At 42.2% G+C, this 144,179-nt stretch overlaps 1 protein-coding gene across 2 annotated transcripts; it reads right to left on the bottom strand.

Annotated features, from left to right (window-relative positions):
* Positions 1–26,650: 26,650 nt before the first annotated feature.
* Positions 26,651–83,718, bottom strand: ANKRD10 (ankyrin repeat domain 10). 2 transcript variants are annotated; one of them, XM_075852513.1, is made up of 6 exons: positions 83,440–83,718; positions 79,109–79,261; positions 65,848–65,939; positions 45,661–45,899; positions 39,086–39,172; positions 26,651–28,595 (listed from the first exon to the last, which is right to left on the bottom strand). In XM_075852513.1, the coding sequence occupies exons 1-6, from the start codon at positions 83,644–83,646 to the stop codon at positions 28,162–28,164; spliced, it is 1,212 nt and encodes a 403-aa protein (XP_075708628.1). In that variant the 5' UTR covers positions 83,647–83,718; the 3' UTR covers positions 26,651–28,161. The 2 variants fall into 2 exon arrangements, with proteins under 2 accessions (XP_075708628.1, XP_075708629.1); XM_075852514.1 differs by lacking the exon at positions 83,440–83,718 and adding an exon at positions 83,142–83,192.
* Between the last annotated feature and the right edge of the window lie 60,461 nt (positions 83,719–144,179).

Below are 144,179 nucleotides of genomic sequence, written 5' to 3' on the forward strand. Positions count from 1 at the left end.
GGGGAGATAAAATCCCGCTCTACGTTGATGACATATTACTGTGTCTGAATAATTTAGAAAACACTGTGCCTAGGACTATCTATGAAATAGAAGAGTTCAGAGGACTATCTGGATTAAATATCAACTGGAGTAAATCTACGTTACTCCCCTTGGATAATTTTGAACTGTCTCATAGCAAATTGAAGGTCTTGCAGCCTACAGATAATTTAAAATATTTAGGTATAAAAATCAATGCAGACATTGGGAAATTCATTCCGCTTAATGTCATGCCTCTCCTGGCCAGAATTAGGTCTAATATCTCCATCTGGATTAAGCTACCTTTATCTAGAGCAAACGGGGTAGCATTAGTTAAAATGATTGTACAACCACAATTACTGTATGTTCTGACTGCTAGCCCAGTCTGGATTAATACAAATTTATTTAAACTAATAGAAACCATAACAAACAATCTAATTTGGGGCAGGAAGAAGGTAAGACTTCTAAGGCAAAAATTCCTATGTAGACCACTGAGCGAGGGTGGTATGGCAATTCCCTTCTTCTTTGGGTACTACATAGCATTTCAGCTTAAACCTCTAACTAGATGGTATGAGGTTAGCAATCTAAGGAGGTTGGTGAGTGAAAATGAAGTAAAAAATGTAATATATATGAGCTATTGGAATAAGGACAACTAAGAGCAGGTATTAATAAGGGTCGGCCGATAAACAAACTTTTGACGGAAAGCTGGGCAGCATGGAAACATTTCTTGGAAATTAAGGGAGCGACACATTTTACACCAATATGGCACAATAAAAACTTGAAGGAATTCGAAAGTATTCATGATGCAAGGGGATGGATAAAATATGGTATTAAACACATTAAGGATTTGTTTATTAATGGAACACTGATCACTTTTGAGAATCTTAAAACCATTTATTCAGTAAAAGAAACTTACAGATATCGCTATGCACAAATACAACACGCAGTAAGTAAACTAGAAACAAAGAAATATTTTTTATACAAAATCACAAGGGAATGGAAAGGCTAATATTTAACACTTTAGGCAAACAGACTGCCTCATCACTATATAAAATTATCAAAGGTGCACTATTTAGAAGTATACCACCTCCGAGTCGGGAAAAATGGGTGAGGGACTTGGGACCAATCGACGACGATCAGTGGCTAAACTGTTACAGCAATATCAAGAATGTATCGGTCTCTATGAATCATAAATTTATACAAATTTATATTCTGCATAGACTGTATTATTCCCCTGCCCTAATATCCAAATTTGATAACAAAAACAGCTCCAATTGCCATAGATGCCAATACCTGATGGCTGATTTTCTCCACGTAATATATGGACATGCTCTGCTATAAAAAAAATGTGGGATAATATCTTCGAGGAAATTGGACACCATGTAGGTAGAAATATCCCTAAATCCCCGATTCTCGCTATTGTCAACTGCACATCAGAGTTGAAGGAAAGCAACTATAGTGGGAGACAAATTATTCATACCTCTAGATTGCTACACTTAGCTAGATTACTTATAGCTAGGAAGTGGGGAGCCACCCTACCCCCCACAGCTCAGGAGCGGAGAAATCTCATGAGTAAAATAAAGAAATTTGAGAAGATTATGTTTAGTAAAAATGAGCACATTGGAAGATGGGAGCAGATCTGGGGACCAGAGTGAGACTTATGGGGTTTCTGTATTTTTTGTTGTTTTTTCTTTTTGAGTGGTATTAATTGTGTGTGGGGGGGGGGGGGGAGGTAAGGGGATATAAATGTTTGATATACATTTGTAACTATGTTTTTTTGTCTCTCTGTTAAATTGAAAATAAAAACTTATTTAAAAAAAACAAAACAAAACATTTTTTAAATTGGGCTTATATAATATTCTAATTTACTGAGAGACTAAATTTTGGGTTTTCATTAACTGTTAGCCATAAACTTCAACATTAAAAGAAAAAATGCTGGAAATAGTTCACACTGTGTGCAATGAATCTATATAATATGAGTTTCACTTTTTGAATTGAATTACTGAAATAAATTAACTTTTTTATAATATTCTAATTCATTGAGAAGGACCTGTATGGGGTAATGCCATACTTGGGAGAAACTGCATAACAAATGTTGGGGTGCTTGTGAAATGCAAAATTTTAGCTAATACTACATATTATTGAAAACAATATTACATTACATTTTCATTTTTTTACGGCGCAATTCTAATAAATTCACTGAAACACCTGTGGGTTAAAATGCTCACTACACCCCTAGATTATTTTTTTGTAGGAGTGCAGGGTCCTAAATGGGGTCACTTTTTGTGGGTTTCAACTGCACTGGTACCTCCTGGGCTGTGTGGAAAACTAATCCAGCAAAATCTGTGCTCCAAAAGCCAAATGGCGCTCCTTATAATATGAGATCTGCCGTGTGCCCAATCAACAGTTTATGACCATTTATGGGGTAATGCCATGCTCAGGTGAAATTGCCTTAAAATTCTTGCAGTGCTTTTACCCCTGAGTTCTTTGTGAAATGGAAAAAATTTGAACTAAAACATATTGTCAAAAAAATTATTTTCACATCCCAATTCTTATAAATTCTACAAAACACCAGTGGGGCAAACTAGAAAAATTCCTTGTAAATTTCACCTCCATTTTCCTTTAATTCCTGTGAAACACCTAAAGGGTTAGCAATCTTTCTAAATGCTGTTTTGAATAAGTTTAGGGGTGCAGTTTAAAATATGGGGTGATTCAAGTAAATGGGACAACACTGCGATATCATGCACAGCCGCTACGTAGGTAACGGCGTGTGCAAGTATGAACAGCCTGAAAACCCGATGTAAACAATGAAGGCGCCAGCCCCTTCAAACAGCTGATTGGTGAGGATGTGGACAACTATGGATCTAATATTAATGGGATATCCTGAGGATAGACCATCAATTTTTAATCCTGATAACCCCTTAAAATAGTACTCTAGTTAAAGAATATAAAAATACCACATTTGTAACGACCCATAGAATAACGTTAACATGTTAACTACACTGCATGGCGAATAGTGTAAAACAGGTGGATTAGGTTTGTAAAAAAAATTACCCTACATACTCAAAAATGATGCCAATAAAATCTACAACTCATATAGCAATAAAGAAAGATTAAGAAATTAATTAATTAGCACACAATGTTTGATCTACATGCATAAAAAAATGAAAATGGTGAAATGGTGTTTAAGCGGGACATTCGCTTTAAAGAGCATCTGTCACCAATTTTTAAGTTATAATCAATTTTAGATTACAATATATCTTATGTGCAGTATTCAGTTAAATAGGTTCTTCATCGGGTCAGTTTTCAGAAAATAAAGGTTTTGTCTGTCTCTGAATAAGTCTACAGGCTAAAGATTGCAGACTTGTTCAGTGAGGGCTTTGACCAATCATATTAACTGTTACTCAGTAGTGTGTGCATGCCGCCCATGTGTCCCAGATCCACTGGAACAGTCCCAAATTTTTGGAGCTTGTCCCACTATCCCAGGTTTTCCTCCCCATGTCCTGATGTGTCCCATACCTGCTATACACTAAAACTAGTAATATCAGTGAGCCATTGCTAGATTTACTAGCTGGTGCCACATTGGGCAACATAACTCCCCTGCTCAGGTCAGGAGATTTCATTCTCATGCAAGAGGTAAGTATGTACTGCTATATAGCTCTGTCGGCAAAGTATGACACACTCTAGGCAATGGTTGGTCCCATGTGGGCAAAATGTGGCACTACATGGGTAGTGAGTGGCAGTATATTTATATTTAAATATATGTGTTATTAAGGGATTATGCATGCCACACATTGCTGTCCTTTCCTTTCTCAGAAACTTTTGATGCATGTAAGCTGCAGAGCACTAACTCTGTAAATAGGGAGGCGTGATTTTGACAACCACTTGTGCAAGCCCAGTATTAGGCAGTATCAGTTGTTATCACTTGGGCCATGTAAAGAGCTCCTGGAAACAAGCCCTCATGCAGCAAGGTTATGGCTTTCTTCATGAGATGAGGCAAATATGTTAAAATTAGCTGCATACTTAACGGTTAATTTTTTGTAAGAATCTAAGCACTTTAGAGTGCCACCACTCACTTAAAAAAAGAAAAAAAGGGGGCTATGAAGCCTTTCCGAATACCTTTCCTCCTGGTTCCTCTCCTTCCTCAGCTTGAATCAGGAGGCTGTTGACTGTAACAGCAAACAAGGCAAACAGGAACGATTGGTGAGGGTCTTTGCACCCAAACCCATTCTGATACTATATGCTGACATATCCGTATTACATATAACATACAAGGTGCCCACAGCACAGAATGGAAAGTTCCTATAAAACAAACTGGATGCAAAATTGAAATGTCCAAAAATCCTGCTTTAGACCTTCACATACTGTAAAAACTTGATGAAAGCATCCATTGGCAAAAAAGTTTTCAGAGTTTATTAACACATCCCAAAATACAGCTACATTTGAACCCACGCAGGAGTCTTTATAATGCTTGATAAAGACTCCCGTGTGGGTCGAAACGTAGTTGTATTTTGGGATGTGTTAATAAACACTGAAAACTTTTTTGCAAATGGATGCTCTCATCAAGTTTTTTAATTTCCGTATTACATGTCAGAAGTAAGAATATAACAAAATTATGGAAAATTGGGGATAACGCACTCTCATTACACTGTGTTCCAAATTATTATGCACATTAGATTTAAGTGTCATAAACATTTAATTATTCGTTTTTCAATTAAACTCATGGATGGTATTGTGTCTTAGGCTGGGTTCACACGACCTAGTTTCAGACGTAAACGAAGCGTATTATGCCTCGTTTTACGTCTGAAAATACGGCTCCAATACGTCGGCAAACATCTGCCCATTCATTTGAATGGGTTTGCCGACGTACTGTGCCGACGACCTGTCATTTACGCGTCGTCGTTTGACAGGACACTTCTTTGCAACGTAATTTGAGCCATTTTTCATTGAATTCAATGAAGAACAGCTCTAGATTACGGGCGTCAATGACGCCTCGCAAAATGCGAGGAGGAGCATTTATGTCTGAAACGACGGAGCTGTTTTCTCCTGAAAACAGTCTGTAATTTCAGACGTAAAAGCCAGTTATCGTGTGCACATACCCTTAGGGCTCTTTGGATCATTGTAATCAATCTCAGACACCTGTGATAATTAGTTTGCCAAGGTGTGCCCAATCAAAGGAAAACTACTTAAGAAGGACATTCCACATTATAAAGCAGGCCACAGGTTTCAAGCAATAAGGGAAAGAAAAAGGATCTCTCTGCTGCCGAAAAGCGTGAAATAGTGCAATACCTTGGACAAGGTATGAAAACATTGGATATTTCAAGAAAACTTAAGCGTGATCATCATACTGTGAAAAGATTTGTGGCTGATTCAGAGCACAGACGGGTTTATTCAGATAAAGGCATAATTAGGAAGGTTTCTGCCAGACAAATTAATAGGATTAGGAGAGCAGCTGCTAAAATGCCATTGCATGTATGAAGCAAGGTCAAATAGCTAGGAGCTGCAGCAAGGCCAGGAAACCACACGAGAAGAATCACAAGCAAAGGAGGAACAGGAAAGGCAGGTATAAATAGACAGAGGGCGGAACTAGCTCCGCCTGGCCAGTCTGCGATAGGCTCTCCCACTCCTAAGCCTGCCATCCTGAGTGGTGGAAGATGGAGTCAGTCTCAGAGACATAGAACCAGGTGCAGACTGATTACCCATGGGCGTATACACAGAAGTGCCTGGCAGATCCTTTACATTGCAAAGCAGCAAACAGGTATTTGAAGCCGCTGGTGCATAACGCTATTATTCGGCCAATGCTCACAAGCAGAAACGGTTGCAGTGGGCTCAGAAATACATGAAGACTATTTTTCAAACCATGTTGTTTACTGATGAGTGCCGTGCAACCCTGGATGGTCCAGATGGATAGAGTAGTGGATGGTTGGTGAATGGCCACCATGTCCCAACAAGGCTGCGACGTCAGCAAGGAGGTGGCAGAGTCATATTTTGGGCTGGAATCATGGGGAGAGAGCTGGTAGGCCCCTTTAGGGTCCCTGACGGTGTGAAAATGACCTCTGCAAAGTACGTAGAGTTTATGACTGACCACTTTCTTCCGTGGTACAAAAAGAAGAACCGTGCCTTCCATAGCAAAATTATCTTCATGCATGACAATGCACCATCTCATGCTGCAAAGAATACCTCTGTGTCATTGGCTGCTATGGGCATAAAAGGAGAGTAACTCATGGTGTGACCCCCATGTTCCCCTGTAACATGTAACTTGGCCTGTTAAGTTTTTTTTTATTGAAAGAGCTTTTGATTTCTGTAAATATGACCTCCTGATGCTGCAAATTCAACAAATTACCATTTTAGTTCTCTTTACAACCTTCAAAATGTTTTGATCTCTGTTGTGCATAATAATTTTAAACCGTGCATTTTGAGTTTTTTACTTCTAAAAAAAAATCTGTTATTATTAGGAGATTTGTTCAATAAAATTTGCATTATACTCCAACGGTTGATGGCTTGAAGATTATACTGACTGTCATTTGCATCGACTATTTAGGAAAATCAGCGAAAAATAACATTTGCATAATAATTTGGATCGCGGTGTACACAGTCAAGTCACATTATTATGATCACCTTCTACTCTACTTTCGACGTCGGCTGTGAGTAGCCAATAATGAAAGTGATGTGTCGTGGGCTGGCTTGGTGGGTATATAAGGTGTGCAATAGGCTGTCTGAACACATATCACTCGTCGTTGCCATGGGTAATAGGGGCGATTTATCAGAGTGCAAAAAGGGATGACTATTGGCTTTCGGGCCAAGGGTGGCAGCATTTCTCAAGCAGCGTAGTTTGTGAACTGTTTGCGTGCTGCAGTGGTGACAGTGTAATAACCGACGTGGAAACCACGTGTTATTCATGTAAGAGGTGAACGTCAGCTACGAAGGTGCGCGAGGGCCAAACGATACACCACAGTGCAGCAGCTCACCGTGAAAATCAACCAGGGGACTACCAAACATGTGTCTAAAACAACAGTTTAGTGAACCCTATTGCGTATGGGGCTCCGAAGCAGACGGCTGGTCACTGCTCCTATGCTAACAAAGGTGAATCGGAAAAAAAGGCTTCAATTTCCACGTCAGTATCGGAATTCGACCACCGATGATTGGCAACAGGTTTGCCGATGAGTCACGTTGTCTGCTTCATCGAACGGATGGATGTTGGTGAGTCAGGTGAAAAATATCCGAGAACAAACACCCTGCAACCATTGCTGGAAGAACACAAGCTGGTAGCGGCAGCTTTATGGTCTGGGGAATTTTTTCATGCAATTCTCTGGGCCCACTCATCTATGTGGAAGGCACTCTGAACCAATTTGTTACAGATCACGTCCACTCATACATGCTGCTTGTCTTCCCTGGGGCAGATGGAATCTTCCAGCAAGACAATGCGATACGTCACACGGCTAGAAATGTTCGACAGCGGTTGGAAGAGCATGACCAAGACTTCCAAGTACTTCCCTGGCCCCCTAATTCGCCAGACTTGAACCCATTGAGCATCTGTGGAACCACCTCGATCGTCTTGATCGCTCTATGGATCCTCCCCCGCGCCCCCTCCAGCAAGTGTGTGATGCACTGCAGTCAGCATGGCTCCAGATACCGGAGACAACCTACCAGCATCTTATTGAGTCCCTCCCAGCCCGTCTAGCTGCTGTCCACGGCGGTTACTCTGGATATTAGCTGGTGGTCATAATAATGTTACTCAGCATTGTATATATAAATTGTTAATTACCATTTAAAGAGAAGCTGTCAGTTCTACTGATATGTCTATATTATAAAACACTTGTAACTCCCAACAATTCTGGAGTACATTTTCTTAGAACTCTGCATTATGCAGTTTCTCTGTGATTTCTCTGGAAAATGTATGAATAAATTGACAGCTGAGCGCTACCATACCCTTCATCAAAGTGGTGTGTCCTTACACACTCTGACACTGTCCAAACTGTGTTGACAATATAAGATTGTGTAGAGACACTCCATTGACAAGGGGAATGGTAACGCTCAGTTGTCAATTGCTTCATATATTTCCAGGAGGAATAACAGAGGAACGGCACAATGCAGAGTTCTAAGAAAAGATAAAATAGAATTGTAAATTAGTGAATTTCATAAATGCAAGTATTTACTAAAAAAAAGGCATTTTAGGAGAGCTGACAGATCCCTTTTTTTTATTTTATATAAAGCAACTAATCTAAATCCTGATACCAGAGATCTCTCTGATCTCGACTGTTTAACCCCTTAGATACAATGATCCCATTTGCAACCAGATCGTCAACCTCCTGTGAAGCAAGGAGCCAACGGCAGGAGCCAACGGTTAGGAATGTAAGTTGGTGGCTTATCAAAGGCATGGGTGCCTGCCAGTTTTTTAATGGCAGGTAATAAATACATTGGAATTCAGAGTTAGCGTAAGTTCGCACGAAGTACAAAAACGGCAAAATTTCCGCAACGGATTTAGTTGCGGAAATTCCGCAGCGTAATACAGTAGCAGCAAACTGGATGAGTTTTGCAGCATGTCAATTGATTTGTGTAATCTGTGCTTTTTTGTTGTGGGTTTTTCCCATTGAATTCAATGGGGAGGGAGAACCAGCAAAAATCACAACTCTGTGAAGCAATTGCAGGAGTCAACGGTTATAAATGAAAGTTGGTGTCTTATCAAAGGCATGGGTGCCTGCCAGTTTTTTAATAGTAATACATTGGAATTCAGAATTAGGGTATGTGCACACGGTAGCAGGCTTTTACGTCTGAAATGACAGACTGTTTTCAGGAGAAAACAGCTGCCTTGTTTCAGCCGTAATTGCTCCTCCTCGCATTTTGCGAGGCTTCTCTGACAGCCGTAAATTTTGAGCTGTGCTTCATTGAGTTTAATGAAGAACGGCTCAATTTACGTCTGAAAGGAGTGTCCTGCACTTCTTTTGACGAGGCTGTATTTTTACGCGTCGACGTTTGACAGCTGTCAAACGACGACGCGTAAATGACAGGTTGTCTGCACAGTACGTCGGCAAACCCATTCAAATGAATGGGCAGATGTTTGCCGACGTATTGTAGCCTTATTTTCAGACGTAAAACGAGGCATAATACGCCTCGTTTACGTCTGAAAATAGGTCGTGTGAACCAAGCCTAAGGGTAAGTTCACACGTGTGTTCATTTAATCCGCAGTATGTCAATAGTATTTGCGTAATCCAAGGGTCTCAAGAACGCGGCCCGCGGGCTGCATGCGGCCCCTGGGGCTGTCATCTGCGGCCCGCGGGACACAGAGCCGCTAGTATCGGCTCTGCTCCGAGACTCTGGAATTCCCTGACATCGCTGTTCACATATGAACAGCGATGTCTGGGGCTTCCCCAGAGCCGGAGTCCCGAGCAGAGCGCTGGGGTCGGCTCTGCTCCGGGACTCTGTGGAATTCCCTGACATCGCTGCCCATATATGGACAGTGTGTCAGGGTCTTGCCCAGAGCGGAGCAGAGCGCTGGTGTCGGCTCTGCTCCTGGACTCTGTGGAATTCCCTGACATCGCTATCCACATATGGACAGCGATGTCTGGGGCTTCCCCAGAGCCGGAGTCCCGAGCAGAGCGCTGGTGTCGGCTCTGCTCCGGGACTCTGTGGAATTCCCTGACATCGCTGTCCACATATGAACAGCGATGTCTGGGGCTTCCCCAGAGCCGGAGTCCCGAGCAGAGCGCTAGTATCGGCTCTGCTCCGGGAGTCTGTGGAATTCCCTGACATCGCTGCCCATATATGGACAGTGTGTCAGGGTCTTCCCCAGAGCGGAGTCCCGGGCAGAGCGCTATTATCGGCTCTGATCCGGGACTCTGGGGAAGCCTCTGACATCGCTGTCCATACATCGACAATGATGTCAGGGGCTTCCCCAGAGCAGGAGTCCCAGTGATGTCAGGAGCACAGCTGGAGTCCCAGGAAGAGCCTACTAGCGCTCTGCCTGGGACTCCAGCTCTGGGCAAGCCCCTGACATCACTGGGGCAGCCTCTACAGAGGGCACTGGGGCAGCCTCTACAGAGGGCACTGGGGCAGCCTCTACAGAGGGCACTGGGGCAGCCTCTACAGAGGGCACTGGGGCAGCCTCTACAGAGCGCACTGGGGCAGCCTCTACAGAGGGCACTGTGGCAGCCTCTACAGAGGGCACTGTGGCGTTATCTACAAGTGGGTGTGTGACAGTATCTGAAGAGGACACTGGCATTATCTAGGGGTGTGTTGCATTATCTACAGAGGGCACTGTGGCCTTATCTACAGAGGGCACTGTGGCCTTATCTACAGAGGGCACTGTGGCCTTATCTACAGAGGGCACTGTGGCCTTATCTACAGAGGGCACTGTGGCCTTATCTACAGAGGGCACTGCGGCAGCATCCACAGAGGGCACTGCGGCACTATCTAAAAAGGGGCTGCCCAATCTTGACATGTGTGCTAACTGAGCCGCCGGACTGCATTTAGCGACACTTAAACTGGAAAGCTGGATTGTTGAAATAAGCACGTGGAGCAATATCTCAAATTTTAAACCTAGCTGTATTATTATAGTAATGTAGTGTTATTATTCTAGTACTATAGTGTTATAGTAGTTCAAATAACTAATTGATTAACAATAATTTTGTATTGTATCAAATTTGAAAGTAATGCGGCCCGTCAACTTCCCATTTTTTCTATATGCGGCCCACTTACCCGGCCGAGATTGAGACCCCTGGCGTAATCGGTGCTTTTTTGTTGCGTGTTTACTCCATTGAATTCATGGCGAGGTGGAACCTGCAACAAAAAACAAAAAATAAAATCTTATACTTACCCAGAATTCTGTACTGCTTCGTCCAGGCCAGCTGTCTAGGATGATGTTTCACAGGCTGCAGCGGTCACATGGGATAAAACTAAATCCCAGGGATGAACAACGTCAGGAACGTTGGGAGACGCGTCGCCATGGTAAGTATATGCATTTTTTTTTTCATTGCAGGATTTCCGCAGTGGACATTCCGGGCGAAACACTACACAACAATTTAGTGCGTTTTTTCCCCGCAGGCAACTGGGCGGATACGCTGTTTGCCTTTACGCAGCGTATCCGCCCTATGTGAACTTACTCTTTGTGTACAAATAATCTATCACAACTCTGCATGTTATTTTTTTACCACCAGGTGGCAGCATAATACAAGTTAGATTTTTTTTTATACCATGTCACCAAACTATTACAATAGTATGTCATCAATATCGACTTTCAAATTTACTATCGAACAACAGCTTCTGCCTACAAGAGTGAACGGAGTTGCATAAATCCTCTGGACTGCTGCTGTTGTTCAATGTATCAAATTTTGCACTACAAAATGTCTCCATGTAGCCCATCCTTTAAATTAACATTATAATAGCAATACAATTGTCAAAGCTTGGCATGTAAACTACATAAGTGTCTATTGCTGAAAAAAACATTAGAAATGTAAACATCCTTAAGATAATTTATTTAGAAAGCATTAAAAATGTGGAATTGCAGGACTATAAGGCCTCATGCATACGACCGTAAGCCATGTGCACGGCCGTGATTTTCGGGTCGGCCGGCCCCCGTAGTGTCAGCCGCGAGCCGCCCGCAAATCGCGGGCTGTGCACATGGCCGCGGTCATTATTTTCAATGAGCCCGGACCGCAGAACACGGCCGTAATAAGACTTGCCCATTCTTTCTGCGGTCCGGGCTCCGGGGCCATGCACGGACCGTGGAAACCACGGTCGTGTGCATGGCCCCATAGGAATGAATGGGGCCGTAATTCTCCCGTGGATTTTCGGGGGAATTGCGGCCGCAAAAGCACGTTCGTGTGCATGAGGCCTAATTCCATTTATAGTGTTTCCAAAAATATACCTACTCTGTATGTTTGTTTAGAAATGATTGCAATCTTAATCTAACAGTGTCCATCTTTCCATTTTATATAGAAAAGACAGATCATAGAGGGCAGGACAGGTAATTCCACAGGTAAAATCCACACTTAATGATGCATTTTTTTTTTAATGTGTTCTAGGTACGGTTCTTACATTTTGATGGTGAAATAGGTGCGGTTTTATGCTGCAGATTTTAGAAACTTGTCAGACACAATTCACAAACGGAAACGCAAGATAAATTGACAAGCTGCGGATTTAAAATTACACCCTGCATGTCAATTTACATGTGGAAAAATTCTGCAACATGTAGATGAGTTTACTTGAGGTTTCCTTTAGGGTATGTTCACACGATGAGAGGCATTTACGTGTGAAAAGACAGACTGTTTTCAAGAGAAAACAGATGCCTCGTTTCACACGTAAATGCTCCTCCTCGTAATTTACGAGGCGTCTGTGACGCTCGTAAATCTTGAGCTGCTCTTCATTGAGTTCAATGAAGAACGGCTCAAATTACGTTGCAAAGAATTTCCCTGCACTTCTTTGCCGAGGCAGTCAATTTACGCGTCGTCGTTTGACAGCTGTCAAACGACGACGCGTAAATTACAGGTCGTCTGCACAGTACGTCGGCAAACCCATTCAAATGAATGGGCAGATGTTTGCCGACGTATTGTAGCCCTATTTTCAGGTGTAAAACGAGGCATAATACGCCTCGTTTACGCCTGAAAATAGGTCGTGTGAACCCAGCCTTACTTTACTGGTACTGTATTACACTGCGGATTTGCCGCAGAAAAATACACGTGGCAAATATGCACGTATTACGCATCATGTGCAGTTGACCTAACTCCTTGCTGCCAAAGCCATTCTTGGTTTTTTATTTTTGTTTTTTGCTCCCCACCTTCCAAAAGCCATATCTTTTTTTATTTTTCCATTGATACAGCTGTATGGGGGCTTGTTTTTTTAAAGAAAAGTTGACGTTTTTCCACAGCACCATTTCTTGGCTCATATAATTTACTGGGAAAATGGAAAAAAATAATTTATGTGGCGTAATGGCAAAAAAAAGTGATTCCTCCATAATGTTTCGTTTTTACAGCGTTCACCGTTCAGTAAATATTACACATCAAATTTATTCTGTGGGTTAGGCCGGATTTACACGAGCGTGTTCAGTCCGGGATATACGGTCCGCAGGTCGGCCGCATTTCCAGGACCGAACACACTGCAGGGAGCCGGGCTCCTAGAATTATCGTTATCTATCGCTGCAGGGAAACTGTCCCGTACTGAAAACATGGCAGCGACTCCTAGCACCATAGATAACGAAGTTGCTGGGAGCCCGGCTCCCTGCAGTGTGTTCGGTCTGGGAAATGCGGCTGACCTGCAGACCGTATATCACGGACTGAACACGCTCGTGTGAATCCGGCCTCAATATGAGAACCGCAATACCAAATTTATATTTTACTACTTTTACAAAGAAAAAACTATTTTTTTGTTGAATTGAGCAGTGTAAGGCTGGGTCCACACGAGCACATTAACGTCCGTAATGGACGGACGTATTTCGGCCAGAAGTCCCGGACCGAACTCAGTGCAGGGAGCCGGGCTCCTATCATCATAGTTATGCACGATGCTAGGAGTCCCTGCCTCTCTGCAGGACAACTGTCCCGTACTGTAATCATGTTTTCAGTACGGGACAGTAGTTTCACGGAGAGGCAGGGACTCCTAGCATCGTACGTAACTATGATGCTAGGAGCCCGGCTCCCTGCACTGAGTTTGGTCCGGGACTTCCGCCCGAAATACGTTCGTCCATTACGGACGTTAATGTGCTCGTGTGAACCCAGCCTTAGAACTAGTTTTTTTGGAGTATATGCAACTTTTTGATCACTTTTTATTACACTTTTTTGAGACTAGGTGACCAAAAAAACGAATTTTTTCTTTATTATAGCGTTAAGTGTGCAGGTTAAAAGTTCAGACTTTTAGGCCCTGTCCACACTGAGTTTTTTGCCGCGCCGAAAACCGCGGCAAAAAACTCCTGAAACTGTCTGCCATTGATTTCAATGGGAGGCGGAGGCATTTATTTCCTGCGAGCGGAAAGAGACGCTCGCGGGGAAAAGAAACGACATGCCCTTTCTTCGGGCGTTTCTGTCTCTGACCTCCCATTGACATCAATGGAAGGCAGAGGAAGCGTTTTTCGCTGCGTTTTTTTAACAGCAACGCTCAATGGCCGCGGCCGAAAAATGCAGCTAAAAACGTGGCAAACGGTGTGCAGGCAGGTCAAAATCTACTTTTTTTTTTTTTTTAAAACATAATTTTTATTAACAGTTTTCACATTTTCTTATAAACATATCACAGAAAGGTTTGCGGCATAAATGAACAACACGCAACTACAAACAATATAAAATAACATAACATACAATGATGGCATATGTCTCGATTCACATATCAAATGAAATGAAAAAACAGGACTTCCCCTAGCCCTGAACATGACTTAGGTCATCAAAAATTAACAGTGCCTAGACTATAATGATAAGAAACCAGTGCTAACGAGAGCCTGAGATCTCCTCCCACCATCCCCTATCAAGACTAAAGTTTCAAGCCACCTAAATTACCTGCCAGAAGCTGCGTATGATACCAAGCGGTGTGCCTAAAAGGCGGAACAATTTCTGCCACCTCGGCAGCCGTGTAATGCGATTCAATAAATATTCGCCATTTAGCAAATAACTTCTTAGCTCCCGCTTCTTTCCGTCTTTCCACCTCCACCCTTTCAAGAGCTAATAACTGTTTCAAACTTAACACGATCATGTCAAGACCCGGTGTGTCAGCTTCCAGCCATTTACAGAGAAGGCATCTCAGGGCCACCAGTAGGATTGTGTGTATCAAGGGGGGGGGGGGGGATATCTCGTCTCTCGACTACCATCGTCCTCTGGCGGTCGCGCCTGATGGAACAGCAGTGCCTGAGGCGTCATTGGAAGTTTCGTCTTCCAATGATCCGAAATATAGTTGTGTACCATCACCGAGTATCGGTTAGTTTGAGCACAACCCCATACTCCGTGCCACAAATTAGTCAGGGGGGTGCTACATTTGGGGCAACCAGTAATGCGATCGGGGAAGGACTGTGAAGGTAAAATATTAAATATATAGCCGAATGCATTAACTTAAAATAGGTTTCCCTCCAGCTCTCTTTCACGATAACCTTCCGTACCGTCCCCCAACCTTCCAATATGGTCTCCCCTATAGCCGGATCTTGAGTCCATCGTTCCGAAACTTTAAACATAGCTCGTGGACGCGGGCGAACAAAATAGTCCCAGAGTCCCCTATACAACCCCGAGATAGTCGCCCGAAGAGACGGTGGACCTATGACCTCATCTAGAGTATGTGTGGCGGCTTCTTTATTCAAATCCCTTAGCCGAGATGTACAAAATGAACGCACCTGGAGAACTTGTATAAAATTAAAAGTACCATCTGAGGGCCTAAGTTTAGCTTTAATTTCCGACCCGGTCAGCCATCTCCTTTCCTCTTTATGCATAAGGTCACCTGCGCAGTTAAGGCCTGCATCCCCCCAAGAGGTAAATCTGCCCCCACTGTCTACTCCCGGTAAGAATTCCGGATGCCCACACAACGGCACAAAATCTGCTTTCAAATTCCTGGAGGAATTTACTTTTTGGGAAGTTACTTTTGTGCACAAAATTCTAAAAGGGTTTTTTAAAAAATAATTTAATATTTTTTGTACATATATATATTTATAAATATATGTACGGTATATATAAAAAAACAACAACTTTTTTTTGCTCCCCCTAGGGGAGAATACATATTTACTGCAGTACATTGCTTTTTTTACCTGCTCCTATTAAGCCATGCCTCTGGCAGGACTTAAAAGGAGCAGAAAGATGGGAGACCTGGGGGCCTACATTAGGCCCCAAGCTGCCATGACAGCCATCTGCACTCTGCAGTTTTGGGGGTTGATGGGCTGTCCTCCACTTTCTAATGCATCCTCTTGGATACCGTGGTTGCCATTGATCGCAGCATCTAAGTGGTTAAATGGCGGGGATCAGAGTTCCCTCTAATCCTGGCCATTGTAGTAAGGTGAGCCTCCTCCATACTCCCCCTTCCCGGCTATGACGTAACCTTATGTCAAAATTCGTGAAGGGTTTAAAACTTTTTAAGGGTCTACTTCGTGAATAGAGCTGAGCGGCAAAACCAAACCAAGAGTGGTGTTATTTCTTGGAAAAAGTGCAGCCCTATATTCCTGATCCAAAAAATTACCCTTTTAGGCTGGGTTCACACGAGCACATTAACGTCCGTAATGGACGGACGTATTTCGGCCGGAAGTCCCGGACCGAACTCAGTGCTGGGAGCCGAGCTCCTAGCATCGTAGTTATGTACGACGCTAGGAGTCCCTGCCTCTCCGTGGAACTACTGTCCCGTACTGAAAACATGATTACAGTACGGGACAGTAGTCCTTCAGAGAGGCAGGGACTCCTAGCATCGTAAATAACTATGATGCTAGGAGCCCGGCTCCCTGCACTGAGTTCGGTCCGGGACTTGCGGCCGAAATACGTCCGTCCATTACGGACGTTAATGTACTCGTGTGAACCCAGCCTAAGGGCTTGTCCACACGTTGCGGAATTAATGCGTTTTTTCCATCCGGAATTGCGGACAGAAAAAACGTAACTAAATACAGTAGCAGCATAGTGGATGAGATTTAACAAATCTCATCCACAAGCTGCATAAAAATTCAGAGCCGAAATTGACATGTGGTCCGTATTTTTCGGACCGCAGCATGTCAATTCCTGCTGCAGAAAGAGGACTGAATTGCTGCGTTGTTCAGAGATGTCTCCATCTGCTAACAGTGTGAAAAACACAGCAAAATACGCACCATTTTCTGCAGTAAAAACCGCAGGAAATGGTCAGTTTTTTCCGCAGTGGAAAGTCTGCTACTTTCAACGGAATTGCTGCAGAAATATTCTGCAGCAGTTCTGTTAACAAGCTCTCATTCAGCTACCTGCAAAGGAAAATAAAAAAAGTTATGGCTATCAGAATGTGGCTACATGAAAACAAATCATTTTCAATATAAAGTAAAAGTCTTAAAAGTAGTAAAACAAACAAAAATGCTACAAATTTGGTATCACCATAATCGTAGCAACCTATAGAATGAAGTTAAGATGTCATATATACCGCATAGAGAATGACGTTTAAACAAATTACAATAACAGAATTATTATTTTTTTGTCCATTCCTGATTTTATTTTTAAAATAAAAGTTATTCAATACATTACAAGTGCACCAAAATGATGGCTGTAAAAAATACGACTCTCCCTGCAAAAAAACAATTCCTCATACGGCTATGTTAATAAATACATTAAAAAGTTGTTTTTTTTTAAAAAAAAAAAAAAATTGCTGCGTCCTTAAAGGGGTTGTCCGTTCAGATAAGATTGATGGCCTCGTCTCAGGATGGGCAATATCAATATCTGGTTGGGGTGGGGGTGACTCTCCACTGATCAGCTGTTTGAAGGAGCCGCGAAGCTCAGGCAAGCGCAGCGTCCCCAATTTTTTTTACTGCTCCATATTGTACAGCACCTTACACTCATAGTAGTGGAGCACAGTATTACAGGCTCCTCCCAGTCATGATAGTCAGACCCCAACTGATCAGATATTTTTTCTGCCATCAAACAACCCCCTTAAGGGGATTAAGTGACAAGTTGGTGGGTATATACCAGAATGTGTCTAATGCAGGGGTCTCAAGCACGCGGCCCGCGGGCCGCATGCGGCCCCTGGGGCTGTCATCTGCGGCCCGCGGGACACAGAGCCGCTAGTATCGGCTCTGCTCCGAGACTCTGGAATTCCCTGACATCGCTGTCCACATATGAACAGCGATGCCTGGGGCTTCCCCAGAGCCGGAGTCCCGAGCAGAGCGCTGGTGTCGGCTCTGCTCCGGGACTCTTTGGAATTCCCTGACATCGCTGCCCATATATGGACAGTGTGTCAGGGTCTTCCCCAGAGCGGAGCAGAGCGCTGGTGTCGGCTCTGCTCCTGGACTCTGTGGAATTCCCTGACATCGCTGTCCACATATGAACAGCGATGTCTGGGGCTTCCCCAGAGCCGGAGTCCCGAGCAGAGCGCTGGTGTCGACTCTGCTCCGGGACTCTGTGGAATTCCCTGACATCGCTGCCCATATATGGACAGTGTGTCAGGGTCTTCCCCAGAGCGGAGTCCCGGGCAGAGCGCTATTATCGGCTCTGCTCCGGGACTCTGGGGAAGCCTCTAACATCGCTGTCCATACATCGACAATGATGTCAGGGGCTTCCCCATAGCAGGAGTCCCAGTGATGTCAGGAGCACAGCTGGAGTCCCAGGAAGAGCCTACTAGCGCTCTGCCTGGGAATCCAGCTCTGGGCAAGCCCCTGACATCACTGGGGCAGCCTCTACAGAGGGCACTGGGGCAGCCTCTACAGAGGGCACTTTGGCAGCCTCTACAGAGGGCACTGTGGCAGCCTCTACAGAGGCACCGTGGCAGCCTCTACAGAGGGCACTGTGGCAGCCTCTACAGAGGGCACTGTGGCAGCCTCTATAGAGGGGACTGTGGCGTTATCTACAAGTGGGTGTGTGACAGTATCTGAAGAGGACACTGGCATTATCTAGGGGTGTGTTGCATTATTGTTAATCAATTAGTTATTTGAACTACTAGAACACTATATTACTATAATAATAGCGCTAGGTTTAAAATTTGAGATATTTCTCCACGTGCTTATTTCAACAATCCAGCCGTTTGTCTGTTCACACGAGGCGTAATTTACGCGCCGCTGTCAAAAGATGGCGCGCAAATAGACGCCCGCGTCAACGAAGTGACCTGTCACTTCTTTGGCCGTAATTGGAGCCGTTATTCATTGACTCCAATGAATAGCAGCGCTAATTACGCCCGTAATGGACGCGGCGTTCAAGCGCCTGCACATGCCGTTACGGCTGAAATTACGGGGATGTTTTCAGGCTGAAACATCCCCGTAATTTCAGCCGTAACGGACGCACTCGTGTGAACATACCCTTATAATTAGTAGGAGTCTGAGATCTTGGACCCTAACTGATCCTGAGAATGAAGGGACAGCATCACATATTTAGCACTATGACCTCTTTAAGCGTAAGGGGCCAGCTTCATACACAGTCGGGTGCCCAGAAGCGCTGATATGCAGGGAAAACTTAGGGTATGTTCACACAACTTATTTTCAGGTGTAATTCGGGCGTTTTACGCCTCGAATTACGCCTGAAAAGACGGCTCCAATACGTCGGCAAACATCTGCCCATTGCTTGCAATAGGTTTTACGATGTTCTGTTCAGACGAGGTGTAATTTTACGCGTCGCTGTCAAAAGACGGCGCATAAAAAGACGCCCGAGTCAAAGAAGTGCAGGACACTTCTTTGGACGTTTTTCATTGACTCCATTGAAAAACAGCTCCAATTACGTCTGTAATGGACGCCGCAAAAAACACGAGTACTTGCAAAAACGTCTGAAATTCAGGAGCTGTTTTCGCCTGAAAACAGCACCGTAATTTCAGACGTATTTTGCATTTGCGTGTGATCATACCCTGGGGGTATGTTCACACGGCCTATTTTCGGCCGTAAACGCCTGAAAAACGGCCGAAAAGTCGGAAGCAGAATGCCTCAAAAAATCCGCCCATTGATTGCAATGGGATATACGGCGTTCTGTTCCGACGGAGCGCTTTTCACGGCTTTTTTACGCGTAAAAAAACGGTTGCGAAAAAGAAGTGCAGGACACTTCTTGGGAAGTTTTTGGAGCTGTTTTCCATAGACTCTATTGAAAAAAGCTCCAAAAACGGTCGTAAAAAACGCAGTGAAAAACGCAGCGAAATTCGCGAGTGGCACAAAAAACGTCTGAAAATCAGGAACAGTTTTCTCTTGAAAACAGCTCTGTATTTTGAGATGTTTTTGACTCTGTGTGTGAACATACCCTAAGAAGGGAACAGCGTCGTGGCTCCTTCATTCCCAGGATCGATGGAAATCCCAGAGGTCGGATTCCCACCAATCCTAGGGATAAGCTATCATTTTATCAGATGGGAATAAGGCTTCGTTCACATCTGCGTCAGGGTCCCATTCTTATGTCCTGTTGGAGCTTCCCATCAGAACGGGAGTCTGACTCAAACAGTCTCAGTTGTGCAAGGCTTTTGTCGTTTTGAGGGAATGAATAGCTTAGCTGTTTGTTTCAGTCAGGGCTCCATTCTGACGGAAAGCTCAGACGGAACGTCAGAACAGAGCTCTGACGGATATGTGAATAAAGCCTAAGGCTGGATTCACACGAGCATGTTCGGTCCGTAAAGGACGGAACGTATTTCGGCAGCAAGTCCCGGACCGAACACAGTGCAGGGAGCTGGGCTCCTAGCATCATAGTTATGTACGATGCTAGGAATCCCTGCCTCTCCATGGAACTACTGTCCCATACTGAAAACATGATTACAGTATGGGACAGTAGTTCCACGGAGAGGCAGGGACTCCTAGCGTCGTACATAACTATGATACTAGGAGCCCGGCTCCCTGCAGTGTGTTCGGTCCCGGACTTGCTGCCGAAATATGTTCCGTCCTTTACGGACCGAACATGCTCGTGTGAATCCAGCCTAACCCTGCACATAGTGTTGATTCAGTGTAGTTTTTGCATGTATTTGTTTTTTTTTTATCCATACCCAGGATAAACACAGAAAATGTTTAAGCCGTGTGAACATACACTTACACTTTAGGGTATGTGCACACGTAGTGACCAAAAACATCTGAAAATACAGAGCTGCATTTTTCGCGCCGTTTTTTACGTCCGTTTTTGGAGCTGTTTTCATTGGAGTATATGAGAAAACAGCTCCAAAAACGTCCAAAGAAGTGTCCTGCACTTCTTTTTACGCGTCGTAATTGCCGAACGACGCATAAAATTACGCGTCGTGGGAACAATACAGCGTTATACCCATAGAAAGTAATGGGCAGATGTTTGACAACGTATTTGAGACGTATTTTCAGACGTAAAACGAGGCAAAAAACGCCTCGTATACGTCTGAAAATAGGTCGTGTGAACCCAGCCTTATTTTCAGCCGTTTTTCAAAAAAACAGCTCCAATAACGGCCGTAAAAAACGCAGCGAAAAACGCGAGTTGCTAAAAAAAACGTCAGAAAATCAGGAGCTGTTCTCCCTTGAAAACAGCTCCGTATTTTCAGACGTGTTGTAGTAAGCGTGTGAACATACCCTAACTAAACGTTCGTCAAACTTCTGACCTGTCGTAGTGACAGGTCAGAAGTTTTGATTGGTGGGGGTTCGAGCACGGAGACTCCCACCAACCGATAAAACGAAGTGGCAGAAGCGTTCGTGTGAGCGCTCAGCCGCTTTGTTTCTGTTCGGCTTTTTCCAGAAAGCTGATGTATCAGAGTACGGGTTCATAGACTTTCTATTAAGCCCGTACACCGATACATTTATTTCGGGAGAAGGCCTAAAAGACATGAACAGTATAGCGGTTTGTGTTTTATTAGTTTAGTTACATTGTGTTTGTCTATAATTGTGACTTGGATTTCTGCATTGATTATCTAAGTAGGGCCTAATTCACATACGCGTTGGATGCTCCGTTAAGGTCCTCCTTCGTAGATTCCGCCAAAAATACTGGAATCTATAGTACAGTATTCTGCGCTATTGTTTCTGGAAAATCCACAGACTCCCCAAGGGTATGTGCACACGGTAGCAGGCATTTACGTGTGAAAAGACAGACTGTTTTCAAGAGAAAACAGCTGCCTCGTTTCAGACGTAAATGCTCCTCCTCGCATTTTGCGAGGCTTCTCTGACAGCCGTAAATTTTGAGCTGCTCTTCATTGAGTTCAATGAAGAACGGCTCAAATTACGTCTGAAAGAAGTGTCCTGCATATAATGTATATAAGTGTCCTGCACTTCTTTTGACGAGGCTGTATTTTTACGCGTCGACGTTTGACAGCTGTCAAACGACGACGCGTAAATGACAGGTTGTCTGCACAGTACGTCGGCAAACCCATTCAAATGAATGGGCAGATGTTTGCCGACGTATTGGAGCCCTATTTTCAGACGTAAAACGAGGCATAATACGCCTCGTTTACGTCTGAAAATAGGTCGTGTGAACCCAGCCTAACTGAACCAGTTAAAGTCAATGGGTTCTGTCGTGTGCCGGTTGTCTCCTTTGTTCAACAGCACCTGCGCTTCCAGCTCTGACGGAGCAAAACAACGGAATAGCTAACACAGATGTGAACAGGGCCTAATTCCAAAGGGTTCATTTACCTTTTCTTGTAACTGTACATCGAGTTTTATTTCATTTTTTACATTCGAGGTAGACCATAAGTTCTATAAAAAGATTTCTACTTTTACAAAAAATGTGTTGTGTTTTTTCTTGAAAATCTAAGGCTATGTTCACACAAGGTATTTTGCCGAGTTTTTTGACGCGGAAACCGCGTCGCAAAACTCGGCAGAAACGGCCCGAGAACGCCTCCCATTGATTTCAATGGGAGGCGTCGGCGTCTTTTTCCCGCGAGCAGTAAAACTGCCTCGCGGGAAAAAGAAGCGACATGCCCTATCTTCGGGCGCTTCCGCCTCCGACCTCCCATTGACTTCAATGGGAGGCAGGAGAAAGCGTATTTTTCGCTGTTTTATGCCCGCGGCGCTCAATGGCCGCGGGCAAAAAACGGAGCGATAATTGCCGCGAAAATCGGCGTGCAGGGAGAGGAAAATCTGCCTCAAAGTTCCAAACGGAATTTTGAGGCAGATATTCCTCCCCAAAAATATTCCGTGTGAACATAGCCTCAGGCTATATTTGCAGGCGGAAAATCTGCCTCAAAATTCAGTTTGTAATTTTGAGGTGAAATACGCTTTCTCTGCCTCCCATTGATGTCAATGGGAGGTCAGAGACGTAAACGCCCGAAGATAGGGCATGTCGCTTCTTTTTCCCGCGAGACAGGTTTTTCCGCTTGCAGGAAAAAACGCCTCTGCCTCCCATTGAAAGCAATAGGAGGCATTCTCAGCCGTTTTTTTGATGCGTTTTCCGACGCAGTTTCCGTGTAAAAAAACTCAGTGTGAACTGGCCCTAACTGTAGATAGCAGCTGTAGTTCTACCAGACTGGTCACAGCAATTCCTCAATATTTAGATCACGAGACATTTAGGCAAATGATCACTAAATAATGTATAAACTGGTTGATTTATTCAGCTTATCTGACGGTCTATAACCCTATAGACAGGCAGACAGATTTTACAGTGTTGTACAAGCTGTAAAACAAGCATGAAAAGGATATTTTCACTCACACTTTGCTCCCTCTTCACTACAGGGTGCCAAAAGGAAGATTAAGGCCGGTTTTACAGGAGCGTGTGCGTTTTGCGCACGCAAAAAACGCAGCGTTTTGTGAGCGCAAAAGGCACTTAACAGCTCCGTGTGTCATCAGCGTATGATGCGTGGCTGCGTGATTTTCGCGCAGCCGCCATCATTATGACACTCCGTTTGGATGTCATTCATCCTTTCACTGCTGTTGCGCGAATCACGCTTGTCCCACGGAAGTGCTTCCGTGTGACATGCGTGGTTTTCTTGCACCCATTGACTTCAATGGGTGCGTGATGCGCGAACAGCGCACAAATATAGAACAGGTCGTGAGTTTTTCGCAGCAGACTCACGCTGTGTAAAAATTACGGACGTATAACACGCACGTGTAAACGAGCCCCAACTCTGTAATGGATGAAGAAAGAATTGCCTGGGGGAAGCGATACAAGGCCTGCATTTCCTGTAGCAGGCGCGTAACTCATGCTGCATCACGATTGGCTAATACAACAGCGACAAGCAAAAGGCTGTGCAGTGGGGTTTGTGGGGTGGGGGGGGGCTGCAAGTAATGAATGTTATGTATGGTGGTGCAGCATGACCATGTATGGACCAGGAGTAATAGCATGGAGGTTAGGTAGATTTTGTGGGCACTTTTTAATTTGTTTTTCATTGTATACGGTTTTAATGGTGTATTCACACTAGCCCTTTGTCACAGATTTCGCCAGGTTTCTTTTTGTAATCATGGTATAACCATTGCATTTTTGTAAAAACCACACCTGCGGGTGGCTTCACAGGCAGCAGTTTTAGGAAAAACGCCACTTTTGAGGCATTTTTCTGCAGAAAAAACTTTCCAACCACATGTTAGCGGAAAAATATAGAAGGAACAACAAACATTGCGGTTATTTGTCTTGCGTTTTTTGGGTCAGTGGCTTTTATAAAAAAATCACAGCAGGCTGGCTTTGGAGTTTTTTTTTTTTCAATAATTTAGTGGCGTTTTTCTCCCATAGGTTTTCTTTGCCTCTCCAAAAAAGTGTCAATGTGTCTTTATGCGTTTTTTTTTTTTTTTTTAGAAGTGATCATTTGTTGTGAAGTGTAATCTGTGCATCACATGATCTTTGAATCACATGGTTAGCAATATGAAAAACAGAACAAAAAAAAAAAACAACCAAAAAAATGCAGGTAGTAAAAGACATTATCAGCAAAGAAAGCGAACAAAAAAAAAAACCACATGGACCATTTTTCCCCCAAACTTTATTTTTTTGGCCAAAAAAACACTGCACAAGAAAAGTGTATGTGAAAGAAGCCTAAGGAAGATCTTTCACAGCAATAGTAAGTGCATTTGCCACCTCTTTTTGTGTAATAAAGACATAAATAAAATGTTTCACTCTATTTGAGTCGATTGACATTCGCATACATTGGGTGCATCAATTTGTCACGCTGATATTTGCTTTTGGCAAATTTCAGAGAATAGGTAAAACTATTTTCCCATTGACTGGCAAATCAAGCGACACTTATAATGACTTTTGGTTGCCACTTTTTATTTATTTGTAAGCCTTGCAATGGAATTGCTTATTTCCAGTGAAGTAGTACTATGGGGCACCAATCTGAAATTGTCAGAATAACACAAGTTTGTGATATAGCCCTAGTCTAAAAGGAAAGACACCATTAAAGGGGTTTTCCACCTTCTGACAACTGATAACTTATCCACCGGATAGGTCATCAGTACATGATCTGTGGGGCACCGACACACAGATCAGCTGGTCCGATGCCTCCGTACACCGGACGTACATGCCGGAAGCACTTGGCTCCGGCCACGGAATAGCGGCCGAGCCAAAGCTCTGCTCCTATTCAAGTAAAAAGGAGCGGACCTGCAGCACGGCTGCTTTGCTATGTACGGAGCGAACTGCTTCCGGGCTCCGTACATAGCATTATGTGCCATAACATCCGGTGCCCACAGGCCACCGGAGTGGCTTATCTGTGCAGGGTTCGGGTGTCGGACCCACACCTATGATATACTGATGACCTATCCGGAGAATAGGTCATCAGTTGTCAGAAGGTGGACAATCCCTTTAAATTTATTTTATGCTAGTGGTTACAACTCATGAGCCCTTTCATGACCACGGGTAATGGGTGCCCGTGTCCAGGTCAAGTTTTCCATTTTTGATATGCACTTCTTTAAACGATAAGATCTTTGCAACCGCTTTGAATATCACAACTACTTTTACTTTGTTTTTTTTACAAAACTTATGACGCTTTCATTTTGTAGATTAATTTCATATTATTCATTTTTATTATGAACAAATTACTAAAATGTAAAAAAAAAAAAACTTTTTGGTAATTTATATATGTATCTATATTATATTTATATAGATCTATTTTTGCAGCTCTGTAACAATTAGATCTGTAACAACTCTCAGTCAGCCTGGATCGCTATGAGGGAAGAGGACTAGAAGGCTATATTCACACGACTGACGTCTGATTTTCATGGCTGCTTTGTATCAGTGTGTCACAAAATTTGAATCTATTTCATGTCCGTCTTACCGTTTTTTAACCGCCATTTGCAATCAGTTTTTCATGGCCATAAAAAAAAAAATTATACTGAAATTTTATTCATTAGGATTTTTTGTCCCAACCTCATGAAAACACCACAGTGCCCATATAGATGCAATGCCCCTGTAGAAAGTGCCACATTACCCACTGCAGAAAGTGCTAGTGCCATCATAGATAGTTCCCACTGTAGATAATGATCTAATGGCAGTTCTCATTAGATATTGCCACACAGTACCTATGTAGCTAGCACCAGTGTCCCCTGTAGGTAGTGTCCATATAGCGCCACACCCCTCTGTAGATAGCGCCAACCAATCGCCCTCTAGGAGCAGAATCCCCGGTCAGAGCTATCCTAAAAGGGAGCCCCTGACGTCTCTGTCCATACATGGACAGTGACGTCAGGAGCTCCCTCTAGGAGTGCAATTCCCAGCCAGAGAGTCGGCAACACTATAGGAGAGGAGTTACTGGCCAGAGGGAGCCCCTGACGTCACTGTCCATATATGGGACGTAATCCCCGGCCAGAGCGCTCTGACTGGGGATTCCACTCCTTGAGGAAGTTTAGGTGGCGCTATCTACAGAGGGTGTGTATTCTGGGCACCTCAAAGCCCTGGCAGATATGAAAGTGCAGCGCTACTTACACTGAAGCAGCACTGCACACATTAAACCCTGTTCCAGGCTGCCAATGTTTATATACGTGACAACTGCACGGGGCATCAGCAGTTGGAACGTATATAGCCATATGGCTGTGGTGAAGGGGTTAAACTGCCCGAATGGAGTGGCAATCAACAAGATGGGATAAAGCAGGCAGCAACCTTCAGCTATGGCCCATGTGACCGGAGAATTTTGCAAGTTTATTTCAGAATTTCATAGCTGCTGTAAAAACTAACAAAAAATAAATGAAAAACAAAAAGTTAATGCAGTAGTTAAATTTTTTTTTATTAACAAAAAATCTTAGGGCACATGCTTTCCCTTTGCAAAATTGAACAGTTTATAAACAGAAAAACGAACAAAGAAAATGTCTATGCCACTAACATAGGATGAAAAGTGTTTTTAGAACAACCATTGAAAATTAGGTTAAGTAAATTAAACATCAGTCTTTTTTTTCCCCCCCATAGGGACTGATCAGAACATAAATCATATTTATAAAACAAACAAAAAAAAAAGTTGCAAACATGAATATATATAATTCAGTACACTGTAACAATTCAATCCAGACAATGAGTAAGTGGCAAAATTAGGTGAAACAAAGCATTTGCAGCAATTGTTGATACTCTGAAGGTTAATACAAATACAAAATTAAAACAATTTAAAGCATGTTAAAAAAAAAAAAAAAAAAAAAAATCGGCATAGAAGAAATTACAAAGCAGAACTAGATACAATGCATCTTTCTCCATGCCTTCTTTAATGCCTACATAGTAAAACAATGATCAGGACTCAATGAAACCGTACATAGATTAAAATATATATATATATATATATATATATATATATATATACTCATTACTTCCTTCAGCTCTTCTTTAGTTATATTATTGCAAAGTACAAATCATATTCCCTTGTTAAACCCTTTACAGTACAAAGGTCTCTAGAAAAAAAATCTGATACAAACATAAAAAAACAACTTTATACAATAAAAATCTTTGAAATGAAATGTGTCAATCTAAATATTAAAGAAATGGAAAAGCTTCTTCAAATTTTAGAAGCATTCTTCCTAAAAGATATAATTCTCCAAATTCAACTTGAATTGTTTTTGCCTTTTTCTGCTCTCAGAAAAAAATCAAAAAGATGTCTCATTACCATTAATTCTCTTTTTGGTTAAAACAGGTACTAGTAATAATAAATAAAGAATATGGAATGAGCAAACCAGCAGTATACGCCTAGAATGGGGGCAAATAGGGGATTACGAAAAGGTTTCATATGCAAAAACATTTTCACTAGATTAAAAAAAAAATATATATACAATTTTTTTATATTTGCATAGCAGTCAGAAAATAAAATTAATGCCTACAAACTGGAAACAAGTGTCATATTTCATACAGAGTGGACATAGCCAAATGTATTGTTTTCATAGCATAGGGTGACACAGCCCCTTACCTTATTATGGATGCCTAACCTATGCGTCTCCAAAATTCGTCCCTCACAATATTTAACGCAAACAGTTTTTAATCCACACACATATCCTGTTGTGTGCAGTTGTATTTAACATAAGCACCGACTTCAAAAGGGAATAGCAAGATACCAGCAATTGACTAGATATAGGCAACACAGCCTAAATTTACTTTTCCCTACGGAATTGGCAAAAAAATTATATATTGTATATAATTGGGCGATAAAGAAATTTCCATATAACTGTTTGCATTTTAGATGCTAAGTGTTAGCATTTAAAGTTACCATTTTGTAATAGACAAACTTTCTTGCATACAAATTGAGAAATTAGAATCCCTGATACTGGTGAAGTGTGCTTATAAATGTACTTTTATACCCATGTTCAACATTGACCGACTCAGAATGTTCTAGAAGACTACTGTACTCGGGTAAGCATTCAGCAGAGTCTCCAAATCCATGGTAGTATCCATACTGTAAGACATCAGTAGCCCCATCACCCAAAGAAGGTCTAGGATTTACCCAACTACTAGGGCTCCCATTAACATGCAAAGAGCCACATGCTTGAGAATTTACAGCATCAATGTTATTTTCAGCAAAAGTCCTGTGCTCATCGGGGCTCTCTTTCTTGCCATTTGTGACATTGTTGATGCCGTCGGACAATTGAAGGCACTTTGCAGGACTTGTTTCCATGTCTCCAAGTGGTGCAATGAATCCATTACTTCCTCGTCCGTTTGCGAACGTAGAGAATCTACCATTCCCATCTGCATCAAGAAACAAACCGGTCACAAGCTTTGAAAACTCTTATAGGAAGCCATAGCTGTTAAAGTGTCACTGTGTAAAAAAAGACTCCTTTACATATACATGAAGGCTGGTTATGTTAAACACAAACTCGGAAAACCCCTTTTTTATATGGTCACTGTATCTTAGGTTCTCCTTCATATTAACTCTTTACCTTACGATTTCAAAAGTGCACCGTTCCTCTGCTCTCACCACGCATCACTTGAACTTTGACAAAGTTTCCTTCAGGCTCTAGTGAGGTCCCGTATACCGATCACATGGGCAAGGAGCCGATATTCCTAGCCCAATATACGTCACTAGTGAGGGGGCGTCTATTTTCACAGCAGGGAAACGTGTATGCAGAGTCCCCACTCTCTATGGGGCAGGATGTCACGCAGTAATTGGGAGCATGGACCGTAGAGAGCAAAATGTAGGACACTTCCTATCTTTTGCGGAGGCTTTCTAAGGCCCGGAAACCTTCCCGCAAATATAGTGAATTGGTCCATAATTGCAGACAAATTCTACGGTCGTGCGCATGGGGCCTTAAAAAAACGTGCGACGTAAACCAGAGCCACGGCAAACAATTATAATTTTTCTATTTTATTTTTTTTTAGAAATATCGTTAAGTTGCCTACAGTTGGAGAAATTAAATTTTTTATAATTTCTTTTTTTGGGATGGGGGTGATCTCCGGAAAACTCCTTTAATGAGTAAATATTGCAACGTTACATGTGTTATGTCAGAAATATTCCCACAACGAATACCTCAGACTGAAGGTTTTGATATTTGCCACTGTATATGCATACAATACATCCCCCATTGTAAAAAAAAATAAACTGTATACCACGTAGTATAAGTTTTATTTTTTAACTGCATCCCTGTCCAGGAAAGCACAGCACACGCTATACTTTACTGAAAAAAGGCATGCACATTATACACCAATGAATTTACAAATTGTTTAGGTATATAAATGAATATTATGCTAACCACGTTGCGCTACGGAGATCCTATCGCTGCCCTTTCTTCATTTATGCCTCAATCTATTTTTGTATGTTAATGAATCAATAAAGACGCATTGGATTTTTATAATGCTTTGTGGTGGACATTCTCTGACTCCTTTATATATGTAGGTGGTTTAAAGAGGCTGTGTCACCACATTATTTACCAACTGAGTGTTGTACAGAGGAGTGTATGAGGCTGACCAATCAGTGTCCTACACTTCTCATTGTTCCAGCCCAGCATGATCCACAGCACAGTGTGATTGTGCAGTGAAAGAAGTAAACGCGCCCAGTTGCTAAAAACACAATACACGCCCAGTTGGAAATAAGAGAAAACACGCCCAGTTGTCCATTAGAAAGGCTCATTTGCATAAATATAAAATTGCTCATAACTTGGCCAAAAATGATCGTTTTAAAAAAACAACAAAAAAAACGTTACTTTTATCTACATTGCAGCGCCAATCACATGCAATAGGAGATATGGATTTGATAATCTGGTGACAGAGCCTCTTTAACTGTTCCCCCAGTATGCACACTAATGGGAATGGAGCTATAAGGAGTACCTCCAATTATAAACGGCTCTAACTATAAAATCCTCTTCTGCACGGTCAATTCGTCGTTGTGACATGTACTAATGGCACTGTGCACACTGCAGTTACCAGGCTGCCGAGAGTTTCTTCTCATGGATGCGCTCGGCCGATAGACCAATCAGAGAACAGAAGCACCGGTCACGGTAATTGTAAAACATGCTGCCTTTTCAATACTAGTATATACTGTACTACTTTAAAACATATATTCTGGGGATTGGTTTAGGCGCAATGCGGTTGAACAACGATAGGCTAGGTTCTCATGTCAAAGCAAAAATAACTTTTTTTTTTGCCACGCACCGCGTTAAAGCCGCACACTGGCGCTGGTTTGACGCAAGGTTTGTAAAATAGTTGCAAAATTGCCCGATTTTGCTGCGATTCACGGCACATCTCTACCAGGTCGGTAGAAAAAAGCCATATTCAAATAAAAGACAAAGATAATAAACAAACCGTAGAGCTATGTGGATATAACCAGGAAGTATATGTCGTTTGAAAAAGAAAGAAAAGCAGCGTAGGCAAGTAACAATGAGGCAGCGTTGATGGTGAGGGACGTCTCACCTGCCTTACGACTGTTACTGGACTAGGAGTGAGATCCGGAGCGTGCTTCAGGGATGAAGCTCCTCCCCTATCAGTGGAAAGACCGTAGAATCCGTCTCCAGCATCTCAGTGCACTAAATACGGATTCCACTGCACAACTTGCTCTGAGCGATCCTATGTCTTGTCAGGCTACTGTGTCCGATACAGGACTGCAGCCAACAGAGAATAAAAAGGAAACGTTGCAGGTAATCAACAGAATACCCAAAAGTTTATTAGCTAGCCATACTCTAATTAAGGCAAAGTTGTTTATAACTGGAGGTACTCTGCCTAGTTAACACGGTTCAGATTTAAAAAATAAGCTTTTGCGTAAAATTTTTTAAGCCAAAACCAGAATTGGATCGAGTAGACACTCTAAGTCCTTCCTTTATTTAGGTTCCGTCACTGGTTTTAGCTTAAAAAATACATGCAAAATCTGCATCAAACATGCACTGTGTGAACAAGGTCTAAAGGGCATGTTTTGCCAATATGTAATGGTTTGCATTGTTTCACATCTGCTTCCTAGCATAAACTAGTGATGTTTAGTTTGTGAGGATGTAGGGGGTTCAATTTTAAAAAGCTTAAAAATCATAGTGCAAAGGGTATGTCCCATTTTGATCCTTATTTTAGTTTTCATATAGAAGTTTTAAAACAGTATTAGTGATCTTGTATTGATTCAGTTACAACCTGCATTATAGTCTGGAAATTCAATTACAATTATGCTGGTCGCTACTGGAAACTGTCCGCCAGCTTGTCAACACACTAAGCTAATCTACAATAATGTAGTTGGAGAATAATATATGTATATATAATATATATATATATATATATATATATATATATATATATATATATATATATAGTTTTATTTTAACTATATCAGATTCATGTGTGAACAGAGCTTATGTAGTTTAAAAACGGTAAAATTGTCTAAAAGGTGTATATACACTTTAAAAAGGGACGGTCATCTCTCCTGACATATCTATTTTAGTAAATAACTGTATTCCATGTGAAATAATTCTGAAAAACAGTTTCACTGACAGCACAGATTAGACATGGTCAGTCTGTGTAGGAACGCACACCCAGTTGTCATTGTATTTATAAATGTCTAAGAGGAATAACAGAGGAAGGGCACAATGCAAAGTTCTAAGAAAAGATGCTTCATTATAGTCATTTCATGAGTAATATAATTCTTTACTAAAACAGACATGTCAACAAAGACACCAACAATAACACTAAACAAGCTCCAAAGAGGAGATGGAAGTATCTGTCCATAGGACCACTATAAGTTGTACACTCAGCAGTGGGGCAAGATGGAATAGTGGCCAGAAAAAAAGCCAGCATGTGGCAGATTCCCCAAACACACAGGAGAAAGTTTTTTGGTCAGATGAGACTAAGGGGGGATTCACACGAACGTGTATTGGGTCCGTGCGGGCCGCGTGGTTTTCACGCGCCACGCACAGACCAATACAAGTCTATGGGGCAGTACAGACAGTCCGTGCTTTTTGCGCATTTGTCAGCTGCGCAAAAAGCGCGACATGCTCAATATCTCCGCGTATTTCGCGCATCACGCACCCATTGAAGTCAATGGGTGCGTGAAAACCACGCAGGAAGCACTTCCGTGCGAACCGACTGAAACAGCGCACCAGCTGTCAAAAGGATGAATGTAAACAGAAAAGCACCACGTGCTTTTCGGTTTCGAAACATCCAAACGGAGTGTCTTTGAGATGAGCGAACACGGACAACCGAACCGAACTTCACCGGGTTCGGCCGAACTCGTTTTGGCCGAACCCGGCAAAAAATTTTCCGGTACGCAACGTCAGGAGATAGTCACTGTCCAGGGTGCTGAAAGAGTTAAACTGTTTCAGCACCATGGACAGTGACTTCCGATCCCAATATACATGAACCTGTAAAAAAAAAAAACGAAGTTCTGACTTACCGATAACTCCCGGCTTCTTCCTCCAGTCTGACCTCCCGGGATGACAATTCAGTCCAAGTGACAGCTCCAGCCAATCACAGGCTGCAGCGGTCACATGGACTGCCGCGTCATCCAGGGAGGTGGGGCCCGATGTCAAGAGAGGCGCGTCACCAAGGCAACGGCCGGGAGGGAAGTTCTCGGTAAGTACGAACTTTTTCTTTTAACAGATTTCTCGATATTGTGTTCGGCATTCACTGTCGAGGGTGCTGAAAGAGTTACTGCCGATCAGTTAGCTCTTTCAGCACCTTGGACAGTGACGGGCGTCGACTAGCCTCATCTCTATGATGCCGGCTGCGCGAAAATCACGCAGCCGCGCATCATACACGGATGACACACGCAGCTGTCAAGTGGTTTTTGAGCGCGCAAAACGCCGCGTTGTTTGCGCGCGCAAAAACGCAACGGTCGTCTGAATCTGCCCTAAGGCCCCATGCACACGAACGTATTATTTCCCATCCGTAAATACTGGCGTAAATACGGCTCCTTTGTCACCTGTATTCCACTAGTATTTACGGACCCGTTTTCTCTGCTATATTGCACTGCACTAAGCGGCAGCCCCTTCTCTCTATCAGTGCTGGATAGAGAGAAAGGGCAGCCCTTTCAGGCAGAGTTTCCGCAGCGGAACGCCACAATTTAAAGTAAAAGAAGTTCATACGTACCCCGGCCGTTGTCTTGGTGACGCGTCCCTCTTTTGACATCCAGTCCGACCTCCCTGGATGACGCGGCAGTCCATATGACCGCTGCAGCCTGTGATTGGCTGCAGTGGTCACATGGGCTGAAACGTTATCCCAGGAGGCCGGACTGGAGGAAGTAGAAGGGAGTTCTGGGTAAGTATTAACTTTTTTTGTTACGGGTTTTTGAAGTTAACATTAGACATCTATATTGTGAGCGCTGCGGATGGTACCCACTGTCCAGCGGTAGTCACTGCCCAGGGTGCTGAAAGAGTTACTGCCTATCAGTGCAGCCCCTTCTCTCTATCCAGCACTGATCGTTTAACTCTTTTAGCACCCTGGACAGTGACTATCCCCTGACGTCGCCTAGCAATGCTCCCGTAATTACGGGTGCACACACGTAGCCACCCGTAATTACGGGAGCTCCATAGATTTCTATGGGCCTGCCCGTGTCAAAATTACGGCCTGAAATAGGACATGTTCTATATTTTTCAACGGCTCGGGCACATTCCCTTAAGCAAACGTGAAGGTACCCGTGGCCAATAGAAGTCTATGGGCCCGTAATTACGTCCATGTGCATGGGGCCTAAAATTTTATTTTCTGGTCATCATGGGAAAATAAATGTGTGGTGCAAACCCAAACCCTTTCTATCACCCCCCCCAAGGACACCATTCCAACAGTGAGGCATGGTGGTGGTGGTGGCATCATCATGCTGCTGTGGGGATATTTTCATCAACTGTGACTGGAAAACTAGTCCGGATTGAAGGAAACATGGATGACAGTAAATACAGGGCAATTCTTGAGGAACACCTGTTTAAGGCTTGGTTCCCACAGTGCAGATTTTGCATGCGTTTAAGCCAAAACCAGGAACGAACCTAAACCGAAGAAATATATAAAAGGAAGGCATTATAGGTCTGTTCTCCTGGATCCAATTCTGGTTTTGGCTTACAAAATGCATGCAAAATCTGCAGAATGTCTGCCAGAGATTTGAGACTGGGACGGAGGTTCACCTTCGAGCAGGACAATGACCTTATACATACTGTTAATCCACTCTAGTGTATCTTTAAGGGGGAAACATTTTAATGTCTTGGAATGGCCTAGTCAAATCCCAGACCTCAATCCAACTGAGAGTCTTTGGAATGACTTGAAGACTGCTGTACACCAATGCAACCAATCTAGAGATGAAGCAGTTTTGCCTTGAACGACGGGCAAAAATCTGTGTCCAGATGTGCAAAGCTAATAGAGACATATACCCAGAGACTTACATCTGTAATTGCAGCAATAGGTGTCGCCACAAAGTATTGACTTTCAGAGGGTAAATACTTATGTATATTAATGTTTCCTGTTTTAATTGTTTATGTCACAGTAAGGCCTTATTCACACGAACGTGTCCGTTTTGCGCGCGCAACAAACGCCTTGCGTGCACAAAAGTTCAGTGTGGCATCTGTATATGGTGCGTGGCTACGTGATTTTCGCGCAGCCGGCATCATTATGACACTCTGTTTTTAGGTTTACAAACATAAAAGCACGAATCACGCGCGGCACCTGGAAGTGCTTCGGTGTGCTGAGCGCGATTTGCACGCACCCATTGACTTCAATGGGTGCGTTCTGCGCCAAACACGAACAAGTATAGGACATGTCGTGAGTTTTACGCAGCGGACATACGCTGCGTGGAAATCACGACCTGTCAGAACGGCCCCATTGACTTACATAAGTCTGTGCGACGCGCGTGATTTCCACGCGCGTAGCACGGACGTAATACACGTTTGTGTGAATAAGGCCAGAAAAATATTTTGCACCTTCAAAGCGATTGCACAAACCCCCAAAAATCTATTTAAGGTTGCAATGCGACAAAAAAGGAAAAACATAGCGAATCATTAATACTTTCGCAAGGCACTGTAGGTACTAAATAAATCACTTGCAGCCCTCTGTACATTATCCTTGAACTGTAGCGCACACACAGTTTGGGTACAAGAAATATACAGATGTGCCCACCCATACTTTTTCTTAATTTGCGTTAAATTATACAATGTCATGATACCAATTCAATATTGCGATATCCAGTAAGAAAGTATATGTTAAACGTATGCGTTTTTTCAGCATGTGAGTCTAAGGGGGGGGGTGACACATAATATCCCCCCCGTCGTCCATAGACTCCCATGTTAAAACAAACAAACATGTTCTTTTTTTTTTACTGGATGGCTGTGACATATACTTTTTTTTTTTTTAACATGGGAGCCTATTGGCTACGGATGGCATCCGTCCGAGGTTGGTTTCATATCTCGTCATACATCTCCAGATATGTTAGATTTAGAGAGAAAGTAAGGGTAGGACACATCTGTAGTATAGTGTGTACATTTCAGATAAATCTTACAAACTTGATCCTGCTATACATTATCAAAATTGTTGCAAAGGAAAAGTGTAGTAGTTGCTCATGGCAAAAATTTGGTTGCTGCTTTAATTTTTCAAAGGGCCTCTAAAAAATAAAAGGTGTAATCTGATTGGTTGCTATTGGCAACTCCACTTTTCCTTTGCACAAATTTTGATAAATCTCCCCCACTGTATGGTAAAGCATGGGACTGCAGGTAAAGCGAACATAGCACACACACAAAAAAAAAAAGTTCAAAAAGGTAAAACTGAGCTCTGATACAACATAAATTACAGTAATCAAATATATTACACATGCACACATCTCTACACTGCATTACAATATTACGGTGACCGCATAAAAAAAAAAAAAACATCTAAAACAAAAAAAAGGCATTTTAAAATCTGAATAGTGAAGCCAACATAATGATAAATAAATTAAATTATATTTTTGAATTTGTCCTTGGATCCATATTAAAAGTCCAATTTGGATAAACACTTTCTAGGTCAGAGCTTCTCAAAGTGCAATGAGGGACTGGGGCAGTTTTGACATGAGTGATTATATGTATAGTAATCTCTGATTTAGCAACAGAAATGTACTCCTTTTTGTGCTTATTTTAACGTGATACAGAGTTCCAGAGACAAATACAAAATTAGAGACAATTCAAAATTTGCCATGGACTTTGAGCACTGATGAGACCGAGACATCATGTTCCGTCTGGTGAGGTCCTAGTAGAAATCGAGAAGCACTGATCTAAGGGGATAGTTCCAACAACCATATGCTGATCTTGGAGGTGGGGGTGCGTGGTATCAGCTATTGATGCCAGTGAAAATTACCTGCCTGAGAATGGAGAAATGAGCAATCCACATATTTCACTACAAAAGTACAGTATAAAATAAGTGAATGAGTTAAACCCCATTCACTTACACTGTAAAAAATAACTACAGCGGACTCTAGACCTCCTGCAGATTTTAAAATCTGCAGTAAACCCTATCTGTTAAAGGGGCTCGGTCACCAGATTCTCAAATCCCTATCTCCTATTGCATGTGATCGGCGCTGCAATGTAGAGAACAGTAACGTTTTTTTTTTTTAAATGTTCATTTTTGGCCAAGTTATCAGCTATTTTATATATATATATATATATATATATATATATATATATATATATATATATATATACAAATGAGGTTTGAAATGGACAACTGGGCGTTTTTTTTTCGTTATGTCCAACTGGGCGTGTAGTGTGTTTTTAACTGGGCGTGTTTACGTGTATGATGCTGACCAATCAGTGACCTGTCAGCATCATACACTCATCATAACGTTAATCAAGTGTCCCGATAATGAATACACATGAAATCCAGCCTGGACGTCATGTGTATTCAGAATCCTGACACTTCTGAATCTTTTCTGTGAGATTGCAGCAAGCCACTCGTAATCTCGCGAGATTTCGTTTCCCTTGCTAGAAATCTCAAAGAAAAGATTCAGAAGTGTCAGGATTCTGAGTACACATGACGTCCAGGCTGGATTTCATGTGTATTCATTATCAGGACACTTGATTAACGTTAATCTCTGTTTATGTGGCTGCACATCGCTGCTGTGTAAATGAATGGAGAGGAGTGTGTGACCCTGATTGGTCACTGACTGGTCAGCGTCATACACGTAAACACGCCCAGTTAAAAACACAATACACTCCCAGTTGGACATAACGAAAAAAAAACGCCCAGTTGTCCATTTCAAACCTCATTTGTATATATATATATATATATATATATATATATATATATATATATATATATATATATATAAAAAAAAAAAACACAACACGTTACTGTTATCTACATTGCAGCGCCGATCACATGCAATAGGAGATAGGGATTTGAGAATCTGGTGACAGAGCCTCTAAGGTAATGACACTGATTTTCATAGCCCATTTCATTTATTGCAATGTGAGGTGCAATGCCCCATTTATCTGGAGCATAAACCGGTGAAATCTGCAGCTGTAACACGCGGTGTAATATTTACATGTGTATACCAAACCACCAGGTCTGTTTCTGCTGGTAAACTCATATAGAAGCCACAGGAATACTTTATATATGAGGAAATTGAGGTGTTCAAAGTTTTCCAATAAAATAATTTGACTGGTAAATCATTTATTTTATGCCCTATACCCAACAGTGTTCAGTATTTCAATCTGGCTTCTATTTAATTTTACCTCAATAGTCAAATTGATTAACGATATCAGGAGCGGTTAACAGTTTACACAATCTCAGACTGCCTGCCACGGTCAAATCGCTCCCATAGAAATGCACTGGCTGAACATTAAAGTGAAACTTTAGACAAAAACTGTTAAAGTGTCGCTAAACGTTTGGACAAACTTCTGACATGCATAGTGACATGTCAGAAGTTTGGATTGGTGGGGGTCCGAGCACTGAGACCCCCACCAATCTCTACAACGAAGCAGCTGAAGCCCTTGTGTGGGCGTTCAGCTGCTTCATGTCTGTTTGGCTTTTTCCGGAAAGCCGATGTATCGGAGTACGGGCTCATAGACTTTCTATTGAGTCCGTACACAGATACATATATTTCCGGAAAAAGCCGAACAGACACGAAGTGGCTAAGCGCTCACACGAGCACTTCAGCTGCTCCGTTCTAGCGATTGGTGGGGGTTTCTGTGCTCGGACCCCCACCAATACAAACTTCTGACACGTCACTATGACATGTCAGAAGTTTGTCACACGTTTAGCGACACTTTAACTGTTCATTTTATCCATATTCTTTGACAGTATAAACAATAGACCACAACATAAGAGTTTTCAGACGAAAAGCACACTCCAATTTTGTACAGATTTTAATAACACATGCCATTAAAAGCAAATGCCCAATGTATCTCAAATATATAGACTAAAAATCCACTTGCTCAGGAGAAAAAAAATAAAAAATAAAATGGAAAATTCGATCAAGTAGTAGTCAAAGCCCATCAAGCAAACTGATAATTGTAGAACAGATCTATATAATAATACTTTACACAAGTACTATAGAGTAGGTTATATAGATATCTCCCAAAGTCTTTATTATGTTTTAACATATGGAGTTATGATACAAATCCTGGAAGAATGACAGAGATACCATTACTTCATACTGGAAAGTATTTAAAAATAAGCATATTGACTGATGCAACGAAAAGGTGTCTGCATTGGAGACACTGTGCAATTATTATTTGCTGGTCTAACAGATGTGCTCACTCGAGGTTTCAGATCTTCAACCTGATGTGTGTTGCAGCATCTGTCAGAAAATTGCCCAATCCCACCTGTTATCTCGGAGTGATTTTCTACATGCATGCTCTCGTCTTCTACCCCTCCAGCCAAATAATCAGCCTGTAGATGAATGCTGCCTCCTGAAAGACAAACATTAAATGCAAATATACTGATTGCAAGGAAGAATACAGCAAACATGAAAGGGTAAGAAACTATCACAAGTAAAACCAGATAATCTTCTGGTTTTACTACAACATTGCTAACAGGGAACATCAAGGATTGCAGACAAAACTACATCAATTATAAAAAGTTGTGCAGAGTTTTATATTTTGACAGAACCCAGTCAAGTATTTATTTTACATAGTGCAGTTCCAACATTTAAAGAGACTCTGTCACCACATTAGAAGTGCCCTGTCTCCTATATAAGGAGATCGGCGCTGTAATGTAGGTGACAGTAATGCTTTTTATTTAAAAAAACGATCTTTTTTCACAATGTTAGGAGCGATTTTGGTTTATGCTAATGAGCTTTCTTAATGCCCAAGTGGGCATACTTTTACTTTCGACCAAGTGGGCGTTGTACAGAGGAGTGCATGACGCTGACCAATCGGCATCATGCACTCCTCTGTACAACGCCCACTTGGTCGAAAGTAAAAGTACGCCCACTTGGGCATTAAGAAAGCTCATTAGCATAAACCAAAATCGCTCCTAACATTGTGAAAAAAGATCATTTTTTTAAATAAAAAGCACTACTGTCACCTACATTATAGCGCCGATCTCCTTATATAGGAGACAGGGCACTTCTAATGTGGTGACAGAGTCTCTTTAAAGGAAACCTGTTAGGCTGGGTTAAAATATCAGTTGCGTCCAGCCAGTTTTTTGCCTGAGCCGGACGCCACTTATAACAAATTTGTGCACCAGAAACATTGCATTTTTCCCAAGAAAGTTTACTGCAGGAAAAAGGATGCTCAGGATGCCTATCCAGTTGTATCCTGTTGCCATTGCCTATTTTAGGCCCTAATGACCAAAGCTATTTTTTACGTTTTTTCCATCATCGCATTCAAAGAGCTATAACTTTTTTATTTTTGCGTCGACATAGCTGTATAAGGACTTGTTTTTTGTGGGACAAGTATTTTTTATAGCACCATGTTGGTGCACATATATATACAGAACCGCAATTTCGCCATTATTTTTGTGTCTTTAATGTACGCCGTATGAGGGCTTTTTTTGGTGGGGCGACTTCTAGTTTTTATTGGAATACATACGACTTTTTGAGCACTTTATCAAATTTTTTTGGAAGGCAGGATGAACAGGAAACAGCAAATCTGACATGGTTTTTAATTTTATTTTTTAATGGCGTTCACCGTACAGGTTAAATAAATAATGTAATAGTTTTACAGTTGGGGTTGTTATGGATGCGGTGATACCAAACATGTAACTTTTTTTTTCATAAGGCCTTGTTCACACGGCGTGTATTTGACTAATTTTTCATGCCAAATAACTCATAATTTAAGCTACCCATTGATATCAATGGCAAAGCGCATTGTTAGTGCATATGATGCGTTTTTTTGCGCAAGCGTATTTAAAAAATGTGTCATGTAAAAAAAAAAAAAAAAAAAGAGGTCATGGCAACACTTTGGCGCGTGAAACGAGCCTAAGTACCATAGTCAATGGGAGTCCTAATCAAAACGCCTATTTTTTTTAATCGCTTTACAAGAACGCTAGTGTTTTTGACACGTTTACACATAGGGGTTTTTTTTAGCGCCATTTGAACAAGGCCTAAAGATTTGTGTAAGGGGAAATAGTGGGTTCTATTATTTTTTTAACATTTATTATAAAATGTTAAAACGGACAAGCATGTTAGACGTTCACTAAAGGCAGACCTGGAGACATTTGTTCTGCCCCCAGCTGCCATAAAAACCATTGCCACTCTGGAATCGCATCGCAGGTGTGCCGATGGGGTGAGAGAGAGCCCCCTCTAAAACCACTGAGCATCTCAGGGGGTTAAACATGCGGGATCGATGCAGATTTCGATCCTGTTCGCTCTAGTGGGCGCTTTTACTGCTCCTGGTGGCGCAGCTTTATCCTGATGCAGTTCCGTAAAAAGGCTACTGCATCAGAAAAAAAACAACATAGTGACCAACTTAAAAACACCTATGGGCGGTCACTAATGGGTTAAACAAACAATACAGGCTAGGTTTATACCACGTTTCTGCTATATGTTGTGTTTTTAATGTAGACTGCAAAAAAACACGCACTGTGAGTATCTTTGCATAATAAAATGTAAATTATGTGGCGCTCACGTAATTTAGGGCAGCATAAACTTGATAACAGAGACCCGGATTCCAGTGCTGGGTCAGTTACTTGTCAATATTCTGTAGTTAAAGGGGTTTTCCACGTTCTGACAACTGCCCCCGGACAATATTGTCGGAAGCAGATGGCTCCTGTCAAAGAATAGTGGCCGAGCTGCAGTTCTGTCGAATGGCCGCTATGCAGTGTTCGGAGCCATCTGCTTCCGGCTCCAACTACCGCATACCATTCCAAACATCCGATGCACGGAGGCAACGGAGTGGCAGATCGGTGCAGGGTCCGGGTATCGGATCTGCACCGATCATATACGGATGACATATCTGGTGGCTCAGTCATCGGTTTTCAGAAAGTGGAAAACCCCTATAAAAATCATGCTTTTTCTCCTGCAGCCCATGACCACTTTCTTTCCACACTGTGAATAGGGAGAAAGCGGGCAAACACTAGCGGGTTATAGCACTCTCAGTAGTCTAGGATATTCATGAGCTGCGTCTAGCCCAACATGCAGATTCATTATGTGATTCACAGGTCAACAGTGTTTTAATTAGATTTTTAGGACGTTCATATAGGTAAACTGTCAAATTGTCTAAGGGTGGACATAAACTTTAAATATGGTTACTTCTGTACATAATACAGCCTTCTGTACATTATCCTGAATGGCAGCTTTCTTCCTATACACAGTATGGTGAGGAAGCATTCAGGCCCCATGCACATGCCCGTAATCACGGCCTGGGATTGTGGGCAGGGCCAGCCGCAGCCCGCATTTTCGGCCCGTTCTACCATACAAAAGTATAGGAGCACGGCCCGTAAAAAACACAAAAGATAGAACATGTTCTATCTTTTGCGGTACATTTGTACGGCACGGACACCTATCCGTAGCGATACATAAAGATGTCCGCGGCCAATAGAACGGAATGTATTACGGTCCGCAATTATGGAGATTTTTTACAGTCGTGTGCACGGGGCCTCAATCAGCGTCAAGAGGCCATGGTAGTCGCAGCTCATGAATAGGAGAAACCGTGATTTTACACCACTGGAATCAGGATTTCTGTCACTACTTTATGCTGCCCTCAGACAGGGCAGCATAAACCAGGTGACAGCTCCCTTTAAAATGTATGGATTTAAAATACTGATTTGTAAGCCAAAATGAGGAGCAGAACCTACACAGATAAGGGAGAGATTGACACCTCTTCTATGTTTTGGACCCACGCCTGATTTTGGCTTCTAAATACCAATGCAAAACACGGTCTTGTGAAAGTAGTCTTGAGCCATGTTCACATCTATGTTGGAGGCTCCCATCAGACCCAATTATAAGTCAATGGGATCTGTCAAGCACAAGGTGCATCGGTCATAAGACCAAAACCAGGAAGCAGATTCGAGCAGAGCTTAAAAGTTACATTAATAATGGGGTCCATCAGGGTTCTACTTAGGTGTCCGTTGTTTTTTACTTTTCAGAACAAGCTGTCATACGTGTGTGTGTGTGTGTGTGTGTGTATGTACATGAGGAATAACAATTTCTGGCCACTATCTGATTTGTCCTACATTTTTTTTGTGGTTATCCCCTCTGCAGGCTCTTTAATTTACAGATTTCTGAGCTAGTGGGTGGACCCTAACTGCTATCATGTCTTCTATACACCTAGAAGAGGAGAATCCTGCTCACCCATCAAATATATAGAAGCTGAAGCAACATAAAGAACATCATACAGCAGTAATGAGCAGTGTAGCTGTGAAACCAGCACTGGGGTGAAATAACACTTACAAGAAAGCTGCAACAGCGTCTGTCTCTCTCAGGATGTATTCAGATGAGCTTTGTACATCATGTTAGCCTTCCCTGTGTCAGTTTTTAACGTCCTTGTAGAATTTGTGATCAACAGTTTTTCATGTCCTTTAAAAAAACATCCAGCTTTCTTTTCAGAGTTTCCATTATATGGTCCAATTTTTTCAGACCAATAACTGGAATGGGCAAGTCTAGTGCGATAATCGGGCCAGGAGTAGTGCATGCTACAATTTTCTCTACACGGACCAATGGGACATGTGAATTCGCCCATTAACTTTAATTTGTCAGTGTTCAGACCATGTGTTATCCATTTTACTCGGAAAGCACTGACATGAACAGCGCTTGTATGAATAGGCCCTTACTCTGCATCCTCCTTCCCCTCTCCATGAATTTCTATTGCCACCTGATCTCTGTGAGCGTGTCTTGTGGAGATGGAAACAGCAGTAAATTCAGCATGAGTGAATAGTTAGGAGGACGGGGGGGGGGGGGGGAGAGGGGTGATGCCTTATATGTGAAGAGGTATTTTTCTCTAAGATATATTACAAAGTTTCTTATATTAGATTGCACTATAGATTTATGCAGTTTGTTTAAAAGTTAGTGACCATATAAGAGAAATCATCCCTTACAGTGGATTGTGGCAAGTGTATTTGAGGTGATGTGAATTCCTCCGTTCTTCGCTTGCTTCTTGTGAATGGCATCTCTCTCCCTATTCATTGATAGGGGAGAACATATAAATCAAATGGAGACAGGCAGGGGCGGCAGTTTTTTTTTTTTTAGGCAATGTTCACACTGGCTTCGGTCTCAACATTATTGTTGGCTTCAGTCAGGTTTCATTGGTTTTTGGCAGGGAAACACAGCATGGCCTGCTACGCTATTCTACGGGCTGGGAGTGGCTCAAAGGTACTGGTAGGTTGTCTCAGGTAGCTGGAGCCATGCGGACTGCAGTGCATCCCACATTTGCTGGAGGGGGGAGTATCCATAGACCGAACAAGATGATCGAGGTGGTCCCATAGATGATCAATTGGGTTCAAGTCTGGCAAATTAAGGGGCCAGGGAAGTACTTGGTAGTGCTCTTCCAACCACTGTCAGACATTTCTAGCTGTGTGACATGTCACATTCTTACTGGAGGTGATCTGCAATGATAGATTCATACCCAAATTGGTTCAGAGTGCCTTCCACGTGAATGAGTGGGCCCAGAGTGTGCCATGAAAAAACTCCCCAGACCATAACGCTGCCGCCACCAGTTTGTGTTATTCCAGCAATGGTTGCAGGGTGTTTGTTCTCGGCTGTTTCTCGCCTGACACGCCAATGTCCCATCTGTTCGATGAAGCAGAAAACGTGACTCATCGGAGAACCCTTTGCTAATCATCGGTGGTCCAAATCCAATACTGCCGTGCAAATTGAAGCCTTTTTTCCCCCCAATGCACATGTTAGCATAGGAGCAGTGACCATCAGTCTGCTTCAGAGCCGCATACGCAGTAGGGTTTGTTGAACTGTTTTAGACGCACGTCTGGTAGTCCCCTGGTTGATTTTCACAGAGCTGCTCCACTGTAGCAAGTCGTTCAACCGTCGCGCACCTTCGTAGAAGACGTTCACCTCTCACATCAACGGCACGTGGTGCACCGCAGTTTTCACATCGGTTATTCCCAATGGTGCCATATGTCCACTCACGATACACTTTCACCAAAGCAGCAAGCGAACGGTTCACGAACTGCGCTGTTTGAGAAATACTGCCATCCTTGACCCGGAAGCCAATAATCATCCCTTTTGCAACTCTGATAAAGCTACATGCTGCCGACATAGAAAGTAGTCATAATATTGTGACTCGTGTGTAATATTATATATATATATATTGTCGTCACCAGCATTTCACCTATTGAACTCTACTCAACCCTCGCTGGCCGCTGCGGTCAAAAGTCAATTGCCATTATCCACTCTCCTAAACTCCTCCCCCGACCGTAAATAACAGTCTGCAAACATTTTGCGCCTTTAAGGTAATTATCAGTCAGTCTCGTTCGTTCCTCTTATGCCTGCCCACCGCCAAAAACTGGCCCGCCACCCTTCCCTGCTTCGTTCGGGCCTCAAATTCAGTTACTGCGCATGGACCGCTATGGTGTCCCGTTGTCCGCACGCATGCACCAGGACATTGATGCACAAGCGCAGGATTTCCTGTGTGCTGGGGGAGGAGAGGAGCCGACACTCAAAAGTAAAGAGATGGGGTTAACTTGGAAAGGCTTGAAGAATATAATCTTTTCAAAGGAAGATATGACTTATGCTCATTAGCATATGGCACACAAAAAATGGAATACTAAAAGGTACAGAGCCTACTTAGAAGCTAATTATAGGTTACAAACATGATATTTCACCCACTTCCACAAGGTATTGCTGGTTTAATAGGTGATATGCTGGTGACCGGTTCCCTTGAAGTTCTCATTTTAGTCACGATCTTCCGGGTTTCGGCTTAATTTAATTGGAAAGTGTTTACATCAAATGCTGGGGTATTAGACAAAATTTGTCAAACAAAGCAGTGGACAAGTAATTTCTCACCTTCAGTTCTAAGCTTCTTGATGGCATGAGCCTCTAAATCATTGAAAGATCGCTTGCGATTTATTGTGCCTCCATTAAGATGATTAGAGGAGTTGCCTTGGTGGACTCCGTTTAAGGAGCTGCTGTAATAAAAACCGTTCAGCTGGCTGTTCTGGAGGTTAAGGAGAAACTGAGCACACTCTTGAAAGCCCTGGGAGTGTGCAAGGTCAGCCGCTGTCAAGCCATTGGCATTCCTAAAGCTGCATAACAAAGAACTGAATTAGATACTTAATTTTGCATAAGATGAGCCCTCAGTTTCTAACTATCCGAAGGCTAAACAATCAAACCATACTGTAAAACTCTAATTTTATCTAGTCAGGCCTTTCCTTTCCAGGAGGAAAGTATAAATCACCTTTAATTATAAACATTTCTAAATCTAAAGAAAATATGTTAAACTAAAACTTACAATTACCTAAACTCCTTTTAATATAACAAAAAAAAATCTTAGAATCTTAAAGAGCCTAGCATTACAACTAACTAAAGCACAAAAGCAAATTTTGCTGTACCTATGCTGGCAGGAAAAAAAAACTACTCATATTGAACGCTAACAAAGATTGTCTGTGGCATTTCCCATGTCTCAGCTGAGTTTATTTGAAAATGTGTTTATATCAAATGCTGGGTTATTAGTCACAAATGTTACACAAAACCTGTAACTCCTACTGGTTGAAAGCTAGGCAACAGAGACAGAACATCAAGCCTTTGATGCTAAACATTTTTAAGATCATGCACTGCTTGAAGCACGTGTGAAATCACTAGACTTTGTGGTTTGCAATACAAATTTTTACAACAATGCAATACCAGTATAAATATGGCAGATTTAGAGGCCTCCTCAATGAGGTGATTTCTGGCTCATCAAGATACAAAAAAGGGTTTACTTCAGTACCATAGTACGTAAATACCCCATATGTTGGTCATAAACAGATGTTTGGACACACGGCAGAGCTCAGAAAGGCAGAACTATTTGGCATGCAGATTTTGCTAGATTGGTTTTTGGGCACCATGTCGCATTTGCAGAGTCCCTGAGGTATCAGTACAGTGGAAACGCATGCGAAGCGACTCCATTCGGGAAACTACACCCCTTGGGACATTTATTTAGTTGTGTAGTCAGCATTTTAAACCCACAGGCGTTTAATAGATGTTATCAGAATTAGGCAGTGAAAATATTTTTTTTCCCCAATATGTAGTTTTTTGCTCACAAATTTTCATTTTCGCAAGGCATAATACCCCATACATGGCGGCCCCAAACTGCTGTTTGGGCACATGGCAGTGTTCAGAATGGAAGGCGTGCCATTTGGCTTTTGGAGCGCAGATTTTGCTGGATTGGTGTTTGGTGCCATGTTGCATTTGCAAATCTCCCTGAGGTACCAGAGTACAGTGGAAACCATTTGCAGTGGCATTTATCATTTGCCTGGACATATCACAGGGCTCAGAAGTGGAAGAGCACCATGCACATTTGAGACCTGTTTTGGTGATTTTCACAAAATTTCAGAGCTTGTTTTTTAATATAAAAAAATTTGCAAAAGTGTGGCCATTTAGAAAACTACACATCTCAAGGCATTTATAAAGAAGTGTAGTGAGCACTAGAAATTAATGCGTAGCAGATGGTGCAAAGTAAAAATTGAAATTTTTTCAGATGTCATTTCAATAGCCAATATGTGGGTTCCAGATTGCTATTATGAAAAGACAGCTCTCTAATCTGCCGTGTTTCCTTGTTTTAGAAAGACCCTACATGTGGCCCTAACATTTTGCCTGGACATACTGATGTATTGCATTGTATTATACTTATCAGTTTTACATTGACAGTCTATTAGGCCCTACATCCTGCAGGGCCTAATAGTCTTCTGTAGATGGCAGACCTGAAAGCCATTGTTCGGCCTCCTGTTGCCACAGCAACCACCAGCATCCCGCTATCGCATCAATCGAATCGCATCAATCTAACCCGTTAGATGCCGTGGTCGCTATGGACCCATGTAATAGGTCTCAACGTCCTTGTGCATTTTATGGCCTTTAGAATTTAGTTCAAAGCGATTAAAAATCTATGGGACTGCAAACTAACACAATATATACCGGTGATTTCAACACGGTGATCTTTACTGTAAAAAGAATGTCAAGTATGTAAGAGGAAACATTGCAGCTTTTAAGGCTTCCTTCAAACACACACTTTTTTTTGCGTTGGTAAAATACAAGCGCTTATGCCTTTTATGGGGCAGTTTTTTGCAAATAGTATCTTTTACTACCTGCGTCTTATTGTTTGGTGTTTATTCACATTGCAAATCATGTGATCAGAAGTGGAAAAAAACTAAAAACCTAGGGGTCTATAGGAGAAAAATGCTAAGTGCTTAAAAAAATAAAACTCAAAAAGAATCAAAAGCCAGCCTTGCTGCGATTTTTTAAAAAAACGCTACCAACAAAAACGCAAAACAAAATAAAATGGCACCTTAAAAAAAAACCAACATGTTCGTAGCGTGCTTATGTCTTGCAAAACCTGTTCAGAAAACTGCCACAAAAAGTGTTTTTCCTAGGAACGCTGCATGTGAAGCCACCCGTATACGACTATTACTGGCAGGTGCACCACAAATAGAATTATTAACGTTCCTTTCTAAATTTAAAGGCATGGTGTCGCCCCAAAAACATGTTTTTTTTTTTTAATTTAAACATTTAGTGTGTGGGTGATAAAACATTGTTCAAATTTTTTTTATTTTTTTCGCGAGTCAGGAAATATTATAAATTTTTTCAAATTTATAATACTACCCATTTTTGGTCACTAGATGGAGCTGTTTGGAGCTAGTTCCCAAAATTGCAGCATTGCAACATTGGGTTAAAAGCTATCGCTCTAGTGAGCGCTCAGCATCCCCCCCCTCCTTTATCCTGGCTAGTGCCGGGATAAACGAGGGGTTTGAAAGGTTTAACCTCCTACACTGTGTGTCGCCATTTTTTGAGGTAACCCACAGTGTAGTAGGTTTACATGCAGTAGTAAACACACACAAACACTAACATACATTGAAATCGCTTACCTGCTCCTGCCGCCGCGGCCCGTCCGCTCCCTTTGCTGCCGCTGTTCCATGTGCACTTGTCCGGAAGCCGCGACCGGAAGTAGTAATATTACTGTCCGGCCGCGACTTCCGGTCCACAGGAAAATGGCGCCGGACGGCGCCAATTTCGAATAGGACTGTGTGGGAGCGGCGCATGCGCAGTTCCCACACAGACGCCGTACACGGCAGTCAATGGGACGGGAGCCGTTCGCAGTCCCTATGGGACTGTGGCTGCCGTATTCCATGTCTGTGTGTGTCGTTAATCGACACACACAGAAATGGAACAAAAAATGGCAGCCCCCATAGGGAAGAAAAAGTGTGAAAAAAAGAAACAGTAAAACACAAACACACAAATGAAAATAAACGTTTATATTAAGGCACTAACATCTTTAACATATAAATAAAATATTTGTGATGACACTGTTCCTTTAAGGTATAACTAGTAAAGAACAGGGAAAAGGAAAAACTCCCAATGGAGTTGCCTCGCTCCTGTGTCCGTTCTATCGATGAGAAAGCTTCAGATGGTGAATACAACTAGTTTCAGGAAAACAAACCTTTTAAATTTAAAGAGGCTCTGTCACCAGATTTTGCAGCCCCTATCTGCTATTGCAGCAGATAGGCGCTGCAATGTAGATTACAGTAACGTTTTTATTTTTAAAAAACGAGCATTTTTGGCCAAGTTATGACCATTTTCGTATTTATGCAAATGAGGCTTGCAAAAGTACAACTGGGCGTGTTGAAAAGTAAAAGTACAACTGGGTGTGTATTATGTGCGTACATCGGGGCGTGTTTACTACTTTTACGAGCTGGGCGTTGTGTATAGAAGTATCACCCACTTCTCTTCACAACGCCCAGCTTCTGGCAGTGCAGACACAGCCGTGTTCTCCAGAGATCACGCTGTGACGTCACTCACAGGTCCTGCATCGTGTCAGGACACATCGGCACCAGAGGATACAGATGATTCTGCAGCAGCATCGGCGTTTGCAGGTAAGTCGATGTAGCTACTTACCTGCAAATGCTGATGCTGCTGCAGAATCAACTGTAGCCTCTGGTGCCGACACGATGCAGGACCTGTGAGTGACGTCACAGATCTGCACTGCCAGAAGCTGGGCGTTCTGAAGAGAAATGGATGATACTTCTCATCAGAAAGCCCAGCTAGTAAAAGTAGTAAACACGCCCCGATGTACACACATAATACACGCCCAGTTGTACTTTAGAAAGCCTCATTTGCATAAATACGAAAATGGTCATAACTTGGCCAAAAATGCTCGTTTTTTAAAAATAAAAACGTTACTGTAATCTACATTGCAGCGCCGATCTGCTGCAATAGCAGATAGGGGCTGCAAAATCTGGTGACAGAGCCTCTTTAAGGTATAACATTTCAGAAATGACAATTCACAGCCAAACATCACATTCTTTGCAGTTTTTGTTTTTTTTTAAGCTACGTTATCCAAAATCTGCACATATGAAGAAAGGCTAATTAAGATTAAATACAAAATTACCGAAATGCAAGCAAAAACAGGATGATGCCAAAAAGCTGCAGGAAAGCCTTAAATTAGAAGTGTTAGTTATGATTGAAGGCTTGTAAAGTGTATGTACAGCAGTATTTGACTTTAGATTAGAAACAAACATGACAAATAGCTGAAGCCTTGCATAGCAGTCATACGACGGGTCTCATGTATTAATGTGCATAGTATTTCACTGGTCAATGCAGTGGTTTGTGCTATAAAACTGCTCATTCTACTGTAATTATAAACCGGAAATTGTAAACACAGCCAGTGTTTGGGCGATGCTCACGGACTACATACAAATAAAAAATGCTTATCAAGTCTCTGTTTAACCCCTTCTCGCCGCAGCCATTTTTCAGATTTTAATTTTTTCCTCCCTACCTTCAAAAGCCCATAACTTTTTTATGTTTCCGTCGATATAGTCCTATGAGGGCTTGATTTTTGTGGCACGAGTTATAGTTTTTCGTAGCACCATTTATTGTGCCATATAATATACTAGGAAACGTGGAAAAAATTATTTGTGGGGTAGAAAATGAAAAAAAAAAAACTGCGGTTCCTCCATTATTTTTTTGCGCTTCGTTTTTATGGAATTCATTGTGCAATTAAAACAACATGTTAACTTTATTCTGTGGGTCAATACGATTACGGCGATACCAAATATATATTGTTTTTTCTATATTTTTTTCTACTTTTACAAGTAAAAACCTAAGGTGTAAAAAAAAAAAATTACATTTTGCGTCGCCAAATTCTGAGAGCCATAACTTTCTTTTTCCATCGATTAAGGCCTCATGCACACGACCGTAGCCACGTGTACGACTGTGATTTTCGGGTCGGCCGGGGGCAGTGTCACCCACGAGCCGCCCGCAAATTGCGGGCAGTGCACATGGCCGCGGCAATTATTTGCTATGAGCCTGGACCGCAGAACACGGCCGTAATGAGGCTTGCCCGATCTTTCTGCATTCCGGGCTCCTGGGCCATGCAAGGGCCGTGGAAACCACGGTCAGGTGCATGGCCCCGTAGGAATGAATAGGGCCGGAATTCTCCCGTTGATTTTTGGGGGAATTGCGGCCGAAAAGCACGTTTGTGTGCATGGGGCCTAAGTGGTATGAGGGCTTATTTTTTGCGGGATCAGCTGTAGTTTTTAATTATACCATTTTGGGGTACATGCGACGTTTTGATCATTGTTTATTTCATTTTTTGTGGGAGATTAGCTGACCAAATAAAGGAGATTCTGGAGTTTACAATTTATTTATTTTTTACGGCGTACACCGTGCAGGTTAAATAATGATATATTGTAAAAGTTCAGACTTTTACGGATGCCGCGATACCAATTATGTTCATTTTATTTTTTTACATGCTCTAGGGGGAAAATGGGAAAAGGTTTTTTTTTTTTTACTTTTAGGCTATGTTCACACAGAGTTTTTTGAAGATTTCTTTGACGGGGAAACCGCGCCGCAAAACTCGTCAAAAACGACCCGAAAATGCCTCCCATTGATTTCAATGGGAGGCGGAGGCGTCTTTTTCCCTATCTTCGGGCGTTTACACCTCTGACCTCCTATTGACATCAATGGGAGGCAGAGAAAGCGTATTTCGCGGCGTGCAGGGAGAGGAAAATCTGCCTCAAACTTCCAAACGGAATTTTGAGGCAGAATTTCCGCCTGCAAAAAATTCAGTGTGAACATTGCCTTAATATTTTTTTATAAATCAGCGCTTAATAGGAGCACAAAGATGGCGGACCTGGGGGCTTTCATTAGGCCCCCAGGCAGCCATTGCAACCCCGCGATTGCACTGCGGGGGGGGGGGGGGGAACAATGAGCTGTTAGAGGGTGTCGACCCCCTCTAATGATTTAAATGCTGCGGACGCTATTGACTACGTCATTTAACGAGTTACCAACGAGCGGGATCGCGTTCGAGCCTGATTGTTACTCTGAAGTGTCGGCTGTAACATACAGCCAACACCGTATGGAGCGGCTTCACTCCGTGAGCCCGTTCCATACTTCCCCTACCCGACTTTGGCGTATGTATACGTCAAATGTCAGGAAGGGGTTAAAAAGAGGCGGTCAGCTCTCCTGACATGTCTATTGTATTAAGTAGCAATTCTTGAACGTATTTTCTTAGGCCCAGTTCAGTTTTTTACACCGATTTTGACGTTGAAACCGCGTCTGAATCCGCGCCAAAAAACGGGAAGCAGAGGAGTTTTTCGCCCCGCGGTGGCTTTTAGTCGTTCGCAGTAAAAGAAAAAAAAAAAAAGCAGCATGCTCTTTCTTGCCGCGGTTCTGTCTCTGACCTCCAATTGAAATCAATGGGAGAAAGAGAAAGCGTTTTTTGTCCTTGGCGCTCAATGGTTGCGGCCGAAAAACGCTGCTGCAAGAAAGTGCAGGCAGGTCAAAATCTCACTCAAAATTCCTGAAGGAATTTTGAGGCAGATTTTTGTCAACTGGGCCTTAGAATTCTTCATTGTGCTATTGTCGTGTTATTACTCCTAGAAGTTTATGAAGAAATTTGCAACTAGGTGTTACCATTCCCCTTATAAAATGGTTGTGTCCCTACAGTCTCACTGCCAGCACTGATTGGACATTGTCAGTCTGTGTAGGGAAACACCCGCAACTGGTAACTACCAGATGTCAAGTTATTCATACATTTCTAGAAGGAATAACAAATTAACAGCACAACGTAGAGTTCTAAGAAAAGATTTCAGAAATGTTTCTTTTATGGGGGAAAACAATTATTTACTAAAACTGACATGTCAGAAGAGGTGGCAGGTCCTCTTTAAGAGATTCTTGTGTATGTCACTAGCAGATGCCTACTTAGATTATGAAAAGGAACTCCTACACCCAGTTTTGAACCACCTAAACCGCCTGTAAGCATGCTCTGGGAATTAGCAACGCAAACCAGTTACTTAGCACTTCCATTCATTTAAATGAAGGAAACATTCTGGCAGAACAAAGGTAGTAAGACATAACCTTTTCACATAGAATATATTATGACCCTAGATGCAGATCTAAGATAGTTTATTGAAATATTTACACTGTATACAGGATGACCGCAAATGCACTACAATAACAATGAAATACTATGTCACATTGTAAGGATGATGAAATTAAGAGCAACTGTGCAAAGTAGGTATAGACAACCAGTGATAAGCAAAATAAAACACGGGGGGGGGGGGGGTTAAACAAGAAGAGGGTGGGTCTAAAAATAAGGAGCCGCTATAATGCATTCGGGACAGAGTTTTGGGGGTTATGAGGAAATATGGAGATTATTTTCTTATGGAATGTGTTGTGCAAGTAAGACAAGGTTACCAAAGGTCCTTGAATCACTCGTATTCTTTTTGGTGGCTTTGGTCATCGCATAGCATAATTCTGCTTTTTACAGCAGTTTGTTTTTACTTTTGTTGCCATTTTTATGTATTTAAATTTGTAGAGATTTTGAAGGAACGCACTGTAAGGCTGGGTTCACACGACCTATTTTCAGACGTAAACGAGGCGTTTTAAGCCTCGATTTACGTCTGAAAATACGGCTACAATACGTCGGCAAACATCTGCCCATTCATTTGAATGGGTTTGCCGACGTACTCTGCCGACGACCTGTCATTTACGCGTCGCGTAAAAAAGACGGCGCGTCAAAAGAAGTGCAGGAGACTTCTTGAGACATAATTTGAGCAGTTTTTCATTGATTCCAATGAAGAACAGCTCCAAATTACAGCTGTAATTGACGCCTCGCAAAACGCGAGTACATGTAATTACATCTGAAATTACGGAGCGGTTTTCTCCTGAAAACAGCTCCGTAATTTCAGACATAAATGCAGTTATCGTGTGCACATACCCTAAGGAAACACCTTAAAAGAGGTATCCATTAATTTGGGGCTGACTTTTAAAAGGTCATCACGTCATGCTACCCTCTTCCAAAGTCAGTGCTCTATAAATCCTAGGCCCATTGCTGCGTAAAAACAAATGTGGGAGACGACAACTCTTCCTAATGAGGTCTGAGGAAGAATTTTTCAAAACGGGCCTGAAGAAAAGAGAAAATCTTTGTCAAAAAAGACTTCGGTGTGAGAGAATTAAATTTATTTTTAAGTGCCTGCAAAGCAGAAAGGACCCCCCTCCCCTGGTTGAGTGATAGTGAAGGAGCTCAATAGGAATGTTTTCTCCATAAGAATGCCTGGAGTTGTTCCCACAGGAGAAACGCTGGGCCAACAACTATGTGTAATTGTGTGGAAGTTATATTGGAAGTGTAGGCATAGAGCCTGCGACTGTCATCATGAGATTTGTAGTTGCACCACTGATGCGCATAGCTTATTAAGCCGATCTCACAAACTGTGCTATGGCTTTTTTTTGGGGGGGGTTTACATGAAAATGCCAGACGTTAGTTAAAAGTCGTCAGCAGAATATAAAATTGTCTACATAGCGTTTTGGTTTGAGCCCTTTTAGTGGCATTTTTTATCAAAACGCAGCATGTTCTAGGTATGGTGTTACATAGTTAGTACGGTTGAAAAAGAGACACTTATCCATCAAGTTCAACCAGGGGATGGAAAAAGGGAAGGGCACAAAGGGGTTCTTTGTTTTTAAAATAGGCTTCCCAATAGAGCTCAAAAACTCAAGAAGAAACACGACAAGAGGACGCATTACAAAGTGTCACTAAAAAACGCTCCAAACGGCAGGCATTTTTTACATGCGTTTAAAACATATTGAAAAGAGATAAGAAAATTGTGGAAGAGGCCTAATCGGTGTTGCAAGGTTTTAAATTAAAATCACAAGATCTGGGATTTGGAAGTTCGTAGGTCGTTGACTAGAACAGGGATGGAGAGAGTGAAAGGTATAATGAGAAGGCAACTCTTGTTGTAGAATGAACCCACCAAGAAGAGGAAGAGTTTGTCCACCATTAGAGATCTAAGTGATATGGGGTAGTCCATTTATGCAATGAAGTTAACTAATGTTCACCCCTAGGTAAGTGAAGTATTGGTGCTTTATTTAAAGCGCCACATTTTTACGTTGAGAGTTAATATTCTGGGATGTTTCTTCTGACTTGTCTGCGTTAATACAGAGACCAGAGAAATTGGCACAACTTGGACAGCCCAGACATTAGGTTTGGAAGAGATGTGCGGGTGTTGGATAAAGGGAGGGTAATCTGCAGAATTCACTATCCCCAACTCAATCCCTTATTCATGGGTGGATTCAAATAGCCGACAGGGTTTCCGTGGTGAGCACTAATACAGCGGAGGGCTGGGGAGGGGGGATACTTTCTGATCTGGGAGTAGTGAAAAGGAGTTTCAGATACACATTAGTTGCCATAAAAGGCAGAGAGTTTAAAAAGGGATATGGGGGGGGGGGGGAGGATTATGTTTGGGAAATACTGTAATGTATGCAAAGTACAATTCCTGAGGAACGTGTTATAGCAAAGGCTCACTTGAAGACATGCTGAAGTTGAAAATATTTAGGTATTTGGTATAGTATGATACTAAGGTTGACTGGGCCTGAGGCTTAAGCAGGTTTGAATGTTTTTGAACTCTTCGTCTGATATTTCAGAATCCAGCAATGAGTTCTCACAAAGGATGGGGAATAAAAATGGAGGAAGGTGTTAATATCAGAAAATAGCGAAGGAGTGGTTTTTAGCAAGAAAGCCATGTTATCCACAATTTGTAACATAGTATTAAAGCATACTCAAGCTCAGAGTTTTCCGTCTAATCAAATTAGCATAGCGATAGTATGCATGAATCCAAGATGAATAGATAACTAAATATAAATTAAAATAAGGCAGAAGTGCAAAGTCTGTCATATTCATACATTTTCTTTTTTAAACTGACAAAACTTAGTGTTTTTCAAAAAGGGATATAGCTAACAATTACATTTATAAACTACTTGCAAAATCGTATCTTATAATCACGGAGCATGTGCACACTTGGCTAAGAGTTTGTGCTTCAAAGAGTTTGTGCTCCCTAGTATTCTGATAAAAAGTCTCGGACATACCTCAAACCATATCTTGAGTGTGGAAAAATATGTCCCAGAGAAACTTTAAAAAGAATCAAACGACCTTAAACCGGTGTGGTATAATCGGTACTAGGAATCACAGGTCTTTCCCAATATGGCAAGATTAATGATAAACTGGGCAAAAAAGTGGCACCTTAAAGCGTAACTAAACGTTCGATCAACTTTTTATTTTCTAGCAGCATGTGTAATGTAAATATATTTTGTAATATACTTTATTAATGAATTTGGGGTCCTTTTTGTGTTATATGTGTTTTAAATGGCCACTCTGACTTTTCTACCGCATTTTATTTATTTTATTTCTCCTGTTGCTAGCAGAAATTTGTACACCGTTTGAATGTATCAGTGTACGGATTCTGCTGCCTAGGAGTACGGGTGGGTGGTGGCCCCATCCAGACGTCAGATGTGAACGCCCCCATCGTGACGTCAGGAAGGTCTCTCTGCCTCTATACACTACACAGCTCTCTTTAGTGTAACCTGCAGCAGCAGAGCGCATGGAAGAGACTGTGCGCACTGGTCTCTGTGCCTGGATGATTCTCCCCCTTTGCCTCCGGCAAAGGGTCTCAGGACACTGTAATCTGAGCTGCTAATTAGCATCAGATAAGACTAGGACTGCTCCATCCGTCCTCCGTCCCCCCGCAAGCACCCTGCCGCCCTGTCTTATCTGCCCAAAACTTGCCAGGGAAAGTGAAAAGAAAAACTCTGATTGCTTTCTCTCTGGAGTGTGCAGAGATATTTACATCTCTGTATATAATGGGTTGTGTTGTGCACAGCTCAGTGCATGCTCACAGTATTGTTGTTATCACTTCAGAGTTCACTGCCCATGAAAGATACAGACAAATCGTAACATCACATACAGTAAGACACGGCCCTAGCAACTGCCAGAATCAGGAAGTGTGAGAAAATAGATGGATGGTTTCACAAGAAAAAAAGCTGCAAAAAAGGTACATCGAAGTTAAAAAAATTGCTAGGAGTAATGTATTCACATAGAGGGACATAAAAGCAGTTAAATTTTTTATTTTTTTTTGCGCAAGTTTAGCTACGCTTTAAAAGATATAGCTCACAGACCATTTAAATGGGAAATTTTGCCCAATTTTAAATAATAAAGGATAAATACAAAAATATGTTCTGATGACATTGCTATTATAAAATCTATATATCTAAATCTATATATCTAAATCTATACATTGAACTGAAACAAAATATGACAGAAGTGCTGTGGAATACACATAATAAATAAATACTATAACAATAAAGAATTTGCACATTTTCAGCAGACATTAGGATGAATTAAGCCAGTAGGATTACAGCATTGTGTGAACATTAACTATTCTCATAGCAATAACCCCATTACATTTTATTTTCATATTGCCATTTTAGCCTGGATGAGGAATCCAGAAACCCTGGAAAGCAGACAACTTTGCATGTTTATATATTAGAAGCAATTATAAAAAGGAGACATGGAAAAGTTTTGTTGATTTTTTGGATAGCAAAATATATTTTATTCCAATTATTATGTAAATGCCACCAGACAATTTAAGTGAACTGTCACAGCTTACTCCCTTTACAACAGTAAAATAACTAACCTCCACTGAGCTATTGTTAGTTAACAGATAAGGCTTACACTGTATATTAGGGAAATATATGCATGCAAATCTAAAAATTCTATAACTGAATTCCTAAATTAGCATTAAAACCAATCACCGCAACAAATACCTCAACAGTATGCCTTGTGTGCAGAAAGGAAGCGATACTGAACACTCATTGCCACAACTGTAAGGTTTTCGGAGAAGCACCTGTGGCAGTTTCAGAAGTTTCTATTTGGGATGCTCCCCTTTCTAGGATTACTTGAAAAAATCAAGTCAATTCGAATTACGTAGCTGTAAAACATTGACATGTGTAGTTTTTACAGTTTTTTTTCTTTTTTTTTTTTTAAAGTCTAAATTTAAAATAGGGAAATGGCAAATTACAGAAAAATAAACAGGAAACCGATCATGTAGGCGATCACATATCTGTATCCAACATTAAATTACATTGACAAACCCAAAAAACTGCGAAGGAGCCCAAGTTACAATTACGGCTTGTAAACCATGGACAACCTTAAAGATATTTATTTTCATTATAATTTGATATAAGGGCTCCTAGCTGTAGGATAAAATGTTTATTAACTACGTTGATAAATTAATCTGGAAGGGAATATATTTGAATATACTATTATAATTACAATTCAGGAGTAACTTCTACTTAAATAAGAAAAGAAAGTATGAATTTATTGTAAAAAATGACCGATATGATATGTTGGTGCAGTTTGACAAAACGAGTCTGATTTTCATCGAAAATGCTGCAAAAAACGTCAATTGATTTCCAAAAGTCAATTTGTTGTGTTTGCAGAGTGAACAATTCCTGTACAATGTTTAGAGGACATACTATTTAGCCAAGTACAGAAGAGAATAATAGAGGGGGGGGGGAGTGATAAAATAAAAGGAAAAGAATGTGGATTTATCTGGGGGGGGGGGAGGGGGGAGAAAAAAAAGCATCATTTAAAAAACTCCGGAACAAAGATAAAAGGTTAATTTAGCTCACCAGTACAAACAGAAAAAAAATGGAATGAACACTTTTCAATGATGAATCTCTCCAAGTTTAACACATCTGAGCACAATAAAAAAAAAAAAAAAAAAAAGCAGAAGCAAATTTGTAACGATCAAATGAAATCGAAATGTGTAGTAGAGGTCAAAAGATAGACTTTGTAAGAACGAAGGATCAGAATGAAATACCCAATAGGGGCGAGTATATTGTTGTAAAGCTTGCCATAGACATGCAATAGCAACTGAGCCACAACTCCCTCATAAAACACCTATTGCATCATTCATCACCTGGGTAAGCAAAGCTCAGACATGTTAAAAAAGCAATTCAAGAACCCCCCCCCCCCCCCCCCCCCCATTTGTAAACCAGGTTAGGTGAAAAGTATTGATATTTATTCACTTACTGGTGGCTTTATTTCAAAGTCAGTCGCTGCAATTCGGGCCACCGCTTGGTCATGTGACCCACACTCTTGACTCCCTGAACCCTATAGTTTGTGTTTTGTAGACCTGAATTTAGTTTCTCTATGCAAGTCTATGAGAGCCTGTGTGTGGAACTGCACAGCGGCCTGGAATTGAGTGCAAAGTTTAAAATAAAGCCACCAGTAAGAGAATAAACGTCACTACCTTGCACCTAACCTGGTTTACAAAGCGTAGGGAAGAGAAATATTTCCCCACAGTGCTGCCTTAAAGTCTGACTTGGCATTGGACAGTCGGCTTACAAATCTCTTGACTATAGCCAATGTAAAACTGATAAAATATAAACCTACCCAGGCCTTACAGTAGTGTTCAAAAAAATAGCAGTCCAACATCATTAAAATGATAAATCAATGTTTTTGGTAGAAGTGACATTTCTACATGGCAAAATAATTTACTTGTAAGTGTAGTAGAGTAGAAGAAAAAAAAAAAAAGAGCGACAACAATTAGGACATGCACGCCGCTCATTCTGAGTAGTTGAATCATTCATTGAAAGGGGCTTGTTCAAAATAATAGCAGTGAGGAGTTAAATTGGCGAAGTCATTCATTCTGTGGGGTCAATTTTGGCCCTTATTTAAGGTAGGAGGGCGGCAAATGTTGCACATGTTGGTTATAGTGCACTACCTTCTGAAATACTGGGGAGAATGGGTCGTTCCAGACATTGTTCTGATGAAAAACTTACTTTGTTTAAAAAGTTGATTCTAGGGGGAAAAAACGTAGAGAAGTGAAGCAAAATATAGGCTGCTCAGCTAAAATTATCTCAAATGCCTTGAAGTGGCAACCAAAACCTGAAAGATGCAGAAGGAAGCAGGGAACTATTGTTAGAATGGGTCGAAAAATAGCCAAAATGGCAAAGGTTCAGCCAATGTTCACCTCCAGAAAGGTCAAAGATCTGAAGTTACCTGTGAGTACTTCTACAATCAGAAGAAGATGAAGCAAAGTTACCAACAAAAACTCCCCGCAAAACCCAGGTTGTTGGAAAAAAAAAAAAAAGATGTCCTGAATAGGTTAAAATTTGCCAAGAAACAAATTGACTGGCCCAAAGAGATCACTTTTGTGGACAGATGAAAGCAAAATTGTTCTATTTGGGTCTAGTGGCCGGAGACAGTATGTCAGACGAATTCAAGCATGGTGGTGCAAAAATCATGATCTGGGGATGTTTCTCATACCATGGTGTTGAGCCCATTTATCGCATACAAGGGTCATGGATCAGTTTGAATATATCATAATACTTGAGGAGTTCTTGTTTTCTATGCTGAATAAATGCCCTTGAAATGGGTGTTTCAACACGATAATGACCAAAAACACAGGAACATCATCTTGGTTACAGACAAACAGGATTGCGGTAATGGAGTGGCCAGCCCAAACCCCTGATCTCAATCCCATAGAGAACTTGTGGGGTGACATCAAAAAATGCGGGTTATGAGGCAAAACCAAAAAATGCAGAAGAACTGTGGAATGTCGTGCAATCTTCCTGGACTGGAATACCCGTTCGGAGGTTCCAGAACTTGGTCGACTCCATACAACACAGATGTCAAGCAGTTCTCAGAAACAATGGTTATGCCACTAAATATTAGTTAAGTAAAGTGAAGTCTGAAACATTTTTTCAGTTTATACATTCAATTTGCGTTTTTAAAGAAAAATGCTGGTACTGCTACTTTTTTTTGAAGTGCCCAATATTCCGGTTTCTTTACTTTCTGTAAAAGGATTAACAAACTGGGTACATTTTGTTATTTTTTGGATTTGGAATTGAATGAGTTTTATTTCTAGTGAATTTGCATTTAGGCAAATAAAAGTTATGATTTTGCGCTTTATTTGCTTTTTTAAGCTCATTGCTATTTTTTTTAACACTACTTTAAAGCTTTGAAATAAAATAAACCAATATAAAAAAATATTGACTTTGCATAATGCAACAGTCCATGAATAAAAAAAAAAGTGTACATTGAGATTAAGAGAGTTTTTGTGTGACTTCAGGAGCACGTGCATGTACATACCCCCATCCTTTAGTTTACTAGAAGCGTCCATGGATAGGTCTTATCACCCTCATATAGGTAAAAAAAAACATTTACAAAAATAAAGCCTTATAAAAGAATGGCCATTGCTAAAGAACCTCTCTACTCGGTTTACCTTGTTGCAGAATACAGTGGGTTAGAAGTTGAGATTGCTTTAAAATCATGTACATGTTAAAAATGACAAAAAAAGTTGGTTGCACAGGTATTGTCCAGCATGCTAAACAAAATTTTGGGGCAATTCCAGAGTTTCTCTTTAGGCCACTTTCACACTGTATTTTGGTCAGTATTTGTGAGCCATAATCAGTGGAACAAACATAGAAGAGGTGTAAATCTTTCCATTATACTTTTTCTCTGCAGGTTCCGCCTCCTGGTTATAAATTACAAATATTGATGTAAAATACTGCCGTGCGAGAGCGGCCTAAAGAGAAACTTTAATGTCAGGGACAGGTGAGAGTAACAACGAGTCTGGGGAATAGAAAAGAATTCCCAGGATATATGTCAAACAAGACTGAACGGTTTTGTTCACAAAACAAATTCTGATAAAGAGAAAATGTGACTTTTGGAATCCAATTATTCAAGTTTTTCTACACTGGTCTTATATAGTTTGGGCCCATGTAATGCTCATTCATTACATTTTGCCACCAAGGGCGGCTCTAACAAACTGTGGCTCAAGAGGGCGAAGTCATACACCGTGCTCTAAGGATGGAGCTGCGCACACAGAAACGTAAGCAGCTCCATCCTGAGAGTGACAACCGCAGATTGAGTTCTAAGTGAGCAGCTCCATTCTAAGGGACAAGAGATCAGCTGTGTGTGAACAAAATAAATTACATTTATTTGACCCCTGGAGGTGGCTAGGATTAATAAAGATAATTATTTACAGTTTGCCTACTGGCAACATATACCCTTTAATCCTCCCTACGTTAGATATAAAACTTTTATCGTAACATTAAATCAAATAACAGAACTCAAAATAAACAGGAGTAGATATCCTATGCACTTCATGCCCAACAAGTGTTTCCCATCCAGTGTAAATAGACACTAGTATTGTAACCAACAACTCCAAATTTAAATGCCATTGTGTGGAAGAAGTTCTATGTGGTGTGTAATTAATGTTGTGCCTTAGATAGCAGACCCTGCCAGAAAACGAATTCACATGAAGCCCACCCGACATGTATTGCCATTTAACAGCGTACTCAGGGGTAACTGGGTTGAATACACCACCTGCTTCCTGTCAAGCCATAGTTTCTCGGAGGCACTCCTAGCGGCAACATTTATCAGGGTCTGTATTAGCCCTCTTCCACATTTTTCACAGAATCCAAGTGGCACCGATAGTTTTTACGAACCCATTCACTTTAGTGGGTGAATCGGGTCCGTGAAAACGGACCACTCTTCGATTCGTGGAAATGCACACGGTCATGCGCATTAGGGTTTACAAATACTGTAAAAAGTAAGCACTACATGCTCTCATACTATATAGCCCTACATAAGATTGGTCTAGAACCTGCTGCTAATAAGTTGTAGATAGCATTTAATGCTAAATCTGCGCTGTACATCTATTTAGTTTATTCTGGACTCGCCAAGATGTGCTTTAAAATTTTGTCTGCATTTATAAATGAATATGCCAAACTGAATAATTGTAAACATATTCAGGAGTATCTAAATGACACAGATAACACAATTAGTTTACAATGAGGAGAAACGGTCACTATAATAGACCTGATTAAATTCAAGTATCAGGGAGAAGCCCTAATAGATCTAGAGTAGTGACTCAACGCATAGACTAAACAACCCCAAAAGGTGCCAAACAGGGAACCTGGTTCTGGCGAGTCATATGGTTTTCCATAGGATCCTGCTCAGCTGCTCTGAAACCACAGGACATACATTCCACAGAAATAGAAGTGACAGGTTGCATCACATGTTCCTTTTCAGAGCTGCTGACTGGCAGAGAAAGAACATGTTAAACATCACAGAACAAGTATAATTTTTTCATTCCGTCCCCATTTGGCACTCTGGGTGGCTGTTCAGTGGATATAATTATGCCCACTAGCATAGCTATTAGGGAAACACTGATGTCTTTATTCTAATAGGTTTGTCATTGTGACAGGTCCTCCTTAATGTTGCGAGAACCTAGTCCTAATGAGAGAAAAACTAAAAACTCCTCAGGCAGCTTTAATCAGCCTTACAAGAAAAAGGACTTGTACCTCTACAGGTTATCTTTCTGGCATCAAAATCAATGATTCCAGTATACGTACTGAATCGTTCTCTTAATCACAATTGTCCTACAGTTAAAGGACCTCCTAGATATGAATAATAAAAATAAACATGAGATAAACTTGACCATAGAGTTTGTTAAGTCTTTTGGATTTACTGCATGTCCCTAAAACAAACAGTCTTGTAAAAATGTTGCAGAGAACACAGGAGTTAATTTCCTTCTGGTCTCTTTCATTTTTGTCTGTCAGACAGCAAGGTTTAGTCAAGGAGGCAGGGGCTTAATGTTCTTTGTCTCCTATTGCATACAGCAGTGGGCGGAAGGCTCCTTCTGCAGCCAGGTGTCTGTAGGTGAGAAACTGCTTATCAATTCTTTATATACACTAGATGGTCAAAAGTATGTGGATACCTCTTCTAATTATTGAGTTCAGGTGTTTTAGCCACACCCAGTGCAAACAGGTGCATAAAAAAAAAATGAATCTAGCCACGCAAACTCCATAGACAAACGGTGCTAATAGTATGGGTCGTACTGAGTGACCTATGACAAGTCAGTTTGTGACATTTCTGATCTGCCCAGGTCAACTGCAAGTGCTATATGTCTAGGAGTTTCATTAGCTCAGCAACTAAAATTAACAGCGTGGCCCATAAAAATCGTCGACTCTGTTGAATCACTCACTACAGAGCTTCAAACTGCTTCTAGCAGTGACATCAGCACAAGAACTATGTGCCGGGAGTTTTATGAATTGTGTTTCCATGCTCAAGTAGCTGCGTACAAGCCGAAGATCACCATGCGCAATGCCAAGCATCAGCTAAGGTGTTGTAAAGAACACCGCCACTGGACTCTGCAGCAGTGGAAACATGTGCTCTAACGGTCTGATGTACAAATCTGGGTTTGGCAGATACGAGGAGAATGCCATGTACTGGAATGCTTAGTGCCTACAGTAAAATTTGATGGAGGAGTAAAAAAGGTCTGGGGCTGTTTTCAGGGTTTGGGATCAGCCCCTTATTTACAATGAAATGCAATGTTAAAGCGCACAAAGACATTTGTATGCTTCCAACTTTGTGGTAACAATTTAGGGAAGGCCATTTTCTGCTCCAGCATGACTGTGCCCCAGTGCACAAAGCAAGGTCTATAAAGGTACGGTGTGAGAAGTTTGGTGTGAAAAAACTTAAGTGACCATAACCCCATGAAACACTTTTGGGATGAATTGGAACACTTATTACGAGCCAGACATCCTTGGCACCATTAGTGCATGGCCTCACAAATGCTCAATTGTAAGAATAAGCACAAATTCCCACAGACACTCCAAAATCTTGTGGGAAGCCTTCACAGAAGAGTGGAGGATATTATAGCCGCACAAGAGGGCCCAATTCTTATGTTAACACATGGTTTTAGAATGTCCAACAAGCTCATGTAGGTGTGATGGTCAGGTGTCCACATACTTTTGGACACATACTGTATTTCTCAGTACTTATTTCAATGAGGTAAAATAGAATCAAAGAAAAGTAGATTTAGAGAGGAATTTCTGGGGTTATTTTTTGTGTTTTCTTTCTATATTTAACGTTACTTCAAAAATGTGGTTACTATTCAAAAATAGAACCTTTGTTGGTTTAGCATATGCCTACAAATAGGACAGATTGCCTTTCCACTAAATAATTTACAGCTGGAAAACGGTAAAATGTGTTTGTAGAGCCGACAAATTTGTAATAATTGATCAAAGAGTAACTTTAGTTTCAAAAAGCTTTTGAGATGTCAAACATATCCAAAGCTTTGATCAGTGGTGGTCCAAGTGTGGAGTTTTTTTTGCAACGACAGTTACTCTTTAAGAACCATTAGATCATTTAGTAATCATATTCACCTATTTTTAATGAAAAACACTAATAATGTTGATTTTTGAACCGTTTGCAGCATCAGGATGAAAAGTGAAAATACAAAACCTGCTTTAAAGTCACATGCCTGCAAATATATACCGGTCATAGTTGGGATTTGTATGAGCAAATACTTCTACTTGAGTTGGTAGGAAGCACTTTAGAAGGAAATCTATAAACCTTCAAGACAAAAATGGTTAAACAATGTACATAAAACAGCACAATAATGTATCTAGAATGTTACTAATACAGAAGGCATTAACGGAATTTATTTTTATTTTTTTAATTTGATGTGTGATATAAAGCACCATGCACTATGTTTTCAGTAATGTATGGAAAAATTAGATCATATAGCCCAAACTGGGGCTCTACAAATGAGTCTACTCAATTGTTATTAATAGTGAAGGTCTATGTGTGGTACTTGATTTTCCCTAACATATTGAAAAAGCATATGAAATAGAAACAAAAAAGTCACATACTCTATTTGTGCTCCATTGGATACAAGGGCTTTGAGGCAGTCCATACTACCAGCCCTTGCGGCTTTGTGGACAGGGGTCTCACCCACATAGTCCTAAAAAAAGGAGAGAAACAAAGTGAGAAAAGCTAAGAGACTTAACATGAAGAGAAATTGAAAAAACATAAAAGGCACTAGCAACTGTTTGTAGCTCTAGACAAGGAATTCTCCAACTTCTTCTATTGGGGCCAGCCAGACCATGGTGGTGCATTAACCTCACCACCGGTGGTCATAGTCTACGCCAAAAAATAAAAAACTATTGCCAAATTTAGCCTTGGTCTCCTGAACATAGTATTACATTGAAATAAGAACAGAAAGTCAATTATGTTGCGAAACCAAAAGATTGTGAACAGCTTGCGTAGGGTATGATCACTTCTGATCCCCAGCTGCGCATCACCAGCATTTGGGTAACACCTCACTGGTGATGCCCACCTCAGTTTGAGAACAGTACTCCAGGCTTAAAAAAAAAAAAAAAAAACAACATTACCTAGGAGCCAAAATGATAGTTTTTTACCGCTCAGACGGTTGTAGATGTACAGTCTGTAGTGTCCATCAAGGGTTTGACCTTCCCCCAGCTAGCATGCAGAAAAAAAACGATCCAAATTTCCACTGGTGTGTATATCTCGCTGGTACTTGTGGTTCCACACAGAAGTGAAACTGCAGAAATGCAACTGCTTGCTGTGTATATCCTCGTACGTGATGTTCTAAATCTCCAACAAGGGAGAAAAAGGAGATAGTGCACTACCTTTTGGAAACTACAAATTCCACGGGTTTATTCCATACTTACAATAACAGATATAGATAAAAGCATAAGATAAGCTCTTGTAACACGCCAAATAATGCAACCCGACCCTGGGTTTCGCCCTTCTGGCTTCCTCTGGGGCATCAGAAGGAATTTGTTGTGGAATTTGTAGTTTCCAAAAGGTAGTGCACTATCTCCTTTTTCTCCCTTGTTGGAGATTTAGAACATCACGTACGAGGATATACACAGCAAGCAGTTGCATTTCTGCAGTTTCACTTCTGTGTGGAACCACAAGTACCAGCGAGATATACACACCAGTGGAAATTTGGATCGTTTTTTCTGCATGCTAGCTGGGGGAAGGTCAAACCCTTGATGGACACTTCAGACTGTACATCTACAACCGTCTGAGCGGTAAAAAAACTATCATTTTGTCTCTGTTTTTTGTGGTGTTGAGGATTTCACCTCTTTTTTACCTGCTCCGGTTGTTCATCTCCTTGTTGAGATATTTCAGTGAGTAGAGAGCTGAGTTGCATATTTGGTTATTACCTAGGAGCCATCGGCTCCTAAACTGAAAAATGTTGCCAAATAAACTTTTTTGTAGCCAAATTTAAAATACATATGTAATTAACTTTACAATAATAATAAAAAAAGACATACACCGTGTATAGTGCTCTGTATCTCTCTCATTCTTATAGTTGAACTCTGAACTTTATCCCCTTCCCACACCTTGGCGTAAATGCACGTCCAGGTGAGCAGTAACTTCGCGCTCTCCCCGTTGCCGATCAGCAGCCTGTCGCCGCTGAAACTGGCAATTAACCCCTTCGATGCGGTGGTCGATAGCGATCACCACATTGAAGAGGTTTAGAGCAGATCGGCAGCCACACACATGCATTTGCGGGGGCTGACTATTCTTATCACGGCAACCAGAGGCCAGACAATGCCATGTACGGAAGCCTCGGAGGAGCAGCCTCGGCCGGTTCTCTGAGACTTCCTGTCAGTGTGACTGTCACGTCACAATGACAGTTAGAACACATTACACTATGTAGGTAGTGTAATGTGTTCCAGCAGTGATCAGAGCTGCAAGTCTAAGTGTCCCCTAGTGGGAGAAGTAAAAAAAAAAAAAAAGTTAAAAAAAAAAAAAAAAATGTTTTTAAAAAGTGTCAAAATAAAAGTTACATAAACAAAAAATGCTTTTTTTCCTATAAGTCTTTTATTATAGGAAAAAAATTAACACATAAAAAAAAAAGTACACATATTTGGTATCACCGCGTTCGTAACGACCCCAACTATAAAACTGTAATATTATTTTTCCTGCACGTTGAACACTGCAAAAAATATAAACGAAAAATAATGCTAGAATCACAATTTTTTGGTCACCACCCCTCCCAAAATAAACAATAAAAAGTGATCAAAAAGTAGACTGGAAAATAAAAAAAGTTATCGCTCTCAGAATATGGGGACACAAAAATAAATTTTATAAATAAGTGATTTTATTGCACAAACGCTGCAAAACATAAAAAAAATTATATAAATATGGTATCGCCGTAATCGTATCAACCCGCAGAATAAAATATAATGGTCATTTATAGCCCAGGGTGAACGCCATAAAAAAAAAAAGAATAAAAAAAACATTGTTAGAATTGATGGTTTTTGGTCACCTTGCTTGCCAAAAATGTAATAAAAAGTGATCAAAAAACTTTCTGGTACCCTAAAATGGTACCAATGAAAACTACAGATTGTCCCGCAAAGAATAAGCCCTCACACAGCTCCGGTGGAGGAAAAGTAAAAAAAGTTCTGGCTCTCAAAATATGACGATGCAAAATGTGCAGTGTTCCAAAAGCGGATAAGATTGGGCACCATTTATCAGTGCGGCACCGGCCACACATCTGCGGATTATTATTTATTTACCCCATTATTATACCCTCTTATTATGCCCTGATGTTCTCCGCGCAGATTACATATGCCCCCATATTATAAACTGAAATACCAGCAAAACGCCAAACAGAACTAACAAGCTAAATCTGCGCGCCAAATGCTGCTCCCTCCCTTTCTGAGCCCTGCAGCGTGCCCAAAGAGCAGTCTACGTTCACTGATCTGGCATCGCCATACCCGAGAGAACCCGGTTAATATTTTATGAGGTATTTGTCTTCAGTGGCACAAACTGGGCATAACATGTAGTGCACTAAAATGGCATACCCGGCAGGGCTTCATAGTAGACTGTCAGAATCACAACATACTGCAGTACATTATTATTGCAGTATATCGTGCAAGCGATCAAACGATCGCTGGTTAAAGTCCCCTAGGGGGACAAGTAAAAAAAAAGTAAAATATTTTTATTTTTTTTAAATAAATAAAAATTACTACATTTCAAAAAATCCCCCTTTTCCAATTTTTCCTTAAGCACAATGTAAAAAAAACTAACATAACTGGTATCGACGCGTCCATAAAAGTATATATATTAGGGATGTCACGATACCAGAATTTGGACTTCGATACCGATACTTTGTGTAGTATTGCGATTTCTATACCAAAACGATACTTTGCCAACAGTAATAAAGAAAAAAAGCTCTTCCATTTTCTGATGTGAGGCGTGTGGTGTGATGAATTTTGAACGTGCTTACATTAATAGTAATTAACCCCATCATGTTTCTCAATGGAGGTTAAACCTCGTGCCTCAAAATAAGTGATAGAAAGCAGTTTTCATTTTATTTTTTTTACAGCTTACACATCATAAATGACGCAAAAAAATAGTTGTGCAGGTTATTACGGCCGCGCCAATACCGAATATGTGTATGTTTTATCTATGGAGACTTATTTTAATGTTTATTGTAAAAAAGGCATGTGTATTTTTTTAAAAATGTAATATTACTTTATGTTTTTCCTTTATTTTTAAACTTTGATGTACTGTCATATGTCTATATACCAGTACATTAGCCTGTGTACAGATAGTAAACAGGCAGTTGTTATGACATACCATATATGACATACTGTTGTTAGGGCATACTTAGGTAAGACAACCCTAGGGTCCTTCAATAGACCCTGGGCTGTCTTGTCATATATGGTATGTCCCGCAATAGCGTCACAGGGATTTCTGTGATGCGATCCAAAGGGCATCCCCCCCCCCCCCGTCTCATTTTCCACTGAATGCTGCAGTCAGCTTTGATCGCAGCATTCAGGGGAATAGCGGCGGAGAGGAGAGGTTTCTCTGATCTCCGCAGTTAGAGCGGGGCTGTGGCTGTGTAATACAGCCATTGCTCCTGACAATAAGTGCGTTCGCGGTCAGCATGAGGTGACGCGGCCGGCGCTGCACTAATTAGCACAGGCACTGAAGACAGAACATGAGGGTGTTTTGTAGTTCGCCCGCCATGTTCTGTCTTCAGTGCCGCCGCTCATTAGTGCAGCGCTGGTCGCATCGCATCACCCTGACGGCGCACACTTGTCAGGACTGGGGCAATATCTGTATTACATAGCCGCAGTCCCACTCTCATACATTCACGTGTTACAAGGCTAAGCTGTGTGGCCGCACAGCTTAGTATCGAAATACATGAAATAACGGCATCGAACCATTTGGGGGTGCACGGTATCGAAGTTTCGATGCATCCCTAATATATATATATATATATATATATATATATATTTATTTATTATATTACTTTTTCTATCAATTATTGAAGTATATATATATATATATATATATATATATATAGCAGAAGAAAATTTGCAGCACTCCAACATGAAAAAAATGGTGGTTTATTCAATCCAAACTAACAGCAACGTTTCAATCCTACAATAGGATCTTTATCAAGCCTAGTGACACATCTACTCAGCAAGTTTATATATGTTTGAGACTTTTACATAATTAGTCTCATTATAAAACAATCAAATACAAAGTGTATGAAAACAAACATCATATATTGTGTACGGTATCATCATAAACATAGACATGATACAGAAAATACAGAAGTGTGTATGTGACATCGTGAATAACAATACATAATAACAAAAACATTAAAAACAACTGATTACATTATAATCATTTATGCAGCAGTGGTGTAAAATCCATTGGCATATCCTCACTCACCAATCAGAACTTCAGACTCAACTACTCCATTCAAGTGTGTTGCAGCACTCTGCTGCATCCCTCGTGGTAATTGAAATTCGACACATCAGTGTAATCCCCCGAGGCGGAAGTAAATCATCACTCCGCAGCAGAGAGCATAGATCGCATCCATATGATGTAATGCGTGTCAATGCGTTCCACTGAGTAGCCCCATGTATCATGGCATCGTAAGTTGCTAAGCAACTGCTGTAACATTACTATAAACATCCATTGACACGGCTATGTCAGTCAAAAAGTCATGAATGTAAAAAATACAGATATATTAGTAAATGCTCCCTATAGTAAGTGATGGAGATATTAGGAATATCTAAAAGTAGCTTTATATCGGCTTTTAAAGATGATCCACACGTGGGTTCAAAGACCTCTGTATACAACCAAGTACTCAGAACGATCTTGTTCCCAGAGTTATGGGACCACATAGACACGTCTTCACGTGTCCAGGATGTCACATTATCCTCATACGTGTAACGGACCCATATTATCACACTAGTGATATGATATATCATAAGACAAAAGAATGCATGAGAATCCCTCTCGCTTTTAATATCTCTCTATCACTTAGAAACCTAATAGGAGACTAGAAACAATTCAACAAATAATAAACATATTTTATTGATGCAATAAGACTTGATGCATTGAACATAGCCCCGTCAAATATCATAGTACAATAACATTGAAAAATAATTAAAGAAGTTCCGAAGTTCTGTTGGGAGTGGTATTCCAATCTAAAAAAATACATCTCTTTATACCTCGATTGATCACAACAAGGGTCTTGATGCTGTACGACGTAAATTATTGACTTCTGACTATGACAATGCTACTTGTGAGTTTATTATTTCATTAGTGGAACTTATTTTGACATCTAACTATTTCATATTCAAAGAGAGTTATTATATTCAGTTGAAAGGAACGGCCATGGGGTCTAACATGGCTCCCACGTACGCCAACATTTTCATGGACAACATTGAGGAGGGGTCGGTCTATGTATCCCACCACTTCTCACATGTTTTGAAGTGGTGGCGATACATAGATGACATCTTCCTCATTTGGACTGACACTGTCACTACATTAATTGATTTTCATAGGTTTCTTAATTCAATAGATGATGATATTCAATTTACGATGATACATTCTATGGATAATATCCAATTCTTGGATGTTACTGTATCTATTGTGAATAATATAATTAGAACTAAAATGTACACGAAAGAGACCGATAGGAACACTCTGTTACGATTTGATAGTTGCCATCCGAGAAGTATGGTAAGGTCCTTGCCGTACAGCCAAATGATTAGGGCCAAACGCAATACCGACAGACAGGAGGATCTTGATATATCTTTAGACACTATGGTTAGTAACTTTTTACAAAGAGGTTACCCCAAAACATTACTGTGGACACATAGAAAGAAGATTGATAATGTAGCGAGGGACAGTTTATTGCAGTCTAAAAAACCGTCAGCGCATGAAAAACGGAAACGTATTCCATTTATCTCTACTTATAATGATAGAAGTGGAGACATTTCCAAAATTATGAATAGACATTGGCCAATTATTAGCAATAGTTTTGGACACATTGATGTATTGAATAATGATCCACTTATGTCCTATAGACGCCCACAAAATCTTCGAGATAGACTGGTGAAAACCAGAATGCCAGATCATAAGAAAACGACACAACCTATTTTTAAACCACTAAAACCTGGCAATATTCCATGTTACAGATGTGTTAATTGTGCTTTGATGTGCAAAGGGGAATTTTTTAGACATCCGTTGACTGGACAACAGTTTAAAATTAAACACAATTTCACCTGTGACTCAGAGTGGGTCATATATGTGCTATGGTGTCCCTGTGGCCTCCTTTATGTGGGTGAAACCACCTGTTCCTTTAAAACTCGTCTAAACAATCACCGTTTTTCTATACGTAAAAAGAAACTTGATTTACCTGTAGCTAAACATTTTTCGGAACATGGTCACAATGAAAGGGATCTAACATTTATGATTCTGGACCATGTTCCTCCATTACAATTTGGCGGTGATCGCCATCTGGTTTTACACAAAAAAGAATTAAGATGGATTTTTTTACTGAACTCCTTAAAACCTTGTGGACTTAATGTAGAATTTGTTGTAGATAGAATAGCCTTATGAGCTCCGTTCCCTCGTGTTCTCTTGATGTTCTCTTCAGTATGATGATTGTTGACACATTAATATCAATATCTATATCTCATATTTACTGTCAATGTCTTATAAATACTAAAAACAATTATGTTTTGTATTTTTTTAGATTGGAATACCACTCCCAACAGAACTTCGGAACTTCTTTAATTATTTTTCAATGTTATTGTACTATGATATTTGACGGGGCTATGTTCAATGCATCAAGTCTTATTGCATCAATAAAATATGTTTATTATTTGTTGAATTGTTTCTAGTCTCCTATTAGGTTTCTAAGTGATAGAGAGATATTAAAAGCGAGAGGGATTCTCATGCATTCTTTTGTCTTATGATATATCATATCACTAGTGTGATAATATGGGTCCGTTACACGTATGAGGATAATGTGACATCCTGGACACGTGAAGACGTGTCTATGTGGTCCCATAACTCTGGGAACAAGATCGTTCTGAGTACTTGGTTGTATACAGAGGTCTTTGAACCCACGTGTGGATCATCTTTAAAAGCCGATATAAAGCTACTTTTAGATATTCCTAATATCTCCATCACTTACTATAGGGAGCATTTACTAATATATCTGTATTTTTTACATTCATGACTTTTTGACTGACATAGCCGTGTCAATGGATGTTTATAGTAATGTTACAGCAGTTGCTTAGCAACTTACGATGCCATGATACATGGGGCTACTCAGTGGAACGCATTGACACGCATTACATCATATGGATGCGATCTATGCTCTCTGCTGCGGAGTGATGATTTACTTCCGCCTCGGGGGATTACACTGATGTGTCGAATTTCAATTACCACGAGGGATGCAGCAGAGTGCTGCAACACACTTGAATGGAGTAGTTGAGTCTGAAGTTCTGATTGGTGAGTGAGGATATGCCAATGGATTTTACACCACTGCTGCATAAATGATTATAATGTAATCAGTTGTTTTTAATGTTTTTGTTATTATGTATTGTTATTCACGATGTCACATACACACTTCTGTATTTTCTGTATCATGTCTATGTTTATGATGATACCGTACACAATATATGATGTTTGTTTTCATACACTTTGTATTTGATTGTTTTATAATGAGACTAATTATGTAAAAGAGTCTCAAACATATATAAACTTGCTGAGTAGATGTGTCACTAGGCTTGATAAAGATCCTATTGTAGGATTGAAACGTTGCTGTTAGTTTGGATTGAATAAACCACCATTTTTTTCATGTTGGAGTGCTGCAAATTTTCTTCTGCTATATATCATTATACGTCCTAGGATCGGGACGTTTTGCTGGGCACCTGGTCGATTATTCATTAGTGAGTGCTGCTGTCTTCTTGTGTGCTATATATATATATATATATATATATATATATATATATAAATAAACGAAAGAAATCCCACAGCACTCAGATGGTTCCAAAAAGTATGTGATTTATTCAGTCAACAGCTGCAACGTTTCCGTCCTGCTATAGGACCTTTTTCAAGCATGAAGGTCCTATAGCAGGACGGAAACGTTGCAGCTGTTGACTGAATAAATCACATACTTTTTGGAGCCATCGGAGTGCTGTGGGATTTCTTTCGTTTATGTCTTATAATCCACGGATCTGGATTACCTGCTTGCACCCATTACCGTGTTGGAATCTGTCGCAGAGTGCTGCTTATCTCTACCTATATATATATATATATATCAGTTCTATGAGGGAACCCCGACGGACTCCATTGTAAGTCAACGGTGTCTGTCGGGCCCCATTAGAGTTCGTCATGTACCAGAACCGCAACAGAGTTTTATTCACCAAATATTCATCACCACAACGTTTCGGCCTCTCTATGAGGGCATTTTAAAGAAGTAAAATACAGTTTGAAAATGCCCTCATAGAGGGGGTGAAACGTTGTGGTAATTGATATTTGGTGAACAACATTTCTTGACCTTGAGTGGTGCTTCCATACAATTTTTCTTCTATTGCTGTGGGGGTCGTTCCTTCAGAATTCTAATATATATGTGCACGCACGCACGCACGCACATACCTTTGAGTGGGAAGGGGGAAAAAAAACCAAAAAACTTTATTCACATATGAGGCTGGGTGAATCTAATTTTTTTTTTTTATATATACTTTCTCAGATACAGCGAGGCACACTTTATACAGCTGTAAAATGGTAGCCGAGCCGCTGCGCTCACAATGGGGTGACTGGCAGGAATGCATGCTGGGATTTTTAGTTTCACTTTTCGGATGTCCCTCCCACACAGGCCTGCAGGAGAGAGAAGTACTATGGGAACATGGTAAGGTGGAGAGGTTATGTAAATTATCTATACATACTTAATTTTGCCTAAAACCAGTTCTTTTTGGCTGTTTATGTTCCGAGGCACTTTGGATATTTAATACTCATGTTGGCAAACCCCTTTAAAACAGGTTCTGCTTGTCTATTGTGACAGGATACACGTGTATATGGTGGGTTGCATTATTATTGGAGAGTCTTAGGCTGCAGAAGTTTCACACACACAGAGTTCCAGTCTTCCTCATGCTCCATGACCTCCTGCAGCCTCCACATCCATCATCTGCAATCTTTTTCTCTCAACCCTCCATCCCCCAAGTCTAAGCCACCCCCAAAACTCACTCTCCTCAAATTCTTCAGCGCTAAAAATATAAAAATGGACAGGAGACCATATATATGGAAAAAAAACGTATGTAGACTGAAGCTCTCAGGAATAATTTCAGAAAAACACAGAGAAGGTAAAACCTTCATTGCGCCCATTAGGACTTAAAGGGGTTTTCCAGCTTCTGACAACTATCCACCGGATAGGTCATCGGTACATGATATGTGGGGTCTGACAGCCGGGCCCCGCACAGATCAGCTGGTCCGGTGCCTCCGTGCACCGGACGTACATGGCGGAAGCACTTGGCTTCGGCCACGGAATAGCGGCCAATCTGCAGCTCTGCTCCTATTCAAGTAAATAGGAGCGGACCTGTAGCACGGGCGCTATGCGATGTACGGAGCCAACTGCTTCCGGCTCTGTACATAGCGTTACGCGCCATAACATCCAGTGCCAGTAGGCCACCGGAGCGGCTTATCGGTACGGGGTCCTGGAGTCGGACGTGCACCAATGATATACTGATGATCTATCCGGTGGTTAGGTCATCAGTTTTCAGAAAGTGGACAACCCGTTTAAGCTATTGAGGCACTGTATCCTCCTGTAATAGTTGTCTAGCAAGATTACCATGTATTTTAATTTGACGTATACCACAAAATGTTTAGATTTCTGTATAAATATAACATGTCGGGATAAGGGGGTGACATCTTTAGTGTTTATTTAACTCCGATGTTTAGAAATATGCCTCCTCAATTGTTGTACTATTTGCCAATATAGTTTTGAGCATGGCTTATCGGCACAACTATTTTAAAGCATACTGAATCTCAGACGTAATCTCGGACCACAGCTTGCAGGCTCATGGAGTTGATATCGGGCAGTGACGTTAGGGTATATCCCGTTTTCCACTTATTCACGGTAGAGTTAGCTAAAAAATGCTACTTTATAGGCACTGCTGTGTTGAAGCAAAAGGCATGTATAATATCCAGCAGACATGAATATTTAGAGAACTATTAACTGTAACCTTTCCTTGGCTTTAGTGTTTTAGTCGCCCCCCCCCCCTTCATTTCTGCTCTGTTCAATTAAAAATACATACAGCTCTAAGTTACAGATTACACTTGTATTTCTCGTTGTTAATGTTATTCTTTGATTTGCAATTTCATTGTATGCATGATGAAGACCGTAGTAAGAAGTCAAAACAACTTGCAAAATAATTAAAAAAAAAAAATGTATTCTCTAAATACCTATGTCTGCTGGATATTATACCTACTTTGCCTGTAACAAAGCAGTGTATATATAAGAGTTGTTGTTTTTTTTCTTTACTTTACTGTGGATTCCGGGCAGGATTATTAGGCCTTTAACCCCTTAATGACCGGGCCATTTTGCACGTTAATGACCAAGGATTATTTTTTGTTTTTCCACGGTCGCATTCCAAGAGTCGTAACTCTTTTTTTTATTCCGTCGACATAGCCGTATAAGGGCTTGTTTTTTCCGGGACGAGTTGTATTTTGTAATTGTACCATTTTTAGATGCTTATAACATATTGATTAACTTTTATTAACTTTATTTTAGGAGAGAATTGAAAATAAGCAGCTATTCCAGCATTAATTTTCACGTAATAAATTTACGCCGTTTACTGTGCAGCGTAAATAACATGTTAACTTTATTCTATGGGTCGGCACGATTACAGGGATACCAAATGTGTAAAGGTTTTATATGTTTTTTCTACGTTTGCACAATAAAAACCCTTTTAGAAAAAAAATTACTTGTTTTTGCATCGCCGCGTTCCAAGAGGCGTAATTTTTTTATTTTTCCGTCGATGTGGCCGTACGTGGGATTGATTTTTGCGGGACAATGTGTAGTTTTCATTAGTACTATTTTGTGGTACATAGGACTTATAGATGAACTTTTATTTTATTTTTTATGGGGGGAATGGGAGAAAAGAGAGAATTTTGCCGTTGTTTTTTGCATTTTCTTTGGACGCCGTTCATCCGGCGGTTTAATTAATGTGTTCATTTTATTGGTCAAGTTGTTACGATCGCGGGGATACCATATATGTGTATGTGTGATTTGTTTTGACCGTTTTATTAAATAAAACCACTTTTTGGGGCAAAAAAGTCGTTTTATTTGACTTTGACTGTAATTTTTTTTATTTTTTTTTTCACAAACTTTATTTAACGGTTTTACTTTTTTTTTTTTAGTCCCACCAGGGGACTTCACTATGCGATATGCCGATCGCATATATAATGCTTTGGTATACTTCGTATACCAAAGCATTATTGCCTGTCAGTGTAAAACTGACAGGCAACCTGTTAGGTCATGCCTCTGGCATCGCCTAACAGGCAGATGCTGAAGACAGACCTGGGGGTCTTTGTTAGACCCCCGGCTGTCATGGAAACCCGACGGCGACCCGCGATTTGTTTGCGGGGGCGCCGATCGGGAGACAGAGGGAGTTCCCCCCTCTGTCAAACACATTAAATGCCGCTGTCACTGTTGACAGCGGCATTTAATGGGTTAAACTGCCAGAATCGGCGCGTGCTTCGATTCCGGCAGTTGCAGCAGGAGCCAGGCTGTGTATAACAGCCGTGCTCCTGCCGCTGATCGCGTGGGTAAACTGTCAGTACCCGCGCGATCACAGGACGGATATATCCGTCCTCCTGCGCGAACTAGCAGCTGCTGAGGACGGATATATCCGTCCTTCGGCGTTAAGGGGTTAAACTGTCTTGATATCATAACATTTCCTGTTCAGATTTCTCTCTATTGTCAGAGGCATCTGGCCCCCTGCACACAATTGATTCTAACAAATGTCATCCCCCATAGGAACCAATCCGATTCCAGATTTATGAAAGAAGTCATCCAACTGGTTGGCATAGGCAACATTGACACTTATTGTAAGGCCAGTTTCTATACATAATGCAGGTAACAGCAGTGATTTTTAATTAGAAAAACGATCAATTGCTGTCATTAAGTCCCACACAAACGTTACCGAAGTGTCGGAATTGTGAATAGACACCGAATCCTGGCTGGAGGTGATGTCTATTCACTCTCAAGACACTTCAGTAACGTTAATGTGTGAGTAGGTGACAGCACATCATGATCTAGCAAGATCACTATGTGCTGAGTAAATGAATGGAGAGAACTGTATGATGCTGATTGGTCAGCGTCATACACTTCTCTCCACAACGCCCACTTGGTCAAAAAGTAAAAACATGCCCAGTTGGGCATTAAGAAAGTCATTAGCATAAATCTAAAATAGGTCATAACTCCGTCAAAATTTATTGTTTTTCAAAATAAAAAACCCACTCTTATCTACATTACAGCGCCGATCACATTATGTAGAAGATAAGGCACTTATAATGTGGTGACGGAGCCTCTTTAAAGGTGTCATTTGACTGAAATAGCGAACACTCCTTTACACCGATCTGAATACACAAGACAATCATGTGGTGAAACAGACCTGCTTTAGGTTAGCAGAGTTGTGTAGTCTACAGCGTCATGATACACAGGGTATTTAGACACCTTTTGGCATACATCAGGAAAAAAAAAAAAATAGAACACCAAAGGAAAAACTTTTTGGGATACATCTCTAACATAATTTACTGATCAGTTACCTGTTTATTTACATGGGCACCTGCTTGAATTAGCCATACCAGGCAGTGTGGATGTCCCCCAAATGCAGCAATGTGAGTTGGAGTTTGAGCAAACCGAGTTGTACCAGCATTAATAGAACAACCTGCTCCTACCAACTGTACCAGGCACTCCAACTGTGAAAATAAAGCAGATATACTAGCGATTAGAAATAATAGATTAAAATAAGAGTTCACCTCAACAACGAGAAATACAAGCGTAATCTGTAACTTGGCAGAATTAGAGCTGTATGCATTTTTAATTTAACAGAACAAAAATGAAGGGGGGGGGGGGGACTAAAACACAAAAGCCAAGGAAAGGTTACAGTTAATAGGGGGTATGTGCACCCTTAAATGTCTAATAATAATAAATAATAATCTATATTTATATAGCGCCAACATATTCCGCAGCACTTCACAATTCAGACACGTTAGAGGTTGTTATTGGCGATGGCTCTGACTGGCTTGAACAAAGCAACCAGCGGTGGTCTCAATTCAGATACCCACACCAATACCCCTTTGCTTTTACCTACACAGGCAATAATTCTTGTGTAGGTCTGAAAAAAGGGCTTTTCAACTGATCAACGTTTTTCAGCACTTTTCTATATGGAAAACCGGTGGTGAACAATGCCAGGCAAAACTTGGCACTTTCAGTAACGTTTCACAGCATTCCCCCTAATATACGCGATTCAATTCTTCTCCATTATTAAGATATCTGTTTGCTGACAGTGAATGAGAAAATTCTTATTTACATTAAGAGGCTAAAAACATCCAGCACTCAGCTCTGCCTAAAATGGGCATTAAATTGATGCGGACTAGCCATTGCGTATTGAGGGGAAGAGGGCTTCCCTTCTCTCTATCAGTGCAGGATAGAGAGAAGGGACAGCACTTTCCCTAGTAAAAGCAAAAGAAATTCATACATACCCGGCCATTGTCTTGGTGACGCGTCCCTCTTTCGACATCCAGCCCGACCTCCCTGGATGAGGCGGCAGTCCATGTGACCGCTGCAGCCTGTGATTGGCTGCGGCCGTCACTTAGACTGAAACGTCATCCTGGGAGGCCGGACTGGATGAAGAAGCAGGTAAGTATGAACTTCTATTTTTTTTACAGGTTGATGTATATTGTGATCGGAAGTCACTGTCCAGGGTGCTGAAACAGTTACTGCCGATCGCTTAACTCTTTCAGCACCCTGGACAGTGACTATTTACTGACGTCGCCTATCAACGCTCCCGTAATTACGGGTGCACACACGTAGTCACCTGTAATTACGGGAGCCCCATTGACTTCTATGGGCCTGCCAGTGCCGTAATAACGGCCCGTGATTATGGGCGTTTTTACGTTAGTGTGCATGGGTCTTCAGTCTGACTGTAGACCTAGAAATACATAGGTCCAGCCAGAATGAAGAAATGTCATGTTAGTAAAACAAATACGCTACGCAACACACATAACATCTGCGGACTTCATTGCGGAATTTTGACTCTCCATTGAAGTCAATGGAGAAATTCCACAATGAGTCCGCAACAACCAGTGTATGCTGCGGACACCAAATTCCGCACCGCAGCCTATGGTCCGCAGCGGAGTTTTCAGCAATGTGTAAACGAACCTCACTAAAAAGCTGTGGAAAGCAATTGAGAAACGTGTACGCTGCAGACTGTCCGCAGCGGAATTCCAGAGCAATTCCGCCATGTCTGGTCATGCCCTTAAAGAGGCTCTGTCACCAGATTTTGCAACTCCTATCTCCTATTGCAGCAGATCGGCGCTGAAATGGAGATAAGAGTAACATTTTTTTTTTTTTTTAAAACGAGCATTTTTGGCCAAGTTATGACCATTTTTATATTTATGTAAATGAGGCTTTCTAAAGTACAACTGGGCATGTTTACAGTAAAAGTACAACTGGGCGTGTATTATGTTCGTTACTTCGGGCGTTTTTACTTATTTTACTAGCTGGGCGTTGTGTATAGAAGTATCATCCACTTCTCTAAACAACGCCAAGATTCTGGCAGTGCAGATACAGCGTGTTCTCGAGAGATCACGCTGTGACGTCACTCACTTCCTGCCCCAGGTCCTGCATCGTGTCGGACGAGCGAGGACACATCGGCACCAGAGGCTACATTTGATTCTGCAGCAGCATCGGCGTTTGCAGGTAAGTCGATGTAGCTACTTACCTGCAAACGCTGATGCTGCTGCAGAATCAACTGTAGCCTCTGGTGCCGATGTGGCCGACACGATGCAGGACCTGGGGCAGGAAGTGAGTGACGGTCACAGCGTGATCTCTCGAGAACACGCTGTGTCTGCACTGCCAGAATCTGGGCGTTCTGAAGAGAAGTGGATGATACTTCTATACACAACGCCCAGCTAGTAAAAGTAGTAAACACGCCCCGATGTACGCACATAATACACGCCCAGTTGTACTTTAGAAAGCCTCATTTACATAAATATAAAAATGGTAATAACTTGGCCAAAAATGCTCGTTTTTTTAAAAAAAAACAACGTAACTCTTATCTCCATTGCAGCGCTGATCTGCTGCAATAGGAGATAGGGGTTGCAAAATCTGGTGACAGTAAAAATGTATTGTTTTTCTAAATAAAAACACTGCTATCTACATTACAGCACCGATCTCATTATGTAGGAGAGAAGGCAATTATAATGTGGTGACAGAGCCTCTTTAAATGAGGTTTTCCCATTAGAACACGCGCAGTCCCTCTCCAGCACGGTAAGGCCCTATTCACACAGTTTTTTGCAGGCATAGAATTCTGCCTGGAAAAATTAGCTCAGTTTTTTTTTTTTTAAGTGGTTTTGCACCACAGGCGTTTCTTAACCTCTCTTCAACAAGCAAAGGAAAAACCTGCAAGTGTTTTTTTGCCATAGAAGAAAACGCAGTGTCTCCCATTGATTTCAATTGAGTTTTTGAGGCGGAAACTGCCTCAAGATAAGGCACGTCGCTCCTTTTTCCTGCGAGCGATTTTCTCAGCTCGCGGGTTAAAAAAAACACCTCTATCTCCCATTGAGATCTATGGAAGGCAATTTCGGTCGTCAAAATACTCAGTGTGAACAGGGCCTAAATGACAGATAGAAGAGCCGAGTGCACCGACTCGGCTTTAATAAACTCCATTCTCTCAGTATAAGGGTATGTGCACACACACTAATTACGTCCGTAATTGACGGACGTATTTCGGCCGCAAGTACCGGACCGAACACAGTGCAGGGAGCCGGGCTCCTAGCATCATACTTATGTACGGGACAGTTGTCCTGCAGCGAGGCAGGGACTCCTAGCGTCGTACATAACTATGATGCTAGGAGCCCGGCTCCCTGCACTGTGTTCGGTCCACTACTTGCGGCCGAAATACGTCCGTCAACTACGGACGTAATTAGTGTGTGTGCACATACCCTAATGGCGAGAGGGTTCCGGCTTAGCCACCTTTTCACTGGTAACAGGGAGAGTGGAAACCAATTGAGAAGTCAATGTCCTGATGGGAAAATACAGAAACCGAGTATGGAGATTCAGATAAAGGACTCTGAAGGGGTTGTCCACTTTCAGCAAATTAATGTTATTTTTTGTATAAAGTTATAGTTTTCCAATATACTTTCCATATTAATTCCTGAGTTTAAGATCTCTGCTCATTGTTATTCTGTTGGAACAATCATTGTTTATTTCCAGGATACAATTCGGTACATGACCATGTGATGGACACATAGGTGCACAGTTCGTTACAGTTACACTATGTGTATCCTAGGCTTCCTAGTACAGAATATGGTACAAGTACAATGCATGGTGCCGTGAAAAACGAAAACTTGTCCCACAAGTCAAGTTCTCACACAGCTTTATGGTCAAAATACAAAGAAAAAGTTGCGGCTGGAATGGGTTAAAAGGAGGAAGACAAAGTATATTGGAAGATTGTTAAACTTTTTATTATACAAAAAAAACAAAAATATTACTTTCCTAAAACAGGACAAGTCCTTAAAAATAGGTGAAGTCAGTAATTTGCAACCAAGGTAGCGCTGCCAACTGATGACTCACTAGACAGGGAGACTTGAGGTAAGCATTTCCCGGCAGCATTTCCCGCCTAGCTGTACACCTCCCCCTTTGTTCTCCAGAAGACGCCCCTCCCCCCTCCAGCAAGCCACTGCCCTGGAGATGAATATAACTCGCCCACGTCTCCTCCCCATTTTCTTTGTCTCTGGTCCCTTCACTTGTCATTCCGCCTCTCTATGGAACCTGAAGTCAAAGAAAATGGCGCTATCTCCTCCCACTTTCTATCTCCTCAGTGATGAGCCCGCTCTATACCAGAACACACAGGCGCTCCCCTCAACGTCACCTTCCCGAAGTGAGCGGCCCAATGTATGGGAGTCCAGCCGTAGCACGAGTCTTCCTTGCCGAGCTGCTGCGCGGTATTCCCGGGCGGACCCTGAAGCAGAGACTGAAGGCAACCGAGGTCTCCATCCCTGCAGGCTCGGTGTAGAGGAAAGCGGAGGTTAAGCACCTCTTCACTTGAGAAGCCGGGCTCAGAGCACACCGACATCATTATTCTATGAGCAACCACACCAGAGCACACGCACCCAAACACACACACACGGGGGCTAGGGGAGGAGCAATGCACAGCCCCGCCTCCTACTAACTCACTGCCGGGGCGGGCTCACAGTGGCATGGCACTGTATACACGCACTACTCCAACACACGCAGCGAGGTCACGTGACCAGTCCTGAGTATAGGCAGCACTGGCCCGCGACTCACTATACAGTATGCTGCTCTGCTACTGTATGTATGGGATAGTGTGAGCCTGTGCGTCATATGCCGGCTGTCCTTACTATATAGGGATGATACCTCACGTGGGATTCTTACATTACAATGTTCTGCAATATCGGATCTCAGATCTTTCATGCAATTGGGGTAGAATCTTTACAATGTTATAATGAGACAAGTTTAACCCCTTTCCACTGCATCTGTTTTTCAGATGTTTCTTTTTTGCTCCCCACATTCCAAAAGCCACTTTATTGAGTACCAGAATTTGGACTTCGATACCGATACTTTGTGTAGTATTGTGATACTTTGCCAACAATACAGAAAGAAAAAAAGTTCTTCCGTTTTCTGATGTGAGGCGCATGCTATGAAGAATTTTGAACCTCCTTGTGCCTCACATTAATAGTAATTAACCCTATCATGTACCTCATGGTTATAATGGGCAACATTCGGTCAAAGGGGTTTTCCAGCCATAAAAATTAATAGCCTATCCTCAGGATAGGCCATCAATAGCTGATGGGTCGGGGTCCGACTCCCGGGACCCCTGTCGATCAGCTGTTTTGGAGGGGGTGCAGCGCTCGTGCTGCTTCGTTTTCATTTCTTGCTCACTGTAAATTGTTCGATACGCATTTAGCGTCGATTCACAGGTATTGCAGCCTTTTCTGCCATTGAAGTGAATAGGAGAAGGAGGCTGCAATACCTATGAAGCGCCGCTAAATGCGTGTCGAACAATTTACAGTGAGCAAGAAATGAAAAGGAAGCAGCACAAGCGCTGCACCCCCTCCAAAACAGCTGATCGACAGCAGTCCTAGGGGTCGGACCCCGACCCTATTGATAGCCTGTCCTTAAGATAGGCCATCAATTTTTATTGGCTGGAAAACTCGTTTAATGTGTGAGGTACATGATGGGGTTAATTACTATTTATCTGAGGCACATGGAGTTTCAAAATTCATAATACCTCGTGCCTCACATTAATAAGTGAAAGAAAGCCGTTTTTATTTTTTTTATACTGTACACATAAATGACGCTATAAATTTGTTGTGCAGGTTATTACGGTTGTGACAATACCAAATATGTGTATATTTTAAGTATTGAGACTTGTATTTTAACCCCTTCCCGCTATAGCCACTTTTGACCTTCCTGACAGAGCCTTAGGCCTCATTCACACGGCAGGGTTTCCCGGCCGGGTGCTGGCCGTTCATAAATCGGCCGGCACCCGGCTGCATTAGGAATGATAGACCCCTAATGGGGCTATTCTCACGACCGATTTTTTGACGGCCGGGAAATCCGCACGTCAAAAAATAGGACATGCTCTATCTTTGCCCGGGCACCCGGCCGCCCGGCTCCCATAGAAGTCTATGGGGCCGGGTAATACACGGCCATCACCGGAATGTGTTCCGAGTGATGGCCGGGTTTCCCGTGGCTTGCGCTCTATCTCCTCCTCACAGCGCAGAGTGCATGTGAGGAGGAGGAGTTGATGCCATTCTGACGAATGGCATCGCTGTACACTGTTGCAGGGCCGGGGTGTACAGCAGGTGGAGGGAGCGCTGCGCTGGCTCCCTTCCCCTGCTTGTTAAAAGCACCCCGGCTCGGCGACACCTTAGATTGCGCCGCTAGTAGCAGCAGCTGCTGCTGCGGCTGCTACTACTGTAGCGACGCCACTATAGCAGAGCGGGGAGGTATCTCCCCGCTCTGCTATGTGCTAGCTGCACTTTAGCTCCTTGAAGGAGCGGAATCCCCGTGTTTTCGGGGATTCCGCTCCTGGACAGAGCGCTTGATGTCTCTGTCCATATCTGGGCAGTGACATCAGGGGAAACTCCTGAAGCGGAATCCCCGAACACATGGGGATTCCCCTTCAGGAGCTGCCGCTGATGTCACTGTCCGGATCTGCCCGGCACGGATGCATAACTTTATGCAAACCGGCCGGGCAAAATGGCCGATTTTACCGGCCGACACTCTGGCTCGGGAACGACCCGGTCGTGTGAATCCCGCCTTATTTTTCAAATCTGACGTGTCACTTTATGTGATAATAACTTTCGAATGCTTTTAGCTGTCCAAGCGATTCTGAGATTGGGTAAAATTTGGTCGATACATTTAGTATTTAAGTGTGAAAAACACCAAAATTTAGCGATAAATTGCCATTTTTATCAATTTAAATGTATCTGCTTGTAAGACAGATAGTAACACCACACAAAATTGTTGCTAACTAACATCCCCCATATGTCTACTTTAGATTGGCATCGTTTTTTGAACATCCTTTTATTTTTCTAGGACGTTACAAGGCTTAGAACTTTAGCAGCAATTTCTCACATTTCCAGGAAAATTTCAAAAGGCTATTTTTACAGGGACCAGTTCAGTTGTGAAGTGGCTTTGAGGGGCCTATAGAATGCAAACCCACATAAGTCACCTTATTTTAAAAACTGCACCCCTCAAAGTAATAATAACAGCATTTGAAAGTTTTTTTAACACTTTAGGTGTTCCACAAGAATTAAAAAGGCTCTGTCACCAGTTTAATACTTCCATATATCCTACCTCATCTAATAAATGGTTTGATGTAGATAACTACTCTTTGTTTTTGTGTTTTTAAAAAAACAAAAACATTTATTAGTGACAAAGTTCTAATCATTTTACATTTATGCAAATTTTTTGTAAAAGCCCAACTGGCCATTTTTTTTGGTTTCACCAAGTGGGCGTTGTAAAGAAAAGTGTATGACACTGAACAATCAGCGTCATACACTTCTCTTCATTCATGCCCAACTTTATTCACAGCACATCGTGATCTCGCGAGATCACGCTGTGACGTCACTCCCGCAGTTTCTTTTACCGGAGCGATGGGAGAATGACCAGACATCGCCTCCAGGATAATCGTTCTGGCACGGCTGGAGCCGATGTCTGGTCATTCTCCTGTGCCTCCGGTGAAGGAACTGCGGGAGTAAGTGATATCACGCTGTGCTGTGAATTAAGCTTGGCATGAATGAAGAGAAGTGTATGATGCGAATTGGTCAGCATTCTACACTTTTTTTTACAAAGCCAACTTGGTGAAACTAAAAAAAACGCCTAGTTGGGCTTTTACAAAAAATTTGCATAAATGTAAAAATGATCAGAACATTCGAAACCTATAGAGAAAAGATGCAATGAAGACAAAGAATATATGAAAAATAGAAAAATCTTTATTGAATGACAGTAAAAACAAAAATACGTAGGATAAAAAATCCAGAACCTACAGATTAAAAAAGAAAATGCGCTGTATAGCTCCAAAAATAGCCGAATGACAGAATATATCACAAAATAACCTCCAAAATGCGTATATACAGACCAACAATATAATAAATAGACATAAGTACAAACAAATGTAAGACCCGCACAGAAAATATGCAGTGATGAAAGTGAATAGCTAATAACTCATGCCAGGTCAATATAGATATGGAGAAAAATATTATCAAAGATGATGATAGACCTATCGAAAGATATCATATACCCATGATAGATGGAGGTGACCAAACACAGTGGACGTCCGCCCCAACGCACATTTCGGCGCTAATGCCTTCGTCTGGAGGTCAAGAATGATCAGAACTTTGTCAATAATAAAAGTTTTAAAAAAAACAAAAACTAGTTCTCTACAACAAAGCGGTTATTAGATTATGTAGGAGATAGGGAAGTATTAAACTGGTGACAAAGCCTCTTTAAAGAGGCTCTGTCACCAGATTTTGCAACCCCTATCTGCTATTGCAGCAGATAGGCGCTGCAATGTAGATTACAGTAACGTTTTTATTTTTAAAAAACGAGCATTTTTGGCCAAGTTATGACCATTTTCGTATTTATGCAAATGAGGCTTGCAAAAGTACAACTGGGCGTGTTGAGTACAACTGGGCGTGTATTATGTGCGTACATCGGGGCGTGTTTACTACTTTTACTAGCTGGGCGTTGTGTATAGAAGTATCATCCACTTCTCTTCACAACGCCCAGCTTCTGGCAGTGTAGACACAGCGTGTTCTCGAGAGATCACGCTGGGACGTCACTCACTTCCTGCCCCAGGTCCTGCATCGTGTCGGACGAGCGAGGACACATCGGCACCAGAGGCTACAGATGATTCTGCAGCAGCATCGGCGTTTGCAGGTAAGTCGATGTAGCTACTTACCTGCAAATGCTGATGCTGCTGCAGAATCAACTGTAGCCTCTGGTGCCGATGTGTCCTCGCTCGTCTGACACGATGCAGGACCTGTGAGTGACGTCACAGCGTGATCTGCCAGAAGCTGGGCGTTCTGAAGAGAAGTGTATGATACTTCTCGTCAGAAAGCCCAGCTAGTAAAAGTAGTAAACACGCCCCGATGTACGCACATAATACACGCCCAGTTGTACTTTTACTTTTAAACACGCCCAGTTGTACTTTTGCAAGCCTCATTTGCATAAATACGAAAATGGTCATAACTTGGCCAAAAATGCTCGTTTTTTTAAAATGAAAACGTTACTGTAATCTACATTGCAGCGCCGATCTGCTGCAATAGCAGATAGGGGTTGCAAAATCTGGTGACAGAGCCTCTTTAAAACAAAGTAGAGGTGAAATTTACAAAGTTTTTTTGGCCAGAAATTCATATTTAATAAAAAAAATTCTGTTACACAGAAGGTTTCACCAGAGAAACGCAACTCAATATTTATTGCCCAGATTCTGCAGTGTTTAGAAATATCCCACACGTGGCCTTAGTCTGCTAATGGACTGAAACACAGGTCTCAGAAGCAAAGGAGCACCTAGAGGATTTTGGGGCCTTCTTATTATTGGAATATATTTTAGACACCATGTCAGGTTTGAAGAGGTCTTGTGGTGCCAAAACAAAGGAAACACACCAAAAAAGACCCCCATTTTGGAAACTACACCCACAAGGGATTTATACAGGGGTGTAGTGAGTATTTTAACCCCCACAGGTGTTTCATAGATTTTATTAGAATTTGGACGTGAAAATTAAAAATGTACTTTTTATTCCAATAAGATGTAGTTTTAACTAAAAAGGAATAAAGAATAAAAGCCCCCTAAGATTTGTAAAGCAACTTCTCTGGAGTACGGAAATACCCCATATGTGGGCATAAACTGCTTCTTGGGCACACGGCAGGGCTCAGAGGAGAAGGTGCGCCATTAGGCTTTTGGAGTACAGATTTTGATGGATTGGTTTCTTTGTACCAGTACAGTGGAAACTACCCAAAACTGACTCCATTTACAAAACTACACCCGTTGAGGAATTCATCTAGGGGTGTAGTGAGCATTTTGACCCCACAAGTGTTTCATAGATTTTATTTGAATTGGGCAGTGAAAATAAAAAAATCCCTTTTTCTTCAATAAGCTCAAAATTTTTCATTTTCTCAACAAATAAAGGAAAAAAAGAACCCTAACAAATAAATCCTGAGGACGCAGATACAATTGAATGTGGTAGTCGCTAGCACCGGGGCCCCCCACGTGCTAGCGACGCCACTGGGCATGAGGGGGCCCGTGTCGCCCGGCCCATAAATGTAATGTGCCAAGTGGCGCGGGGCCCATAGCTGCATGGGGCCCTAAGAGGATGGGACCGCTGCAGAGCAGCTGTATCAAAACAGCAAATCACAGCTCATGGGCGCCCAGTAGGGTTGTCACGATACCAGAATTTGGACTTCGATACCAATACTTTGTGTAGTATTGCAATTTCGATAACAAAACGATACTTTGCCAACAGTAATAAAAAAAAAATGTTCTTCCATTTTCTGATGTGAGATGTGATGAATTTAACCTCCATGTGCCTCACATTAAAAGTAATTAACCCCATCATGTTTCTCAGTCATAATGGGTTAATGTGTAAGGTATATGATGGGGTTAATTACTATTAATGTGAGGCACATGGTGGTTAAATTCCTCACACCTTGTGCCCCACAATAAGTGAAAGAAAGCAGTTTTCATTTTATTTTTTTACAGTGTACACATCATAAATTACACAAAAATATTTGTTGTGCAGGTTATTACGGCCGCGCCAATACCGAATATGTTTTATGTATTGAGACTTATTTTAATGTTTATTGTAAAAAAAAAAGGTGTATGTGTAATTTTTTTAAAATGTAATATTACTTTATGTTTTTAGTTTATTTTTAAACTTTAATGTACTGGCATATATCTATATGCCAGTACATTAGCCTGTGTACGGATAGTACGCAGGCAGTTGTTAGGACATACCTAAGTATTCCCTAACAACAGGAAATATGCAGAAAAAAGAAGGTTGGGACCAGCGCTGAGAATAATGAATCTGTTTAAAACAGGAAACTATTTCCAAGTTTTAATATTAATTTGAATAAAAACAATGAACAGAAAAATGGTGGTGACGGGCAGGTAATGTCCAAAAGTTCAGGGGGTGATGAGAAATAGGCGGTAGCCTACGCGTTTCAGACCCTATCTGGGTCCTTAGTCATGGCTTGTCACAAGCTGAACTTTTGGACATTACCTGCCCGTCACCACCATTTTTCTGTTCATTGTTTTTATTCAAATTAATATTAAAACTTGGAAATAGTTTCCTGTTTTAAACAGATTCATTATTCTCAGCGCTGGTCCCAACCTTCTTTTTTCTGCAATATCCCCCGCGTGTGCCGACACGAGGATCCGTGTGCTGACCACCCTACCTGTGACTAGGTGAGCTGGAGGAAATTTCTCCCCCTTGTTTTTCTGAACAGGAAATATGGTAAGACTGTCCTGGGGTCCTGCGGCCGCACAGCTTAGTATCGAAATACATGAAATAACGGTATCGATCCGTTTGGGGATACACAGTATCGAAACCGTATCGAAGTTTAGATGCATCGTGCATCCCTACCGCCCAGGGTACAGGGCGCCTATTAGCGGCGATCAGCTGTTTTGATCCGGCTGCTCTGCGGCGGCCGTCCTCCGTACATCGTAGTTGCGCCCGGGGCACATGTCCTGCCTGCCCCCCCTAGAGACGCCCCTGGATAGATATGAGATGGATAGATAGGGCATAGATAGATATAAGATAGAAACCAAGAAATAAATATATTTATTGGGAAAAAGTTTTTGTGTTTTATCACTTACAGTTCTCCCTCCCTGACAACTTGCCAGGAGAGGGAGAAGTTACAGGGCGGGGTGTCGGTGCCGGTGCCACAAGGGGGGGGCAGGGGTGCCGCGAGAATGGAAAAGCCTGAGAGGATGGGACCGCTGCAGAGCAGCCATATCAAAACAGCTGATCGCATCTCATTGGCACCCTGTATGTTGGGAGACTGCAGCAGCCCAGGATACAGGGCGCCTATCAGCTGTTTTGATATGGCTGCTCTGCGGTGCCCCTTTCCTACATCGTAGCTGCGCCCTAGCTACGCCCCTGGCTTAACTACGTTTATTTTTTCAGAGACGAGACGTAGTGATATGAGGACTGTTTTTTTTGAGGGACGAGCTGAAGTTATTATTGGTACTATTTTGGGGTACATGCGACTTTTCGATCACTTTTTATCCTATGTTTTGGGAGGCAAGGTGGCCAAAAAACATCAGTTCTGCATTATAAATTACACATTAACTTTATTCTGCGGGTCAGTACGATTCCGGCGATACCAATTTTATAGCACTTTTCTTTATGCACAATAAAATTACTTTAGTAAAAAGAAAGTATTTTTTCTGTCCCCATAACTTTTTCATTTTCCATCGACGGAGCTGTATGAGGGCTTGTTTTTGGAAGACAAGCTATATATTTTATAGGTACCATTTTTGGATTCCAATTTTTGTAGGGAAAAGTGACCAAAAAATTCTGGCATTGTTTCTCACGTGTTTTTTTTAAAAATTTGTATGGTTTATTTTTTTTTTTCTATAATAAAATAAAACACAATCCCCCTTTTTCCCTTATCAAGTCCTTTGTCACTTGAAACTTTTATTATTTTTGTCAACTTTTAATTTTTTTAAAATTTTTTGACACATTGTTTTAGTCCTAGGGGACTTGAAGGTCCAACTGTCTGATTTATTTTCTAATACATTGCACTACCTATGTACTGCCTAGTACTGGTCTTCCAGTCTACCTAGTACGGAAGCTTCCGTACTAGGCAGACTGGAAGGCCAGTATTAGGCCTCCGGTTGCCATTGCAGCCACCGGCACCCCGCCAATTTCGTTAAAGAGGTGGCGATGAGCTGCAAACACCTTAAATGCATCTTTTGACTGCTGCATTTAAAGAGGCTCTGTCACCAGATTTTGCAACCCCTATCTGCTATTGCAGCAGATAGGCGCTGCAATGTAGATTACAGTAACGTTTTTATTTTTAAAAAACGAGCATTTTTGGCCAAGTTATGACCATTTTTGTAGTTATGCAAATGAGGCTTGCAAAAGTCCAAGTGGGTGTGTTTAAAAGTAAAAGTCCAAGTGGGCGTGTATTATGTGCGTACATCGGGGCGTTTTTAATACTTTTACTAGCTGGGCGCTCTGACGAGAAGTATCATCCACTTCTCTTCAGAACGCCCAGCTTCTGGCAGTGCAGATCTGTGACGTCACTCACAGGTCCTGCATCGTGTCGGACACATCGGCAACAGAGGCTTCAGTTTATTCTGCAGCAGCATTGGCGTTAGCAGGTTAGTCGATGTAGCTACTTACCTGCAAACGCTGATGCTGCTGCAGAATCAACTGTAGCCTCTGGTGCCGGTGTCCTCGCTCGTCTGACACGATGCAGGACCTGGGGCAGTGACGTCACAGCGTGATCTCTCGAGAACACGCTGTGTCTGCACTGCCAGAAGCTGGGCGTTCTGAAGAGAAGTGGATGATACTTCTCTTCAGAGCGCCCAGCTAGTAAAAGTATTAAAAACGCCCCGATGTACGCACATAATACACGCCCACTTGGACTTTTACTTTTAAACACACCCACTTGGACTTTTGCAAGCCTCATTTGCATAACTACAAAAATGGTCATAACTTGGCCAAAAATGCTCGTTTTTTAAAAATAAAAACGTTACTGTAATCTACATTGCAGCGCCGATCTGCTGCAATAGCAGATATGGGCTGCAAAATCTGGTGACAGAGCCTCTTTAAGGGGTTAACTGCGGGGATCGGAGATAATTTCAGTCCCCGCCATTACAGCATGATGTCAGCTCTAACATACAGCTGACACCCTGGGATGGTGGCACCCACTCAGCTTCTGAGCCGGTGTCCACCATTTGTCGTATGGATACGGCAAATTGCGGGAAGCACTGACTTTCCATGACGTATCTATACGAGAAATGTCTGGAAGGGGTTAAAGAGGATCTGTCACTAGTTTATTAATGCCCTATCTCCTAACTTATCTACTACGCGCTTTGATGCTGATAACTTAGTGTAGTTTTTTTATTTGGAAAGTTATGCGCATTTTTCTAAATATGCTAATTTGGCTATACTTGCCAAATAGGAGGTAACTCTTTCTTTTCATTGTGGGCTGTGTAATGTTTTCTGTATTATGCTGTCCAATCATCATACAGCTTCTCCCCCATAGGGTATGTTCACACGCTTAGCAAACACGGTCTGAAAATACAGAGCTGTTTTCAAGGGAAAACATCTCCTCATTTTCAGACGTTTTTTAAGCCACTCGCGATTTTCGCGGCGTTTTTTACAGTAGTTTTTGGAGCTGTTTTCTATAGAGTCAATGAAAAACAGCTCCAAAAACGTCCCAAGAAGTGTCCTGCACTTCTTTTGATGAGCCGTCATTTTAAGCGCCGTATTTTGATAGCGACGCGTAAAAATCTAAAGGCTCGTGGGAACAGAACACCGTAATTCTCATTGAAAGCAATGGGCAGATGTTTGTAGGCGTATTAGGGGCGTATTTTCAGGCGTAATTCGAGGCGTAAATTGCCCGAATTAAATCTGAAAACACTGCGTGTGAACATACCCTTACCTGCCCAGCAACACAGCGTGATCATATAGTATACAGCTTCCATTCCCGACTGTGTTTTCAACTGGTGATCCTGCTTTCAATGTTTCACAGCTAGAACTGCAATCCTGGTGCCATATGAAAGATTAGAATCTCATCTTTCATATGCCACCAGAATCAGCTTGAGATATGGCTGTTTTAAGTGATCTCCTTTCCCTCCAGCCTCATTCCGTCACACTGTGTGAAGCAGCTTCATGCTGATAGGACAGCGTCAGAGGCTGTGAGGTAGCTCCACCTCAGGGGGAATCACTGCTGTTGACACCCACTTGTCTAGTGTAGCATCATTTGCATATTCTGAAAACCTTTTTTTCATAATGTTTAAAATATGAAATGTTTTGGGACACAATTTTCAGTAGCATTATCAGTGTGACAGCGCCTATTATTATTCAGAAGCAGGGCTTAACCCGTTAGTGACCGACCCATCGTGTTTCTACGTCGGTCACTAACGGGCCTTATTCCGATGCCATAGACTTTTTACGTCGCGGCATCGGAATAAGTAAACAGAGCAGGGAGCTGTCAGATCTCCCTGCTCTGAGCTGCTAGAGGCAGCTGAGGGCTGGGAGCGTCCCTGCTCTGCCGTGTGAGATTGATATTAGTATCGATCTCACACGTTTAACCCCTCAGATACGGTGCTCAATAGCGAGCACCTCATCTGAGTGGTTTTGGAGAGAGGGAGGGAGCTCCCTCTCTCTCCCACCGACACCCGGCGTTACGATCGCCGAGTGTCTGTCTCTCTAATGGCAGCCGGGGGTCTAATAAAGGCCCCCAGGCTGCCTGGAGTGAATGCCTGCTAGATCATGCCGCAGGCATGACCTAGCAGATGCCTGTCCGTGTTAAACGGACAGGCAGTAATACACTGCAATACAAAAGTATTGCAGTGTATTATAAATGCGATCGCAGAATCGCATATTATAGTCCCCTAATGAGACTAGTAAAAAAGTGAAAAAAAAGTTTAATAAAGTTAATTTTAAAAAAAATGTGAAAAAAAATTATAAAACCCAGCTTTTCCCCTTACAAAATGCTTTACTATTAAAAGAACAAAATAAAGTTAAAAAGTTACACATATTTGGTATCGCCGCGTCCGTAACGACCCCGACTATAAATCTATTACATTATTTAACCCGCACGGTGAACGCCGTAAAAAAAATAAAAACTACAAGTCGTCCCGCAAAAAAAAAGCCCTCATACAACCGCATCGGCGAAAAAATAAAAACGTTACGGCTCTTCAAATTTGGAGACAGAAAAACAAATAATTTTGAAAAAAAAGCGTTTTTACTGTGTAAAAGTAGTAAAACATACAAAAACTATACAAATTTGGTATCGTTGCAATCGTAATAACCCGCTGAATAAAGTTATTGTGTTATTTATACCACACGGTAAACGGCGTAGATTTAGGACGCAAAAAAGAGTGGCGAAATTTCAGATTTTTTTCTATTCCCCCCCCCCAAAAAAAGTTAATAAAAGTTAATCAATAAATAATATGTACCTAAAAATGGTGCTATTAAAAAGTGCAACTTGTCCCGCAAAAAACAAGACCTTATACAGCTATGTCGACGCAAAAATAAGAAGGTTATAGCTCTTGGAAGGCGACGATTGAAAAACGTAAAAAATAGCTTGGTCATTAAGGTCCAAAATAGGCTGGTCATTAAGGGGTTAATATTATAACAAAGCTGTCGAGTGCGATCCTGCTCGTTACTGTAAAGTGTTGGCTGTAACATACAGCCGACAACCGCGTTGTATGGAGCAGGCTCAGCCCGTGAGCCCGCTCCATGCTTCCCCTACCCGGCTATGATGTAAATGTTTGTCATGTCGGGAAGGGGTTAATATAACTTTACAACCCAATATTGCTGTCTTTTTTTTTATGATATTGCGCCCTTATGTACAAATGTGATTTCATTCAAGCTCATTGGAATACATCACTCTGTATCACCCTGCGATCACATTAGTGATCACAGGTTGTATTAACCCTATAGTGACCAGCTTATTTTGGGCCTCGTCGCAATAGCCATATGAGGTTGCAGGTTTTTCATAGCACCATTTATTGTACCATGTAACGTACTGGGAAACTGAAAAAAATAATTCTTTGTGGGGTCAAATGGGGGAAAAAACAGCGATTGTGCCATTTTTGGGGGGGTTTCATTTTTATAGCATTCATTGTATGGTAAAACGTCATGTTTACTTTATTCTATGGGTTGATACGTTTACGGCGATACCAAATTTGTATGTTATTTTTTTGACGTTTTACCACATTTCAAAATAAAAATTTGTTAAAAAATAAAATTGTCTTGTGTCGCCACATTCTGCGTGTTGTAATTTTTACTGCTACTATTTTGGGGTACATGTGACTTTTTTTATTTTGTTTTACAGTGCTCAATGAGCGGCTTAAATAACATTATATTGTAAAAATTTGAACTTTTACAGACGCGGCGATACCAGTTATGTTAACTTTTATTTTTTAGAACATTACTTTAGGGGAATTTTTTTTTTTTTTTAAGTTTTAATATTTCTTTTTCACTACTGAAAACTTTATTTAACTTGTTTTACACTTTTTATTAGTGATCGCTGTTAGTCCCTCGTGAGCCCGCTCCATACATCACCCCCCGCACCATGACGTACCTGGCATGTCATTTTGTGGGAAAGGGTTAATGACCAAGTGTTATCTTCCCGTTTTTCCTCATCGTATTTCAAAAGCCATAACTTTTTTGTCCGTAGACATACTGGTGTGACGAGTTGTACTTTTTCAATGGAATCACTGTTGCGTTAAACAATGGAGACAACCGGCACCCGACCGAAACCCATTGACTGAAATGGGTTCTGTCGGGTGTCCGTGGATTTACCAGTAACAATAGCACTGCATGCTGCGCTATTGTTTCCAGTATTTTAGCGAATTATGACTTATACAGCTTTTTTTATGCTTTGCTACTTTTGCGCAATAAAAACACTTTTTTGAAATCAATGGGTCAGTGTGCAGTGCGTGATTTTCACGCACAGCACACGGACACGTTTTACGCTCATCTGAATGAGCCCTTACCTAACTGGTCAGCCAGGTCTTCCCTTCTCCCTCCCCTTTGTACCTTCACTTAAAATTCAAAATAAAAATTTTACAAAAAAAACCCCCACTTTTTTTAGATTATTTTTTTTAATGTCGTTCATCGTGTGGGTTAAATAATGTAATCGTTTTATAGTTTGGGTCGTTATGGACGCAGCAATACCAATTATGTGTAGATATATTTATTTTTCATAATGAAGCATTTTGTAAATTGGATGTTAATTTTTTTTTCTTGGAATTTTTCATTATTTTATCACAAACTTTATTGATTTATTTTTGACTTTTGTTTTCGTCCTACCATGAGACTTCACTATTGATCTATTTTCTGATACACCACAATACTTATATATTGCGGTGTATTATGCCTGTCAGTGTAAGGCCCCATGCATACACGGTCGGCCGCAGACAGCCGGCCGCATTTGCGGGCCGTGCTTCCATTATAAAGTATGGGAGCACTGTCCGTAAAATAAAAAAAAATAGGACATGTCCTATGTTTTACGGAAGGTTTCTATGGCTCGGACAACTTCCCGTAAAGATACGGGAGGTGTTCGTCGGCCATAGAAATGAATGGGTCCGTAATTACGGTCCATAATTACGGACGAACTCTATGGTCGTGTGCATGAGGCCTTAGGCCTTGTTCAAACGGCTTATTTTCAAGTGTATTTCGGAGTGTAAAATGCTCATATTATGCTCCAAAATACACGTGAAATACACCTGCAAACAGTTTCCCATTGATTTCAGTGGGAAATACACTTTATAGTTTATATTAGTTGTATTTTTACGCTTCTAAATAAAAAAGTCTCGTAAAAATACACCTGAATACGTCTCATAAAAAAAAAGTTACATGTCACAAGATGATTTTCCGTTGACACTACAAAAAATGATTCTAAAATACGCTTAAAAATATGCTTGAAAGATGCTGAAAAAAAAGAAAAACTATTTGAAAATCGTTCCAAAAACGCCTGGATTCAAAGGCTGTTTTCTCTTGAAATCAGCCTCGTTTCCTTCTGGTTGTCCGAGGAAAAGAAAAACTATTTATTACTTTGATATTGTAAAATAAAAAACTTCCTAATATACTTTATTATTTAAACCTGCACGAATTGTAGGTTTTCATGCCCCCATCCCATGGACCCGAAAGTTCGGAGCTGCCGTTGTTGCCTTGATGTGTCAACACAGGCTCCAGAGGGAAGGCGCTTCCCCCTACGTTGTGTGTCAATAACGCCAATGATAGGGCTGGCTGCCTAGCTCAATTCATCATCTAAGCCAGCCCATCCTCCATTACGGCTGATTCCGAGACCAGTGGCAACAATTGAATTGTCATATAAAAGTGATTTTATTTATATTATACATAGTCATAAAATTGTATGCGACCAAAGGCAGTTTTTCCAGGGAGTTTCCTCACTGTGTATCTTGAGTTGCCATAACATGGGATTGGCTTGGGTGTGGATGTGTATTTTGCATGCTATTTTGAAGAATTCCCTAGCTGACGTCTCTGCAGAGCCTGCTTCGATTGTAATATAATATACTTTATTGCTGTTTACAGTTGTGTATTTTTGGCACTGCACATGATCGTTACTTTTTATCTATTGCATATTATTTTGCCTAAACTATATGTTAATTGTATCTAATTCACTTTGTACAATATTTTTTATTATTTTGCATCTGTGTTTGTATGCCAAAACAAGGAGTGGAACATAAACAGAGAAAAAGTATAATGGAAAGATTTCCACCTCTTCTGTGCAAATACTGTTGAAAATTCTGACCACAATACAAGTTTGAATGAGGCCCAAGGCTCGTTTGGCTCAGTATATTAGGTAATTAATTACCTGATGTTCATCTTTTTCTCACATTTTGGTTTAGTAGTCTGTACTTTTCTAATCATTCTGTTCTTGTAATACAAGTCATCTCAACGTGCACTCACTTCCTGGTGATCATAAGATCGACTTGTATTTATAAATAGCAGCCAATCTGAGGAGGCAGAGCTGCAGCAGGGAGGGGAAGAGCAGCAGCCTCAACCAATGATAAAGCAGGTGTAAAGGATTTGCCAGACACAGCTTCTGTGTCGACGCCCGTGGGCAATCAGTCTGCACCTGCTCCTATGTCTGTGAGACTGACTCCATCTTCCACCACTCAGGATGGTAGGCTTAGGAGTGGGAGAGCTTATCACAGCCTAGCCAGACGGAGCTAGCTCCCGCCCACTGTCTATACCTGCCTTTCCTGTTCCTCCTTTGCCTGTGATTCTTCTATGCTTGTTTCCTGGCTTGCTGCTGCTGCTTGTACTACTCGTCCTCTACTTGTTATTGACCTTGGCTTTCTGACCACTCTCCTGCTCAGCGTTTTGTACTTCGTTCTCTCCTGTTTTGACTCGGCTCGTTCACTACTCTTATTGCTCACGGTGTCTCTGTGGGCAGCTGCCCCGTTTCCCTAGCTTCTGTGTACCGTTGTCTGTTTGTCTGTCTTGCACTTACTGAGCGTAGGGACCGTCGCCCAGTTGTACCCCGTAGCTTAGGACTGGTCGTTGCAAGTAGGCAGGGACTGAGTGGCGGGTAGATTAGGGCTCACCTGTCTGTCTCCCTACCCTGTCATTACAGCAGGAGGTGGATTTTTGACCACATCAGACTTCCTGTAGGCTGTAGTCACAGATCACAGCTCTGCCCTAATGGAGCTCTTCCCTAATGGATCTGAGTTTAAAACCAGCTAATCAAGCAAGCACTGATATATAGCAGGTAAGCAGCATTTATAGGTACTGACTTACATATGAAATTTAAAGGCTATGAACACCTTTCATAGATTAGTCCGTGTGTTTAGTATAACTTTGTAATTAGTCTTTATTAAAAAAATTGTTTTACTTTTGGAGATACCATCTACTGCGCTATTGATTCCATCAAAACAACGGAACCCTTCCACAATGGTGACAAACGGAAACCATTAGTAAAGTTTCCGTCACCATTGAGATCAATGGTCATGCGAATGGAAGCTAAGGTTTCCGTTTGCCTTTCCATTGAGGGGTTCCCCCAATGGAAAGCTCCGACGGAACCCCTCAACGTAAAGACAACGCTGATGTGAACCCAGCCTTAAAGGGGTTTTCCCATTAGAGACATTTATGACATATCCGCGGGAAATAGTGTAGCTCGCTGTTTCCGTAAGTCCCATAGTAGTGAATTGCAGTTACGGAAGCAGCATAGCATGCGAGCTACGCTGTTTCTGTAAGTAACATTCAGTTCTATGGGACTTACGGAAACTGTGTAGCTCAGCGAGCTAGGCTATTTACGTAATTGATGGTCGGAAATCACATGCTTCAGCCACAACACAGAGCAGTAGAACGGGGTTTAGGGGGCTCCGTTCTAGAGATAGGTGTGGGTCCCAGAGGTGGTATCCACATCTATCTGACATTCATGACATATCCTGTGGATATGACATAAATGTCTCGGATGTGAAAACCACTTTAAAGGAAGGGTGTCGCGGAAATTTTTTTTTTATATTAATTTGCTTTTAGTGTTTTATTAAAATAAATTGTATTTATTTGTGTGTTTTACGTTTTTTTTTTCTAACTTTTACTTCTCTATGGGGGCTGCCATTTTTTTTTTCATCTCTGTATGTGTCGATTAACGACACATACAGAGATGGAATACGGCACATACATCCCCATAGAGCCGTTCGCATTCAATATGGTGTACACCGTCTGTGTGGGAACTCCCACACAGTCCAAATGGAAGGTCTTCGGCCGAGCAACATCCGGCGCCATTTTTATGTGGACCGGAAGCCGCGGCCGGACAGTAAGATGACTACTTCCGGTCGCGGCTTCCGGACATGTGATTAGAAGCAAGCACTAGGAGCGGACGGACCGGAGGGAGCGGCGGCAGCGGCTGGAGCAGGTAAGTTATGTTTCTGTATGTTCGTGTTTTAGTGTGTGATTACCACTGTATGTAAGCCTACTACACTGTGTATTCGCTCAAAAAATGGCGGCACACAGTGTAGGAGGTTTGAACATTCAATCCCCTCCTTTCTCCTGGCACTAGCCAGGAGAAAGGAGGGGGGATTGTTTGAGGACGCTAGAGCGAGTGTGTCTTCCCAAATTTTGCAGCATAAAGCAATATGGTTGCTTTACCACATGCCAATGCTGCAATTTTGTGAATTGCTCCCTCTAGTGGCCAGCACAGGGAAATGTTATAAATTAGAATCTAATTTATAATATTTCTTGACTTTTACTACAATGTCTAGTCATGTATTTACTAACTGTTTAACTAAAAAAAAATAAAAAAAAGCGACACATTCCCTTTATATGTGGCCTCATCTAGAATATGCAGTTCAGTTCTGGGCTCCAGTTCATAGAAAGGATGCCCTGGAGTTGGAAAAAATACAAAGAAGGGCAACGTAGCTAATAAGGGGTATGGAGAATCTAAGTTATGAGGAAAGATTAAAAGCATTAAACCTATTTAGCCTTGAAAAAAGACGACTAAGGGGGGACATGATTAACTTATATAAATATATTAATGGCACATACAAAAAATATGGTGAAATCCTGTTCCATGTAAAACTCCCTCAAAAAACAAGGTGGCACTCCCTCCGTCTGGAGAAAAAAAGGTTCAACCTGCAGAGGCGACAAGCCTTCTTTACTGTGAGAACTGTGAATCTATGTAATAGTCACTGCAGGAGCTGGTCACAGCAGGGACAGTAGATGGCTTTAACCCCTTCGCGCTCAGCGACGTAATAATCCGTCGCGCTAACTATTGTTAGCGCTCAGCGACAGACTATTACGTCGCGGGGATAACGGCCATTTCGGCCGTCCTCCTGACACATGCAGGAGCTGTGAAAGCTGCTGTCTCGTTCAGCAGCTGTCACAGCTCCTACAGCAGGGACCGATCGTTGTTTCCCCGCTGATTAACCCCTTAAAAGCCGTGTTCAATAGTGATCACGGCTTTTTAGGGTTTAAGCTACAATCGCCAGCCTGCTACGCGATAGCGGCTGGCGATGGTGGCTATGGCAACCGGACACCAAACAATGGCGTCCGGCTCTTCCATCGACGGAAGCCTAGTGGGTCCTGACGGAATCAGGACCCACTATGCTTGCTGTCAATGAGTAGCTGACAGCTCTAATACACTGCACTACGCATGTAGTGCAGTGTATTAGAATAGCGATCAGGGCCTCCTGCCCTCAAGTCCCCTAGTGGGACAAAGTAATAAAGTAAAAAAAAGATGTGTAAAAATAAGAAAATAAAAGTTTTAAAAGTAAAAATCCCCCCTTTTCCCTTATCAGTCCTTTATTATTAATAAAAATATATAAACAAATAAACTAGACATAATTGGTATCGCCGCGTCCGTAACGGCCTGAACTACAAAATTATTTCGTTATTTATCCCGCGCGGTGAACGCCGTATAAGAAAATAGTAATAAACCGTACCACAATCACAATTGTTTGGTCACTTCACCTCCCAAAAAATGGAATAAAAAGAGATCAAAAAGTTGCATGTACCTTAAAATGGTACTGATGGAAACTACAGTTCGTTACGCAAAAAATAAGTCCTCGCACGGCTTTCTTGATGGAAAAATAAAAACTTTATGGCTCTTAGAATAAGGTAACACAAAAAGTAATGATTTTTTACAAAAAGTATTTTATTGTGCAAACGCCATAAGACATAAAAAAAAACTATAAACATCTGGTATCGCCGTAATCGTATCGCCCCGCAGAATAAAGTGCATATGTCATTTATAGTGCACGGTGCACGCTGTAAAAATATAGATTAAAAAAACAATAGTAGAATCTCTGTTTTTTAGTCACCACGCCACCTAAAAATAGAATAAAAACTGATCAAAAAGCCGCATGCACCCCAGGAAAACTACAATGGATTCCTCAAGGGGTCTAGTTTTCAAAATGGGGTCACTTTTGGGGGTTTTCCACTGTTTTGGCACCACAAGACCTCTTCAAACCGGACATGGTGCCTAATAAAAAGGAGGCCTCAAAACCCACTAGGCGCTCCTTTGCTTCGGAGGCCGGTGCTTCAGTCCATTACCGCACTAGCGCCACATGTGGGATATTTATCAAAACTGCAGAATCTGGGCAATACGTATTAAGTTGCGTTTCTCTGGTAAAACCTTTTTTTGTTATAAAAAAAATGGTATAAAGAGGATTTTCTGACAAAAAAAATATGTAAATTTGACCTCTACTTTGCTCTAAATTCCTGTGAAACACCTAAAGGGTTCATAAACTTTCTAAATGCTGTTGTGAATACTTTGAGGGGTCTAGTTTCTAAAATGGGGTGTTTGATAGGGGTTTCTAATATATAGGTCCATCAAAGCAACTTCAGAACTGAACTGTAACCTAAAAAAATAAATAAATGAGGCAATACTTCGCTTCTTACATTATACTGATAATGAGCCGTGCCCACCCCGAGACGACCCCAGTTTTGACCGTTTGTATAAACGGAGACCCCTATTAGAACGTTTCAGTGCCCGGTTTTCCCAAGCATACACCCCCGAGAAGTGTATTTCTATTGATGAGTCCTTGGTGGATTTTAAAGGGAGGGTTCAATTCCGCGAGTACCTGCCGGGTAAGAAGGAAAGGTATGGCGTGAAGATGTATGAGCTGTGCGAGAGTGCATCAGGGCATACCTACAGGTTTAGGATATATGAAGGGAAGGACACCAGTGCTCAGCCCCCAGAATGCCCCCCGTTACTGGGAGTTAAAGCAAAAATTGTGTGGGATTTGGTGCACCCACTGCTGCACCAGGGTTACCACCCCTACCTGGATAATTTTTATACCAGCATCCCACTCTTCAACTGCCTCGCTTCCAGTCCTGTGGCATGCGGCACTGCTAGAAGAAATCTGAGAGGCCTCCCTAAGACTCTGCAGGGCAAACACGAAGGGGTGAGCGCAGGGCACATTCTAGCAGCAACATATTGTGTGTCAAGTACAAGGACAAGAGAGATGTCACACCAGTACCCATGTACCTGTACGAGGTACCAGTACAGAGACCCCTAAACCATACTGCATCCTGGACTACAATAGGTACATGGGAGGGATGGACTTGTCAGATCAAGTCCTGAAGCCCTACAGCGCCATGCGGTGTGGTATAAGAAGCTGGCCGTGCACATCATACAGATGGCATTGTACAATGCGTACATGCTACGTCGATGTGCAGGCCAGAGGGGAACTTTCCTGGAATTTCAAGAGGTGATTATCAAGAACCTAATCTTTAGGGACCAGGAAGGCGGTGCACCCAGTACTTCTGGAAGCGGGGCCACACACATCGTACCAGGGCAACACTTTCCAGGAGAAGTTCCCCAAACTGGCAAGAAGGGAAAAAGTCAAAAGAGGTGCAAAGTCTGCTATAAGAGGGGTATAAGGGAGGACACAATATATCAATGTAACGCGTGTCCCGAAAAACCAGAGCTCTGTATGAAAGAGTGTTTTAAAATTTATCATACATCTCTTGATTTATAATTTACCCCAATTCTACTTACCCTGATGTACTCTGCACAGCTTATCCCCCCTTATCTTTCCCTTCTGAGCACTGCTGTGTGCCCAAGCAGCTGATAACAGCCACATTGAGGGTATTGCCATACCCGGGAGAACCCACATTACAGTTTATGGGGTGTATCTCTCCAGTCAAAATGCTCACTACACCTCTAGATGAATGCCTTAAGGGTGTAGTTTTTAAAACGGGGTCACTTCTTGCGGGTTTCAACTGTACTGGGGCTTCTGCACACATGACTTCGCACCAGAAAATCCCCAGTAGGCCAAATGGTGGTCTTTTCGTTCTGAGCCCTACCATGGGCCCAAACGGCAGTTTGTCACCACAAATGGGGTATTGCTGCACTCAGGACAAATTGCGCAACAGAATGGGGTATTTTATTTCTTGTGAAAATAAGAAATTTTCAGCCAAAACGACATATTATTGTAAAAAATTAATTTTGTTTTAATTCCCAACCCAATTCAAATAAGTTCTGTGAAAAAACTATGGGGTCAAAATGGTCACAACACCCATAAATGAATTCCTTGAGGGGTGTAGTTTCCAAAATGGGGTCACTTCTGGTGGGTTTCCATTGCTTTGATACCTTTGGGGCTCCGCAAATGCGACATGGCCCCCATAAACCAATCCAGCAAAATCTGGACTCCAAAGAACAAATAGCGCTCTTTTCCTTCTGAGCCCTCCCATGAGCCCAAACGGCAGTTTATCATCACAAATGGGGTATTGCCGCACTCAGGACAAATTGGGCAACAAAATGGGGTATTTTGTTCCCTGTGAAAATAAGAAATTTTGATAAAAAATGACATCTTATTGGAAAAAATGTAATTTTTTTCATTTCACAGCCCAATTCAAATAGGTGCTGTGAAAAAACTGTGCGGTCAAAATGGTAACATTCCTTGAGGGGTGTAGTTTCCAAAATGGGGTCACTATTCGGGGATTCCTTCTGTTTTGGCACCTCAACACCTCTTCAAACCTGGCATGCTGCCTAAAATATATTCTAATAAAAAAGAGGCCTCAGAATGCACTAGGTCCTTCTTTTCTTCTGGGGCTTGTGTTTTAGTCCAAGAGCGCACTAGAGCCACATGTGGGACATTTCTAAAAACTGCAGAATCTGGACAATACATATTTAGTAGTGTTTCTCTGGTAAAACCTTCTGTGTTACAGAAACAAAATTGAATAAAATTGAAATTCAGCAAGAAAAATGAAATTTGCAAATTTCACCTCCACTTTGCTTTAATTCTTGTGAAATGCCTGAAGGGTTAAAAAACTTTCTAAATGCTGTTTTGAATACTTTGAGGGGTCTAGTTTTTAAAATGGGTTGTTTTATGGGGGTTTCATAGGCCCCTCAAAGCCACTTCAGAACTGAACAGGTACCTTAAAAAAAAGGCTTTTGAAATATGAGAAATTGCTGTTTATGTTCTAAGCCTTGCAACGTCCAAGAAAAATAAAAGAATGTTCAAAAAACGATGCCAATCTAAAGTAGACATATGGGAAATGTGAACTAGTAACTATTTTGGGTGGTATAACCGTCTGTTTTACAAGCAGATGCATTAAAATTCTGAAAAATGCTATTTTTTCCAAATTTTCTCTAAATTTTACAATTTTTCACCAATAAACACTGAATATATCGACCAAATTTTACCACGAACATGAAGCCCAATGTGTCACGAGAAAACAATCTCAGAATCGCTTGGATAGGTTTAAGCATTCCGACGTTATTCCCACATAAAGTGAAATATGTCAGATTTGATAAATGGGCTCTGAGCCTTAAGGCCAAAACTAGGCTGCGTCCTTAAGGGGTTAAAAAAGGCTTAGATAATTTCCTAGAAAAAAAAAGTATTCGCTCCTATGTCAATGTGTAGACTTTTTGTTTCATCCCTCCCCTTTTTCTATCCCTTGATTGAACTTGACGGACCTGTCTTTTTTTTGACCGGGGGACACCCGCAAACACATTAGATATTATTTTGGTCCTGCCGAAATCCATGGGTTCGGCTGACTTCAATCTAATGTGTATGGCCACCTTAAAAATTGTTTTCTCTGCAAGACTTCTACAATACTGGTTACTTTAGGAGCATGCAGAGAGTCCTGCAGACTAACACCTACAGGGTAAATTGTTAAGGTCCAGTAGTGGTGTGTGCGTGGGGGTAGTATATAGTATAAATTAGAAGACTTGAGAAATAAGCACGGCCTGGTAAGTTAGTGGGGGGAGGGTCTTGGAGAGTTTAACGCCGAAGGACGGATATATCCGTCCTCTGCAGCTGCTAGTTCGCGCAAGAGGACAGATATATCCGTCCTGTGATCGCGCGGGTACTGACAGTTTACCGACGCGATCAGCGGCAGGAAAACGGCTGTTATACTCCGCCTGGTTCCTGCCGCAACTGCCGGAATCTAAGTACGCTCCGATTCCGGCCGTTTAACCCATTAAATGCCGCTGTCAATAGCGACAGCGACATCTAATGTGTTTAATAGAGGGAGGAAACTCCCTCTGTCACCCCATCGGCGCCCCCGCAAAGAAATCTCGGGTCGCCGTCGGGTTTCCATGGCAGCCGGGGGTCTAACAAAGACCCCCAGGTCTGTCTTCAGCAAATGCCTGTTAGGCCATGCCGGAGGCATGACCTAATAGATTGCCTGTCAGTTTTACACTGACAGGCAATAATGCTTTGGTATACTAAGTATACCAAAGCATTATATATGCGATCGGTAGATCGCATAGTGAAGTCCCCTGGTGGGACAAAAAAAAAAAAAGTTAAGCAGTTAAATAAAGTTTGTGAAAAAGAAATAAAAATAGCTTACAGTCAAAATAAAATAAAACTACTTTTTTTGCCCAAAAAGTGGTTTTATTTAGTAAAAGTGACAAAACAAATAACATATACACATATATGATATCCCTGTGATCGTAACGACTTGAACAATAAAAGGAACACATTAATTAAACCGCCGGATGAACGGCGTCCAAAAAAAACAACAAAAAACAACGGCAAAATTCTCTCTTTTCTCCCATTCCCCCCATAAAAAATTAAATGAAAGTTAATCTATAAGTCCTAAGTACCCCAAAATAGTACTAATAAAAACTACACCTTGGCCCGCAAAAATCAAGCCCACATATGGCCACATTGACGGAAAAATAAAAAAATTATGTCTCTTGGAATGCGGCGATGCAAAAACAAGTAATTTTTTTCTAAAAGGGTTTTTATTGGGCAAACGTATGAAAACATATAAAACCTTTACATATTTGGTATCCCCGTAATCGTGCTGACCCATAGAATAAAGTTAACATGTTATTTACGCTGCATAGTAAATGCCGTAAGTTTATAACGTGAAAATCAATAGCTGCTTATTTTCAATTTTCTCCTAAAATAAAGTTAATAAAAGTTAATCGATATATTGTATGCATCTAAAAATGGTGACATTACAAAATACAACTGGTCCCGCAAAAAGCAAGCCCTTAAACGGCTATGTAGATGGAATAAAAAAAAAGTTACGACTCTTGGAATGCGACCGGGAAAAAACAAAAAATAATCCTTGGTCATTAACGCGCAAAATTGCCTTGTCATTAAGGCGTTAAAGAGGCTCTGTCACCAGATTATAAGTGCCCTATCTCCTACATAATCTGATCGGCGCTGTAATGTAGATAACAATGGTTTTTATTTTGAAAAACGATAATTTTTTAGCAAGTTATAAACAATTTTAGATTTATGCTAATTAGTTTCTTAATAGACAACTAGGCGTGTTTTTACTTTTTACCAACTGGGCGTTTTGAAGAGGATTGTATGACGCTGACCAATCAGTGACCAATCAGCGTCATACCCTTCTCATTTTTCCATACTCACAGAAAAAATGACCATCATCCCCCCACTCACAGAAAAATGACCATCACCCCCCTCTCACAGTAAAATAACCATCATCCCCCCACTTACAGTAAAATGACCATCATCCCCCCCCCACTCACAGAAAAATGACCATCAGCCCCCCACTCACTGTAAAATAACCAACATCCCCCCACTCACAGTAAAATGACCATCAGCCCCCCACTCACAGTAAAATAACCATCATCCCCTCCACTCACAGAAAAATGACCATCAGCCCCCCACTCACAGTAAAATGACCATCAGCCCCCACTCACAGAAAAATGACCATCATTCCCTTAAGGTAAAATGCCAATTAGCCCCCTTCTCACAGTAAAATAAACCATCATCCCTCCACTCACAATACAATGACCATCAGCCCCTCTCACGGTAAAATGATCATCAGTCCCCTCTCATGGTAAAATAACCATCATCCCCCCACTCACAGTAAAATGACCATCAGTCCCCCACTCACAGTAAAATGACCATCAGTCCCCCACTCACAGTAAAATGACCATCAGTCCCCCACTAACAGTAAAATAAGCATCATCCCCCCACTTACAGTAAAATGACCATCATCCCCCCACTTACAGTAAAATAACCATCAGCCCCCACTTACAGTAAAATGACCATCATCCCCCACTCACAGTAAAATGACAATCAGCCCCCCACTCATAGTAAAATAACCATCATCCCCTTACATAAAATGACCATCAGCCCCCCTCTCACAGTAAAATAACCATCATCCCTCCACACACTGTAAAATGACCATCATCCCCTCACTCACAGAAAAAATTACCATCAGCCCCCCACTCAGAGTAAAATTTCCATCAGCCCCCCACTCAAAGTAAAATAAGCATCACCCCCCCCCCTCACAGTAAAATGACCATCATCCCCCCCACTTACAGTAAAATAACCATCATCCCCTCACTCACAGAAAAATGACCATCATCCCCCCCCCGGGGGCGTAACAAGGAAGGACGGCCCCATAGCAAACTCTTGACTGGGGCCCCCCGGGTGCCACAAGCAGCCCCCCTTATAAATAGTGCCCCCTGTAGACTGTGCCATACAGTCCCCCTGTAGACAGTGCTATATAGCCCCACCTATAGACAGTGTCACACCCCATTTGTAGATAGATCCCCCACCTCCCCCTTGTAGATAGTGCCATACAGCCCCCTGTAGATATTGCCATAAAGCCCCCACTATATATAGCGCTATAAAGCACTCACTATATATAGTGCCACACAGCCCCCCTCCCTTGTATATAGTGCCACACAGCCCCCCTTAGTAGAAAGTGCCACACACAGACCCCTGTAGATTGCGCCACACTCAGACCACTGTAGATAGAGCCACAGCCCTCCCCCTTGTAAATAGTGCCATACAGCTCCCCCTTGTGTATAGTGCCACACAGTTCCCCCTTGTGTATAGTGCCACACAGCTCCCACTTGTGTATAGTGCCACACAGCTCCCCTGGTGTATAGTACCACACAGGCCCCCTTTGTGTATAGTGCCAAAAGGCAACGGAGCATACGAGAAAGTCGTATCAGCCAAGGAGATGTCACTCAAACATGGAAAGGTGGGTTTGGAGGCAGGACTATGTGACTCTTCAGGATAGCGGCACCACCCCATGACCCTCTAATGAGTAATTAGCATATAGTGTGCGCCGTTTTAAAAGTGGATTTTAAGGATTTTGCTGCATCTGAATAAAACATACAAGGGAATGTTTGGAAATATTGTCAGGTCATGGTGGCGGTTCAAGGGGTTAAAACTACCTGACAGGTTCCCATTAAATATACAATCAATTGAGAACAATTCCATCTGCCCTGCAATTTTATTAGATATATATATATAGCACCAGAACCAAACTCATTACATATATACGCTGCACCATAACCAATCTCATACGTATATACAGCACGAGAACCAAGCTCAGTACTTACATACAGCATCAGAACCAAGATCAGTACATATATACAACACCAGAACAAATACAGCTCAATTTAGTGCAAACCCAGCCGTATAGGTTTTGTACGGTGTAAAACTAGGGCTCCCAGCATGGCCCGAACAATGGTGAGGGTATGCTGGGAGATACTGTTTGACAAAAAAAAAATCATACCATTCATCATCTCGCTGCAGATCATACAGTGACTACAGTGCTGATTAGAGGCAGAATAAACCTTTACATTAAGGGACTCACCGGTGACATCTCAGATTCTAGTTCTTTTCTTCTCTCTCAGGTCCAGACCTCTATGTTGGATTTCTACCGGCCATGACCCATTTCTGCAGTTTTCAGCTCAGATGTCTCACTTGTAAAACATTTTTGCACCTATAAACGAAGTTAAAATTCTCAACACCTCTAAATATAATAAAGCGCCATACACTGCACCTCTAACTATAATAGCACCATAGACTGTGTCCCTAATTATAATAGTACCATACACTGTCACACACACCGTGCCCCCTGTAGATAGTGCCCCCATAGCCCCCTGTAGATAGTGACCTACATAGAAGCCCCTGTAGATAGTGTCCCACATACAACCCTCTGTAGATAATGCCCACATATGGACTCCAGAGCTGCAAGGCAATAGTGCTAACCACTGAGCCACCGTGCAGCCCTACATATAGCTTCCCCTATAGACAGTGCTCCACGTATTGCCCACCTCTGTAGTCTCCCATATAGCTCCCCCTGTATATAGTGTCCCACATATAGCCCACCCCTATAGAAAGTGCTCTAAAAAATAGCTCCCCTATAGATAGTGCTCTACATATAGCACACCCCTGTATAATGTCTCACATATAGCTCCCCCTGTATATAGTGCCCCACATATAGACACCCCCCACTATATATAATGCCACTCAGTTTAGATAGTGGCCCACATCCCCACATATAGACCACCCCTGTAGATTGTGCCCCACATACAGACCACCCTTGTAGCTAGTGCCCCACATATAGAACCCCCCCTGTATATAGTGGCCCACATATAGACGACCCCCTGTAGATAGAGCGCCCACTATATATAATGCCACTCCGTTTTATGAGAAAAAAACCCAAAAACTTTATATACTCACGTGATCCCGTTCCCACGCTGTGGTAGGTCTGCTGAAGCTGAACGAGCATCGTCCAATGATGGTGATTGGCGGGGCAGAATGACTTGCCCCGTCAATCAGCGCCTTTCAAGCATGGAAGCGGCGTGATGATGTCATCGCGCCGCTAGCCAATTAGCATCATTGTAAGGCGCTGAATGGTCGGGCATGCCCGGCCATTCAGCGCTAATGCATGTAGTTGGGGCTCCCTCCGGTGCTAGCAATGCCTACAGGCATGAGAGGGCCTGTGTCGCCCGGCCCATACTTGTTGGAGGCTCGGCGGCGCGGGCCCCATAGTAGCTGCGCTACCCCAGTAGCAGCCATAATGGCTGCTAGCGGCACCACCAGGCATAGGGGGGGCATGTCGGCTGGCGGCACGGGCCCCCTCAAGCCGCGGGCCCCGTAGCAGCCGCGGTAGTTACGCCACTGCTCTCCCCACTCACAGTAAAATAACCATCAGCTTTCCTCACAGTAAAACTACCATCAGCCCCCTAAAATGACCATCAGCCCCCTCACAGTAAAATTACAGCCCCCTGAGTAAAGTGACCATCAGCCCCCCAATAAAGTGACCATCAGCCCCCCCAGTAAAGTGACCATCAGCATCATCCCCCCAGTAAAGTGACCATAAGCCCTCTCCAGTAAAGTGACCATAAGCCCTCTCCAGTAAAGTGACCATCAGCCCCCCAATAAAGTGACAATTAGCCCCTCCAGTAAAGTGACCATTAGCCCCTCCAGTAAAGTGACCATCAGCCTCAGCCCCCCCAGTCACGTCTGCTACAAGCATAGTTAGAGGAAGCGTCAGGGGTGGAGGTGGTAGCAGACGTGCATGCGTTACGTCTGCTACAAGCAAAAGTTTATTAATTTTTTATTTGTTTTGCGGATGAGTGGGTTTTCCACCAGTTCTCTACTTAAAGAAGTTTTCTCATCATGGACAATACCTTTCAAATTGCGCACGCTGGGACTATCAGCTGATCGTCCTGGGTCTAGCTCTTGACACCGCCAGGAAAACAGCTGATTTTGCCAGGGGAAGCGAGCCAGGCATTTTCGCTGCAGTGACCGCTGCAGGGGAAATGTAGTATTACATGGCAGCAATTCATATGAATGCCCGTCCATGTAATACAAGGACAGCTCTACTCCGCCAGAATGGGAGCCACTTGTACAGAGCGTGCCTTTGTTCTAGCTTAAAGAGGGGAATCGCAAGTATTGGACCCCTCCTCTAATGATGTCCATATGCCCTTCATAAGACAACCCAGTTAAAAAAAAAAGTGGCGTAAAATATTGCCAAAGCATGCCCACTCTGTCACAGATTTAATTTTTTCTGTGTAATAAAAAGGTGAGATCTGTGTCACAGTTCACAAGTAACACATGCTCATCTTTTGAAGTGGAAATTTTCTGCTGCGTGGGAACATGACCTTACAGTACATGTCTTTATACTTTACTCTAGAATACAGATGCATATGTTTGACTTGCGGCAAAGACTTGATGGAAACAATTCTAATACTGCATTGTTTTTCCATACAGTTACATAGGAATCTTGCATGCTGCTTTTACTGTAAATGCATTTCTTGCAGCATGACTCTTAGCTATCTACTGATATTTGTTCAGATGAATACAAAATTAATTTACGAATTCATCTTTCTATACTTGATATAAAACATTGAACCTTGCGATAACTGTAACTTCCCAAATGTGCAGCTGGTAATAGAGGCTGGCATCCTTCCCAGACTGACCTTTTTATTTTTACTGCTGCTAGCTTGAGCTAAATTTAGAAATTAGGGTATGATGTCATTTCTGCAGAATAACAAGCAGACAGTGTTCCGCTACCTCACCAGCAGATGGCTGTTGTGTTGCTATGTTCCCTTTACAAAAGAGGGATTGCCCGGATTTACAATCACAGGCAAACAGAAAATCATCTAGTGGAAGTATAATATAGTATGAACAGATCTCTCTTATATGAAAATTATTTTGATCTGGCATCCAGAAATCCTTGTCGGTTATGAAACAAAATAGTAATATTCATTTATATTAATGATCTTAGATTATGTTATAGTCCGGCACTGGTATCTGTGGTGGCAGCATGTCCCTGCCAATGACTGCATACGCCCCAGAGCCTGTTCTGAGCTTATGAGCTTATACATAATTATGAAGAAGAAACCTCGGCACTCAGTTGATAGGTGCACGAGTAGGGTTCCAATCCGTAGCAATATAGAAGAAGACCCGGCACTCCAGTTTTATTTCGTAGAAGGGAGAATTTTTTATTAGCAATCCACAGAACAAATGGTAACGTTTCGGTTAAAATGGACCTTATCAAACCGACTGTAAAATTAATTACAAAATACCCTCATAAGAAATAGTAACATATATATACAGAAAAAAAAAATGAATGTAAAAAATATTGACTGTGACATACATTCAATATTTAAGAAAAACTTTGTATTTGTGGATATTTCCTTACATGCTATCCTAATGCATATATTTTCCTTTGTTTTTCTATAACTACAGGCTCGTTGAATTAATCCACTTGATGATATGCTACCTTAATGGATTGCACGGCGGTCTTTTTCATTTACTAAGATTGTTAATGTTGTTTCGCTTTCTGTCTAATAAGTTTATATGGATATATCATTTATTGTTCTCCTTGTTCCGTTACTAATATTAGCTATCGTCAACATTTTGTTATAATTATCTGTTATATTTATAATACTAGTTGCCAATCCCAATTTCTGCCACAATACTAACACTTATGGGACATATTTCCCACAAATAAAGGTTTCTACAGGCTTCATTCATAAATTGGTCACATGACTGGAGCACTTCAGGTGTCTCCGTCATTAATGGATACATAGTAGTATTCTGTGCAGTCCGTATGGGACTTCCTGTTGGAAGTTATGCATTTGGATCAGCTGCTGATCATGTGATCAACTTAGGGTTTATAAACTCGGTGCAACTAGTTTCAGTAGCGCCGCTTTACTGACTGGCAGCAGACGGCGCAGCACAGAAATGTGGTCTTTTGACTACCATTATTCATTCATTCATTCATTCATTCATTCATTGATCCTATGCAATCCGGTAAGGTTTAGCCACTTTATTTCTAATAATATGTTATTACCTAGGTTTCTAATAGATAACTGATTTCATGAGGAGTCTATTTTTGCTCTTAGTTTATCTTATTTGTAGATCATTTAGCATATTCCACTGCATAAGTGTGTTGTAAATAATTTATGGAGTAATATTCTATTATATGATGTTATTGTAGACCACCTGATCTAGTTTATCTTTTGACAGTATTAACATACTGAGTACATTATAAAAAACAATTTTCCAATATTTTTTACATAAATTTTTTTTTTCTGTATATGTGATACTATTTCTTATTCTGATTAATTTTACATACCGTTTTATAAAGGTCTATTTTGACTGAAATGTTACCATTTGTTCTGTGGATTGCTAATAAAAAATTATTTATTCTACGAAATAATACTGGAGTGCCAGGTCTTCTTCTATACTACTGAGCTCATACAAGCCATGGTCTACACTGCTTAAAGGCGTTATTCAGGATTAGATCTGCAAACTGAAATCACTGTATAATTTCTCATGAGTGCCTATTTCCCCATGTTTATTACCAGCGAGGTTAAAATAGTCCTTGATCATACATCAGAGGTTTAACCTGGCTTTCTAGTTCCATTTGAGGTTCCTCAGACTAGAGAAGCTGTACACTCATGAATGGATCTGTAGCGTCCATGGATGCGGCCCGTCGGGATAACTCACCCCTCAACGGCCGCAACCATGGATCTGTGAGCGCTGGCCCGCATCTCCTCCCCAGGAGATGCCAGCGCTCACTTCTGTTCCACTGTGTCCCGCGGGGTGCGTGCACACTCTCATGCCCGGACTCAAAGGGCCAGCGCGCACACATGGGAATTATCATTAATTAGACCATGATCACCCTGGACTATAAGTTCCCTGCACCTTTGTTCATTGCCTGAGCATTGTTGTGTTTTCCTATGTTAGTCTTGCAAATTGTCTCTTTGTGTTATCCTGTTCCCGTGCCCTGCTATCTGTACCCTGTATCCCATGCTATTTGTTCCTGTGCCTTAAACCTGTTGGAGTCGTGTTGTGCCACCATTTCTGCCTGCTGTGTTACACCTCGTCTGGTGTCTGCTGTCAAGGTCCCATCTGTGCCTAGCCGTTGCTACTGTCTGAACCACTACAGGTACCCTTGTGCTTGGACTATTTATATATTGACTTGGTACTCTGTTGGCCAGCTGCTATCCCGGTATGGCCCAGTGGCTCCACATATCGTGACCGGATCTAGTGTAGTAATATCCTACTCGGCAGTCCATGGTAGTGCTGCAGCTTTCGAGTGGCACCAAGATCTCTGGCATTGGAGTATTTTAAGGGTGGCAAACCCTAGGCATGTTTGCCACTTTGGGCATGTCACAGAATTTTCCTGGCATGGCAGCTAGGGCGTGCCACGTGATTATTACAACACGTGACGCAGTGTTGCTCCACCTATGACTGCCCACTACATTTTTCTCTCTGACTGTTGTACCTCCCTCTCTCTGTCCTGTTCACCCGCACAGTGCCCGAAATTCAAAGCAGCACAGTGGGAGGCATTTGTGGCCCTGCACCACAGGGTAAAAATAACCACTAACAATAATGCTCGTGGATTCCTCCCCATCTCTAAAGCTGGCATTTTCTTTAATAGTAATAAATATGGTTTGTGTATTTTTCTGTTACCTGCTGTCACGGTTACTGGAGATATTATGGTTGTTACTGGGGTCTGACAATGTTACTGGGGGGTGGTCTTTCGGCTGTCCCTATTACTAAAGTTCCTCTTACTGTTGCTGGTATAGGGGCGTTGTTGCTGTTAACGGGGGACCATGGCATTTGAGAAAATATTCCTGAAAGATGATTGCAAATTTTGTCAAGAGGGTTTGCCACCCGTGGTGTAGGTAGTACACTGTGTTTTCATGGGACTTGCCAGTTTTTGTAGCTTGGTTGGAGGCCAGGTAGATGAGGAAAGTGAAGAAACTCAGTAGGGTTGTCCGCACTGTCCTCCTCAGTACGTTGTCTGCTATCAGGATAATTGCAATAAAGAGAGCAAAATGGCTCTATCCTTAGAGATATTATTGCTACAGGGTACAAAACAGCATGCAGGGGGTATTGTTCAGTTGCATTCTAATGTATGTGGAGGGAAGGGTGCCTTTGCTGCATTTTTTTTTTTTCTAGGTCTCATGTACTCCAGGTGCATGACAGTCTTGCTTTCTCCTGCAGTCGGTAACCAAAGTTCATTGTTAGAAACAAAAGATTTGGGGAGAAACAAAACTGAGAATAGAGCTCCTGACTGGCATGTCTGTTCCTAGGTAAGACTGGCCACCCCCATCAAGTATTTAAACAAGTGCCTAACTAGGGCTGGCTCCAGGTTTATGTGAGCCCTTGGGTGACACAGACTTCGTGGGCCCCTTTGCGGGGGAACTCACAGCGGCAGTAAAATGGCAGAAAACTTCACTTTGTGTCCTCATATAGAAGTCAGGCCCTGTTTATGCCCCCATTAAGAAGTTAGGCCCCTAGTTTATTGCCCCATAAATTTAGTGCCCTCTGTAGATAGTGCCGCAAGGACCTCCCTGTAGATGTCCACCATACAGCCCCTCCCTGTAGATGGCACCATATAGCGATCCCCCCCTCCTGGAGATAGTGCCATATAGCGACCACCAAACAAAAAAAAGTCATACCATCACCTAGGCCCTGTTCCTGCGACGAACGGAGCGAATCAACACCGACGGGATCCTTGCGACGGTCCGTGTGATCCATGGACGTCCTCATGCTGGCCTGCGCAGAGATCCTGTCTTTGCACATGATAGGCTGCAGCCTAGTAAATGGTAGAGTAGGGAGATATCTCCCTGCTCTGCAATAGTGTCCAATATCATCTGCGTCCTAAGGATACTATTAAACGTGGTGTCGCTACCATTGTAGTAGCCATAGCAGTTAGTAGTGGCGCCTCCGCACAAGGCGGGGGGGGGGCCCTGAAGGCGGGCAGCATGCTCCCCTCATGCCGCTATGGCTGCTACAGCGGTAGTTATGCCACATTCTAGACAGGGGCTCCCTCTAGAAGCAGAATCCCCGGCAAGAGCGTCGGCAACACTGGAGGAGCCATAACCGCAGCGTCGACACCCGAGTGGGTCCCCCAAGGGTAGTGGGCCATGCCACGTGTTGACGCCAGCCCTGTGCCTAACTATACTTTATTGATCAAAGGCTTACTTTTCATGGGTATAGTAGAGACAAGACACATTTTATAAATATAGATGAGATATATATATTATATACAGTATATATAATATAAAGTCTAGGCTGAAGCACCTAACTTTCTGGAGTATGATATACACAGTGAGCATAAATGTGAATAATACCAGGGTAACAAAGGTATGTTGATGATTCCTGAAAAGGCAGAATTTTCTCACAATTTTCTTTTCTTTTTTGTTAAATTCTCAATGGAAAGCCAGTAATACTTCCTGAAGATCAAGCTATTTCTGAATGTATTCTTGAATGATCCTGCTGCTTGAGAAATATAGAGTTTCCTATTGCATTGGATTATAAGTCATCTGAAACCATTGATGTGTAGCACTGGCTGAAAGAACAAGTGGATAAGTGATGATGTGTCTGTTCTGCCGAAAAAAAAGATATCAGATAATCGTTGGCTGAAACTTAACGGCTTAAAGTACTCTTGAATTGGAAACTGCATTACTTTTTGTAAAATAAAACTGGCCATTAAAGAGTTTTACAAGAGAGCCTACAGTTTAGGAGGTTTAGATGTGCACACGCCTCAATTACTGGGTTCAACCATTTTAGTCATTTCTCACAGCATACAGCCATGCAAACTCCATTAATACATTTTTTTCCGTAGAACACTGATCTCCATACTGCCCAACCTTCCCGTTTATCGCAAGATTTTTAAGCAAATGGTTCATAAAGCGGCCATGCTTATGCAAATTTGCCTAAAAGTAATGCTGCCTCAATGTCTTGCGGGCATTCCCTGGTGCATCGGCGCAGAGCTTATAAGTGTCCCGTGAATGGGGATGCAAATGTTGGGAGGTATGCTGATCTCAGTGACTTTCAATGTGGAACTGTTAAAGGAAGCCACCTTCCCAATTCAGCAAGCCTTAACCCGTTAGTGACCGCCAATATGCCTTTTCACGGCGGCCACTAACGGGCTTTATTCTGATGCATATGCCTTTTTACGGCACTGCATCAGAATAAAGTAAACAGAGCAGGGAGCCGTCAAATCTCCCTGCTCTCAGCTGCCAGACATTGTTGAGGGCTGGTGGCGCCCCTGCTGGACCGGGTGAGATCGATATTAGTATCGATCCCACCCGTTTAACCCTTCAGATGCGGTGCGCAATAGCGTTCACAGCATCTGAGTGGTTTTTGGAGAGAGGGAGGGAGTTCCCTCTCATCCCACTGACACCCGGCGATAAGATATCCGAGTATCTGTGTCTCCGATGGCAGCCGGGGGCCTAATAAAGGCCCCCAGGTCTGCCTGTAGCGAATGCCTGCTAGATCATGCCGCAGGCATGACCTAGCAGATGCCTGTCCATGTTAAACGGACAGGCAGTAATACACTGCAATACAAAAGTAATGCAGTGTATTATAATAGCGATCGGAGAATCGCATATTAAAGTCCCCTAGTGGGACTAGTAAAAAAGTTAAAAAAAAGTTTAATAAAGTTAATGAAAAAAAAATGTGAATAAAAAATTAAAAACCCACTTTTTCCCCTTACAAACTGCTTTAGTATTAAAAAAACAAAATAAAGTAAAAAAGTTACACATATTTGGTATCGCCGCATCCGTAACGACCCCGACTATAAAGCTATTACATTACTTTACCCGCAAGGTGAACGCCGTAAAAAATTAAATAAAAAACGAAGGAAAAATTGCTGTTTTCTGTGAATCCTGACTTTAAAAAAATGTGATTAAAAAGTGATCAAAAAGTCGCATCTACTCCAAAATGGTACCAATAAAAACTACATGTCTTCCCGCAAAAAAAAAAGCCCTCATACAACTGCATCGGCGAAAAAATTAAAACGTTACGGCTCTTCAAATATGGAGACACAAAAACAAATAATTTTGAAAAAAATGCCTTTTTACTGTGTAAAAGTATTAAAACATACATAATTTATACAAATTTGATATCGTTGCAATCGTAACAACCTGCTGAATAAAGTTTTTGTTATTTATACCACACGGTAAACGGCGTAGATTTAGGATGCAAAAAAAAGTGCCGAAATTTCAGATTTTTTTCTATCCCCCCCCATCAAAAAAAAGTTAATAAAAGTTAATGAATAAATAATATGTACCTAAAAATGGTGCTATTAAAAAATACAACTTGTCCCGCAAAAAACAAGACCTTATACAGCTATGTCGACGCAAAAATAAAAAAGTTATAGCTCTTGGAATGCGACGATGGAAAAACGTCAAAAATAGTTGGTCATTAAGGTCTAAAATAGGCTGGTCATTAAGGGGTTAAGTGTTATGGAAAAGTAGAACATCTAGGAGTAATAACTGTAAAGCCACACAATGTAATAAAACAGGACTGCTGAGTTCTGAAGGGTTTAAAATCTTCCGCCAATTTTCAGAACGGAGTTCTAAACTGCCTCTAAAAACACAAACTGCGCAAAAACTGTCTTGAGTGCCATAGTATCACAACAGTGGATGAGCACTTTGGAGTGATTATATTGTTATATCTAATACTCTTACAAAAATATATGGGATTGGAGAATACTTGCTATCTGGGCTGTTTTTCATTTCTAGTTTTAGCTGACAATGCCCATGTACTCAAAGCAAGGTCCATGTAGACTGGCCTGCCATGTTGATGCAATAGAACTCGACTTATCTGCACAGAGCCCAGACCTCATGCAATCAAACACATTTGGGATGAACTTGAACTCCATATGCAAATCACACCTTATTGCTCAGCACTAGTGCCCATCCATACTAATGTCATACCTCAAGGATGCAAATCCAAACAGCCATATTCCAATATCTAGTGGACAGCTTATTTAGAAGGGTAGAGACTGTTATTGCAGTAAAGAATGGGAATAACTCAAACCCATGGTTTTGTAATGAGACATTCAACAAGTGTATGTGATCTTCAGGTGTCCACATACTAGTCCTTCTCAATCAATTAGAATATCATCAAAAATTTAATTTATTTCAGTAATTCAATTCAAAAAGTGAAACTCATATATTATATAGATTCTTTACACACAGAGTAATCTATTTCCAACATTTTTTTTTAATATTGAAGATTATGGTTAATAGTTAATGTAAATCCAAAATTTAGTCTCGCAGAAAATTAGAATATTCGGTAAAAGTTCAAGATTGTAGACTCATGGTGTCACAATCTAATCAGCTAATCAACACAAAACACCTGCAAAGGTTTCCTAAGCCTTTAAATGGTCCAACAGTCTGGTTCAGTAGGCTACACAATCATGGGGAAGACTGACTTGACAGTTGTCCAGAAGATAGTCATTAACACCCTCCACAAGGAGGGTAAACCACAAAAGGACATTGCTAAAGAAGCTGGCTGTTCACAGAGTGCTGTTGTAACGTCTATGGCCGCGGACCGTCGTTCTCACTTACCCTCTGACGTCCACGGCCATGGTTGTGTGAGTTCTCGACGGCATCGTCCTCCTGAGAGATGCGGGCACTCACTTCCTGGTTCAGTGACTGTCTCCCGTAGGGCGCGCATGCCCGGCCTTAAAGGGCCAGTACGCGTTCAGTTGGAGTGAATCTGCAATCAACCCAGAATGCTGCTGGACCATAAAAAGGGCTCTGTCCTCTTGATCATTGCCTGAGCATTGTTGTGTTACCTTAGTTTGTCTTGCAAATGGTCTCCTATTGTTTTCCAGTTCCCAGTGTTACCCGTTCTTGCTGCCTGTATCCTGTTCTACCGTGCCTCTGTGCCATCTAGAGTTGAAGTAGAGTTGTGTCTTCCATTGGATCTACTGTGTTACACACACTGGGTGTCTGCCTGTTGCCGGTGCCTCAACTTAAGCCTGAATCACCGCTACTGTCTACGTTGCCACAGGTACCCTTTCTGGACTATAGACATTGTATTGTACCTGGTTGGCCAGCTGCATATCCGCTATGTGGTACGGCCCAGTGGGTCCACACCCCTCATCGTGACCGTATGCTCAGGCCATGGACCCCGCTGGTCAATTCAAAGGTCTGTCACCCTCCCAAGCCATGCAGGCCGACCTGCAGGATCTGCGAGAACGAGAGGATCAACTTCTTGTGGCAGTAGATTCCATGGCGCAGCAGCTTGGGGCGCTAGCGGCTTCCTTCTCTGCTCCTGTTGAAGTTCCTGCGATTGAACCTCCTGCTACACCTCCTGGCAGCTCCGGTTCTTATCCTCGGTTCAAGCTGCCACTGCCACCTCATTTCCATGGAGACGCAAGCGCGTTCAGGGGATTTCTTAACCAGTGTCATATCCACTTCACCCTGCACGCCAGAGCATTTCCTTCAGATGGAGACAGGATTGCCTTCATTATCTCCTTACTTGCCGGCAAGGCCCTGGCGTGGGCGAACCCAATCTGGGAACGACAGGGACCCGAGACCCAAGACTTCCAGGGGTTCGTGCAGTTATTCCGTACCGTGTTCGAGGAGCCTGGACGCTACTCGTCGGCAGCCACTGCTATGCTGAATCTTCGCCAGGGTGACACTTCCGTGGGTGAGTACACCATCCAGTTCTGGACCCTGGCAGGAGAACTGTCCTGGAACAATGAGGCGTTGGTAGCTTCCTTCTGGCATGGCCTATCACCCGAGATCAAGGACGAACTTGCTGCCCGGGATCTACCATCTACCTTGGACAACCTGATTCTACTTGCCACTCGAGTGGACATAAGGCTCAAGGAAAGATCTCACGAAGTTCGACAAGAGAGACGGCTTCCTAGACTGGCGCCCAACTTCCAGCAACCCCTCTTGCCTTCTTCTACTGCTCCACCCGAGGTCCCTATGCAGGTGGACCGGCTTAAACTGTCAGTCCAGGAGAAGCAGCGCAGGCGCACCTCTGTGCTCTGCCTATATTGCGGTCTCACTGGCCATGTCGTGCGTCCTGTGTCCCCAGAAGCCGAAAAACCCCAACGCCTAGGATTTGTTGGGGAGACAACCCTGGGCGATACAGCTTTTAATAGTGAACTCTCCTCCAAATTGTTCATTCCTCTGACCAGCGTCGCAGGCGAGAGCCCCCATCCAGTCTCTGCCTACCTGGACTCTGGCTCTGCAGCCAATTTCATCTGCCAAGACCTTGTGGACCTGCTTCATTTGCCCACTGTTCTGCTGGAAGGGCTGTTGACCGTTGCCTCGGTAGATGGACTGCCGCTGCCTGATCCAATTTTTTCCGTGACCAAGCTGTGGAGGCTTCAAGTGGGAGCTCTTCACTCCGAGCTCATCTTTCTGTTTGTCCTGCCCAAGGCCGTCAACCCCATGCTGCTGGGTTTGCCTTGGCTCCATTTAAATGCCTCAGTCCTGGATTGGAATTCCGGAAAGGCTCTCCAGTGGGGTCCCAAGTGTCTCAACCGCTGTCTGGGGCATATCTATCCGCATCAGTCATTGGCAGGGTTGCCTCCTTGTTACTCTCACTTCGTAGATGTCTTCGACAAGAAGGAAGCAGAGACGGTGCCTCCACATCGAGCGTATGATTGTCCTATCGACTTGATTCCTGATTCGTCCCCTCCTCGCGGTAAAGTATACCCTCTCTCCTTACTGGAGACACAGTCTATATTGACCTACATTAAGGAGAATCTTGGAGGGGCTTCATACGTAAATCCTTATCCCCGGCCGGAGCTGGGTTTTTCTTTGTCAAGAAAAAAGATGGATCCCTCCGACCCTACATTGACTACCGAGGCCTCAACCAGATCACGGTAAAGAACAGATATCCATTGCCTTTGATCTCGGAACTGTTTGATCGCATATGGGGGGGGCAACATTTTTTTCTAAACTGGACCTGTGGGGGGCCTACAATCTAATCCGGATTCATCAGGGTGACGAATAGTAAACTGCATTTAATACACGTGATGGGCACTATGAATACCTGGTTATGCCCTTTGGCCTATATAGCGCCCCCGTGGTGTTGCAAGAATGTCGATGACATTTTTCGTGATCTCCTCTATGTCTGTGTTGTGGTGTATCTCGATGACATTTTGATTTTTTTCCCATATCCAGTAACTCATTAGAAACCTATCCGCCAGGTTTTGCTTCTTTTACGGGAGAATAATCTTTATGCCAAGCTGGAGAAGTACGTGTTTGAAAGAAAGTCTCTACCCTTCTTGGGCTATATCATCTCCGATCAGGGCCTCAAGATGGACCCTGAGTAGGTAAAGGCTTTCCTGGAATGGCCACGCCCTCAAGGCTTAAGGGCCATACAATGCTTCCTGGGATTCGCCAACTTCTACCGGCTGTTCATTCCCAACTTCTCTTCCTTGACAGCACCCATCTCTACTCTCACCAAAAACTGCATGAATGCCAAGGAGTGGACTCCAGAAGCGGGAGCCGCGTTCAAGACCTTAAAAAAGGCCTGCATGTCAGCCTTTAGCCTTCATCATCCTGATGTATCCCTACAGTTTTCGTTGGAGGTGGACGCCTTCTCTGTTGGTGCTGGCACACTTTTGTTCCAGAGAGGTTAGAACGGCAAGACTGTGGTATGTGGCTACTACTCCAAGCTTTTTTTCTCCCGCGGAGCGCAACTACTTAATTGGGGATCGGGAGTTACTGGCCATCAAGCTGGCTCTGCGGGAGTGGAGACACCTACTAGAAGGCGCAGCTGATCCAATCCTGATCTTCACGGACCACAGGAACCTGACCTATCTTCAGACTGCCCAACAGCTGAATCCTCGTCAAGCCAGGTGGTTGCTGTTGTTTGATCGGTTCCAGTTTGAGCTCCACTACCGACAAGAATGTGAGGGCCGATGCCATGTCTAGGTCATTTGAGACAGAGGACACTGTGGAGTCCCCACAGAATATTATTAATCCTTCTTGCATCTTCTCTGTCAACCCTCTGCTAGTTAGAGATATTCCTCCGGGAAGGACTTTTGTACGTCTGGCAGACAGAGGAAGAATCCTTTGCTGGGGTTATAGTTCCTGGTAGGTCATGCAGGTGCCCGTAAGACCCGAGACCTAATTGCCCCTCAGTTCTGGTGGCCCACGCTGCCCAAAGATGTCACAGACTTTGTCTCCTCCTGTGCGGTATGTGCAGCAAATAAAGTTGCCCACTCCAGACCAGCTGGTCTGCTCCAGCCACTGCCTGTGCCTGATGCCCCCTGGCGACATATTGCAATGAACTTTGTTACAGACCTGCCGCTCTCTGTTGGATGCAGTGTGGTCTGGGTGGTGGTGGATCGATTTTCTAAAATGGCTCATTTTGTTACTCTGACTGGCCTGCCTTCTGCTGCTCGACTGGCTGATCCCTTCGTTCAACACATTTTCCGTCTGCACAGTTTGCCTCTGCATATTGTCTCGGATCGAGGGCTCCAGTTCACCTCAAAGTTCTAGAGAGCACTCTGCGGTCTCCTTGGTGTAAAGTTGGACTTCTCCTCAGCTTATCATCCTCAGTCCAATGGTCAAGTCGAAAGGGTTAATCAGATATGGAGAACTATCTGCAGCACTTTGTCTCCAGGCGGCATGATGACTGGGTGCAGCTGCTCCCGTGGGCTGAGTTCTCCTATAATATCCATACTAGTGAGTCCCCCACCTCCAGTCCGTTCTTCATTGTCTACGGCCAACATCCTCGAATACCTCTTCCTGTCTCTACTATGTCCCAGGTGCCTGCAGCTGACTCTACCTTCAGGGACTTTCTGCAGCTATGGCAACAGACCCGATCTTCTATTCGGCTGGCGGTGGACCGCATGAAGAGAAAGGCAGTCACTAGAAGACGAGAACCTCCCCAATTTCTTCCAGGTCCAAAGGTCTGGCTGTCTTCCAGGAATATCCGGCTGAGGGTTCTGTCTTGCAAATTTGCTCCCAGGTTCCTCGGACCCTTCGAGCTTCTGCTGCAAATTAATCCTGTATCTTACAAGCTTCGGCTGCCTCCTACCCTCAAGATTCCTAACTCTTTCCATGTGTCCCTGCTGAACCGCTACTCCAGGACTCCTAGTTCCGCAGGGGCTCCTGGCGGCTCATCAGGGACTTTCGAAGTAAGGGAGATCCTGGCTACCAAGAAAGTGAGAGGAAGGACTTTTTATCTGGTGGATTGGAGAGGATTTGGTCAAGAAGAGAGGTCTTGGGAGCCAGAGGAGAACACCGATGCCCCTGTCCTCGTGAAGAAGTTTCTCTCCGTGGACGTGTGAGTTCTCGGCGGCATCTCCCTCCTGAGAGATGCCGGCACTCACGTCCTGGTTTAGTGACTGTCTCCCACAGGGTGCCTGCGCGTGCACGTCCTTAAAGGGCCAGTACGCAGTGAATCTGCAATCAACCCAAAATGCTGCTGGACTATAAAAGGGGCTCTGCCCTCTTGATCATTGCCTGAGCATTGTTGTGTTATCTTAGTTTGTCTTGCAAATGGTCTCCTAGTGTTTTCCAGTTCCCAGTGTTACCCGTTCCTGCTGCCTGGATCCTGTGCTACCGTGCCTCTGTGCCATCTAGAGTTGAAGTGGAGTTCTGTCTTCCGCTGCATCTACTGTGTTACACCCACCGGGTGTCTGCCTGCTGCCGGTGCCTCATCTTAAGCCTGAATCACCGCTACTGTCTACATTGCCTCAGGTACCCTTTCTGGACTATAGACATTGTATTCTACCTGGTTGGTGTGCTGCGTTTCCGCTACGCGGTACGGCCCAGTGGGTCCACATCCCGCATCGTGACAGCTGTATTCAAGAATATGAATGGAAAGTTGACAGGAAGGAAGACGTGTGGTAGAAAAAGGTGCACAAGCAACAGGGTTAACTGCAGCTTTGAAAGGACTGTCAAGAAAAGACCATTCAAGAATCTGGGGGAAATTCACAAGGAGTTGACTGGGGCTGGAGACAGTGCTTCAAAAGTCACCACACACAGACGTATTCCTGGAGGAATAGTGGAGAGGCACTCAATCAAAGTTGCTTGCGGTCCAGTGTGAAGTTTCCACAGTCACTGATGGTTTGGGGAGCCATGTCATCTGCTGGTGTTGGTTCACTGTGTTATATCAAGTATAGAGTCAATGCAGCCATCTACCAGGAAATTTTAGAGCACTTCATGCTTCCCTCTGCTGACAAGTTTTATGAAGATGCTGATTTCATATTTTAGCAGGATTTGACACCTGACCACACTGCCAAAAGTACCAATACCTGGTTTAATAACCACAGTATCACTGTGCTTGATTGGCCAGCAAACTCGCCTGACCTAAACCCCATAAAGAAACTATGGCGTATTGTCAAAAGGAAGATTAGAGACACCAGACCCAACAATGCAGATGAGCTGAAGGCCGCTATCAAAGCAACTTGGGCTTCCATAAACCCTCAGCAGTGCCACAGGCTGATCGTCTCCATGCCACGCCGCATTGATGCAGTAATTCATGCAAAAGGAGCCCTGATCAATTATTGAGTGCATATACTGTACATGCTTTTCAGTAGGCCAACATTTCGTATTATAAATAATTTTTGAAATTGGGCTTATTTAATATTATAATTTTCGGAGAGACTACATTTTGGGTTTTTATTAAGTGTTAGCCATAATCATCAACATTAAAAGAGAAAAATGCTGGAAATAAATCACCCTGTGTGTAATGAATCTATATAATATGAGTTTCACTTTTTTCATTGAATTACTGAAATAAATTAACTTTTTGGTATTCTAATTCATTGAGAAGGACTAGTGTATATGCTCCTCAACAATAAAATTGCAACACCAAGAATGAAAAGTTTTGGAATGGTGTAAATCACAGGATCGATAGACATGTTAATGATATGCAAATGATAAAAAAAAATGGAAATTAAATATTGCAAACATCTTGATTTATTCAGTATGGAGTATGAGCGCCATGTGCAGAAATACACGCACTTACACGCCTTTGCATGATATCAATAAGTGTTAGGAAATGTCTGTTCCTTTAAGATCGCCTTGACTACTGGTTTAGCTTCTGGGTGGTTCTAGTTTTACTTTGAGCCTATCTCTCTTCTCTGTCGGTAAGGGTGGAGTATTTATACCTGGATTCCTCCACTTGTTCTTTGCTTGTGATTTACTTGTCTTCAGGTGTTTTGATCAAGCTTCTGACAATACCCTATACCACTGACTTCTTGGAAACTGACTCGGGCTGTCTCTGGATGACCCCTTGTTTACTGATTTGGAATATCTGCTCCGAGCTGGTTTTGACCTCCTGTTATACCTCATACCCTCTTGCTTTCTGATTTGGGTTTTCTGTTTACCCTCTGGCTGGCTTGTTATCCTGTTCAGGTTTGCCTGTATTGCACCTTTTATCCAACACTGAACTGTGCTAAAAAAACAACCTGTGTTCTAGGTATCAAAAACCATCCTGCCTTGCAGTCGGCTCTAGTGAAGACCATAGAGTAGCCTTAGACTCTGTTGATCAGAGTTGTGAAGGATTTGAGGTTGCAGATTAATTTGCACGCTTGCTCCCGGCAGTCTCCTGCAGCCTTTGGGGAATTGCTCGCATAGCAATTCCATAACAAGTTTATTAATGGTTGTCTGTGGAATGTTATGCCATGCTGAATTCACTTGGGCATGCAAATCATTAAGATTGGCTGCTGGTAGCTCCCTTTGCAATTGCCAACCAATGACGTATTTTATGTGCTTGATGGGAGATGCTGTAGGCCATGGAAGCACATTTAGGCTATGCTACTCACAGTAGCACGAGAAACATGCTTCCTGGCATTGTCCTGTTGAAAAATGGCTTCTGGGACACTTTGGAGAAACCGTACCACTAGTTCTACGACCAAATCAATGTAACGCTGAGCTGTTAGTGTACCTGAAATGAAGACTAGAGGGGTCCGGCTACCTTACATTATACCACCCCACACCATAATCCCGGGAGTAGGACCGGTGTGCCGTTCCCTTGTGAAGGCCTCTTCATGGCGTTGCCCACGTGTTTTCCAGACCAATCTCCGTCTATCATTGTGTCCGAAACAAAAGCGGGACTCATCACTGAAGAGGATAGACCTACATTTCAGCCTCCATTGCCGTCTTGCTGTGCACCATAATAGCCTTTGAGAACGCCGGCATGTGGCCAGTGGAACACCTGTAGCTGGAAGTCTGGCTCATAAACCAATGTCGTGCAAATGCCTTCTTATGGTTTGTGTCTACACTGTTTGCCACCCTAGGCTTAGGATGTGACATCCAATTTCACGTGTGTGTGTGTGTGTGTGTGTGTGTGTGTGTGTGTGTGTATGTGTATATATGTATGTATGTATGTGTATATTGAGAATAGCTACTTGCCTGTAAGCCTGAAAGATTACTTTTATTTAGAATACACAAAAAAGCACTTTTATCTTTTGTGTTTCCATTATTTCCGCTTAGATTGTAAGCTCTTGCAAGAGGTGTCCTCATTCCACTTGTTGTTACTCTGTAATGTCTGTTTGTACATGTTTCCACTGAATTGCAAATTGTTGCAGAATATGTTGGCGTATTATAAAGATTTAGAAAACATTTTATTATTTTTCTGCATTTTATGTAATCTCTATATTGCTGGACAAATTTGGACAATTTAAAGTAGGTGCAAACATGGGCCAGTAAAGGTATTTGACCTAACTGTTGCCTCAAAAGAAAACTCAATCTAGAATGCAATTGGCCTTCAAGTTCTGAAGCCCTCAAATAATATCCTGAATCCAATAAAAAATGTTTTCAAAGAAACGTAAAATACAACCTCTGCCTTCTCTCTTGGGTGTCTGGCTCTTTCTGACAGATGGTAACTGACCTATGGTTGCACGATTCTCCATAACGCGCATTAAATGGATACTAACTTTTCAAACCACTTATACTAATCGAATTGTATACCTGATATAAATCAACTTTGTATTTTACTTACTGTCATTTTATCTATGCAAATTCTGTGTGAAGTTACTGCCAGTAGGTGTCTCCTGTCTGCTGTCCAATAAAATCTATCTCCGTAGAAATCTATGAAGAGGGTAGGGGGGAGCAGGAGCAAAGAGAGACATGCACAGACGCTAGTGCCCATAGAAGTTATCGAGAGGGGAAGATGGAGGAGGGAGCAGAGAGACACAGAAGCTGCTGCCCATAGAATATGGGGAGGGGCAGAAGGAGGGCGAAGAGTGAGAGACACATGCGCACACACAGATGTGCTGCAGCTTCTGGCAAGAGTTACATCTCACCCCAGTACTGGATTCTCAGCTACACTGCTCCTTACTTCTGTATGATGTTCTTCATGCTTCTTCTAAGGCTGTGCAACAGAGGGAGAGTGGACCAAGATGTTCCCTGCTCTGTGTGTACGGTATATAATAGACATGAAAGCAGTTAAGCTCCACCCACTAGCTCATGGAAAACTGAAAATTAGAAAGAGAGTCGGCAGAGGGGAAAACTGCTAAAAAAAAAATGCAGAGTACAAGTCATATAATGGCCAGAAATAGTGTTATTCCTTATGTACACACACATGACAGCTTATGCTGAAAGTTACCTGGAAAGTTATGTACATATTAATGATTACTGTAAAAAGATACATTTGTGATCATTAACCCCTTGCGTACCTTCGCCGTAATAGTACGTCGCTGGCCACTTATTCCAGCGTACCTTCGACGTACTATTACGGCGCAGGAATAAACTGTCACTATGTGAAATCACATAGTGACAGAACAGCGGCGGCAGCTGTCATTGACAGCTAACCGTCTCCGCTACCGGCCTGGGGACCAATTAACAGTCCCCAATGCCGGCGATTGCTGTGATTGGTCAGTCTCTGAAGACTGACCAATCACAGCCGTCTGTGACGTCGTCTGCAGGAGAAAGCTCCTGTCACTTTCTCTGATCTCCTCAATTCTGTGAGATACGTGAGGAGATCAGAGAAAGCGGTGTAAAAAAACAAAAACACTATTTTTATTAACCCCTTCCCGAAAATGGGCGTATAGTAACGCCCTGAGGATGAAGCAGGCACAGGAGCTGTGCTCGCTCCATCTTCATCGGATGTCGGCTGTAATATACAGCCGACATCCCACCTCAACTACAGCGATCACTGTCCTCTCCGATCGCTGTAGTTTAACCCCTTAAATGCCGCTGTCAATAGCAACAGCGGCATTTAAGTGATAGAGAGGGAGGGGGCTCCCTCTGCACCCCATTGCCCACCCCCCCGCGAAAAATCGCGGGGTTCTGATGGTTGCAATGGCAACCAGGAAGCCTAGCAACGGCTTCCTGGTTGCCAGGTACGGGAGCATATTAGGTCCTGCCCAAGGCAGGACGTAATAGGCTCAACTGTCAGTTGTAAAGTGACAGTTACAATACACTGCACTACATCAGTACATACAGAAGTAGTGCAGTGTATTGTGCAGGGGATCAGAAGATCAGATCTTCCAGTCTCCTAGTATGTGTAAAATAAAAAGTGAAAAGAAAGTTTAAAAAAAGTTTTAAATAAATAAATAACTACAAGTTTTACGTAATAAAAACAATAATCGCCTTGTTTCCCTGATCAAGCCCTTTATAATTAGAAAAAAAATGAAAAAAAAAAGACAAAAACTAGACATAATAGGCATCGCCGCGTTCTTATTGGCCTGACCTAAAAAAATATCATATTATTTATCCCGCACGGTGAACACCGTAAAAAAAAATACCATAAAAAACAATGGCAGAATTTCCTTTTTTGGTCACGTTGTTTCCAAAAAAATGGAATAAAAAGTGATCAAAAAGTCAAGCGTAGCCAAACATGGTACCAATAAAAACGACAGTGTGTCACGCAAAAAACAAGCCCTCACAAAGCTCCGTCGACAAAAAAATAAAAAAAGTTATGGCTCTCAGGATATGGTGACACTAAAACATTTTATTTAGAAAAAAGTGTTTTTTTTTTTGTAAAAGTAGTAAAACATATAAAAACTATATAAATTTGGTATTGCCATAATCGTATCAAACCGCAGAATAAAGTAAACATGTTGTTTATACTGCACAGAGAACGCCGGTAAAAAATTATAAAAAAAATAGTGAAAGAATTTCTGTTTTTTGGTCTCCTCACCTCAGAAAAAATGGAATAAAAACTGATCAAATTATCGCATGTACCCCAAAATGATACTAATAAAAACGACAGCTCGTCCCATGAAAATCAAGCACTCACACAGCTCGTCAACGGAAAAATAAAAAGTTATGACTCTTGGAACGCAATAATGCAAAACGACGGCCCAGACTAATTTATGTGTGCAGCAGTTATTCACCTAAAACTCCACGTCATCATTTGCAGCCCCCATTGGTAGACCCTGTAAATCCAGCGGAAACTATGACATTTTGGGGTCTGTGCTACATATGGGGCTAGTGAAGAAGTCAAAGATTAGGCAATACTGGAGTGCGGATATTTTGTACAACACCACAGACACCCTTTAGAAGTGCGACTCCTGCACCCAATAATCCGGCCTGTGCATGAAGGATTGGTTCAAAGCGTACGTCACTATCCATGGATAATTAATTTTATTATTCATTCTCCCCATTATTACATCATCCTATTATGTATGACCTATTGCACTCCGCCCAGCTTACATATACCCTGATGTACTCCACATAGCTTACATATACCCTGATGTACTCTGCACAGCTCACATATACTCTGATGTACTCCGCCCAGCTTACATATACCCTGATGTACTCCGCACAGTTTACATATACCCTGATGTACTCCACATAGCTTACATATACCCTGATGTACTCTGCACAGCTTACATATACCCTGATACACTCCGCCCAGCAAACATATACCCTGATGAATTCCGCCCAGCTTACATATACCGTGATGTACTCCGCCCAGCTTACATATACCCTGATGTACTCCGCCCAGCTTACATATGCCCTGATGTACTCCGCCCAGCTTACATATGCCCTGATGTACTCCGCCCAGCTTACATATGCCCTGATGTACTCTGCACAGCTTACATATACCCTGATGTACTCCGCGCAGCTTACATATACCCTGATGTACTCCGCGCATCTTACATATACCCTGATGTACTTCGCCCAGCTTACATATACCCTGATGTACTTCGCCCAGCTTACATATACCCTGATGTACTCCGCACAGCTTACATATACCCTGATACACTCCGCCCAGCTTACATATACCCTGATGTACTCTGCCCAACTTACATATACCCTGATGTACTCCGCACAGATTACATATGCCCCCACATTATAAACTGAAACACCAGTAAAACACTAAACAAAACTACTACCAAGCAAAATCTGCGCTCCAAAAGCCAAATGGCGCTCCTTCTGGGCCTGGCAGTGTGCCCAAACAGCGGTTTATGACCACATATGGGGTATTACCGTACTCTGGAGAACCGCTTAACAATTTATGGGGCGTATGTCTCCAGTGGTACAAGCTGGGCCCAACGCATTGGGCACTGAAATAGCATATATGTGGAAAATGTCAATTTTCAATCTGCAACATCCACTGTGCACTAATTTCTGCAAAACCTTTGGGGGTCAAAATGCTCACTACACTTCTAGATAAATTCCTTGAGGGGTGTAGTTTCCTAAATGGGGTCACTTCTCGGAAGTTTTCACTGTACTGGTACCTCAGCCCAATGCAACATGGCGTCAAAAACTAATTTTGTAAAATCTCCACTCCAAAAACGAAATTGCACTTTTTCCGTTTAGACCCTTGCCGTATGTCCAAATAGCCGTTTACAACCACATATGGGGTATTTCCGTAATCAGGAGAAATTGTGTAACACATTTTGGGGTGTCTTTTCGCCAGTATTGCTTGTGGAAATGAAAAATTCTGAGCTAAAGCTACAGGTTATTGGAAAAAAAAAATGTTTTCATTTTCACGGACCAATTCTAATAAAATCTATAAAACACCTGAGGGCTCAAAATGCTCACTACACCTCTAATTTAATTCTTTCAGGGGTATAGTCTCCAAATTGGGATCACATCTGGGGAATTTCTACTGTACTGGTACTTCAGGGACTCTGCAAATGCAACATGGCCCCCAGAAACCAATTCAGCAAAATCTGAGCTGCAAAAAAAAGTCTCTTTTCATCTTCACAGACTAATTCCAATAAATTCAGCAAAAAACCTGTGGGGTCAAAATGATAACTATACCACTAGAAAAATTCCTTGAGGGGTATAGTTTCTAAAATGGGGTCACTTTTGGGGGGATTCCACTGTTTAGGTCCCTCCAGGGCGTTGCAAACATGACACGGCACCGAAAACCATTCCAGTAAAATCAGAGCTCCAAAATCCAAATGGGGGTCCTTCCCTTCTGAGCCCTGCTGTGGGTCCAAACAGCAGTTTATTACCACATATGGGGTATTTCCGTAATCGCGAGAAATTGCTTTACAAATGTTGGGGTGCTTTCTCTCCTTTATTTCTTGCAAAAATTAGAAATTTTTAAGTTTTTCCAGAAAAAAAGTAGATTTTCATTTTCACAGACTAACTCCAGAAAATATAGCAAAATACCTGTGGGGTCAAAATGCTAACTATACCCCTAGATAAATTCCCTGAGGGGTGTAGTTTAAAAAATGGGGGTCACTTTTGGGGGTTTCCACTGTTTTGGCACCACAAGACCTCTTCAAACCTGACATGCTGCCTAAAATATATTCTGAAAAAAGGAGGCCCCAAAATCCAAGAGGTGCTCCTTTGCTTCTGAGGCCTGTATTTCAGTCCATTAGCGCACTAGGGCCACATGTGGAATATTTCTAAAAACTGCAGAATCTGGGCAATAAATATTGAGTTGCGTTTCTCAGGTAAAACCTTCTGTGGTACAGAAGAAAATGTATTACATATGAATTTTGTAAAAAAAAATGAAATTTGAAAATTTCAGCTCTACTTTCCTTCAATTCCTGTAAAACGCCTAAAGGGTTGAAACACTTTCTGAATGCTGTTTTGGATACTTTGAGGGGTGCAGTTTTCAAAATGGGGTGTTTTATGGGGGTTTCTAATATATAGGGCACTCAAAACCACTTCAGAACTGAACTCATCCCTGAAAAAAATCGCTTTTTGAAATTTTCTTAAAAATATGAGAAATTGCTGCTAAAGTTCTAAGCCTTGTGAGGTCATAGAAAAATAAAAGGATTTTCAAAAAACGATGCAAACATAAAGTAGACATATGGGAGATGTTAATTAGTAACTATTTTGTGTGGTATTACTATCTGTTTTACAAGCAGATGCATTTAAAATTGGAAAAATCATAATTTCTTCATATTTTCGCTAAATGTTGGTGTTTTTCACAAATAAGCAATGAATTTATCGACCAAATTTTTGCACTAAACTAAAGTACAACATGTCACGAGAAAACAATCTCAGAATCAATTGGATAGGTAAAAGCATTCCGGAGTTATTACCACATAAACTGATACATGTCAGATTTGAAAAAATGGGTCTGGTCCTCAAGGCCAAAATGAGCTGGGTACTCAAGGGGTTAAAGGTTCAAATGCACTTTACATCTTCTACTATGCCAGGTTAATACATATTTTCATTCATTCTTCTTATATTTACAAGTGATTTTGAAACACAGATAAGACTGCTGTAACATGTTAACCAGATAAAATGTTTCACCGTAGAATGAAACATCTTTAACACCTTTTGACAGGATCCTCATCAGAAATTTCAGGGCCCCATACAGCCAAATTCTCTGGGTCCCCCCTCCCGTGGCACCGCCCATTAACGGTTCCCCATCCAGCACCATATCGTGCTCTTTGTGTGATACATAACTAATATCACGCGGAACACAAAATTGTATTTTAAAAAGCACTTCACAAGAAACGCTAGTGTATTTGACACACTTTTTTTAGCGTAGTGTGAACATGCCCTAAGGGAACAATTTTTTTTTTTTTATTAACCTCTAGTTGCTATTGCAGCGCAGGGGAGAAGACAGAATTCTATTGTAGGTGAGCATAATTTTTATTTTTCATATTACTAACTTAAGTTTTTTTGGGGGGTTCCGCTGGACCATTTGAACTACGTAATAGATTTGGTGGACTACTTCGATTAATGTAAGTTTTTTGTTTTTTTTAATAATAAAATGGTTAATGAAAGTTGTGTGGGGGAGTTTTTATTTCAATAAAAATAATATTTTCTTGTGTCTCTGTGCGTTACTACAGATGGTCGGGTACTGGATCGGTAGTACCCGCTCTTCCCTATACCCCTGGTGGTGGTGGGTATTGGTATAATAACGGAGGGGTTAGTGCTAGCCTTTTTACTGCCTAATACTAAGCCCGGCCTTGAATGGGAGTAGGCTGTAATACTGTGAACCACTGCTACTAACATAACGGCGATTCACAGTAGAAGCGGGGAACGAAAGGAAAGCAGTGGCGTACGAGCGACGCTGTTGCTTAAAAGCAGCTGAACGGCGGGAGTGCCGGGAGTCGGACCCCCACCGATCAGATATTGATGGCCTATCCTGAGGATAGGCCATCAGTTTCTTATGAATTGAGAGTTCAATGTGACCACGTTACCAGCAGTCACATTGTATTGTGTCCGAATTGAGACACCTGCTTGAGTGGTCTGTCCACACCATCATCTACACCAACCACAAGAATGTTACATATCTGCAGTCTGCACAGCGACTAAATCCTCGTCAACCTAGCTGGTCAATGTCCTTCACCAGGTTTTATTTTCTTCTTAATTTCCGCTCTGCCTTGTCTCGATCATTTGAGACTGACAACTCAGAAGAGAGACTCAACATATTATTGATCCTTCTAGGATTATTTCCATAAACCCTCTGCAGATCAAGGACATTCCTCCTGGAAAGATCTTTGTTCGTCCTGCTGACAGGAAAATAATTATTTGCTGGGGGCATAATTCCAAACTGGCCGGGCATCCTGGTGTTCGAAAGAATCAGGGCTTTATTGCTCGTCATTACTAGTGGCCCTCGCTACCTAGGGATGTCTTGGACATTGTTTCCTCCTGTGCTAACTGTGCTCTAAACAAGTCCTCGCATTCTAAACCTGCTGTACTGATGCTCCCTGGCAACACATTGCTATGAACTTTATTACTGACCTTCCCTCTTAGAGCCTGTGGTCCTGAACCGCTACAATAAATCTCCTGGTTCTTCAGTTGCTCCCAGTTGTTCTTCTGATGTCTTTGAGGTCAAGGAGATCCTGAACTACAAGGGAGTAGGAGGAAAGACTTTCTATCTGGTGAATTGAAAAGGGTTTGGTCCTGAGGAGAGGTCCTGGGAGCCAGAAGAGAACATCAATGCCCCAACTCTCCTCAGGAGATTCCTCCTATGCTCTGAACCTAAAAAGAGGGGGCGTAAGTGGGGGGTACTGTTGTGTCCGTGGTCGCTGACCACCGGCACGCTATACTTACCGGCAGCCGTGAAACACTAAGAGCTTGTCGGCGTCTCTTTCCCAGGAGACGCCAACTCATGTGGCTGCATCCTGCTGCTTCTAGGGTGCGCGCGCGCACTCGTCCCCGGCCTTAAAGGGCACAGCAACTAAATGTTCCCTAACCTATCCCCTTACTGCCTGGACTATATAAAGGGCTCTGCCCTTCCACTCCTTGCCTGTGCGTTGTTGTTGTATTCCCATGTTAGTCTTGCAAATGGTCCCTTAGTTGTTATCCTACTCCCAGTGTTCCCATATCCTACCTGTATCCCGTAACTGTGCTTGTTCCTGAGCTGCATCTATTGTTGTGTTGTCATCTAGAGTCGATTTGTCATTTGTCACGTTCCATGTCATCTGCCTTGTCAATCATCACCTGTCCCATGTGTCTGCTACTCAGAGCATCTGCCTGAACATCCTCCCAGTTACTCTTACCCCAGAGACTGTTGTTATTATTATTATTGACTGTAATTTGGCCAGCTGCTAATCCGCTACAGTGGAGCAACCTAGTGGGACCACATACCCCACAGACGTGACACATTGAAAGTGGATCACTGAAATCTCATCCACTCTGCTGCTACTGTATTACGCTGCAGATTTTCCTCAAAGAAATCCGTTGCGTAAAATCTGCAGTGTTTATGCTACATGTGAACTTTCCCTAATAGTAATACTTAAGCTAAGTTCACACAGGGCGAGGGCGGATATGCTGCGTAAAGGTACACAGCATATCCAACTCGGTGGCCGCAAGGAATTCTATTTTTCACCTGGAATGTCCGCTGCGGAAAGCTGTAGAATTGACATTTCATCCCAGGAGACAGCTGCAGCCTATGAATGGCTGCAGCGGCGCTCACATGGGATGAAACGTCATCCCAGGAGGCCGGCCTACAGAACGTCAGAGGTAAGTATAAGGTGTTTCTTTTTTCCAAGTTGCAATTTTAGCGGCGTAATCGAGATTTCTTTGCAAAAGTTGCAACACTTGACTGTTTGTTGCGAGTTTTAGATCCCTATTGAATTCAATGGGGAAAACCTGAAATAAAATAGCGGAGATTCCGCATTGAAATACATTGTGGAAAATGTGCAGTATTTACACCATGTGTGGACTAGCTCTTATTCAGCACTTTCAGACACTTTAATTACTGCGTCAGAAGAGCTGCTGGCTCCCACTCCAGTCATTGTCCCAACTCCCAGCGATGATCCAGGCCTCTGGCTCCAGCACACCGGTCCCAGCTCCAGAAAATGGTGATGAACTCACAGAATGCCCGCCGCCACGTTACAAATTGGGACCTGACTCCTCCTCTCATGCAACTACGCGCTATTACGTTGATGTGGAAGAGGAGGTCAGTAGAAGAGGGGGCGGGCAAAAGAGCAGATGAGTTGTCGGGATGCTCTGCAGATAGCAGAAGTTTACGAGAGCGCAGGTGGGCATTGGCCGGGCCCCCATGACTGGGTGTGGGCGAGGAGCGGGGGCCCGGCCGTAGCCACTTGTAGACTTCTATCTGCAGAGGCGGAGAGACTGTGGTAAGCAGCACCTGGCGGGACCCCTCCTTAGTTTAACTTGGTCCAATATATATAGCTCATAAAAAGGACTGCTAATTCAGAGATATGTATATAAATGTCTGTTGTCAGAACTGGAGAAATTTGGGTTAAAGTAGTGATCATACGGACTTCCAGTCAGCAATGCCATTAGAGAACACTATAGTCCCCATCTCCCTAGTCTGCAATATCTGTATATAGAAATACCATTTTTTTTAGTGTACCTTTGACAGCCATTTTGTATGAACACTTTTTCTGTAAAAATGTCTCCATATTGTATTTTTTTAGCCTTAATTGCCCATTTCTTTCTGAACTACTGTTCCTATGTAATGCAATCGTAATGCATCTGACTGCTTCGATCCTTATCCAAACCATCCCCCTACATTCTCCCAAAGTTTACACAATGTGTGTTGAATGAATAACACGCTGCTAGAAAAGTAAAACTGGGCACAATGCCTGTAGGATAGATTTAAATGGCGTGATTATATCTAGTCCATATATAGCAATTGGAGTCAGCGGCTGCAGAACGCTAAATCTCCCCTATCTAGTGATTCGAATTGATACTACCAGCTATGCACTGTATTAAAAAGTTAGCCCCCCCCCCCCGACATGTTTCGCTGCATGACTCCAATTGCTATATATGGACTAGATATAATCACGCCATTTAGACCTATCCTACAGGCATTGAGCCCAGGACTTTTACTTCTAGCAGTGTGCACTGACTGTTTTAGTACTTTTGGTTCATCAGTTTGCTTACAATAACAACAATAAAGTATTTTCTTATTTTTACTTCTACAGGTAGCTGGCAAGTTAGGGCTATATCTGCCTTAGTGCATTTAGTCATTAGTTATTGTTCATATGCCCACCAACTATCAGGGTCTTTCTGTGTTGTCTTGCCTGAATAGCAGTGACCATATATAGGCCATCCCATATCTTACAAGCCATCTGAATTGTACCTGATGTTTTATTTACGAATTATGACTTCTTGATAGATCAAATAATAACAGCTTTTGCACATAGGACTAATATGTTCTTGATTGTCTTAGTATATCTCTCTTACAAAAATTTAGGACGCTGCTGAGATGGATACTGGCCACCTAAAGACAGACTTTGGCCCCAATGCACACGACCGTAATTTTCGTCTGTGATTACGGAATCCGTAATTACGGATGAAACTGTGGAACCATTCATTTCTATTGGCCACCAACACCTTTCTGTATATTTACAGATCTGTGTCCGGGCCGTAGAAATGGTCCATAAAATATAGAACATGTCCTATTCTTATCCGCAATTGCGACATGGACTTGTCCATAAAAGTCTATGGGCTCTTCTGCAAATGCGGACAACTATGGATGTGTATCCGCAGCCATCGGATCCGTATTTGCGGACAGTAAAAACTATTACGGTCAGGTACATGAGGCCTTAGCTATAAACTAGAGAGTATCATAACCCTTAATGCAGGGCCGCACCATTTATAAGGCGAGTTTAGAGTTTTCCCTCAGGCGGCGGCCTGCTGCTTCTTTGAAGGGGGTGGCAGTGCCACTGAAACCAACCGCCGCCATCGCTTCCTGCACTATAGTTGTAGCTGCGTCTACAGTGTAGGACAATTACATGGATAACTAGCGCTAGCGCTGGCAGGGCAAAGAGCATTAGCTCCTTGCCCTGCTATTCAGCGCCTGTCACTGATGCAAGCTGATGACATTATCGCGCCGCTTGCATCATTGAATGGTAGGGAAAGGATGTGCCCGCCCTTCAGCAACTTTTAATGATGCAAGCGTCGCAATGACGCCATCCCGCCACTTGCGTCATTGAATGGCAGGGCAAGGCACCCTGCCATTCAGCACCTTTCAATGATGCAAGCGGCATGATGACATCCTTGCACCACTTGCGTCATTGAAGGTACTGAGTGGCAGGCAAAGGATGTGCCTTTCAATGATGCAAGTGAGGCGATGACATCATCAAGCCACTTGCGCCGTTCAGATCCAGCAGACTTGGTCAGAAGAGACCAGTAATAATTCACTGTATAAGCGATACAAAATAATTGTGCTCCCACAATATAGGAAAAGTTTTTAAATGGATTCACTGAAGTAATATATGAGTAAAATATAACTTTATTTAGATAACTCTCTAAAAACAGGGGTACAATCACCACTGTGAAAAAGCCCCACCGTGTGTATTAAAAACGTATTAAACAATAAATACCGAGTCCTGATACAATTGTGAACCCTCTATGGCTCAGTATGTTGTAAAAGATATCAATCCGGAATCAGCATTTAAACATGGGCATAACAGTAGTATAGACCTTAAATCACACTAGAGCCCGCGACAACCGCACCTGAAACTCCTAGTGCTAAAGTATACAAAAATCACACTGTCCCCTATGCTAGAATTCCTCATTAACCCGACCCTACGCGTTTCTTGTACTTATCATCAGGGGTCTGTAGCTTGGTCACTCTGGCCGAGATGCCAGCGATATTAATTCAACAGCAGGTATTCTGCTGTACACCACGGAAGCATGCTCGCATAGATATCAGCGGCATGCCTCACTACGGGACTCTGAGTCACTATAAACAACTTACTCCTCCCCCCGTCCTTGGCAGCGTTCTCCGACTCAGCCAATCACACTCACTCCCCCAGAATTCGTGACGCCTGTCCATGTGACTCCCGGCCATCAGCTGACAACCCGGAATCAACATCGACCGCATCAAGCCGAACGCGCAGGCGCAGTGGAGGCCGCAGACGCGTCACCCATGCTGCACAAGAACTAACCATGATTAAGGAAGGAGTACAACGATATTAAGGTAGTGGATAAAATTCCAGGCTATTGAACTCATAAAACCTCCAAAACGGGGGGGGACGGGGGGGGGGACGGGGGGGACTGGGATAACCTCATTCTGCGTAAAGAAGCCCAGTGGATTTATAGATTGTCATGTGTACAACCAGATGGTTTAAATGAGCAGACCAATTATGCCTGCTTTATTTAAATAGAAAATTTCATCATGGTTGCCAGACCTATGGTCGTTGTGTCACGGTGTCTTGGATATAGCCACTTGTATAATTGCATTTTTGCATACTTTCATTTTGGGCGAATAGGTATGGTCCCCATCAGTGGGTGTTTTGAGACTTCAAAGTGTGGTAGACATTATATCATTCAATTATCTATATAATATGTACTTTTCAGGGAAGGTGCTTTATTTTGGCAGTCCAGTTGCGGGCCTGAGCTGATCCGCAATATTTATCCACTACCTTAGTATCGTTGTACTCCTTCCTTAATCATGGTTAGTTCTTGTGCAGCATGGGTGACGCGTCTGCGGCCTCCACTGCACCTGAACGTTCGGCTTGATGCGGTCGATGTTGATTCCGGGTTGTCAGCTGATGGCCGGGAGTCACATGGACAGGCGTCACGAATTGTGGGGGAGTGAGTGTGATTGGCTGAGTCGGAGAACGCTGCCGAGGACAGGGGGAGGAGTTAGTTGTTTATAGTGACTCAGAGTCCCGTAGTGAGGCATGCCGCTGATATCTATGCGAGCATGCTTCCGTGGTGTACAGCAGAATACCTGCTGTTGAATTAATATCGCTGGCATCTCGGCCAGAGTGACCAAGCTACAGACCCCTGATGATAAGTACAAGAAACGCGTAGGGTCGGGTTAATGAGGAATTCTAGCATAGGGGACAGTGTGATTTTTGTATACTTTAGCACTAGGAGTTTCAGGTGCGGTTGTCGCGGGCTCTAGTGTGATTTAAGGTCTATACTACTGTTATGCCCATGTTTAAATGCTGATTCCGGATTGATATCTTTTACAACATACTGAGTCATAGAGGGTTCACAATTGTATCAGGACTCGGTATTTATTGTTGAATACGTTTTTAATACACACGGTGGGGCTTTTTCACAGTGGTGATTGTACCCCTGTTTTTAGAGAGTTATCTAAATAAAGTTATATTTTACTCCTATATCACTTCAGTGAATCCATTGAAAAACTTTTCCTATATTGTGGGAGCACAATTATTTTGTATCGCTTATACAGTGAATTATTACAAATAAGTACAGTTCATTACATAGTACATTATATCTGGGTATGGCAGCCTTTGCACTCTCTGATTTAAGTACAGAAGTATGGATAAGTGAAGCTAAAAGCGTTTTTTCTGAGTGTGAATTGGTGCATACAACGCAGGGTGCGTCCCTCAAATCCACCTTTAAAAACCTTACTAGATTACATAAGGATTACACAAGGAGTTGGTGGGAAATTCAGAGCCTGGAGAACTATCTCAAGAATAAAATTGTACCGAGAGGCCTGAGAGTCCCTATTGTCCCAGCCTCCAGATTAAAAACATCTAATATAAAAGAGAGGTGGGAACAGGAGATCACAGGTAGTTCACTGAGACTCATGCAAATTTTGGTTGAGGAAGAGATTATCCAGTTTGATCATATCAGTGCTGAACTAAAAAAAGAAATTTAGACAGTTAAAACTCTGGTTGACACCCCTGGCTTTGATAAAAAAGATAAAATCCTACAACAATCTCTAGAGAGGTTTACTAATCATCTAAAAGAGCGTAAGCACTTCCAGTTCCAGGGAGATCTGCAGGAATTTAGGGAGAAAAAAGCTTATGATTTTGTAAACCAACAACAACAGCAGCAACAACAGTCCAATAGGGGTCTAAGAGAATCCGATCCATCTACATCTGAGAGTGAAACAACTGACTCTGAAAGAGTGGGCCCTTTCTTTGGGACTGGTGGTGGTAGACAGAAATATAGGGGAGGTGCCAGAGGTAGGAATAGAGGCCGGGCTAGAGCTTCTTCCAATAGTGGCAGTTATTTTTTATCCAACAATCCCCCCATTTCCCGCTATATGCTGAGGGGACAAAAGGATTAGTAAAGGGAAAAGGTACGGATAAGTTACAAATCATTAATTTATCTGAATACAATCTGAGTGCATCTGAGACCATGTTATTAGAGAAGGGGCTTTCGTTTGTCCCCACAGTGAGGTTTGATTCATTTACTTGGATTAACCCGTTAGTGACCGCCAATACGCCTTTTAACGGCGGCCACTAACGGGCTTTATTCTGATACATACGCCTTTTCACGGCGCTGCATCAGAATAAAATTGCGGCGCCGTGAAAGGAGATAGCTCCCTGCTCTCAGCTACCGGAGGTAGCTGAGGGCTTGGAGCACACTCTGGGGACCGTTGTTTGCGGTCCCCAAACCGGCGATCGCCGGTATTCAACGAATACCGGCGACCGCCGTTACAACTAGTGCAGCGGTGGAAAATGGACATTTTTATCTCCTCTCACCATGAATGTTTGGTGAGAGGAGATAAAAAACTAACCTGAAGGGCCTCCGATGCCCGCGATCGTGTCCCCCTTCTCTTCCCCTCCCGCAGCTGCCGGGAAGAGAAAAAAAATGGCGCCCGCGCATGCGCACACAATCTAATTAAGATTGCGGCGCCGTGCAGAGGGATAGCTCCCTGCCCTCAGCTACCAGAGGTAGCTGAGGGCTTGGAGCACAGTCTGGGGACCGTTGTTTGCGGTCCCCAAACCGGCGATCGCCGTTACAATTAATGCAGCATTGAAATCTGACTTTTTATCTCCTCTCACCATGAATGTTTGGTGAGAGGAGATAAAAAACTATTTGTTAGGCCTCCGATCGTGCCCCCCCTCCCCCCAACCGCCGGAAAAAAATAAATTAAAAAAAATGGCGCACGCATGCGCTGTCAGTGAAAGGCAGCTATTCTGCCTGTAAATGGAAACTGATCAGGGACCGTTATAATTGGTCCCTGATCAGATGGTCACTGTGATATACCTATCAAAGTGACCATAGTCCCATATTTTCAAAATACAGCACAAGATTTGTGCTCTTTCCCTCCCTCCTCTCACTGTAGTTGATCTGTGAGAGGAGAGAGAGAAATACTATACAAATCTTGTGCTGTATTATACTGTAAAATACACCACATACTTACTCGCCAGTGTTTTCCGATATTATCCGAATATTGACCGTAATTTACCCCAGATT

The sequence above is a fragment of the Rhinoderma darwinii genome, chromosome 2, assembly GCF_050947455.1.
Source record: "Rhinoderma darwinii isolate aRhiDar2 chromosome 2, aRhiDar2.hap1, whole genome shotgun sequence".
In the NCBI taxonomy this organism is placed as follows: domain Eukaryota; kingdom Metazoa; phylum Chordata; class Amphibia; order Anura; family Rhinodermatidae; genus Rhinoderma; species Rhinoderma darwinii.

Excerpts from the sequence above, each read along its gene's own strand:
- ANKRD10 (XM_075852513.1), bottom strand. The coding sequence starts at position 83,646 with ATGATGTCGGTGTGCTCTGAGCCCGGCTTCTCAAGTGAAGAGGTGCTT. Across the intron at positions 79,262-83,439 it reads GGGCCGCTCACTTCGGGAAG|TTGGAGTGCCTGGTACAGTT; the intron begins GTGACGTTGAGG and ends TTATTTTCACAG. Across the intron at positions 28,596-39,085 it reads AAATCACTCCGAGATAACAG|ATGGGAATGGTAGATTCTCT; the intron begins GTGGGATTGGGC and ends TTCTTGATGCAG.